The sequence below is a fragment of the Neomonachus schauinslandi genome, chromosome 2, assembly GCF_002201575.2.
Source record: "Neomonachus schauinslandi chromosome 2, ASM220157v2, whole genome shotgun sequence".
NCBI lineage: Eukaryota > Metazoa > Chordata > Mammalia > Carnivora > Phocidae > Neomonachus > Neomonachus schauinslandi.
Window position 1 is genome coordinate 82,333,024 of NC_058404.1, and position 144,179 is coordinate 82,477,202.

The following is a 144,179-nucleotide window of genomic DNA, read 5'->3' on the forward strand; positions in this document are numbered from 1 at the left end:
ACTTCCAAATAAATTATATAAGTAATTTTAATCATATGTATATACACATGTATACATGTATGTATCAGAATTATCTCAGAGAATACTAGGCCAGCAGATCTGAATTAACTAACCCAGTAGATCTCAAACTTTTCCTCAAATTATAATTCCCATTTCTCCTTTCCACAACTAGATCCCAAATACCTGTGTCCCACAGTAAATTACGGAGAGTCCATTACAACCAATTAACAACTGAACTCTCACTGTGACTCTTATTTTGATCAATTTTAATATGAACATAAAAGAAATTATGCATAAAGGAAGCACACAAAATATTTTAACTGATTTTAATATAGTCAGTAGCACTAACTTCTACCAACACCTTATTAAAAATGTTTTTTAAATGACTAAGTTGAAAGATTTCCATATCATGTACTATGAAACTTTGATTTGTTTACAGTGGTAGTGAATTGAAAGTTAAACTATATGTGAGCTGGGAAGTGGGGAGACAAGGGTATGAACAGTCAGCCACTGAATTATACACACAAACATCTCCTTCCAGGAAAAGGTAAAAAACAAAAGCTACAGAAACATAATGATACACCCATAAATATTACGTATGTTCTCTGTGTTCTGTTCTCTCTCCTTTGAATCATAAAATTTGTGTTGAACCCAGATTGTGTGGTCATAATCACACCCCTTAGACTAAGAGAAGTGTGAGGAAAACCATTTCAGCGGCTCTGGAGAAAAAATCCAAAAATTTAGGGCTCTGTCTCCTGCCCTAGAGGCTGGCAGACCTCATGCAAAGTAGAGGTAGCAACTTGGAATTCTGCTTTTATAAAATTTGTTCTTGATTTGACCTTCCTCTCCCCCACACCTCCCCCACATTTCTGCCCAGTCTGTGCTAATCCCAGCTTGTGATTGGATCCTGCTGTTTATTTTAGCTTAGAACTTCCCAGCTTCAATTTCTTGGTTGACCTGCTTCTCCAGTCTTCTGCCCACCTCTTTGCTTCTCAACTCATAGTCACTCATTTAACAAGGGCTCTATTATCCCAAACAATGGGGATCCAATGAAAAAAGGAAGAATGGTCTATCTAGGAAGGTGAACGTGGAATAATTACCATACAGGGTGATGAATATTGTGAAAAGGAATGATGGGAGTGTGCTGGCTTGAACCCTTCCCCCAAAAAATATATATTGAAATTCTAACCCTGAGTATCTAGAAACAGCACCTTATCGGGAAATAGTCTTTGCAGTTGTAATCAAGTTAAGTTGAGGTCATTAAGATGGCCTCTAATTCAATATGTCTGTTGTCCTTTGGAAATAGAAAACATTATATGAAGACAGAGACACAGAAAGAATGCCATGCCATTTGATAACAGAGACAAAAAGCTGGCTTGCCATAAAAGAGGGGGATTTTCAGGCTCAGGGTTTCTCAACTGTGACAGAAATCCAGTGCATTCCCTTTCAGGGAATCGCTGCATTTCCAGTGCACCCTAACAGGCCCACCTGGACCCCTCTGAATCACTTCTATGGGATTTAGAGAACAAGGAAGCCAATCCAAATGTGATGCTCCTGCTACATGTTGTTCTGTGACTAATAAAATGTTTTCTTTTCCCCCAGTATCCATTAAACAGCAATAGGCTAACTTATAGGCTTTTCAAGAGGGTAAAGTCAAATCCTACAGCTGACAGATATGAGTTGAGATTTGGGGGAGATACGGGAAGAAGTGAGTGTATTTTGAATGTAGGAGGAATGTAAAAAAACATATGGCCACACAAAAATGTGAATGTGCTTAATGCCACTAACTTGTACATTCAAAAAAGGCTAAAATGGTAAATTTTATGTTATATATATTTTACTACAATAAAAATATATATGTAAAATGTATAATCACACACACACACACAGCGATAAAGAAGGCTGTGGTAGTTTTCAAATATGATCATAGATTTTTTTGGCAATCTTCTCTTCAAAAGATGGAGTCCAATTCCCCTCCTCTTGAGTGTGGTCTAGACCTAGTAATTTGTCTATAATGAGTATAATATAGCAGATATGACAGTGGTGTGTGACATTCTAGCCTAGGTCACAGAAGGTGTTTTGGCCTCCTCCTTGCTCTGGCTGTTTGATCACTCCCTGTAGGGCTAAAGAGCCGCTAATAGAACTATCCTACAATCCAGCAATTGCACTACCAGGTATTTACCCAAAGGATACAAAAATACTGATTCAAAGGATACATGCACCTTGATGTTTATGGCAGCATTATCAACAATAGCTGAATTATGGAGAGAGCCCAAATGTCCATCCACAGATGTATGGATAAAGAAGTGGTACATATATACAATGGAATGTTACTCAGCCATAAAAAAGATTGAAATCTTGCCATTTGCAATAACATGGATGGAGCTAGAGAGTATTATGCTAAGTGAAATAAGTCAGTCAGAGAAAGACAAATGCCATATGATCTCACACATATGTGGAATTTAAGAAATAAAACAGGTGAACACGACGGGGTTGGGGGAAGAAAGGCAAACAAGGAAAGACTCCTAACTACGGAGAAAAAACTGATGGTTACTGCAGGTGAGGTGGGCTGGGTTATGGGTAAAATGGGTGATGGGGATTAAGGAGGACACTTGTGATGAGCACTCGGTATTTTAAGTATGAATCACTAAATTTCACACCTGAAACTAATATTACACTGTATGTTAACCAACTGGAATTTAAACAAAAAATTGAAAAAAGAAGAAAACAGCTGCCATGCCATGAAGATACTCAAGCAATGTTGTGGAGATGTCCATATAGCAAACAACTCAGGTCTCCTACCAAGAGCCAAATGAGTTCACCATCTTGGAAGTAGACCCTAAGCCCCAGTCCAGCCTTCAGATGAATGCGGCCCTTATGAGAGACCCTGATCCAGAATCATCCATCAAAGCCACTCCTGAATTTTTTTAACTTTTCCATTTTTTAAATGATACTGTAAATATCTTAGAAAGACTATATTGTTTCTAATGAATGTCAAAGACTTTCCCCCATTGCCACATTACCCTGTCCACCCCCCAAAGTTACCCAAATATGAATAGGAAATTACAAAATCAAAGAACAAAAGTCTTCCCTCCACCTTGCCACCTGAGTGGTGGTAAGTGACTATGATACGAATTGTCACGCCTACAATGCAGTGTGCCCCTAGCAAGAGTCTGGGGGCTGTGCCCCTGTGAAAAGTGTTGGTGGAGAATTGCTAGCAGCAGCAGTGGGAAGACTCCCTCCTAGGACCTGTCCCACCTGAGCCACAAAAACTGTGAGATATAGATGTTTGTTGTTTTAAGCTGTTAAGTTTTGGAGTAATTTGTTACACAGTAATAGATTATTATTATGGATGAGAGGTGGATATACATTATTTATGTATTACTCTTCAGATTTCTAGAGCCCAAAGAACCACATTTGAAACTGATGGAAAGGACTGTGTACCACTTAGTGTTCTGGACTCTGATCTGATTTGTCTGTCTTGGGGAGAGAATGAAGGTGGTGTAAGAGTGAAAGTAAGTGTGTATGGACACTTGGGTCATCAGAACAGGTATGTGTTCCCCAATACCAGTTTTCTCTTCTTTCTTTTAGTAACGGAAGCTGGGAACAGGCTTACCATCGAGAGACTACATTTTCCACTACTCTTTCAAATCAATGAGCTGTGAGAGGAAGTGTTGTGTGTAATTCCGAGTCATCATCTCTTTAACGAAAAAGCTGCTTGCTCTGGACTCTGTCTTTCCCCCTCCTAAGGTCAGGAGGATGTTCAGGGAGGTGAGCCACCTAACCCATTCAGACAAGGACAAGCTAGAGTGGATGACAAAGAAGTAAAGTGAGATATTATACCCACAGAGTTTGACTGTGGATAAAACTCTTTTTAAATTTGTTTTTCTTAGGGGGGCCTGGGTGGCTCAGTTGTTAAGCAGCTGCCTTCAGCTCAGGTCATGATCCCAGGGTCCTGGGATGGAGCCCCACATTGGGCTCTCTCCTCAACAGGGAGCCTGCTTCTCCCTCTCCCACTCCCCCTGCTTGTGTTCCCTCTCTCACTGTCTCTCTCTCTCTCTCTCTCTGTCAAATAAATAAATAAAATCTTTAAAAAAAATAAATTTGTTTTTCTTATTATGGTGGGAGTAGGAGAAAAACATGGTCCTAGAAGAAGATAGCAGGAGGGGAAGAATGGAGGGGGGGAAATCGGAGGGGGAGACGAACCATGAGAGACTATGGACTCTGAAAAACAAACTGAGCGTTCTAGAGGGGAGGGGGTGGGGGAATGGGTTAGCCTGGTGATGGGTATTAAAGAGGGCACGTTCTGCATGGAGCACTGGGTGTTATACCCAAACAATGAAGCATGGAACACTACATCAAAAACTAATGATGTAATATATGGTGATTAACATAACATAATTTTAAAAAGAAGAAGAAAAACATGGTCTAAACCTATTTGGACATTTTAAATAATTCAAAGGAAAGGAATGCATGAACAAATAGCTGAGAAAGGAAATATTTTTCTGTATAGATTAAGGTTATGCTTACTACTATAACAAACAGATGTCATCATTCAACATTTTCACAATAAAAGTTTATTTCTTTTTTTTTTTAAAGATTTTATTTATTTATTTATTTGCGAGAGAGAGAATGAGAGACAGAGAGCACGAGAGGGAGGAGGGTCAGAGGGAGAAGCAGACTCCCCGCTGAGCAGGGAGCCCGATGCGGGACTCGATCCCAGGACTCCAGGATCATGACCTGAGCCGAAGGCAGTCGCTTAACCGACTGAGCCACCCAGGCACCCAATAAAAGTTTATTTCTTGTTCACATAACAGTCTGATCTCTGGGTATTCCTGGTTAAGCATCTTTCCTCTTTGCAGTGGCAAAGGAACAGAGTCCTTTCCATCTTGTGTTCTCTTCTCTAACACCTGGTTTCCAAGGTCCCCATGGGAATCCTTTCCTTTCCTGCCGCCTACAAGTGGAAAAGAGCATGCAAGATTGTGTTGGAGAGGTTTCTGTGACTCAGCCAAGATATAGCACATGTCCTTTCCACTCACAGTCCATTGGCAGAACTGAGTCATGTGGCCATACTTATCTCCAAGGGAGTCTGGAAAAATGGTCATTCAAAGTGCCCTGAGAAGAGGACAAACTTGGCAACCAGCTAACAATCTCTTCCACACACTGAGAATAAAATAAAAGAAATTTATTGTAGATTTGTAGCTATCTTTTGGAATCTAGACCTTTGATCCACTATTGTAGCACGAATGCTCTATATCCTCCATGCCCTTTGATTACAGGCATAAAAAAGCAGATGAGACAACTTGTTTTTATTTTATAGGGCTTTAAAACTTCTTATGACATCTTTATAAAAATGTTGTGATAATTTTGCTATGTATTCGCCCAAACCTAAGTCCTCTCCTATTCAACTTCACCAGTCATCCCCAAATTTAAAGATACAGCACTATGCGTGAAGTCATTGTGTTAGGGTTTCCAGGTCTTGTGATACTTCCAGAAATATAAAGTTTAAAAGACCTACTCCCAGTGCAGGACATGAGGTGGGCACTTAGACAGACTGCACAATGTGATCAAAGCTACAGGAGAATTATGTGCAAGGTGAAGCGGTAAGGTGGCAAAGGAAACTCCTAGATCAGACACAGAGAGGTGAGAAGAATCCACAAATGAGGAAAGGGCTTTTGCTAGGGTTCGGAAGATAGCACAGCTCACTAGGAAAGAACATGCAAAGGCATGGAGGCATAATCAGATAATAGCAAAAAGGTCAGTCTGGCTGGACCAAAGAATAAATGAGAGACAGGACAGTAGAAGAGTCGGTCAAGAGGCTGTGTTCAGAGTATAAAAACTGCATACACAGACTACAGAATTGGAGGTTTTTTTCCCTATAAGTTTGGGGCACTTTTAAAGGATATTACCTGCATAATTGTGCAAGGAGTTGGCATTCAGTGGCTACGCTGTGCAGTGAGTCTGGAGACAGAAAGGCTACAGAGACAATTCTTCAACTGTCTACTTGAGAATCATGGTGGATTGCATCAGGACAGTGCCTGAGAGGCTAGAGAGAAGAAATATGAATGATACTGAGTTTGTACAGTATGAGACATGGTAAAGAATCGGTGATAAGTATTAAGAAAGAGGACTTCTATACTGAGTCCTGGATGTCTGGCTTAGATTCCTAGGTGGTGTGTCCCGGAGGGAATGTACTGAGGAGAGCAGATATTCCTTCTTCCAAGGAGAAGGGATATGATGACTTCAGTGTGGCCATACTGAGTTTGAGGTGGCTATGTGATATTCAGGTGGTGATATCCAGTGGAACGTTTATAAAAAGGGTATAGAACTCAGCAAAAACATGAGAGGGAATTTTAGGTGAGTAATAAAATTATAGCACAGTCACTTGAGAGAATGGAGTAAAAAGCAAACTGGGACCATAAAAATGATTTCCAGGCAGATTGACAGTCTAACCAAGACTAAATAACATAAGTGAGTCAAGTTGTAAATCTCTTTTAATGTTTGATTATCCCTGCATCACCCCAGAGTCCAGAGCCTGTGAGAAGGCAAATGATCAAAACTGCAACGTTGACAGTTTCCTGAACAAAGGACTAAAGAAGCTAAAAGTGCTAACACAACATGAACGACAAGTGTGAAATGCCAGGGGGTCTCCATGGGGGAAAGGACTACTCAGGCAAGGATTGGTGGCTTTGAAAAAAAAAAAAAGTGATCAAAGGACTAAGGTGACATTGAAATCAGACATTGGAGAGGGGGCTGAGATAATGGAGTATATAAAAGACTATGGTTGCTCTGGTCTGAGTGTGTCCCCTAAAATTCCTCTGTTGAAATCCTTGCCCCCTGAGGTGATGGTATTAGGAGATGGGGCTTTTGGGAGGTGATTAGATCATGAGGACGGAGCCCTCATGAATGAGATTAGTGCCCTCATGAAAGAGACTCCAGAGAGTTAGCTCACCCCTTTCAGCATGTGAGGACCCAGGGAGAAGGCGACATCCATGAACCAGAAAGTAGGCTCTCACTAGACACGGAATACACTGGTTCTTTGATCTCCCACTTCGAGCCTCCAGAACTGTGAGAAATAAATGTCTGTTGTTTATAAGCCACCCAGTCGATGGTAATTTGTCAGAGCAGCCTGAACAAATTAAAACAGTGATCAAAGAGAAGAGTATTAGATTTTCTTTGAACTCTTTTATGTGAGGAAAAAATGTACATAAAGATTAAGATTTTTAAAATAATTATGAAATGAACCACTATGTCAAAAAAAAAAAAAGTTTCCAGAATCCTAGAAGCCCTTTGATCCAATACCCTCTTCCTTTCTTCAGGAGATAATCACTTTTACTTTTGTGAAAATCATTTCTGGCTTTTCCGTAGTTTTGCTACCTATGTATTTTCCCTAAACTATATAGTTTGGTTTTGTCTATTGCTAAACTATATTTAAATGGAGTAATTTTGAATGTATTCTTTTGCAATTGATATTCCTTTGTTCTTTCCTTATATTTGTAATATACAACCATATTTTTGCAAATAGCTATAGTTTTTTTAATTTTCAATGATATATAATATTATATTGTATGTACCACAATTTATCCATTTGACTGTCAATGTGCACTGGGTCATTTCCAGTTTGGGGTGTTATCACAGTACTGCAATGCACATATTTGTATAAACATCCTGGTTCATTTGTGCACAAATTTCTCTAGCATACATAACTAGGAAAGGAATTGAAGGGTTGCAGGATTTGTGAATTTTAGCAGATTATGCCAAATGATTTTCCCAAATGGTTTGACCAACTTATGCTCCCACCTGCAATGTCTAAAAATTCCTATTGCTCCACATCTTCATCAATATTTATTGTTGTCAGATTTTTTAATTATTAATCTGGTAGATGCTTAATATATAAAAATACATGTGGATTTTCAATTTCTTCATTACTAGTGAGACTGAACATCTTTTTATATGATTATTGCTTATTTGGAGTTAGGTTCTCATAAGGGGCCTACTCAAGTCCTTTGCCCACTTTTCTATTAGGATATGTCTTTCTTGTCAACTTATGAGCATTCCTTATATATGGATACAAGTTCTTATTGGCTATATGTATTGTGTGTACCTTCAACATTCTATAGCTTGTCTTTTCTCTCTTTTTATAGAGATTTTTTATATGTACAGAAGTTCTTAATATTACTTCACTAGAATCGATCAGTCATTTCCTTTGTGGGTAAAGATTTTTGTATCTTATCTGAGAAAACTTGACCTAGACCAACAGCAAGGACACAAAAATATATTTTTATAACTTTTCAAAAAGCTTTGTGCTTTTGCCATTTACATTTAATACTTTAAACCACCTGGACTGTTTAAATATGGATGCTGTCTTAGGTTGAGCGCTTTGGAAGTAGTTCCTAAAATGAGGATCTTTGTGCAGGTGACTCAAATAAGTACATGTTTCCAGGGAAAGCTATAAGAGAGTTGGAAGCAAGGGAAGGGAGAAAGCCAATCAAGAGTACAATCTCAGGCTGCCCTACAGAAAGTAGTTACAGCCCATCCTGCAGGAAACCTCTAAAGCAGTAGTTCTCAACAACGGTGATTTTTGACACCACGGGACATCTGGCAATGTCTGCAGATACTTTTTGATGGTCACAATTGGGGGTTGCTACCAACATCTAATGGGTAGAAGGCAGGGATGTGGCTAACAATCCTACAATGCATAGGGCAGCACTCACAACAAGGAACTATCACATCCAAAATGTCAAAGTGCCATGGTTGAGAAACCCTGCTTTAGAGTGTGACTTATGCCTTCGAGGTTTCAGGCAAGAAAGTTGAGATTTCATACTCTTGTTCTCATCAGTCATTCATGAAGAACTGCCAGTAGGAGGTTAGGGGGACATGTGTCTGTGGCATTTCTGGGTCTCTGAAAGATGTGGAGATAAATGTACTATATAGCTCAAGGTCAATCTACTGGGGAGTGGGGAAAGTACACCAAAGCTATTCACAGAAATGGTACTATGGCAATGAAGGACATCTGATTGGAGCAGAGCATCAATTCTACCTACTATGGTCCACTCCATGAACTGCTCAGATGCACCCATATTATAGTCCATTCTGTTGTGTGCTTTAGAATGGTGCTTGGTCACAATGTCTAGTGAGAAAAATTACAAGAGAAGGATCACTGGCACAAACTACAGTCTCCACTGCTATAGCTGGTGTGGAAGCTGAAACTAATCATACCACCCACTTTATATTCCCTCACCCTTGCTTAGCTCTTCTGCTGTCTAAGTTTCTTACCTGATGGGATGATCTTCATCCTGGCCTTCATTCCTGGTGGGCTGCTGGTGACCATGATCTTCTCAGGCAGTGGTTGAATAATTGTCCATTTGCAGTTAAATTTAGGCATAAGAGTACCAAAAGATGCCTCGTGGATCCCACAAATTCCAAACACACTTCTCTCTATCCCCATTGTGTAATAGCAATTATACCTCCTCAGGATAAACTGAATCAATTGCCTGCTGATTGAACAGCAACCAAATGACCAGGCAACCTCTGGAGTTTTAGCTTTAATAGGATTCTTACTGAATCTCCTCTCTAGGAATCAGACCTCTCCACCCATAAAACCTAAAGCTATTGGAACCAGTAGCAAAAAAATTCCCTAAGGGCTTACAGTGAATGATGGTGAGTGGGACCACTCATACTTTTATTATTTGGTGGTTTATTTTCTTAACTTGGCAGTTTCAGAGGTGTCAGGGAAGGGGTCAGGAGCTTCCATTCAGCCTTTCCCTATAATACAGTTTTTATTTCATAAGTCAATGAATCAAAATGAGAATTATTCTAGCTTCTATAATGTCCATCCCATGCCAGGAATGAATTTATCACCTGAACTCCACATGCCTCTACTCTAACAAAGGGCTCATGATAGGTGGCTTGGGTCCCTTGCTATCAGTGTCAGGCCAAACTCTGTATCCAACTGCCCTCAGAACACCTAGTGGACAGTTAGTGCCCAGTTCCTTGGTAAGTGGCCATTGATCCATTTGGGGAAAGACTGGGGGGAATTGCTATTGTATACATTTGCTGTCCTATTGCAGAGGGCTTCTTCAAGAGGACACAGCCATTCATTCCATGAACTTTGTATCCAAGAACTAGCTCATTTATGAAAACCCACTGGGGTGTCTAACATCTGACTTATGTTCATCCATTCTGGTATCTTTTGATTATATAATTCCTCTTTAGATGTCCTTATGAACATAGTAGTCTATTAGTCATCCGCATGTGTCTGTACGGGGCCAGAGCTCCCGGGCTGCCCGTCTGACCTTGTTGCCCATTATTTATCTACATTTTGCCTCTGATCATCCAGTCTCAACTTCTATCATTTCCATTACACTAGCAAGTTGCATTTCATAATAGAATATCCTACTAACGTCATTCATACAAGGACAGCCATTATCGAGTTTCTAAATGATTCCAGCCGATTTCTTAATACCTTAGTGAAAGGAGTGTCCTCTGGACCCCCCACCTAAAGAACATCATCATCTGGAGAGTCTCAGATGGGATCTTATAGAATGTAATATAGAATCCATTCAAATATCCTTATTTCTCTACACCTTTTGAGCTCTTTCTCAACAGTCTACCAAGACAACTGTGGCACCTCCACCTCATTTAATGTGTGTTCTTATTTCTTCCAAACTTAAGAGCCATCCTAGCAGCATAAGAATGTTTCCAGGAGCCCTTGTGAGAGCATTGTATCCTAAATCATTGGCAAATTATGCATATCAATAAATTCTCACTCAGCCTTATATTCTGCCTCCACACCCCAGTCCAACCCCCCTCAATACCCATTTCTAGGCATGTTCTCTGCATGCCTGCCTGGGGATTACTGTTCTCCAGCACATCCACCCTAATGTTTCTGTCCCAAGTCTCAGAGTCCCATCTCTTGCCCATCAGGGTCTGACTTAGACTTGGGAGACTTGCCAAGTCTACAAATTGAGCCCTCTCAGTTATTCCTTTCCCAACCTAGATATTCAGGTCCTAGACCAAGGTTTATAAGAGATTTAAGATACATAGATCCAAATGCAACCAGTAGTTCTTCACTGGGTTCTGAAAAAAAAAACAGTTGTAAAAGACACATTAGAAATTTTAGAAAAACACAAATTAGGACTGCATGTTAAATGGTATGTATTATGGTGTTGGGGGGTAGTATTTGATGTAGTGATGGTAGTGGATTGGGTAAGAAGGAGTCCTTGTTTTTGGAGATAAAGGCTGTGATATTCAGAGGTACACTGTGGTGATGTATGTGGTTTTCTTTGGATTATTTCAGCAAAAAAGGAATGATGAAGCAAAATGGCAGAACATTAATAATTGCTATGTCCAACACTTGGATTCTGGTGTTCATTATAGTAAGACCTCTCCACCCATAGAACCTAAAGCTATGGGTGTTCATTGTAGTATACTCTCTACTTTTCTACATGCTTGAAATTTTCCATAATAAAAAGTAAATAAAAGGTATTTATAGAGGAAGGAAAAGTTTTGACTTAGGTATGATTGTTCAAGGTGAGGAAACAACCAGGATCTCTAAGGAGAAACCTTCAGGATGGAATGGACCTGGAAGTATGCCAGGAAGGCTAAGTGATGCTAAAAGTATCCCTCAGCCCCTGCAGTACTTGAAGAATGAAATCCTGGGCAGTCTACAAAAGATCCTCTCCCACTTATATGAGGAGAGAGGAAAGATACCCTACTCCACAAGAGTCAATTCTCTGAAATCCTGCTTTAAAAAGAAATCAAGCAAAATAAAAAATAATACAACTGCTCCTAAAATATAGCACTTGCCTTCTCCCTTATAAAAAAAAAATTCACTTTAAATGACCCATTAATGGGGCACCTGGGTGGCTCTGTTGTTTGAGCGTCTGCCTTCAGTTCAGGACATGATCCCAGGGTGCTTGGATCAAGCCCCGCATAGGGCTCCCCATTGAGCAAGGGAGCCTGCTTCTCCCTCTCCCCCTGCTTGTGCTTGCACTCTTTCTCTCTCTCTTTGTCAAATAAATAAATAAAATCTTAAAAAAAAACAAAATAAAATAAATAAATGACCCATTAACTCTACAAATTACCAAGATACCACACAAACTCTTTCTATAATTATTCCTCCTACCTTAGAATACCTTTAATCTTTGGGATGAACTCCAAAGCAGAATCACCTTATATTCGATTCAGTTTTAGTACTGAGATTCTGCTGTATAGGATTAAAAAAAAAAAAAGACATTGTTCATACTGTTATTGAGGAACATACTTTGTTCCAGCAATCCTAATTCTGGGTATATATCCAAATGAAATTATTACCTCCAAGAGACAGCCATACTCCAATGTTCATTACAGCCAAGATATGGAAACAACCTAAGTGTCTGTTGCTGAAAGAAAGATGAAGAAAATGTGGTATATATACACAATAGAATAGTATTCGGCTTTAAAAAAAAAAAAAGGAAACCCTTCCACTTGCAATGAAATGGAAGGACCTGGAGGACATTATGCTAAGTGAAATAAGCCAAACAGAAAAAGACAAATAAACACTGCATGGTATCACTTATATATAGAATGAGAAAAAAAAGAAAAAAGAAAGTTGAACTCATAGAAATAGAGAATGGTGGTTGTCAGGGGCTTGGGAGGTGAGAGTGATACAGGGAGAGACTGATAAAAGGGTACGAACTTGCGGTTATAAGATGAATAATATCTGAGGACCTAACGTGTAACATGGTGATTGTGGTTAATAATTCTGTATTGTATAATTGAAATTTGCAAAGAGAGTAGAACTTAAGTATTCCCACTAATAATAATTATTATTATGAGATAAATATGTGAAGTGATGGGTATGTTCATTAACTTAGTGGTGGGAAACCTTTCACATTGTATACATATATCAGATCATCACTTTGTACCCTAAATACATTATGATTTTGTCAATTATAGCTCAATAAAGCTGAAGAAAAGAAAAAGGAAATAGTTTGTTGATCAGATTGAATCCATCAGCTAAGTTATCTTTCCTTCCACAAATTACCTCTTTCTTTGAACTTGAGACTTCTTGAGATTCAGATTCTACTTATTGCTCCACCTTAATTACCTTAAGTGGATTTCCAGGGGCTTAGACCATGAAGTCACAGAGTTCCTAAAATATTGAGCGCTGTTCTGATTTGCTGTATGCTTAATATCTTCATCTAGTAATAATTGAAGATGACATTCTATATTCTCATTTTTCATCTCATGCTGAATAAGCCCATTTAAGCATACTCGCCATATCTTTAAAAAGTGGGATTTATTCACTAGTTAGTGAAGTGTTAGAGCCAGAGTTTTATCCACCATTTTCAGTCAGTGAATAAAATTCTGCCTCACACTTGCCATGTGCCAGACACAGTACTAGACCCCAGAAGTGTCATGTACACAGAGGGCAGCAGGTCCCTGCCCTCAGAAAGCTTACAGTTCTACAGAGAAAAAAAATCAAGATTAAACCAGACCTGCAAATAATTAATTAAGTCATTACCTGTGTTGCAAAATGTTTTTTTTGTTGTTGTTGTTGTTTTGCAAAATGTTTTAAAAGAGAATAAGAAACAGGGGACATCCTGGCTTGTAAAATACAGAGATGATAATATCTTTGCAGCATTTTCAAGGTGAATAATACCAGGAAGTCAAACATAGTTGAGAAGAAGAAAATTGCATGCTTTTGGCAAAATATAGAGTATTTACTTTTTTTTTTTTTTTGAGAGAAAAAGAGAGAGCAGGGTCGGGGGGGAGACAGAGGAAGAGGAAAAGAGAGAACCTTAAGCAGACTCCACACATAGTGTGGAGCCCAGTGCAGGGCTCGACCTCATGACCCTGAGATCATGACCTGAGCCAAAATCAAGAGTCGGATGCTTAACAGACTGAGCCACCCATGCGCCCCCAAAATGTAGAGTATTTAAGCCAAGGAAAAAAATGCTTTAAGAGATGAAACCATAAAATTCTTTTCCACTAGTAGCCAAATGAAGTTTAACTATTTGCAAGCAAAACAGCATATGATAGTGAAAGGTAGATTTTTTTCTGTAGTACATTTTGTTTGTGATGACCGCTGAATCAACTGGGATAACCCTAGTGAAACTATTCCATTTTTTCAATAAATGTACATCATATAAAATAATGCTTCAGAAACTTGTTGTATATCATATTACAAATGTAACACATAATCAAATACCACATAAAAGATCTACTCCCAATTACAAATGTCTTAATTTTACTTGATGGTCCCATGTCCTCTTGCAGAAAGTTCAAACATGCTTTCTACATGTTCCTAAGGATTTAAATTATTTTGCCATAGGACGCTGGGGAGATAAGTAAGATACAATTTCTTCTTCAGTAAACACTCAACATATAATTTACCTTACTAGCTTCATATTCTGGAAAACTTAATTTTGTTCTTTTTAAGCAGGAAGTACAAGTCTCTCAACATACATGAAAATTTTACTTCATTTCTATGTTTTCAAACACAGAAACTGAGGCAAAGAACACATTACCTTCATTATTATCTGCTATTATTACCTTTGGATGAACTGAAATCCTTTAGCTCCAATGAGAACTCTGAAATTTTGAATTGCTTTAAAAAAGTGTTTCTGAATTTAAAAATTAGAAAGGATAGACTATTGCCAACAGACTTTCTGGAGTTAGGTAAAATTTCAGTCCCAGACATTGGTGACCCAGACATGAATAAATCGCCCTTATATTCAACATTCAAATACTAATTTATAAACTGGATCTTTTGCTGTCTATGAAGCCGTAAAAAAGGCACATGGAGGGGGCAACATCTAATTGCACAGCACTTTACCAAACATCTCATTTCACGAATTTAACCCATCTCATGCCAAAAATCCACATTAAAAACCCACCACAGATGTTATCTGTCAGGGGAAGCATTGGGGATGGGGGGAAGGCTGTAGAGACAAGTCAGTTTGTTGAGCGAAGTCAAGAAAAACAGAGAAATTCCCAACAACCAGAGGACAGAGGACAGTCCCAGAGGACAGAAGTCAGCATAGGACAGGGAACATGGGAGGAGGATGGAGCAGCACTTCTAGCAAGGGTTGCACAAAACAAGATTCCAGATCGGGTTGTCATTTACCTTACAGAGGATTTCACGTGTTACAGAGAGCTTTCACATACATTACGGTATTCAGACCTCATTGTGAGGAGGCAGGTACTATTAACTACATGTTGCAGCCACAGGAACAGAGACCCAGGGGGGACCTGAGCTGTGGCACTTAGCTAAGGGAACATAACTAATAAGCAGAGCCCAGCTCTTCCCCAAACAAGCCCATTCCTCCTCCCAGTAGCTCACATTTGGACTCCTCTGTTACAACCAGAAGCACCAAACTTTACTGCAGGTAACAACTTCACCTCCCATATAGATTTTAGCATGTTTCATCAGCTGAAGATCCAGTTTGTTTCTTTATTCTGCTTTGATTTCATAGTATGTAGGAAATCTGATTCAAATGGATACACAGTTGTAAATGGTAACAATTTCTTAACAGCTCCTCTCATAATTTCAGGAAAGCGTCAATTAAATAAAAATAGCAGGAAAGCATTTTTTCAATAACTGCACAAAAATTAGTTAAGCTGGCAGCACAAATTATAGGGTTGATCACCGCCAATGTGTGAAGGTACAGAATTCCATTCAATGTACCTGTTGTTTTTATAACACAGTTTAAATGGTGTCTGTGTGCATACCTTCTCACACACGTATGTATATACACATATGTGATATATGTGACATATACTTATGTATATACATACACAGAGATACATATATAGACAGCAACATATATAAATACATACATAGACTTGAAATTAGAACCAAGTATTTGAAAAACAAGGTATTACTCTATGTGTATGCCACTGAAGTTTGCTCTGAGTCTTTGAAAAAAACAATAGAGGTAATAACCAAGTAATTTTATCAACAAGAATTAATTGGATTGTATAAGAAGGCTATGACAGGAGCTTACAATGCTGTAGAATTGGACTTAGATAATTATATTCCTGTGCCTGAGCTTCATATGAATGAATAAACAAATGAGTTAATTCATCTTTATTTGAGGCAATCAATCCATGGGTATTTACTGAGTGGGGCTTCTGCTTGCTGAAAGCTCAGGGTTATGAACTCTAGGGGATAGAAAAGACACAGTCTAACAGAAGTTAATAATGAAGTGCAAACAGGAACAGATAACCAGCCTTACAGAGAAGTGAATAATGAGTACCATGAGACTAGTGTGAACAGTAAGTAGTCAAATGGTTCAGAAGAGGGAGAAATGGCTTCCCTCCTGGGGACTAAGGATATTGTAGTGGGGGTCCAGCTGGTGTCCGATAGGTGACTGACGCTGGACTCACCAAAAAACGGAAGAAGGGCATCCCAGGCAAAGGAGATGCCACAGATCACTTCATAGTTTAAGAAAAAAAGGCGGGGGGCAGGCTGTAGCGATCTGTGGGAGGCTCTACCTGACAGACTACAGAATTTGAACTCTATCTGGAAGGTAAGAGCAACCACAGAAAGCTTTGAGGGAAGGGAGAAGCATGATCAAAGTGGTAGAATTCAACATGATTAGGGACTTGGAGAATAGTACAATAGTCCAGGCATGAAGTGACAAAAGTCTGGAGAAGGGTAGTTGCGGTGGAAAGGGAAAGCGAAGATACGAGAAAAATTAAGTCCTAAGTAGCCAAGGCTCTGAAGAGACTCGACACCCCCTAGAGGACAGAGATTGCCTTGTATTCATCACAGTGCCTGACTTAGCAAGTGGATATTTGGGTATCTGGCTATTTGCAGAGAAAATGAACACAGAAGATAAGAGAAGGAAGACTTTTGATGATTACACTTTTGAACGTAAGCAACTAGAAGAAAGGTAGCACTGAACATTAAAATGGGAAAATCAGTGGTGAGGTAGAGCTGATCTTAAAAATAGCTACAACCATACCTCGTTTTATTGTGCTTCAAAGATAATTGTGTTTCTTACAAATTGAAGGTTTGTGGCAACCCTGCATCAAGCAAGCCTAATCAGTGCCATTTTTCCAACAGCATTTGCTCACATGGTGTCTCTGTGTCACATTTTGGTAATTTTCACAATACTTCAATTATTTCTCATTATTATTATACTTGAGTTGCTGCAATCTCGTGATAAAACGTTAAAGGATGAGGAGTTGCTTGTTACAGATGAACAAAGAATGTGGTTTCTTGATATGGAAGTTGCTCCTGGTGAAGATGCTGTGAAGATTGTTAAAATGACAACAAAGGATTTAGAATATTCCATCGACTTGGTTGATAAAGGAGAGGCAGGGTTTGAGAGGACTGACTCCAATTTTGAAAATTCTGCTGTGGGTAAAATGCTATACAATATCATTGCATGCTACAGAGAAATCATTCATTAAAGGAAGAGTCAATTGATGTGGCAGACCTCATTGTTGTCTTATTTTAAGAAATTGCCCCAGACACCCCGAACTTAAGCAGCCACCACCCTGGTCAGCAACCAAAAACATCAAGGCAAGACGCTTCACCAGCAAAAAGACTATGACTTGCTGAAAGCTCAGATGATGGTTAGCATTTTTTAGCAATAGAGTATTTTTTAAATAAGGTATGTACATTTTTTAGACATAATGCTATCGCACACTTAATAGACTACAGTAGAGTGTAGACATAACTTTTATATGCCCTGGGAAATCAAAAAATTCATTTGACTCACTTTATTGAGATATTTGCTTTAATGTCCTGGTTATCTCCAAAGTATGCCTGTAGAGTGAAATGTGCTAACTGTGTTGAATTGGACTATTTCTGTTATCCTGTTCCCCTTTAGCACACCTAATCTGTAACTGATCCACAAAATTATTTTTAAGTCAGGTCCTGCTGGCATCTCTACAGTAACATGAGTCATTCCTTTCTTGGGGATGAAGGTCTTCTTTCCTAAGTTCTCACACCAAACTTCTATAACTCTGTGAAGCAATTATGAGGTCAAAGTAATTTTTTTTAAAAAAGGACTGATTGTACCCTGCTTGGAACTGCAGCACCAAAAAGACCCAGTCTGGGGGATTGCTGTCTAGCCGCGCTATACATCCAAGGGGATAAAGACAACCCTGACGATGGTTCAACAGACCTCACATCCCAAGGACCTATAATGACACCAAACGTGAACTACACCTGGCATGACTGGACTATATCACAGAGACATAGAAGGGGTTAAACTCTTACCCAATGAGTATTACTCATGGAGGTAGCTATTTTAAGACCAGGAAAAAAAATTGTTTAATCCCCCAAACAGATTATTTAGTTGGAATTATTCTCTCAATTGTTCACCATTTTCTTATCAATGCTTCTGTGGACCTTTTTATATAAAAGGACGTTCTCTATTTCTGCCAAGTCTGAAAATGTTATCCAATTCTTTCTCATAAAGGCTGCAGTTTGCAAACTTAGCTCACAAATCCAAATAACTATGTAATTACCAACCACATCTTTAATTTAGAGCATCTGACATTATAAGGCAGAAGTAAAAGTAATGGTACTGAACACCATAAATGTCTCGATAACAAATAAACCAATAAAAATATTAGTCAAGATAATGCATGCAATAAGGAAACTCACAGAGAATTTATATGTGTGCATAAAGCATCCATTCAAAATTTGCTTTTACAATCACTTTAAATGAATAATAAACATGTTGCATTACTAAAAATAAACTCATTCAACAACAGTAACAAAAGAAAAGAGAGCATCTGGTATGGTGTGCTCTCCTGCAGCTGTTTTCTATTACTAAAACTTTACATTTTGCAACAGACACTAAAGCAAACTAGACTTTTTAAAAATGCTATATTGGGGCACCTGGGTGGCTCAGTTGGTTAAGCGACTGCCTTCGGCTCAGGTCATGATCCTGAAGTCCCGGGATCGAGTCCCGCATCGGGCTCCCTGCTCGGCAGGGAGTCTGCTTCTCCCTCTGACCCTCCTCCCTCTCATTCTCTCTGTCTCAAATAAATAAATAAAATCTTTTTAAAAAAATAAATAAATAAATAAAAATGCTATATTGATTTGGACCACTTTAAAATTTTCCCTCATAGCCCAAAAAATATAACTTTTTAAACTTAAAACCATAAATCTCAGTCTCTATATTGCAATGGGTCTACATGCTCAAATATAAGAACGGATGGGGTCAAATCTTAATAAACTTCATATACTGAGTATCTGCACCTGTTTACAAGATTTTTGCTTCAAGAGGTCCTGAAAAGGAAAATAGACACAATCTTCAAAATTTGAACTATTTATTCCTCTGCATATTCTAGATACTAAGGCCAAACCCAGAAAGATCTATACATAACATACCATGTAATTACGTGAACTATGACAACTGGACGTAAATTTTGGAATGATTCAGGGAAAAAATCTTATTGGACACCACCACATGCCAGGTTCTGGGGACACAAATAAATGAAAAAGGAATTCTTGCCCCTAAAGGGAAGGAAAGAGCAAGGAAATCACAAGTGCTGGAAGGCCTGGATGCCTCCATGCCAAGCACCTTCCACATCATCTCCTTTAAATCTCACTCTGAGAGGTCATCCTACTGTCTTCATTCTCTCCCTCCTGTGAGGCTTCTCTCCCTTTCTGTTGCGTCTTCCCCTACAATTATCCGCCACCGCTTTCCTTTCCTGTCATTTCCTTCCCCTAAAGCATTCTACTTTCCCCCCATAAATCCTCCAAGATAGGATGAGGCACTGAGTGGATATTGGTCCAAAAGATGGCCTGCATATAAAATTTAAGATCACCGTCACTATGGAACCCATTTTTGGCTTCAACATCCCTGCTGCATTACAGCCCTCCAAGGTCAACTGCTATGGCCCCAGGAAGCTTTTTTGCCATGTAGTTTTCTTCTCTACTATGGGGTCAATGGACACAGCTCTATACTAATGGTCATTTCTCATGATCTCAATTTAAAATGAAACTACATGTATATGAAAGTCCTTTCTCCCTGGCCCACGATGTTACACTATACACCCTGTGGTGCTAAATATTCCCATAGTACCTAAAAGATGGACATCTTCCAAAAATCGTACATCTTGGCAAGCAAAAGATACTTTGTGAAACAACACTGTGTCATTTAATAGATGGCAAGTGCTTGAGTGTAAAGTGTGCACTTTGGCCAGCCCAGATCAAGACACAGTCTCTCTCCTCTTTTTTCTTCTGCCCCTATGTCTTGATTAATTCATGCTATCTGTCTAACCTTTAAGTAGTTGAGATCAGAGGTCCTTTGAATTCTCCAAATACAGTCTGATCACACCTGTTAACCTTGTCAACTCTCCAAAATAATGGTAACATTTGGCCATAATTAATGATTCAAAAATAAGTTTTATCTCCTAAGCAAAATTTTGGCAGTAACTCCCAAGTACCCACACCTATCCTTTAGTGGGGAGTGGGGAAAAATGATCGGTTGTGCTGCTTGATGTGATTTCAAGAAGCCCCATCTGCTGGTCTCCAGGCTGCCTTCAGCAAGTCCAACATGTTTCTCTCTTGCTGGGACAGCACACACACTCATCCACACATACAAATATAGTCTCATTGGATCATCCTGCTACTTTTAGAATCTTTTTTAAAAAATACTTTTGAGGGCGCCTGGGTGGCTCAGTTGGTTAAGCAACTGCCTTCGGCTCAGGTCATGATCCTGGAGTCCTGGGATCGAGTCCCACATCAGGCTCCCTGCTCAGCAGGGAGTCTGCTTCTCCCTCTGACCCTCCTCCCTCTCATGCTCTCTGTCTCTCATTCTCTCTCTCGCAAATAAATAAAATCTTAAAAAAAAAAATACTTTTGATATGCCAGTTATAAAGTAGTCTTTAGCAAATTATTAGTTGAATTTCCTTGGGAATCCCCAACAGAAAATGCTTAATAAAACGTGTTTGAGTTTACCGAAATGTATTGGAAATGCCCTTGAAAGTGAAAATTAAATAAATTCGCCACTTTAAAAATATTGCAAACAACATAATGAAAGCCTCCTTGCAGTTATTCTGAATGAGATTTCAAAATCGACAAGTCAATTAATGAAGCAACATTTACATGGCTTCCTCTCCATCCTCATTCCTGGGTCACTTCAAATGAGAAAAGTCGCACTAGTTTTTAGTCCAATCTGAGGGAAATGTACATATCTATAACCTGAGGATTTTCCATATGTCAGTTTGGTGTTGGTTTGCAAAAATTTGACTCTAGAGAAAAAAATCACGGTAGGAATAGTGTGGCTACATGATACATTGTTGATAATTTTTATTATCATTACTTCTGGGGGAAAAAAACTAATAATAAAGTGGATTGCTCTTCTCTGTAAGAGCTTCCAGAATAGATTTCCTACCTAACCACCCGCATATGAATTTACATGGAGCATTGCATTAACTCTAAGCATGAATAATCAGTCCCTTATTTTTTAAAAGATTTTATTTATTTATTTGAGAGAGAGAGAGAACATGAGCAGGGGGGAGGGGCAGAGGGAGAGGGAGAAGCAGACACCCCGCTGAGCAGAGAGTCCAACTCAGGGCTTGATTCCAGGACCCCAGGATCATGACCTGAGCTGAAGGCAGTCGCTTAACCCACTGAGCCACCCAGGTGCCCCTAATCAGTCCCTTATTAATGAGTTAGAATTTAAATTAGATTTTTTTTCCCCCTTCAACTTGCCTGGCAAATGTTTTCCTACCAAGTTAGTAATCTTCACAGGTTACAACTAGTTCAGAATATTGTTACATACCCACCCTTGGCTGAAGAGTGAGACTCCTACTCAGGTGGCTCTGAAGGACAGAGCAGTCAGAACATCCAGCCAAAGAGGCTTAAAATCTAATGACATTTGCCCAGCCACTGTCAGACGTGCTTGGGACCCAGGACTCTTTCTTCCTTTGTGATCTTACCCTTTTAGATTGGAAATGTCTATCCTATGCCTGCCCACCATTGTATTTTGGAAGCAGATAACTTTGTTTTCTAGTTTCATAGGTTCACAGGTGGAAAGGAATTTTGCCCCAAGATGAATTATATGTCCAGTGTCACCCGCAACAGATTTATATATATGGTATATAGATATTTTGAACTTAGAGTTGATGCCAGAACAGGTTAAGGCATTTGGTGATGTTGGGATGGGATGAATGTGTTTTGTATGTGAAAAGGGTATGAATCTGGAGGGCCAAAGCAAAAGTGCTATGGGTTAAATTGGATCTCCCCAAGATCATACATCGCAGTCCTGACTCTCAGTACCTCACAATGTGATCATATTTGGAAATAGGGTCTCTACAAAGATAATAAAGTTTAAATGAAGCCATTAGAGTGGATCCTAATCCAATATAATTGGTGTCCTGAAAAAAAAAGGGAAATTTGGGCACAGAGATATGCGTAGAGGGAAGATGATATGAAGACACAGAAGGAGGAGACAGCCATCTACAAATCAAGGAGAGAAGCCTGGACCAGAGCCTCCCCTCACAGCCCTAGGAAGGAGCCAAGCTTGTTGAACCTTGATTTCTGACTTCCAGCCTCCAGAGCTGTGAGATTATAAATGTCTATTGTTTAAGCCGCCCAGTGTGTGGTACTTTTTTATAGCAGCCCTAGCAAACCAACACAACACCATTTAATACTAATGATTTCACATAGAAAATATGTTGATACTTAAATCATAATGTTTATGTGATATTTGAACATCAATGCTATTAATTATATTTTGCAGTAAGATATTGAAAAAGCTTTAATTTCCTTATAAAACATAATTAGGGCGCCTGGGTGGCTCAGTTGGTTAAGCGACTGCCTTCGGCTCAGGTCATGATCCTGGAGTCCCAGGATCGAGTCCCACATCAGGCTCCCTGCTCAGCAGGGAGTCTGCTTCTCCCTCTGACCCTCCTCCCTCTCATGCTGTCTCTCATTCTCTCTTGCAAATAAATAAAATCTTTTAAAAAATTTTAAAAAAACAAAAAACATAATTAAAAATGGTAGAATTATATCTTGATAGTCATGTAATTGTTATGCATATTCTGCATTTGTATATTTGATTAAAAGGAAAAAAGTCAAAATATAACACTCTGAAAGCACATACAAAAGAAAAATATGAGAAGTAATAGTAATTATATTTAATGGATAAATACACTACCAGGTCATTTTCAGAATTTGGCTGAGCTTTACATTTCAGAGCTGAAACCATGATTGTAATATTCAACAGATCAATTCTTTTTTTTTTTTTAGATTTTGTTTATTTATTTATTTGAGAGAGAGCGAGAGAAACAGCATGAGAGGGGATAGGGTCAGAGGGAGAAGCAGGCTCTCCGACGAGCCGGGAGCCCGATGTGGGACTCGATCCCAGGACTCCAGGATCATGACCTGAGCCAAAGGCAGACGCTTAACGACTGAGCCACCCAGGCGCCCCAAACAGATCAATTCTTAAGAGAAAGAAAAAGCTGATTTCTTAAAAATGCATAATTCCCCATCAGATAAAACTTGCATACAAATAAATAGGACTATGACTAAGAGTCAGACTTCCTCTTAACTCACTCAAATTAGATTAATGAAAAACCCAAATAACAAACAAAACAGTATCTTTAAGCCATTCTGACGTCAGAATCCATTGAGGTATCTCCAAAAACCACTGCCAATTAAATACCATTCATGAGAGCTTTTGCTTCTAAAATTTGAAACTAATTAAAAGGAAATCTCTGCCGAACAGACATTGTACCTACATATACTACAAATGAATAAAGAATACCAAATAGACTAGAAAAACTCAATCTTTTAACTTTGATTCTTTTTTTTAATGTGTTCTTCATGCCTTCCTTTGAAATAAAAAATAGTTACTTCTTTTATATGGTATGGTTTGAAGTAATATGTCACAAATTAGTGCTGAATAATGCCTTTTGTTCTTCCAGGGTCTTATTTTCAACCAGGAATGAGGGAATTTGAATCAGCTCTTTGTCCTGGTGCAGAGCCAAAGAGAACCTTCATCATCTACCTCCCACAGGCTCCCCTGCGCTGGACTTCTCGCTACCACCACCTTCCCTGAGCAGCCACAGCTGGAACAGGAGCCCCGGGAGTCAGGGATCTTGCACCCTATGGCCTGAAGGATGGCTCTTCCTGGCATGAGAGAGCTAGGACTACCTGCTCTTTTCCAGATGGCAGTTGAAATCTCAGAAGGGCAGACAAAATATTCTGATTCTTCTCCCTGTCCTTCCCCACACCCCCTAGTTCCCAAAGGCTCTGACAATAACAGTGTACTTTACATTAATAGGATGACTAGAAGTAATTGCTGGGAAAATTTTAGAAGTGAATGAATGCAGTGCCGTATCTTAAAAAAAGCTGCGTGGTTTCTCCCATTGGGCAGGATGATCTCCTTGCCCCGTTGGGTGAAGCTCGCCTTTAACAACACCCTATAACGTGTGGAGGCACAGAGAACAATGGTGCCCATCCCAGGACCTGAAGATCCCAGACCAGATCTACCCAGATCTACGCAAAGGCAGCTATGGCCCCCGGGATACAATCACTGGGGTGGGGCTGCAACCACTACATTATTCAGGATGGGAGGGGCTGGTAAGAAATGGAGGCACCCCACTGACTCTAGGAACAAGGCTGACTTGGCCACTGACAGGCTGTGCGCTTAACTTACTTAACCTCTCTTGAAGCTACTGTCCTAACAGATGACAAATGACCTACACAGCCAATGGATGTCATTTAATTTTTTTTTTTTTGAGGGGGAGGCTTATTTGATTTTTTAACCTATAGCCTCCCTGAAACATATTCTTCAATGTCTAAGAGACCATTGCTGGCTCCAAGGCCCATTAGAATAAAGCCTCCAGGTAGGCTTTACTGTCATGTATAACGTTAAACATTTGCAAGCAATCTGATTCAAGGCATTCATCTTGTGATATTTAAGATTTAGGCCCTTCTATTCCCCAACTGGTAGAGAAAAAGAAAAACAGCTTCAGCAAAGACCAGGTTGAACAGCTTAGCCTTGACCCAGAGCAGAGACACCGTGGTAGAACATCTCAGTTCATGGGGCAGAAACCCGCCCTGCTTTGTACTCAGTCAATTCTCCTAAAAGCTGGATGTGACTTTTCAGAAAATGGACTGTCTCCCTGCCAAAGCACAGGCAGGCTATTTGGACACATTGTCTCCTTTCTATGACCTATTAAGTGTCATTTATGTACTTAGGGCAGAGACAATTCTTTATGGAGTGGGACTTGAGGGAAAGTTCCCTGGAGTGACAGAGATACATGAGGAGTCCTAACCCATAGGACATACTTTTAGGGAAAGTTGAATTAATTTACAAGGTAAAATGCCACTCAGTTTTAAAGAATAAATTTGGGATGATGAGGGATAAAAAGGACATACAATATGGATAAGTGAAATTGTTCTGTCGGTGGGGGGGAACTTTGATAAAATAAATATTTGGCTAGAAATTAAATTTGCATTCTCTACACAGAACTGTCACCAGCCTCTAAGGAACTGAAAAAGTCTGAGGATGGAAGAAAGTAAAACCAGTAACCAAAGGGTCAATGGGACGAATAAGCCCAGCTCCAAATTTTTACTCAGATCTTTTTCATTTGCCTTTAAATTTCCCTGACTCTCCTCCTTCCAGGAGGTGGATTGGAGGTTTGTCTTCTGGTCTCCTCGTTTGGCTGCCCCTCGGATAAGCCCTTTTCTTTCTGCACTCTTCATATCTCAGTGATCATCTTGGCTGCCTATCAGGCGCATGAATTTAGGTTTGGTTACAAAGTTGACAAGCCAACTGGGAGCTTTTTGCCCGTGGTTCATGGGCTCCCCACCCCCCGCTGGTAACCAGAGTTCAGTGATGAATCCAAGCAGCTGCCTAGGCTCTTTTTCCTAGGGACCATCCCTGGGGCCCCACCACACCGGGCACCTAACCTTTGGCACCTAATTTAATTCTTGCTGCAAGGAAATGGTTTTAGGGTTTGGTTTCCACAGACAGACATCTCTTGGTGAGTACTTCCTGTGTAATATCACCTGAGCATATTTCTTCCTCCTGTTTGCCTTGGCTCTCCTAGATTTCTTCCTCCCAGTTGGTTGGGGGTTTGGGGGGTCTCTTCGCTTCCTTTCCTAGCTTATGAAGCTGATAAGGAAGCCATTTCATTCAGTCAGTGATGCTCTGACCTTTCGGGAGGAACCAGAAAGTAGAAAGCTATTTGGTTCAGTCGGAAGAGCCCCAACTTCGGAGGAGGAGCCAACGCTCACAGAGGTCCTCTGGGCTTCATTTGGTTTGCTTGCCCGTGCAGCTTTCCATAGCTTTGCATAAAACTGGCTGTGTTCTAACTGGAAAATGGGAAATGACAATTTGATTCCCAGATGCAGCCCTTTGGGCTGTATTATACAAAACTTCTTCTTTTTTTTTTTTTTTTTTTGCAACACTGCTTGACCACAATATTCATTAGATTCCTGAGAAAAATGACCAGTTAATAGATCTGTGAATTATAATACTATCTTGCAGTTAGCTTTGTTCTGTAAAAGGAAGATATTTGGAAATTGGGCCTTTAAGATTTTGTTTGCATCTGGTTCGTGTATTTGTGTATGTTCCTGTGTGTTGTACCTGCTAGATAATTTCTCTACCTTCGATGATGTTGCTAAAATTAATTTGTAAAAGAGCTCTATTTAGTTGGTCTAAAGGCAAGAGCTTATAAGAATTGGACATTCTAAAATTCAGAAAAATAGAAACTAACCCAAATGTATTTCAAGTTCATGCAATCTTGAAAAATACTCAGTATTAAAGCTAATTTAAGGTTGTTGGTTTAATTAAAGTGGACATGTCTTTAGAATTACCAGCAGTAAATGTAAAACTTTTATTTGGCTTGTGTTAACTGAAAGTCAAATAAGTTCATGTTACCTTCATTGCAAAATTTGTCAGAAAAGAAAAAAAGACCTGAGAACTTTGTCAAATGCCTCAAAGTTTTATGGGTAATCTAAGAACAAATAGATGTAAATAATTTTAATAAATGTAATTAAGACTACTAGAAATAGTAGGGGAACAACTCTGTATGCAAGGAAAGCAAGACTGGCTATTTAAAGAGAGAAAACTTAGGACAAAATCTGAATGAATATAAAAGGAAAGTTGTAGGTTTTTGAGCAAAGGGAATCTTTGGAAAGGAATTTTGTGCATGGTCGGGACTAAGATTATGGAGATTAGTGTGTGAACAAGTTAACCAGGGAGTGAGCACCAGCCAGGGAGGAGAAGGGAGAGTCAGCAAGATCAGGCAGAAGGTGAGCAGTGGTGCATCAACAGAAGCCTTAGCTGACTCTCCGAGGAGTTCCAAACGTTGGATTACCCTTCAGAACCACCCTGAATTGGGACAAAAGGGCTGGACTTCTCTACCCTCCTGTTGAACAGTCATTGGACGTGACCACCTGGGGGGAGGGCACGCCCTTGGCAAGGCCATTGTCTTGGGTCAGAGCAGTCCTGCTGGCCTCGGAGAGGTGAGGACTGCTGCAGCCTTCCTACAGCCCAGAGCCCTTCACTCCTGCTGAGGATTCTGGTCCGCACATCCCAGCACCTGCCGCAAGAACCCTGATCCTCGCAGTGCCCTGGACGTCCTTGTCTCAACATCGACATGGGAGAGGACAGGGAGGAAAAAAGGAGAGACTGCATAATTTTTAAAAATTCCCCTTTGGATTGAACGAGTCTTAATATCAGAAGTACACCACATGAAATTGGAATTTGGTTTTTCTCTGTTAAAATGACAGTTTTATTAGATTAGTCTAAATTATAAACAAAGTGAGTTTTCTTATCTTTAATAGAATCTGCCTAGAAAAACAAAGTGTCTGTTTTGTCTTTATTAGGTCTTTGATTAGTTAAAGTTGAGATAACTATGTAACCCTCTGCACTTGCCTTTAAAATCTTGTTGCCACCTTGCCTAAATATAAAAGTATTAAGTTTTGTAATGACCTCTAATCCTACCTAGGCATATTGTTTAAAGTTGTCTGATATTTCTGACAAACTTTCCAGAATTCAACTTCTAAATGAAGCCTTTTTGACTAATTAGGCTTGTTGATTTGGTATGTCAAATTACATGGGAAGCATTGTCCAATAAGTGATGATAAACCTCCTTAGGTTGTACAGTGGGGTTGATTGCTATCACTGTTCCATAAATTGTATAAAATTCCTAAGGTTTTGATATGTCCTGGTATAATGTCATCACCTGTAATTCTAATTATTAAAGTGTTGTATGTCACTGAATTTCCTTGTCAATTGCATTATAATAACAATTACAGGTCTTTGATATCTTTAAGGTCACAAAACTAAACTGGGTGAGAATATCTGGAACTAATGGGAAAACTGCATTCAAACAGACTCTTGTTTGAAACATTGCTGGTTCTCTAACGTTTGTTCTCCCAGATTTAAGGCTATCTATGGCTTATAGAAATTTAGTAAAACATTCCTTTGTAAACAAATATGAAACATGTATCTTTATTTCCCTACCTGATCCCTCCAGAATTCAGAAACTCCCAGTGAGTATTCTTCTATTTCCATAGCAATGCATTTATTTGCATAAGTTTAATAAGAATCTGTTCTCCTTATGTCAGGACACAATTAGAAACATTGGTTATATTACCAAGGCTTTGGCCGGAATGTCCTATTTGAGGGAGATGTGCATAGACTCAGCTATGACCAGACAGCTTTAAGGAGCTAATGTTGACTTGATGGAACCAATAAAGTCCTTTGGAAAAACTGCCTGATACCCTGCTTCCAGGGGTACCAGCAGCCTTCCGAGGTTAGTAAAGAAGGTCACTTCCTGGCAAATGCAGGAAACTCCGGCTCTTTTGGGAATCCCAAGAAGAGAGGAATTCACCCAAACCTCTAGGTACTATAGGTGAAATCCAATGGCAAGTATTTAGCTTGGCTTCTTAGCTTGGGAGGCTATTAGAAGTTCAATCTGAAATTTCTTATGAAAAGTTCCAGGAAAACAGATTTTAAAAACAAGCAAACAAACAAAAACCTATATGGCCAATCACTATTTTGCTGCACTTAGGTAAATAATTAGGCCAAGTTTGTAACAAACATTTTACAAACAAATTATTTTACAGACAAATTAGTCCTAATTTGGCTATCTTTGGAAAAGAAGGTGATTTTAGAGAAATGATGTTTCAGTAACACACCATTGTGGATGTTAGATTTTAGTTCTGATTAACTGTTTGTGAGTGCTTATTGTTTGCCTATAAAACTGAGCTGGAGTCTCAATTCTGGTGTCCTCAAATATCTGGCCAAGACTCTCCACACTAGTATTTCCAATTTTCTCCCATTCTCTTGACTTGGAATCACTGAGAAATAAAACTGCTCTTTTTCTTAAAGCCCTGCAAACTGAAACTAGACAGCTTGAGGTTAAACTTCAGAGAGAAACCACCACAATGGCCCATGTTTAGGCCATCTTCATGCCTGTTGCTGTATAAACCACTCAAAGATCCCCCAGAGACCTACAGATAATTGAGCAAGTTTATTCCAGCCATCCTGATCTGATGGATCTGCCACTGGAAAATCCAGACTTTGAGATGTTTATGGACAAGAACAGTTCCATGGATCAAAGACCATTAAGAGCTGGATGCCATGGTGACCCAGCAGCTATTGTCCACTGCTGAGAACACCAGAAATCAAACTGATCGCCCAAGGGAACAACTGGGCAGATCAAGCTACCAAGTTGGCAGCCTCTACAAAGATCCAAAACCCTCTATAATGGCTTTAGTACCAGACATAGACTTAACTAAAGTATCAACCTCAATATTCCTTGGAGGGCCTAAAAAGAGCCAAGGAATGGGGATTAAAACACCATGCTGGCACAAGGGCCAGCTGGAAATATAATGAATCCTTATCCCAGAACATCTTATGGGAGAAATATTTAACTGTATTCCCCAAAGCACCCATAATGGGTGAGATGCTACTCTTCGATGGATCCCGAAGTATATTGCAGGTCCCACTCTTTAGAGAACTATTTAAAAAAAAATGTGACATTTGTGCTAAAAACAATCCTAAGACCGGGCCCCTACCCATTCTAAAAGGTACACAACTCAGAGACCCCAAACCTGAAGAAGACTGGCAAGTAGATTTTACCAGGATATCAAAAACAACAGGTAATTTTTTGTATTTGCTAGCATTTATAGACAACTTTACAGATTGGGTTGAAGCTTTTCCTGTTCAGAGAAGGCCTCAGAAATTGTTAAAACACTTTCAGCAAGATCATCCAGAATGACAGTGAGCTGGATTTGTGGCAGAAGTCACACAAGACGTGTCCACAGCCTTGGGCATTAATGGAAATTAAACTCCTTCCTGGAGACCCGAATAAACTGGAAAAACAGAATAAACATCAAAAAGAACCCTGCTTGGACCAGCAAGCCTCTGACGGACCTGTAACTACTGTTTAGGAGAGCTGGTCCAAAGAAATCCATGGACAAGTACAACAAGCTACTTGGTTACAACAAATCTCCCCTAAGGCCCTAGATAAAATAGTATAAGAACTACAGACCAAAGTACAAAAATCCTGGTAAAAAAAAAAAAAATGTAGAACATTGGGTTTCAACTTGGAACTAAAGATTTCTAAATGAGTGAGGAAAGTTTCCATTCCTCTAATCCTGATCTTTGCCCCATTTTAGCAGGAAGTAACCAGAATGGTCATTATCCCAATTCCCTCAAGAATGAGCAATAATCAAAAGACACTGGTACCAAAGGGTTAACAGGGCAGCTAAGCACAGCTGCAACTTCTACCCAGACCTTTTTCATTTGCCTTTAAATTTCCCTGACTGTCTCCTTCAGGGAGGTGGATCTGAGGCTTGCCCTCCTGTCTCCTCGTCCCCTCCTTTGGCTGCCCCTAGAATCAACCCTTTCCTTGCATGCTCAACATCTCAGTGATTGTCTTTGCTGTGCATCAGGCAGATGGACTTGGGTTAGGTTACAAAAGAAGCTATCCTATACTTGCACTGATTTGGTTTTTTATTATTTATTTATTTATTTATTTATTTATTTATTTTTTGCCTGGCACCTAGACTTCACAGTACATGATTACTACTTCTCAATCTCTTATCTTTCAATCAACAAATACTTTTATGTACCTGCTATGCACCAGTTCTTGACATCAGTGGCTATCAGGGGTCAATATTGCAAGCTCCTTGCTCTCATGTAGCTTAACCATGTTATCCACAAATGCAGACTTACAAACAGATTTAATATGGCTTGAGAAGCATAGGAAAAAGGCTTTCTGAAGAAGATAGACTTAAACCACAAAGAAGGAGGAAAACCAGAGGATGTGGTAAGTGGACAAAATGAGAAATAGTCGCGGGATTTTGCCACATGGAGGTTACTAATGACCTCACATAGAATGTTGTTGATGTTTTTAAAGTGGAAGCCAGACTGGAGTGTTCTAAGAGGGAGTGAGTGGGAGAATAAGTCATGTAGATAGCAGGAAAAAACAAAAACCCCACTTTCAGGAAGCTTGGTAGGGAAGAACAGAAGAACAGTAGAAAGAATGTTACCTGGATGGGGAGGGTCAGAGGACAAAATTAAAAACCTAGTAGCTTAGTTGTTTGTCATCTCTGGTCCCTACCCCCATCTCTGCCTATAATGAAAATAGCACATGGACAACATAGTTGCCTAGAGTGAGTGGTGCTTGGACAGGAACCAAAGTTACACTCATATAGGAATATTCATTTGGTGAAACTTAATATATGCAAAAAAGTTCTAATATAGAAAAACCATCCTTTGGACAAAGCAGTAGCTTTATGAAATATAATGTCTCTTTCATTTACAATGGAATTTACCTGTTTCAATTTAAAAATTTTTTTAAATAATTTCTAGACACACTGGACCATCATAATTAGCTAAACATTTTGTTTCAAATTTACTATCTCTTAATATCCAATTATATGAACAGATTGGCCTAATCTGTGCTAATGAGGTGTACTAGCATTCCACTTTGTGGATTATATAGACCCATGGCCTTTCACTGGTTGATTAAATTAAATATTTAAAGAGAATATTAATGCTTTCAAGCCAATAGCAGATTATTTCTGCTCTGGGACTCAGTACAGCTGCTCCTGAAATGCATAAGACAGGCATCTGCAACACAGTAAAATAAAATAATTTGAGGATAATATTGTACACATATATTCCCCTTGAAGCCATATTTATCACTACAGTTTTGGACACATCTATTTTCATTGACATCAGCAAGTCTAGCATTTACATTAATTGCATAAGAAAGCACATTACCATTTTAATTACAGGAAAAGATTAGTCTGCCCTGTGCTTAAATGGACACCTCTAATATTTGAAAAAATAGACACGAAGGGGCGCCTGGGTGGCTCAGTCTGTTAAGTATCCGACTTGGGCTCAGGTCAAGATCTCAGGGTCCTGGGATTGAGCCCCATCCCCTCTGCACTCAGCTCAGCAAGGAGTCTGCTGTTCCCCCTCTTTCCCTATGCCCTCCCCCCTCTTTTTTTCTCTCTCAAATAAATAAATAAAATCTTTAAAAAAAAAAAGATATGAAATTAAGTAGCTAACATTACACCCACCCAGGGCAGGCATCCTTAACTAAAAGCCACAAAGAAAGCGCCCAATTCCAAGTGTTAAATAGATCAATTCACAGAAATACCTGGGGTATTTTCTCTGCTACTGTTTCTCTTGACATTCTCGCCTCTGGCTACTATATATTTTTCTACAAAGAAAATATTTAGGAAACAGCATGTCTAATAAACTCAGAGGGAGCCACTGTTGATCAGATATGGAAACCACATTCTAAAAAAATATGGAAGGAAGCCAACGTGCACACCCGATTGTGGTATGTGAGACCCACTGACTAGAAACAGATTTTAAAAGCTGTTCAAGTTCGTCAGCCTGGATGCTAATCTTTTTCCTCAAGAACTGAGCAGAAGAAAAATGCCAGGGTTATTTTGGAAGCACCGAATTACAAGATCTGGAATAAGCTGCTTCATCAGACAGGCAGCTAGAAAATCCTATTTGCAAAATAGCTCCCACTAGCTTCTTTTATGTCCGAAGTGAGACTCAATTTTGGCTAGAAAATGCACGCCTGTCAGCGGTAAGGAAGAGGAATGGTGGCTCCCTCCGCCCCCCATCAGAAACACCGTTGCCTGGATGAACGGACCGCGGGAGCGCAGTGTCTTCCACGCGCAGAACTGACCCGGGTACAGTCGCCGTCTCCCAGTCCTAAAGAACAATCTCTTTGAGGCACCCGGGGAGAGTATCCCGACCAGCTGGTTTGAAGCGGGCAGCGGGGGCTGCACAGTGGCCGACTACCCCTCCAGGCACGAAGGTCAGTAAGGTAGCGAGGTTAAAGGCACAAAGGAGCGGGGTCTCCGGGCTCTGGGGCATTTCTAGGCGGTCCCCGGAGCCAGCCGAGGAGACGCTTGGGACGCAGGCAGAGCAGAAGGTGGGCAGAGCCCTCTCTCCCCGCTGCTTTTACCTGCCACAGCTGAAGCATGGCCACTGGCTCTTGCTGAGTCCGCGCCTCGCTCCCGACTGGACAGCAGCCTCCTCCTCCCCAGCCTGCACTTGCAGTTGAGCCGGCGCTCTTCGGACAGGGTACTCTGCGGGCATCGCAGCGTCAAGGTCCCATGGCTGGGACTTCTCCGCGCCCCGCTGGGACGCCCCGGCAGTTTGTCGCGGCGCTCGCCTACGTGCTCCTGAGCTGCCCAGTGCTACGGGGACAGGTACCCTCGCCTGGGACTGAACCCCACCCTGCGCTCTACATGCCCACCTGGGGCGCTCTGGCCCGCGGTAGCCCCGACGGCCCCAGCGTCCTGATCGCCAACCCGGGACTCCGGGTTCCCGTGGGCCGCTCGCTTTGGCTCGATCCGCTCCGGGACCTGGTGATTCGAGTGCAGCCCGGGCACTGGTGCGAGGTGACGGTGCTGGACGCCCTGCCGCTGAGCCACGGTGCGCTCTCCCCCAGCCGCTTCCCCTGCGCCTTCGGGCCCCGCCAGGTCCAGTACACTCACTTCGGCTCCCGAAGCCCGGGACGCGCGCGGGTGCGGCTGCAGCTGCGCTACCACGCCCCGACTTACACGCTGGCACTGCCCTTCACGCTGGCTGTGGACGTGGTCTTCCCCCAGCCGGAGCTGGTGACGCGCAACAGGCCTTTGTTGGTGGAGAAGCCGCGGGGCTGGAGCCAAGCCATCGACAGGAGAGTGCTGGACTTCGCCTCCCTGGGGAACGGAGCCTCTACCGCCAGCAGGTGCCGGCTCACCCTTTTTCCTCCCCACGGCGGCCCACCGCCCAAGTATGGGCGTTTGGTGGATGCCATGGGGGCCCCTCTCCCCAGGGGCGAGAGCGTAGACTGTGAGGCTTTTGTCAGAGCTGGGGTGCGCTACCAGCATACCGCCACCACCCCGTCGCCGAATCGGGACTATGTGTCCTTGATGGCGGAGCTGCTAGGGCCAGAAGACAGAGGCACTGGGTCAGAGGAGGTGCTGCTCCGCGAGCACTTCCAGCTGCTGGTGAGCATCCGCGACGGAGTAGAGAACACTGCACCTAGGCCCAGTTTTGTGGCCCTGATGATGATGGAGGTCAGTCAGTTCTTGCTAACAGCCCTGACCCCTGACTCGCTGGCTGCGGAGGACACGGAGTCTGACCCTGATGACCTGGTCTTCAACATTCTCAATGCCCCCACAACCACGCCAGGGCACCAGGGATACGTGGTCACCACTGACGACCCCCTGGGTCTTCCAGTCTCTTTCTTCACCCAGCGGGAGCTGCGGGAACTGAAAATTGCCTATCAGCCCCCGACAGAGAAATTGGATTCAGAGCACCTCTTCCAGCTGGAGCTGGAGGTGGTGGATGGAGATGGCGCCACCTCAGACCCCTTTGCCTTCATGGTGATAATGAAGCCCATGAACACCCTGGCCCCAGTGGCTGGATATAACCAGGGACTACTGCTATTTGAAGGTCAGTTACAGCCCCTGTCCAGCACCCACAGCCTTCGGATCAGTGATAATGATAACCGAGAGGAGGTGATAGTAACTGCAGTAAGGGGCTTGAGACACGGGCAGCTGGTGGTGCTTGGGGCACCCGCTGGGCGCAAGCATTTCACACCAGAGGACCTGGCAGCAGGGCGAGTGGTGTACCAGCATGATGGCAGCAACACCTACAGTGACAATATCATTTTCCGGATGGAGGATGGGCACCACCAGGTGGAATTCCTCTTCCCTGTCACCATCATACCTGTTGATGATGAACCACCGAAGGTCAAGGCCAACACCGGGCTCTCAGTTACAGAAGGACAGGTGGTCCAGATTTCCCCCTTTGTCCTGAGTGCTACTGATATTGACTCTGATGACTCAACCATCCATTTTGTGCTGGAGGACCAGCCTCTAGAAGAAAAAAAGGAAGAAAGAGGGTGGGATCTGGTCCCTGGTTCCTCTTACTCAACTCAGCACCTGGGAGAGATGCTGCTGAGGCAGGCTGAACCACCTCTGACCCCTGAAGATGAAGATTGGTATTATGTGGAAAAAGAAGGACTTTATGAGAAGGTGGTGACTGAGTGGCTTCAGCAAGACATCATGGAAGGGAAACTCTTCTACCGCCATCTTGGACCCCATAGCCCTCAACCTGTCATGGTCCAGCTGACTTTCCATGTACAGGATGACCATGACCCACCCAATCTATCCAACCAGCACTTCTTCACCATCAAGGTCCAACCAGTGGATCTGCAGAGTCCAGAACTATTTCCAGGAACTACCTTAGAAATGACCGTGCACCAGTACCAACTCACTCACTTCCAGAAGAAATTCCTCCAATATATTGACCAGGACTCAGATGACCAGAACCTGTGGTACACCTTACTGACACCCCCAACTGACACAGATGACAACCACCGAGTCCGGGCTGGAGAAATTGTGCTCACTGATTCGCCAGATACGCCCATCATGCACTTCACCCAGGCCCAGGTAAATCTCCAAAAAGTTGCCTACCAGCCCCCACAGAAGAAACTGGGTATTGTACCACGGGTTGTGCAGTTCACCTACCAAGTGGAGGATGCTGCAGGCAACAGTGTACCTGGCATATTCACATTATTCCTGAAGCCTGTGGACAACCAGCCTCCAGAAGTCACCAACAGAGGCTTTACTGTCTTAGAGGGAGGAAATTTTATCCTCAGCAGTAATGAACTGGATGTCATAGACCCTGACACAGATGTTGACCAGATTGTCTTCATGTTAGTCTGGGGTCCCCAACATGGACACCTGCACTACTTAAATAAACATATGGTTCCAGGGGAACTTTTCATGCAAGCTGACATTATTAATGGGAGTGTCTCTTACCAGCACAGCAGAGACCAGATTACCAATGACACCTTCCATCTGGAGGTAAGTGACAGGGTGCACCACATACCCATCACCGTCCAGATTTCCGTGCATCCCACTACTGACAAAACTCCCAGGATCTCTATTACAGGTAGTCCATTATTAGATGTTTCCTTAGATGTACTAGAGAGCAGAGTCACTGAGATCACCATGGGCATCATACATGGCAAAAAGAAGGGCGCAGGTGACTTGATGCTGTCTTTCATTATGGAGGATAGCCCAAAATTGGGTACTCTTCTAGTGAATGGCTTACCTGCAGAACGATTCACCCAAGAGGACCTCATCAGTGGGACAGTAGTCTACGTCCACACTGGGGGTGAAGTTGGTTTCCAGAAACAACATGATACCTTCAGCCTCACCCTCTCCAAGGATTCTTATCAATGGGTGGTGGGAGACAGCATAGTGGAGAGAGTGCAGGTGCAAGTGGTTGTGCTGCCTGTGGACAATGTGGCACCCACAGTCTTGGTGGGGGAGTTCTATATTGTTGATGAAGGCGGGAAGAGTCCCTTGACCTTACAACATCTCAATATTGAAGATGTGGACACACCCCAAGATGAAATCCTATGCACAGTTACTGGTCAGCCAGCCTCTGGCTACCTGGAAAACATTGCACCAGCTCCCGGCTCAAAAGAATCACGGGCTGGTAGTCCCATCAGTGCTTTCTCCATCAGAGATGTCCAAGCGAGGCATATCAATTATGTACAGAGTATTCACAAGGGGGTAGAGCCACAAAAAGATCAATTCATCTTTCATTGTTCTGATGGCATCAACTTCTCCCCAAATGTCTTCTTCCCTATAATCATTTTACCCACCAATGATGAGCAGCCTGAACTTTTTGCCGGTGAGTTTGTGGTATTAGAGGGGATGAGCCTGGTCATAGACACCCCACTGCTCAATGGAGCAGATGCTGACTTGCCACCAAATGAGCTTCACTTTCAGCTCACAGCCCTCCCTCAGCATGGCCGAATCGTACAGCAGCTGGCCACAGGCAGCCAGCCCATCCACAGCTTCACCTTACAGGAGATCCAGGAGGCCTCCACTATTGTGTATGAACATGATGACTCTGAAACCACAGAGGATAGTTTTGAGGTCTGGCTGAGTGATGGCAAGCACACCACCCACAGGAAGGTACCCATTATGGTGATCCTGGTGGATGATGAAACCCCTCGACTGACCACCAATGATGGGCTGGAGGTAGAGACTGGACACACCAAGGTCATCACAAATTGGGTCCTTAAGGCCACAGATCTTGACTCCGATGAAAAGAGCCTCAGTTTTGTTCTCCGTTCAGGGCCTCAACAGGGGCTTCTACAGCGGCTGAGAAAACCCAGAGGGGAAGTGAGAAATAACCTCACCCTAGGAATGAACTTCACCCAGGATGAGATTGACAGAAGCCTCATCTGTTACACCCACACAGGCCAAGATGGAGTCCTTGACATTATCAAGTTTGATGTGACTGATGGGATTAACCCTTTGATAGACCGCTACTTCTACATCACTATTGACAGCTTAGACAGGGTCTTCCCTGAGGTGGTTAGCAAAGGGCTTACCCTGACAGAAGGTGGCAGAGTGACCCTTACCACCAATCTGCTTAGCACCAGTGACATCAACAGCCCTAATGAACAGCTTCACTTCAGGATCACACGGGCTCCTAGCATGGGGCACTTAGAGAGCTCTGACCAGCCTGGGAAGCCCATTGCCTCTTTCACTCAGCTTCAGTTGGCTAGCAACAAAATATTCTATGTCCACACTTCAAATGATGAGATAAAGACAGACAGCTTTGAGTTTCACGTGACTGATGGACTCAACCCTGTGTTCCAAACCTTCAGGATCTTCATCACAGATGTGGATGATAAGAAACCTATCTTGACCATCCATAAACTAATACTGCAGGAAGGGGAAAGCAAACACATCACTCCCTTTGAGTTGACAGTGGAAGACAAGGATACTCCAGATGATCTTCTCCTCTTTACTGTCACCCAGCTCCCCATCCATGGTAGGATTTTGTACAATGGCAGTCATTCTGTGACCACCTTCACCAAGCGGGACCTGAATGATAACCTGATTAGCTACTGGCACGATGGCAGTGAGACGACTGAGGACAGTTTCTCCTTGACTGTGACAGATGGCACTCATGCTGATTTCTATGTCTTCCCAGACACTGTCCTAGAGACACACAAACCTCAGGTAATGAGGATCCACATAAGTTCTCTAGACAACAGGCTCCCCCAGATTGCCACTAACAGAGGTGCATCAGCCTTGAAGCGCCTTCACACTGGACACATGAGCTTCCTGATTACCAACAGGTCTCTGAGGGCAGAGGATCGAGACGGTTTCCATGGGCTCCTGAAGTATAAAGTGACCAGAGGACCAGAGCATGGCTTCATTATCAACACTGGCCTTGGAAACCAGAGCACGCAAGTGTTTATGCAAGGTTAGTAATGATATCCCCAATACCTCAGTCCCTCTCCATGAGCAGATCAGGTCTCCCACTTCTGAATAAAATTTTCCCAACCTCAGACCATTGACAGACAGATTTTGATTCTAATGAAATACGGTGGAATATGAGATTATTCTGATAACAAAAAAGGGCAACTAGTCCTTTTCTAGCCATTTCATCAGGATGCCCATTTAACAGGAACTCTCGGACATCCAGTAAGGCTGGTAGTTATGCCCTAAAATTGCAGAATGCAGGTGGACAGTTTCTGTTTCTGAAATATCATCGTAAGATATGATTACATTAATTTTGATATTATCAGTTTAATTTCAAAGAATGACATACCTAGGAATTGTTTTCATAGTTTATCAGTAAATTTAGATTTCTGAAGATGATATTTTGTACTTAGATTTTGGAGATAAATATTACACTGCACATTTTATTGTACTATTCAAATGTAACTTCTGCATCTAAAAAAAAAAGCATAGAACTAAATTTTCCTAAGTTTGTGGAGGGATATGTTTTAAAGATCTTTTTAAAAATACATTTGTCATTATTACTAATGGTGAACTTGAGGCAGGTTCCTCTGTTTTCCCAGGTAAAGTGACACCTGCTGTCTGTGGCAGCTCTTTACATTGTCTTAAAACTTTTTCATGTAGCTTTACCCATGAAATGTGAAGAGATACATGGAATTTTTCTATATGCGATACATATATACCTAAATGCAATCTTAGAGTAAAACTTATGAAGGGTGTTTAAAAAATAGTTTGGTTACATTTTCAGAATCACTTCTAAAGCCAATGAAATCATGTGGTTTTATAAGAATTATCTTTCTAAATAAATACCCCCAAAATGCAAATTGTCTTTAATATACTAATGATTATCAATACAAAAAACACAATTACAGACCAAGTGACAAATTCTCAAAAATCCAAGAGAATAGGCAATAAAAATTCATTTTATTCCCATTTTCTTTTGTCTTAGAATGCAGCAGTTATTCTTGTTTAAATTCATTTTGACTAATAGTTAATGAATAACCACCATCATGCCAAGCATCTCCAGGCTTGTGCAGAAGACCTAAACCAGATAGACTCAATTTTCCATAGAGGATGTTGTAAAACATGCATCACTAGAATGTCTTTCTTGTTGGGGATGATCCTACAGATCATACACACAGCACGGTAACAAAATTTTAAATAATGTTCTATTTTTCCCAGTGTAACTTTAAGAAAAAATTAGATTCATGTTCACTTAATCATTTTTTTAAAGTTAGATTTGTAGGCATTTAATTATTTTAAAATTTCTTTATTGTAGTATTTCCATGCCTTAACCCATTGAAATTCCTAACATACTCATTTTCTGTTGTGCCAATATGATGAGTGATACTTGCTCTTTTATTAGCTGACATTGATGAAAGGAGGATCTGTTACGTCTTGAATGAAGGCAGCAAAGAAACAAAGGATATCTTCTACTTCTCTGTTGAAGACAATGGTAAGTCAGCATTAAAAGGGAGTCTTGGTTATTTAAAATCAATATGAAACTGAAAAAAATTAAATTATTTACACAGTAAACACGATCGGTGTATGTCAGAGTACCAACAAATGAATTCTTTTTACTCTATTTGCAGCCCTATGCCAAATGATTCTTGACAAATCACTGTTTTGGAAGGGGAAGCAATGAGGAATTTCAATAATGAGATATGAAGTTTTTTACCTGACCTAGATTATGTGTGACATCCTATAGGCAAGTCAATCTCTTCCGGTGGTTCTGAGAATCTGACTGGTGGTTTCTGTCATTCTGGAACAAATTAGAAAGTCCACCTTTAGATTTTGTGAGGATTTTCAGCCCCAGAACTGAATCTTAGTGGCTCCTTGATCTCCAAATTGTAATCTTCCTGGATGCGGTGAAAAATAGGTTGACCAGCATAGAGGAAAACTTGCTCTAAAAATTGCCTGCGTACGCTGCACCTTTATCTGTTTACTCTGTCCTCAAAGTAGCATAATGGGAAGCGACGAGCTAATGGAAGGTGCTTTACTCAGCTAGGAATGGGCTGATTATGTTGTCAAAGAAAAATTATTTTGCAGTATGACAGAATAATTGCAAAACTTATGTCTGTGTGCTGCTTGCCACTCGATAACCTTTCAGTATAAATCATTACTCATTCCTAGTAAGTAACATGCCAATCGTGTTCCAATTTTCTTCCTCAGTTGTGTGCCATCATTCAGGACTGTTTTGGAAAACAGTCTTATATGAAGGCTGTGTAGTATACTGAGTTTGAATCCCAGCCCACCCTATGTGACCTTCAAAAAAGTAACCTGGTCTTCTCTGTGACTGATTTCACTCATGTATAAAATGGTGGTCTTCATACCACTTCCAAAGGGCTGCCAAGAGGATTAAGTGAGATAATATATGTAAAGCATTTAGCACAAAGTAGATGCTCATTAATAATGAGTCATCCCTCTCCACCTCTGATGAGACAAACTACACTGGAAACCACTGACACCTCCTCTCTATCTTCTCACTTAAAGTTTAAAATCTGATCTTTCCTTCATTTTCCAAGTTCCCAAGGACCAAAGTCACTAAAAAGATGAAGATACATTTAAGCCTTCCAAACTGACTCACTAACGTAAAGCACATGTGAGATTCAAGTAGTTTATAGTGACTATTTTTCTTTCTGTTTTCTAGAAGGATGATATTCTAAAAAGATGTGTATCTGACTTGGACACTATACTTTCTGGGCGACATCAGAAACAAGAGTCAGTCTGTGATGATAAATGTGAATTTTATATTGCTACCATTCTTGAGTACTTTCTGTGGACCCGGCAATGCTTACATACATTATGACTTCTGATCCTCACTGTAAAATAAGAGGTAAACATTATGATGCCCATTTTAAAATGAAGGCACCAAGGTTGACTAACTGGACTGAAGTCATACAGGTAATAAGCAGGTGAACTGAAATCAAACCCAGATATTGCAGATTCCAAAGCTAAGGTTCTTAAGCACGATTGCTACACTACCTCTGTTCATTAAGCCAAAACCATGGACAAAAGTCAGGGAATAAGGCAAAGACAGCACTTTCTCACCTCACAAAGAAGCCCCTAGTAAATTAAAGTGATAATAATAACCAAACATGGACTCCAAAATATTTGAGGACACATTTGCTCATAGTTGGATGTCCATACGCTGATTCAATATTTATGCAGTTATTTGTTCCCTGGATTTTTTTGTTGTTTTCTGAGTATCCTGCACAGAGCCGTATCTGCCCATTTTGACCATTCTTGGGATAGCTCACAACTGTTGAATTACTCGCTTAAACATTTTCGTGTCAGGTATTTTCAAATTTTATAAATTTATTTCTCTACAAGAGCCAACTTGAACTTTTCTTTTAAAATATCCCAGTTGTGGGGGGGTGGGGGGCGGGCGCCTGGGTGGCTCAGTTGGTTAAGTGTCTGCCTTCAGCTCAGGTCATGATCCAGGATCCTGGGTCCGAGCCCCACCTCAAGCTCCTCACTTGGCGGGGAGCCTGCTTCTCCCTCTCCCTCTCCCTCCACCTGCTGCTATCCCTGCTGTGCTGTCTCACTCTCTGTGTCAAATAAATAAATAAAATCTTTAAAAATATATATTAAAAAATAATAAAAAATAAAATATCCCAATTTTTAAAATATTTCCCAAATGGAATGTTGAATAAGTTTACAATTTATTAATATTTTTATCTTGACAGCATACAGCACTAGCAGAAAGTACTGCTTCCAGTTATTTAAGCTTTTGGAATTGGATACACTTCTAAGGATGCATTTTTTACCAATGGGCTGAAGTAGAATTTGTTGTTGGTGTTGGTGGTGGTGGTGGTACCAACTTTCGAGGCATTAAAAGAAGACTGTGCCCTACCGCTAGGACTATGTATTAGGCACATCCTCGGATGAGCTCAGGGGTCTTAAAGGTGGACGTATCAGCAATATGACTCCAGAGCTGCAATTTATTAGAACCCCAAGCTTGATAGCAGGAAGGTTTCCAATCCATAGGCTCTGAAACCAGGTTGACTGCACTCAAACTCCAGTGCCACCGTTTAGTGGTTGTGTATCTTTGAGAAACTGTGCTTTAGTTTGCTCCTCTGTAAATTGGAGATGATTATAGTGTGTATCTCATAGGATTATTATGAGGATTTCATTGGTTTCCCATTGCTGCTACAATGAATTACCACAAATTTAGTGGCTTAAAACAACCCAGACTGACAAGTCTGTCGTTCAGAAGTCCCAAGTGGTTCTTACTGGGCTAACATCAAGGTTTGGGCAAGGCTCCCTTCCTTTCTGAAGTCTCTAAGGGAGAACCCATGTCCTTGCCCTTTCTAGCTTCTAGGAACTGTCCCATTCTTCCATATTCAAAGCCAGAAGTGTCCAGTCTTTCTCGTGTTGTTTCACTCTGGCCCCAACTCTCCTGCCTCCCTCTTTCCCTACAAGAATCCCTGTGATTACATCGGGCTCACCTGGATAATCCAGGATACTGTCCCCGTCTCAGAAACTTTAATCACACCTGCAGAGTCCCTTTTTCCATGTGATACATACACAGGTTCTGGGAATGAAGATATGGACATCGTTAGGGGGCCATCATCCTAAGTACCGCAAGCATTAAAGAAACAACATGCACGAGGCACTGAAGAGAGCCTGGCACAAAGCAAGCACACGATAGAATTATCAGCTGAGATACCAAGTGTTGTATTTCTCTTTTTTCAGGTAAAAAGAAAAGTAACAATTTATTCCTGAAAATCTATAGTTAGATCAGTTGATTATATAAAAATTTCAACTTCTTTTTTTTAAGATTTTATTTATTTATTTGGCAAACAGTACAAGCCGGGGAGCGGCGGGTAGAGGGAGAAGCAGGCTCCCCTCTGAGCTGAGCAGGGAGCCCAACGTGGGGGTCAATTCCCGGACGCCGGGGATCATGACCGTAGGCAGACGCTTAACCTACTGAGCCACCCAGGAACCCCCCAAAATTCAACTTTTAAACTATTATGGTGAATTATCTTATTGGGGTACTGCCTGGAACTCTTGGCTTCTCATCGTTTTCTCTGCCCACTTATAAACTGATTTCATATTTATTAGAAGCCCACTAAGAAAAAAAAAAGTCCACTAAGGAGACAAAGGAAGAAGAGGAAGTAACTCAGACCCACTGTTCTAGGCTTTGCCACTGCACGCTGAGCCAGGGCGCACAGGAATACCTTGCCTATCCGCATCCCGTTTCCTGTAGCAATTGTGCCTTTTTCTTTTTGCTCTGCTATAGTTAAATGAAGTAACATATGCCAAAAATATAATAGGATACCCACCATCCATCAATTCCCCAATAAATACGAGTTTTCTTTTCTTCTTTCCTCTCCAGTAGTTACGCACACACCTATATTTGTGTACACGGCTGAACTGGGAATTCAAATGGAAATCGTTTACAATGTACCTAGTTTGTGTGTTCCATCTGTTTCTGCATCATCAATTTTGAGTAACTCAGACTAAGGCCATTGCCGTCTCTTTTACAACATTGGTGGTAAATTTCATTACGTTCAAGTTTATCGTGAAAGCCACTGGTAGAATAGGGAATGCATTTTAGATTTCTAAAGCTCTGAACTGTACCAATTAAGCATACTGTCAAGTTCATCCATCTTCCTCTCTGTCATTATACTCATAGATTTGTCTTGAAATTTTGCGTATCTCTACTATATGTAATGCCGAATGGATCTGTTCTACTTGCCATATAATAACATAACCTTAAATTTATATAGCACTTAATATTTCTACAAAGTGTTTTTATAGATGTTATTCCAATTGACCTTTACTATAACTTGTAAGACAGAAATTATCATCTCAGATTTTAAGATGAAGAAGTGGGCTTGAAGAATTAAAATGATCCACACAAAGGAACCATCAGAAACATTAAGTCAATACTTTCTAATAAAGCCACACTAAATGATTATATGGGAGTGAGACAATTTTAGTTTGGGGATGTGTTACAGATATTTCACATTCTCCTTAAGACCTGAAACAAATTGTTTTATTTCCTCTTAAATTATTCAGTGTCTAAAACCAATCTGATTAACACTATGAATTTTGATATTTGAATTTTTTTTTTAATTTAACCTGATACATGCCTCATGGTCCCTATGAGTACCAGTTTTCCTTGTAGGTGAAGTGTCTTTTTTTTAAAAGATTTTATTTATTTATTTGAGAGAGAGAATGAGAGAGAGAGAGAGAGAAAGAGCATGGGAGGGGGGAGGGTCAGAGGGAGAAGCAGACTCCCTGCTGAGCAGGGAGCCCGATGTGGGACTCGATCCTGGGACTCCAAGATCATGACCTGAGCCGAAGGCAGTTGCTTAACCAACTGAGCCACCCAGGTGCCCTGAAGTGTCTTTTTTAAGCAAGTTATGAAAGTAAAGTAAGAGCAACAAAAAGTTTTTTTTAGGACCAGTGATAGAACTAACGTAAGTCCAGTAAGTCTGCCCATGCAGTTAAGGTAATAACAAACTTGTTGAGGGCTTTAACTCTCTAGAACACATCTAAGAATTCAAGAGCAAGGCAGAAAACGTCTCTGAATAGTTAACTCAAAATCTGTGGCCCGATATTTTCACACGTGACTCAAAGAAGCCCTTAGTTGGAGTCTATTTACTCTTATTTCCCAAACAATTCTAATTTTATTTTAAAGAAAAACAGTGGTAAGAAGAGAGTTGGGGTTAAAATCAGAGACCTACAGGATGCAGAAGAGATAGATAAAAATGAGCAGCCAAAGGATTCAAATTCAGGAGAAACCAAGAGGCAATGTAGTGAAGAGACATTCAACATATTTCTATAATACGGCAGAAGTGTAACTGCAGTAAGATTATAAAACGTTTTGCAAGTCGTCAGGATGATGTCATAATAAACCCATATATAATATGGAAAGAGGTTCCCAATGTATTGTTAAAAAGAAAACCAAGTAGAAAGCTGTGTAAAGTTGTAAAGGACGTTCACATTTTCATGTATACATGCTTAAATATATTTGCACAGGAAAAAGTCTAAAGTATATGTAGCAAGATGTTAAAAATGGTTTATAATGGCAGTGATGGATTTTAAGTTGTTTTTATTTCTTTTGATTTTCTTTACATTTGCTTGTGTAAATGCTTTACAATGACCATTATTATCAGAAAAAAAAAAAAGCAATTTCCATTTAAGAAAAAAGTACACTGGACTACGTCACAACCAACTCGGTTCAATAATATCGATTTAAATGGCTAAACATGTTATTCTGGCTTATAAATAATTCAAAAATTTCCCCCTTAATAATGTCATAGATTTAAAAATCCAAACAAAGGAGAATCAGGGTGGGTTCCTCTCAGGCAGGAAGGAATCAACAATTATACTTGTTGCTGGCCCTTTCCCTCATGAGTCCTTCCTCCTTGTATCTATTATTCCTTCATACCATGACCAGAAATGAATTGTTAACTCTTGGGCAAGCTATAAGCAAGGCAGGTCCAGAGGTACCGGAGCAGACAGCTAGAGGGACAGGCAAGGCTCACCACCAGTGTCCCCGTGTTCAATCTGTGGAAGAATTAGTTCAGAGTCACGAGGTATAGGAAAAAGCTAGAAGGTTGGGTGGGCTCATACTGTGGTAAGCAAAACTTTATGTCATCACCTTTCCTTTGTGAAATATGCCAGGGAACCTTCCCTTTGTGTCATTTGTGATTTAATTTGGTTTTCTCACTTTCATGCTGAAACCATCCATTCTTTCTAGAAAAATGGAAGAGGTACTTCTATTTGGATCACCTTACAAGCTGTCTAGACAGTCACCTCAGCCATATATCCTGTCTCTGTTTGGAGGCCACACCTGGAGTACACCGGTCCTACAGTAATATTTTGCTACAAAGTAGTTCTTTTAGAAATGGTGACACCTTTTCACAACCTCCACTATTGAGTCATTTTTAGGCACGCATTCGACAAATGGGAAAATGGTAAGGAGCAATATTGAAAACTACCTTCATGGCACACTATTTAAGCCTTGTTTTTAGCATTGCTAATGATACTTCCAGCTGAAAGCTTTAAGTCTACAATTCTGCATTAAAATACCTGACTGTATAGGTATTTTTAACAGAAATAGCCTAAGATTTTTTAAATGGCCTGTAATTCCTCCACCAGATACCTTGCTATAAACATTTTTTAAAAATAAATACATGTGCATAGTTAAAGAATCACAATAATTAAACTGTGCATTGATATCTAATCCCTTTCCTTCTGTTTTCTTTCAAAAAGAAAATTAATCACATAGCAGAAAATAGATGTATATCCTTTTTATTTACACAAAAGAGATTATTTTTTTATGCTCGGCTCTGAGCCTTGCCTTCTTTTGTTTAATGTACGTCTAGGTTATATCCAGACATATACTGAACTAGCACAAACAGATCTACCTTATCTGCTTTATCCTTTTTAGACAGCTACATAATATGTTTTATGGCTATATAAAAAAAGTTGTTCTTATATATATGTGGCTATGTTTTTTTCTCTCTCATTTTCAATGCTGCCATGAACTTACTCTTGGCCTACAGTTGTGGATGCATCCCTTTTCTTAGCAGTGAAAATGCTGACTTAACCTGGATATTTGCATGTCTAAAATATTCTAACTTTTCCCTAAATTCATAGTTGCTTCAGACATACAAGGCTTTCTCATACGAGGGTACCAAGACAGACATGTAGTTCAGATAGAAAATGTGAAAGCAGTTTATTCCAAAATTAACTATGAATCCTTAGAAGTTAAAAAGTATGAGCAAAGGGAAAAAAAAAAAACAAAAAACAAGCAAAGCCTTTTCTGCTGGTAGGTGCTCCCAGAAACCCCCCAGATTTCTTGCTTCCTTGTCTCTGCCAAGGCTGCCTCTGGAGGAGTCTCTATTTTTGGTGTTTTTAAGGTCTGTCATGCTGAACTTGCAAGGATTAAGTCTGCAATTTAGAATTAAGTCTGAAGTCACAGGTATAGTGAACTGCCCCAAGATGGTCAGCTTCTCTGAGTACAGATCAAAAGAAGTTTTGCTGGGCGCCTGGGTGGCTCAGTTGGTTAAGCGACTGCCTTCGGCTCAGGTCATGATCCTGGAGTCCCGGGATCGAGTCCCGCATCGGGCTCCCTGCTCGGCAGGGAGTCTGCTTCTCCCTCTGACCCTCCTCCCTCTCACACTCTCTATCTCTCATTCTCTCTCTCTCAAATAAATAAATAAAATCTTAAAAAAAAAAAAAAAAGAAAGAAGTTTTGCTAGTTTCTAGCTCACTAGCTCACTAGTCACGACCTCACTAGGGGTCGTGAAGACCACCGCACGGTGACAATGAGAGAGACGGGCAACTTCATCCATTGACATGACACCCGGCAGAGCTGAGTCTAAGTCACAACATTTTATAAAACATTGTATATCAGTGCTGGGTGCTTGACTATTAAACCTCCTACTTCTAGATAAGTCCCACACCTTATTTTTTGACATCGGCTTGCCCATGCTTCAGAAACATAGCTGCTTTTTCATATACTTTAATAACAAGTAGAATTCCTTACTTAGTTTCCACATAGAAAATTAGGTGGGGATTTGAGATAAAAGTTCTCCAGATATTGAGGTAAAAGTGAAATAATTTTCAGATGATTTTCTCAGTTCTCCATTTTATTCTGTTGGTGCTAAAACATCCCTAATGTTTTCGGCCACATTTTTTAAAACTAAAAATAATACGTGCACAAACAGTACAAATATTCAAATAGTACAAAATAGTGTAAAGAGTACAATATTCAAATAGTACCAAAGAGTATAAAATAAAAAGCAAAGTTCTCTCCTGTTCCCATCCATAGTCCTCTCCCACATGAAACCAAAAATTGTTTTTACATAAGCAAATGTTAGCACACACACATACATCTTGCTGTAATTATGTCTTCCATTAATGTTTAAAGTCCTGGAGGTCTGGGAGATAGCAGATAAACTTAAATTTTATTTACTTATTGTCTGATTTTTAATCTTTATGTAAATGGAAGCTGTTTAGAATTGTATTTTGGGCTGTGTATGCTAGGCAAAGAAAAAGAGGAGATAATCTGGCTAATTAAGTTGATATGCTCAATCAAATCATATAATCCTGATCATAATCTGTGTTAGAATTGATATGCTCCCCAACAATACCTGGTATATGATAGGTGCTCAAATCATGGTGGTTGAATAACAGGGTAAATACAAATTCATGAAAAAAATGACCAAATCTTAAATCCATTTTATGATTTGTAGAGGCTGTATGCTTAGTTATAGTTGTGATTCAAAAAATAATATTGATCCTAGTTGTGGATAATTTGGGAAGAAACTTCGAAATTAAAAAATTTTGATGATTAAAAAATTATGATCCACAGCAAATAACCTCAAAGAAAAATGGCTTTGGTCTCTTTATCTTTGAGTATTTGTATGAAAGCATTTTGTTCATATTTTTCTCCCCATAAAATAAAACACAGGCTTATTATTTAACCAAAATCTATTTTTTAAACTGTGCAATTCTATGTATAAAAATAGGAAGCCAGGTTGAGCATGTAGTAACCTAGGAAAGCTCTGGTACAAGAAAATAATCACACTTCACAAAGATGATTAATGAAAGGAGAAAATGTTTTTGAAAGCAAAGAAATACTATGAATGATGCTCTTTTAGTATTCTCGACTGGTAAATCAATGCCTACTATATTCAGGGAGTGTCTCATTTAGATCACATTAATGTGTATCTCTTGCTTTTCATTTTCCAGTTGCTAAATAACCTCATTACCACATACATCAATTTAAGAAACATTTTCTTGCTTGAAAAGAGAATTTATTGCTTAAAAACAGCAAAGCTGTTTTTACCTTGTGTTATGTAAACAGGCTCTTAAATAATCACTTCAGGGATCAATTTAAAATAAAACTAGACAACCTCAGGATTAGGTCCTAAATTCTGTGTACATAATACATGTACCTAATAAATAATTATAAGTAAACAAATACATATGTGTATATATGAACATATATATATTTTAGTTTACGAGGTATAGATGAACACACAGAGCTCTCTACAATGAGAAAAATATTTTGACTCATTTGGAATGGCTAGTTAACATGTATCCATCTTCTTGATGATAAAGTAAAATAGTCTGACTTCAAATTCAGGCTCATTATTCATTGAACATCTGTCTGGTCCCAGGTGTTATACTAGACATTTAAGTGCCTTACCTCTCATTTAATCTCCACAGTACCATCATGAGATAGATATTATCCCCCATTTTATAGATTTAAAAAAGCTAAGTCTTGGTGACATTGAGTGAAATTATTATTAATGTTATTAGCACTTGAACATTCTAAGGAGTCATATGGAAGGATAAGACCATCGCAAAATCCTAATCCTTATGAAATTAAGTCAGTATTAAAATTATCCTTACATATTGATCGACTCTTTGTCCAAAAATTACATGGTTCTCAGGACGCCTGGGTGGCTCAGTCGGTTAAGCGTCTGCGTTCAGCTCAGGTCCTGATCCCAGGGTCCTGGGATCGAGTCCCACATTGGGCTCCTTGCTCAGCGAGAAGCCTGCTTCTCCCTCTGCGTGCTGCTCCCCCTGCTTGTGCTTGCTTGCTCTCTCTCTCTCTGACAAATAAATAAATAAAATCTTAAAAAAAAATTACGTTTCTCTGGAACGCAGAAGATATTTAAAGCAGAAATTATAGGAAATATTTGGAAGGAAAGGAAGGCAAGAAGCACAAATGACTGGATGCCATTGCCACGTTTAGGAATCAGAAATCACTGTTTCAACTTAGGTCGGATGACTCATCTGTAGTTTTGAATGACTAGAGTCACTGAAGACAATATTCTTAATAGAAAAATTATCTACAGATTGCATTCTGACCGAGCTTCAGATAAGTCGAGCTGCTGGGCATTTTGCTCATCATTGTCTCTCAGGACACAGACACGTTGTCTCCATGTATGATAGTGATTCAGACTTTCCTAAAGTAATTTACAAAAAGTGGGAATGCATATGCATGTATCCATCTGCACACTCTCAGACCAAATTTATGAGAAACTGACAGAGAAACAAAACATATGTAAGAAGCTCAGACTGTGTATCAAACCCTGACCTCATTAGCAGGAAACCAGGTGGTAAAATATGCTAAACCTACGCGGTGCTTAACCCGGTCAGGTTTCCGAGGTTGTGCCCTTGCAGTAACACAAAACCAGAAAGTCAGTAGCAGTGTGACTTCTGCCCCTTGAAATCTCCAGCCAAGCTCAAGGGTAAGGGATAACTGCTCAAATGATCAAGGATCACAGTGTTTTGTTTTTTAGGTGTGTTATTAGAATGTTGTGCATTAGAAGGTGTGCCAGGAGAATGTTTGGCTTTCACTTTCTTTTTTGACAATAGATTAGGAAAGTGAACGCGGGAATGTATTGTTCCGCTGGGTGGCATAAGCAGAGGGACCCTTAGAGCCTCCAAATCATTGTTAGTGATGCCTCTGGTATTCCGGTTTCCGGCTTTGACGTTCTTCTTCTTTCTACCTCTTGTTTCACCTTCTATCCTCATTTTCTTCCTCATTTGCTTTCTTTTTTTTATGTTATGTTAGTCACCACTCATTACATCATTAGTTTTTGATGTAGTGTTCCATGATTCATTGTTTGCGTATAACACCCAGTGCTCCATGCAGTACGTGCCCTCCTTAATACCCATCACCAGGCTAAGCCATCCTCCCATCCCCCTCCCCTCTAGAACCCTCAGTTTGTTTCTCAGAGTCCATAGTCTCTCATGGTTCATCTCCCCCCTCCGATTTCCCCCCCTTCATTCTTCCCCTCCTGCTATCTTCTTTTTTTTTTTTTAACATATAATGTGTTTGTTTCAGAGGTACTGGTCTGTGATTCAACAGTCTTGCACAATTCACAGAGCTCACCATAACACATACCCTCCCCAATGTCTATCACCCAGCCACCCCATCCCTCCCACCACCCTCCACCCCAGCAACCCTGTTTGTTTCCTGAGATTAAGATTCTCTTATGGTATGTCTCCCTCTCTGGTTTCATCTTGTTTCATTTTTCCCTCCCTTCCCCTATGATCCTCTGTCTTGTTTCTCAAATTCCTCATATCAGTGAGATCATATGATACTTGTCTTTCTCCGATTGACTTATTTCGCTTAGTATAATACCCTCTAGTTCCATCCACGTCATTGTAAATGGCAAGATTTCAGGGGGTTTTGATGGCTGCATAATATTCCATTGTGTGTGTGTGTATGTGTGTGTGTGTGTATATATATATATATATATATATATATCACATCTTCTTTATCCATTCCCCCGTTGATGGACATCTTGGCTCTTTCCATAGTTTGGCTATTGTGGACATTCTGCTATAAACATTGGGGTGCACATACCCCTTTGGATCACTATATTTGTGTCTTTGGGGTAAATACCCAGTAGTGCAATTGCTGGTCATATGGCAGCTCTATTTTCAACTTTTTGAGGAAACTCCATTCTGTTTTCCAGAATGGCTGCATCAGCTTGCATTCCCACCAACAGTGTAAGAGGGTTCCCCTTTCTCCGCATCCTCGCCATCTGTCATTTCCTGACTTGTTAATTTTAGCCATTCTGACTGGTGTGAGGTCGTATCTCATTGAGGTTTTGATTTGGATTTCCCTGATGCCGAGCGATGTTGAGCACTTTTTCATGTGTCTGTTGGCCATTTGGATGTCTTCTTTGGGAAAATGTCTGTTCATGTCTTCTGCCCATTTCTTGATTGGATCATTTGTTCTTTGGGTGTTGAGTTTGATAAGTTCTTTATAGATTTTGGATACTAGCCCTTTATCTGATGTGTCATTTGCAAATATCTTCTCCCATTCTGTCCGTTGTCTTTTGGTTTTGTTGACTCTTTCCTTTGCTGTGCAAAAGCTTTTTATGTTGATGAAGTCCCAATAGTTCATTTTTGCCCTTGCTTCCCTTGCCTTCGGCGATGTTTCTAGGAAGAAGTTGCTGCGGCTGAGGTCGAAGAGGTTGCTGCCTGTGTTCTCCTCTAGGATTTTGATGGACTCCTGTCTCACATTGAGGTCTTTCATCCATTTTGAGTCTATTTTTGTGTGTGGTGTAAGGAAATGGTCCAGTTTCATCTTCTGCATGGGGCTGTCCAATTTTCCCAACACCATTTGTTGAAGAGACTGTCTTTTTTCCATTGGATATTCTTTCCTGCTTTGTCGAAGATTAGTTGACCATAGACTTAAGGGTCCATTTCTGGGCTCTCTATTCTGTTCCACTGATCTATGTGTCTGTTTTTGTGCCAGTACCACACTGTCTTGATGATGACAGCTTTGTAATAGAGCTGGAAGTCCGAAATTGTGATGCCACCAGCTTTGCTTTTCTTTTTCAACATTCCTCTGGCTATGCGGGGTCTTTTCTGGTTCCATACAAATTTTAGGATTATTTGTTCCATTTCTTTGAAAAAAGTGGATGGTATTTTGATAAGGATTTCATTAAATATGTAGATTGCTCTAGGTAGCATAGACATTTTCACAATATTTGTCCTTCTAATCCATGAGCATGAAACATCTTTCCATTTCTTTGTGTCTTCCTAAATTTCTTTCAAGAGTATTTTATAGTTTTCTGAGTACAGATTCTTTGTCTCTTTTGTTAGATTTATTCCTAGGAATCTTATGGTTTTGGGTGCAGTTGTAAGTGGGATCAACTCCTTAATTTCTCTTTCTTCTATCTTGTTGTTGCTGTATAGAAATGCTACTGATTTCTGTGCATTGATTTTATATCCTGCCACTTTACTAAATTCCTGTATGAATTCTAGCAGTTTTGGGGTGGAGTCTTTTGGGTTTTCCACAAAGAGTATCATGTCATCTGCAAAGAGTGAGAGTTTGACTTCTTCTTTGCTGATTCGGATGCCTTTTATTTCCCTCATTTGCTTTTAGTTTCTTCTGCACACCTTAGAGAATTAGTTCTGGATGCTCATCATATTCCCCTTGGTTTTTTTCCCAGCCCCACAATATATTCTACCTGTGACCTTATTTATATTACTTAATCCTCCTTATGCCTTCTTTTCCATTCTCTGAGACAGTTTCCAGAAAACATAATATCCTTTGGTGTATTTATTTTAAAAATGTTTGAAAAAGGATAGCAATACAGTTATTAAAGCAATCCCTACATCTCATAATGAGAACGTTCTTAATACCTAACCTTAGTTATATCTAATAAATGTGCTGGGGAAGGTGTGCAATTTGTTATGGTTAGAAGTAAAAATTTTCTGAAACAGAACAAGGTGTTATGATGTCTACCCAAAGAAGCCAAGAACATTGGAAATATCTGCTAGAAAATAAAATCATACTGAAGGGAGGGAAATTGAATCCCTTTGAGATCAGCCATGTAAAAAGTTTCATTTGCATGAGCTTCAAGGAGCTAGTCATCCTCTCTCTCTCTCTCATTTTTTTAAAGATTTTATTTATTTATTTGATAGAGAGATAGAGAGCACAAGTAGGCAGAGCAGCAGGCAGAAGGGGAGCGAGAGGCAGGCTCTTGGCTGAGCAGGGAGCCTGATCCCAGGACCCTGGGATCATGACCTGAGCCGAAGGCAGATGCTTAACCCACTGAGCCACCCAGGTACCCCAACTAGCTGTCCTCTCTTTAATCATCAGGGCGGGTACTCCCCCGTGCTCAGGACAGGCCCTTGGTGGAGTTGGCCGAGTTACAGCTGGAAGCATCTTTGTTCAGGGGACAGCCAGTTGGGTCCTCTGTGGAAGCAATTATGATAGACTGAAAATGGCTGTTTCTCTGCTTCCTGTGATGAAAGTGGAATATGCACCAGCTGGCACAGCATTAAGAGAAAAGATAATAGGTTTCTCGAGACAATGACTTCCTAGTCTTTTTAAGTGACTGCAAAGAACTGCTGGAGTTCAATGATTATTTGGGGGAAGACTTGTAATAGATTTCCCATTTCCTTTTTTTAAATGAATAAATGCTGCCCCGCATCAGAGTCTCAGTGGTCAGAATTATGTATGTAGATGAATTAAAGACATCAAAGGCAAATCCAGTTTTTCTCCTTTGTAGTTTCTTTTCAGTAAAATAAATCTGTAGATCTTAACCCAAGAGATCTATAGATAGAATTCAGACGCTCAGTGAACTTGAATGAAAAAAAAAAAATGTTATCTTTATTTTTACTAACCTCCACCAGGGAAAGCCACCAGCTTCCCCCCAATTATAAATGTAGGTAACAAATGACAACACGACCGGCAGCCCTTGTGGCTTTGTAACCAGTAGAAATAACAGATATTTTAATATCAAATTCTAGGAAATGTAGAGATGTCAAAGTATCCTTTATATTCATCATTACTTTGAAATTTTGGTGGTGATTACTATCAGAAATTTCTTTTTTTAATAGCCTTATGACATAAGGGTAGGGCACCTGGGTGGCTCAGTTGGTTAAGCAACTGCCTTCGGCTCAGGTCATGATCCTGGAGTCCTGGGATCGAGTCCCATATCGGGCTCTCTGCTCAGCGGGGAGTCTGCCTCTCCCTCTGACCTTCCCCCTTCTCGTGCTCTCTCTCTCTCTTTCTCATTCTCTCTCTCTCAAATAAATAAATAAAATCTATTTTTTAAAAAAAAGGCAGGGTAAATGCTATATTAAGAGTCAGCTGGGGCACCTGGGTGTCTCAGTTGGTTAAACATCTGCCTTCGTCTCGGGTTGTGATCCTGGGGTCTTGGAATAGAGCCCCACATTGGGCTCCTTTCTCAGCAGGGAGTCTGCTTCTCCCTCTCCCTCTTCCCTGCCTCCTGCTCTCTCTCTCAAATAAATAAATAAAACCTTAAAAAAAAGAAAGAAAGAAAAGACAGATATAATGGCAAGAAAGAGCAGAGGAAATTTGGGGACTGCTGTGAGCTCTCTCTGACCACATAGACCAGAGAGCAGGGGCTGTGGCGGGAGCTGAAGCAATGAGCAGGCTCCAGACCAGGAAAGATGTTCTAAATGTGTCAACAGACTTTATCCTGAAGGTGACGAGAAAACAGTAAAAGTTAGACAGAGTGGTGAGATGATTACCAGGCACTCTGTGCACAAAACTTTGCATTATAGAGAATAGACCACAGGTAGAAATAAAAGTAGAAAGGAAGAGATTGAAGGAAAATAAGTGAGAAATAAGGTTGGTATAACCTTAACTGGTAGCAGTAAGTGTGGAAAGAAGTGGATAGATTTTTTTTAATTTGTAGGAGCTAGAATGGACAGTTCTTGAATTTGAGGGAGTAAGGAGGAAAGGAAGTCAAGAGTGATGCTTGGTGTTTTCTTTCTAACAATTATTATTATCTCCCTGATATGCTGTGTTCTCTCCAAGTTTTAAATGCATGTGGGCAGCCATTGGCCCATAACAGATGGTCCGTCTCCCACTAGAACAACAAAAGAGAACAGAAAAACATAACCAGCTCTAAGAATACAAGCCTAATTAATACTGCCTTTTGTACAAACTACAGTGAGACCCGAAGAGGCAATGGTAACTGAGAGTCACGCTAAGACTGATAGCTTTGATCAAACTTCTTGAATGGTCAAGAGAATAATCAAAAGGGGAGACTGTTGACATAAATTTCTAGGCCCAAGATGGAGCTGCTTCTGCCCAGGGTGCAACATCAGGGAACTGAAACTTAGATAACGTCCATGTCCCTGCAAATGCTCCACTTGACCAGAAACACAGTGTACCCAAAGCATCCAGTCTCCAAATACCAAGCCAACTCTGGGCCTTCTCACCCCAAAAAAGGTTGACTACATGGCCCAGCCAATCAGATATTCTTTATTTGTTTCTTTCTTGGTCTTTATTCTTAAACACTGTTTTATTTTTTTTAAGATTTTATTTATCTATTTTGAGAGGGAGAGAGCGCACAAGTGAGGGGGAGGGGCAGAGGGAGAGGGAGAAGCAGGCTCCCCACTGAGCAAGGAGCCCACTGGATGATGGACATGGGGCTCTATCCCAGGACCCTGGGATCATGACCTGAGCCAAAGGCAGACGCTTAACCAACTGAGCCACCCAGGTGCCCTATTCCTTGGTCTTTATCCTATAAAAGCTTTTTGCTGGGGCACCTGGGTGGTTCAGTTGCTTAAGCATCCAACTCTTGATTTTGGCTCAGGTCATGATGTCAGGGGTAGTGAGAATGAGCCCCGGGTCGGGCTCCGGAATCAGTGTGGAGTCTGTTAAGAATACCCTCTCTCCCTTTTCCTTTGCCCCTCCCCCTGCTAGCTAAATAAATTAATTAAATAATAATAAATAAATAAATAAAATCTTTAAAAACAACAACAAAAAACTTGCCCTCTACCCCATTTTGCAGTTCTCCTAAAGGAGACTGGTCACTTCGTGAAGTGTTCAATAAAATCTGTTTGTATTACCTAAAACAAAGTGATGCCCAGATTTCTAACATGAGAACCTGGGTGACCTGGTGGCAAGGAATAATGAGTTCTGCTTGGAAAATGTTGAGTGTCAAGTTATATCATTCCAGAGCCAGCCCTATGGCCTTGGGCCAATCTTACCGCCTTTTTGAACCTCTGTCCAAAAGAGAGATGCTGATTTCTGTCTGGTTCTCGGGATGTGATGAGACTCTTAATAAATTATGCTTGTGAAAGCCCTTTATAAACTATACAACTGAAAAGTACTGTGATTGAGATCAGTGCCTCAGGAACTAATTAAAACCTTATTCAGTGTCATCGTTGCTATCATCAATTACCCATTTGGAGATAGGCTTAGCAGAAAAGTACAAGCCTGGGAATCAGAACACTTGAGTGCTTGCTAGTTCCCTGATGGAATGCTGGTCCTCCTCTGAAAAATGAAGAAGTTGAATTATTCATCTCCAAGGGCGCTTCTAGCCCTAAAATTATAAGACTGCTTGGGACGCCTGGGTGGTTCAGTTGGTTAAGCATCTGCCTTCGGCTCAGGTCAGCGGGGAGCCTGCTTCTCCCTCTGCCTGCTGCTCCCCCGCTCGTGCTCTCTCTCTCTCTGACAAATAAATAAAATCTTTTTAAAAATTATAAGAATGCTGTTAACTGCTTTATTAAAATCTATTGGCTATCCAGCATGATCTTAGTAGGTCTAAGGAGGATTATTCTTATGGAAAGCAGTTCAAGAATTTTCATTCACGTTAACCTACTTTATGGAAAAAAGAAGCCTTAAGCTTTCTGAGAACCATTATTACACAAACAAGTACATATGTGATTAATATGTTACTTGATAAATGTGAATGTGTTTACAGTATAATTGAATATGACTAAGGGAATGTAAAATGTGATTCATTTGGTGCAATAAACAGTCAAGGTATGAAATAATTCTAGTATCTCCTGTTGGATTTCATTTTGTGGATTGAATACATACAGCTTGGTTTTCCCTTGTGCCTTTAATTGCAAACAGCAGAAAATCTGTAAAGCGCTAAACAATTCCCTGCTAAGTTATTTTACGTTCTGCGTTGTTGAATATAATCAGCCACTCCTGGGGCTTCCCCTGCCCCTTAGTTTTTGTTTTGTTTTTTACAAAATCTATTTATTTGCATGAAATATAAGTACATAAAAATATATGAAATGTAAATACAATATTTTAATACCTTTGTGGAGACATAATTCACATATTATATAATTCACCCATTTAAAGTATACAATTCAGGGGTTTTAATACATTCCCAGGATATACAACCATCACCACAATCTAGTTTTCTAACATTTTCATTGCCCCAGAAAAAAATCCCATACCTACCAGCATTCCCTCTCATTTTCCCCAGCCTGCTTCCCCACTCTAGGCCTTGCCAACCACTGACCTATTTCTGTCTCTGTAGATTGGCCTATGGTGGACTTTTCATATAAATGGAATCATGGAATGTGTGGTCTTTTGTCTGGTTTCTCTCACTTAGCATAATAATGTTTTCAAAGTTCATCCACATTGTAGCATATATCAGTACATCACTCCTTTTCTGGATGAATAATATTCTGTTATATGGATATACCACTTATTATTTATCCATTCATCAACTGATGGACATTTGGCTTGTTTCCACTTTTTGGATGTTATGAATAATGTTAGGAGCAGTCATGAGCAAGTGTTTGTGTGGATGTATGTTTTCATTTCTCTCAGATATATACCTAGGAGTGGAAGTCTTCCCCTAACTTGTAAGAACCCAGGGCAAGGGGAGGGGTGTCTGGGTGACTCAGTCAGTTGATCAACTAACTCTTGATTTCAGGTCATGATCTCGGGGTCGTGGGATTGAGCCCTGCATGCTGCTCCGTGCTCAGAAGGGAGATTGCTAGAGATTCTCTGCCTCTCCCTCTGCCCCTCTCCTGGTTCACATGCACATGTGCTCTCTCTCTTTCTCAAAATAAATAAATCTTTAAAAAAAAAAAAAAGAACCCAGGGTTTAATATGTGCTGTCATTGATGCCTTGAGGAACACTTTATTTCAGTTGGAAGACTAATAATGATTGTCAACTAATGGGAAATCACTTGAATTTCTTTTGAAAACACATGTTAGGGCCAGGCTTTTTTTTTTTTTTTTTATTTTATGTATTTACTTGAGAGGTGGGGGGAGGGACAAAGGGAGAGACAATCCTCAAGCAGACTCCTTGTTGAGTGTGGAGCTTTACGCAGGGCTTGATCCCAGGACCCTGAGATCATGACCTCAGCTGAAATCAAGAATCCGTCGCTTAACCGACCGAGCCACCCAGGCGCCCCAGGGCTAGGCACTTTTTAAGTGTGCACAAATCAGTTGTTTCAAGTTTGTACTTATAACAGGGTGAGAAATCTGTAGTGCAGTGCATGAGAGAGGCTCAGTAACCTAAGATTGTAGTCTCTTTTCCTTAGAGACTTCATAACTTCAATAATGCTCATTGCAAGTGATACCCAACATTAATACAGGTTTTGTGTCCCTGAGCTAGGGGGCGTGTGAGAAGACTCAGTAAATTGGGCACAGATGCCCTGAGCAGAGTTTTACTTTCAATTAACACACAAGTTTTTCTATTATGAAACAGACTACAGAATTCACAGGGAAGTTTTAAGATATCTCTAAGACTTCAAAGCTCATGGCCTACAGCTATGCACCAGGTCCCTAGTTCTCACCCCTCCTCAGGACAAGTTCACTATGATAGGTCCTTAGGGTTATTTTGGTGTGAGGTTTGAGAAGCACTGATGGAATGAATTTTTTTTTACATATGGTGTGACATGACTTCAAAATAATTTAAGTGGTACTTCCTGAATGGAATCCCGTAGAACTAGTTGTTAAAAGATGTTGTGTTAAAAGAAAAAAGCAAAAATCCTGTATTCGAATAAGTTTGAGAAATAACAGTTTTAACAAGTGTATAGTTTCTTTAATTTAAAACTTCTCAGATGCCAGAGAGTTCTCTTATCTCTTGCTCAAAATGAAAGATCTAAAACTACCAGCTACAACCTTCAACCTTAGGACTGCAGAGCATTTCACAAACGTTAAACCTTTGCCTTTTGGTTCAAAAGTTAAGTTAACCAAAACATTTTAATTAGAAACCCTCCCAAATGTTAATTTTAGAGCCCTGAGGAGATATTCATGAGAGAGTACTCTCTAGATGTAAAACACTCCAATTTTATGAACCACTGAAGACAGTTTTGTCCTCCTACAATGTTTCCCTTCTCTCGTTTGCTCATGTGTGACCGTGTTGGGATTGGTAATGCCATTTCCGTAACTGTTTCACCTGGGCTGTTTTCTGATAAAATGGCTGCATGCTGACAGACACATTTTCTGTGATTAATTAAGCATGAAAGGGTGATTTTTTTTTTCTACACAATTTCACCTTTCAAGCTTTAAATTGATTTTCCTTTGCAGCTCCAATTTTTCTCTCCTGTGAACACATTTGTTAGGAAAAAAGCCCTAACCAGGAACCTGCTGGTGTACGATATAACTGGGATATTTGGAAGGGGTCTCTGACAGGTCTCTATAGGTCCTAGCTACAGCCTCTGCCCCCAAGACTCGGTTCCCTGCCTGGACCACCTGGTGTAGAAATGGAGGGAACACAGTATGGAGGTTCCTCAAAAAGTTGAAAATAGAGTTCCCTATGACCCAACAATTGCACTCCTGGGTATTTACCCCAAACATACAAATGTAGGGATCTGAAGGGGCATGTGCACCCCAATGTTTATAGCAGCAATGTCCACAATAGCCAAACTATGGAAAGAGCCCAGATGTCCATTAACAGATGAATGGATAAAGAAGATGTGGTATATATATACAATGGAATATTATGCAGCCTTCAAAAAAATGAAATCTTGCCATTTGCAATGACGTGGATGGAACTAGAGGGTATTATACTAAGCGAAATAAGTCAATCAGAGAAAGACAAGTATCATATGATCTCACTGATATGAGGAATTTGAGCAACAAGACAAAGGATCACAAGGGAAGGGAGGGGAAAATGAAACAAGATGAAACCAGAGAGGGAGACAAACCATAAGAGACTCTCAATATCAGGAAACAAACTGAGGGTTGCTGGAGTGGAAGGGGATGGGAGGGATGGGAGGGATGGAGTGGCTGGGTGAAGGACACAGGGGAGGTTATGTGCGGTGGTGAGCGCTGCGAATTGTGTAAGACTGATGAATCACAGATCTGTACCCCTGAAACAAATAATACGTTATATGTTAATAACAATATTTTAAAAAATGGAGGGAACAGCTCCACTAGGACTATTCCCACCGGCCGTTCCTCCCTGCATGCTCTGATTCCTTCATTTACATATCTCTTTAACTCTGACCTGTTTCATTACAAGGCCCAGCATACCCAGCACAGTTCACCGCAAAGAAGTATGGTATCCTAGAAAGAACCCCAGTTCGGAAATACTGCTTGAAGGGTGGTTGTATGGCAAGTTTAGGAAAGTTGAGTTTTCCCTCTCTTTGGCAGGAGTTTCAAATGCCAATGAGAACAGGGCCACTGCAGATGAGTGGACGGCATTGCTTTACTCACCGTTGTTTAGGAAGAACCTGGTTATAAATTATATGGCAAAACATGAGCCGCATTTAATGGAAAGTAAGTACAGCTAGAAGATTCGAAAGAATTGGATTCACTCTAATTTATCGCTTCCTTTTATTGTTACCAACAATCATTTTATTACTTTTTTCATTTCACTCCAAGTTCCTAAATGTTAATTTGTAGACAAAAGATTTTTTGATTTGTTGTTCTGAAGTCTGAATTTAAATCAGTGTGTATCTTGCTAGCCCCTACTAGAGAGATTCTCTGCTGGCCTTGAAGAAACAAATGGCCACATTGCAAACTACCTGTTGGAAGCCCCACACTGCAAGAAACTTCAGGAGGCCTTGAGAGGCTGAGGGCAGCATCCAGCCAATAGCCAGTAAGAAGCTGGGACTCTCAGCCACACAAGAACAGGAAAATGAATTTTGTCAATACTCTGAATGAGCTTGTGTTCTGAACAAAAGATTCACAACAGCCTTGTTTGGGTTTTGAAAAGGAAAGAAAACTTTATTATTATTATATAAACGTAACAGAAACAGAAGAAGAAAGGAATCTACACATAGATGAAGGGTAATAGTAGGCAAGAAACGAGAATAAGGCAGTTACATCAAATTGGGTACTTCCAGCACCCAACCTCGTTAGCTCGGGGAGCACCGTGGAGACACCCAGGCTGGAGTCCTGACTGAGAGGCCTGGGCCTGCGCGGAGCGTCCCCCCGTCAGGTGAGACTTCCAACTGACCGTCCCCATAAGGGCTGTACTTATAGGGCAAATAACAGGGTCTGAAATCAAACATTTGTTCACTTATGTGCAGTTAGGAGCAAGCTGCATTTCTATGTTATCATGTTTCTAGATTTTCAAGGAGTCTGGGCTATGTGTGTCTGCCTCCCCCCCCCCCCCAGATTCCATTCTGGTGGGGCCAGCCCAGCCTGGAGCAGGAGGGGATGTGAGACAAGATTTACGGCTCCTGGCATCCAAAACAGAAGGGCCCATTCTGACCTGGAGGCCAGATAATATATTTCAAACAGCTAGGTTCCCAAGGTTATTCACACAGCATGTGTCTCACAAACAACATTCCTTAGCCCGCCTGTGTACGTGCAGGCCCAGGTGGCCGGTTATGCGGGACAAATCCCAGAAGCATCTATCACTACAGAACAGTGTGGAAGCAGATTCTTCCCAGTCAAGATTTTGTCATCTATTTTTTTTATTCTTATGTTAATCCCCATACATTACATCATTAGTTTTAGATGAAGTGTTCCATGATTCATTGTTTGTACATAACACCCAGTGCTCCATGCAGAATGTGCCCTCCTCAATACCCATCACCAGGCTAACCCATCCTCCCACCCCCCTCCCCTCTAGAACCCTGTTTGTTTTTCAGAGTCCATCGTCTCTCATGGTTCGTCTACCCCTCCGATTTCCCCCGCTTCCTTCTTCTTCTTCTTTTTTTTTTTTCTTAACATATATTGCATTATTTGTTTCAGAGGTACAGATCTGAGATTCAACAGTCTTGCACAATTCACAGCGCTTACCAGAGCACATACCCTCCCCAGTGTCTATCACCCAGTCACCCCATCCCTCCCACCCCACCCCCCACTCCAGCAACCCTCAGTTTGTTTCCTGCTATTAAGAATTCCTCATATCAGTGAGATCATATGATACATGTCTTTCTCTGTTTGACTTATTTCACTCAACATAATACCCTCCAGTTCCATCCACGTCATTGCAAATGGCAAGATCTCATTCCTTTTGATGGCTGCATAATATTCCATTGTATATATATACCACATCTTCTTTATCCATTCATCTGTCGATGGACATCTTGGCACTACTGGGTATTTACCCCAAAGATACAAAAGTAGGGATCCGAAAGGGTACGTGCACCCCGATGTTTATAGCAGCAATGTCCACAATAGCCAAACTGTGGAAAGAGCCCAGTCAAGATTTTGGATAAGGATGCAGTCCAACTAACACTGTGATTGCTGTCTTGTGAGACCCTGAGCCAGGGACTCAGCTAAGCCATGTCTGTCTTCCTGATCCACCGAAACTATAAGATAATGTATGTGTGTTTTATTCAGCTTCTAAGTTTATGGCAATTTTTACATGACAGTAGAAAACGAACACAGGAACCACTCTCTAATAATTATGTCAGAGCATCTGTGTTTCAGTTTTACCACCAATACCTGGTAAGGTTTGCCCAGAATATTAAAAAATAGAGGTTAAGCATCCAACTCTGGATTTGGCTCAGGTCATGATCTCAGGGTCGTGAGATTGAGCCCCACATTGGGCTCTGCATTTAGTGGGGAGTCTGCTTGTCCCTCTCCTTCTCCTCCTCCCCCCACTCCCCTCTCTCTCCCTCTCAAAGTAAGTAAATAAATAAATAAAATCTTTAAACAATAAAAAAATAAAGTGAGGGCAGTCTTGTGGGACAGAGCCCTTAACCTATGGGACTGGATACTATCTCAGGGTAGAGAGTGTCAGAAGTAAGTTGAATTGTAGGACCCCCAGCTGGTGTCAGAAAATTGCTTGGTAGTCCTGGAAAATTACACATTGGAATCGGTGTCAGAATTATAGCAAGCATGCATGGTCTTCATCTCAGTCTGTCCAACTCACAATCCCCAAAGGGACTGAATGAGATTTCTTTTTTTCTTTCCTTTCTTTCCTTTCCTTTTCTCTCTTTTTTTCCTTCCTTCCTTCCTTTACTTTTTTCTTTTTGTTGTTGTTACATAAACTAACTCATTTCTGATAGGATAGCAATGTTTCAAACAGTGGTTTCCACTGGCGTTTCAACTCTTTCAGTCTTCCGATGGCCGACATTACCGTGATGGCAGAAGGTGGTTGTTGTGGGTCCAGGTACTGCCGGTTACTGTTTTTGTGCAGGAACTCCTGTGCCAGAGCCCACAGCTTATCTTTTCATCTTGGGTTAGCCACAGAAGGCGCAAGTGTACTTGGTGCGCTGATTTCAATTTTCTTCACCATTTTCCCGAGAGAGGCGCCATAATGGGTTCCATATTTACCGATGATGCTGACCTTCTTTGTGCGTGTAGCCATGTCATCACAAACTAGGTCTGAATCTGGAGAGCTGAATGGGATTCATTTCTGTATCTGTACTATATTCTTAAATTTTCCAACTTTAAGTTCTATTGTTCATTATGGCCTTTTTTTTTTTTTTTTTGGATATCCTAACTGTAATCTTTCTTTTTTTTAATTTTACTTCATTATGTTATGTTAGTCACCATACAATACATCATTAGTTTTTGATGTAGTGATCCACGATTCATTGTTTTCATTATGGCTTTTAAAGCCCTTACGTGTTATTCTTTTCTTCTAAAGGGAAAAAAAAGTCCATTTGAAGGAACGGTTTAATTATTTTTAAAATTATGTCTTTAGAGCACACCAGAAAAACCAAATAAACAGAGAGGAAACTGGCAACATTTAACATTAAGCACAAAATGGAGAGATGCTATATGCAGCTGGGGACTTACGCAAAAATACAAAAGATAGAAAAAAATTTTAAACCATTAGTTAGTTCTTCAGAGACTAAAATAAATGTAGCACTAAGAACTAGTCCATTGAAATGAAATTATGATAATATTGAATTAAAGAACACAATTCCATTCAGTGCTTAATGGATCCCTTTGCCTTATACCATCTGTACCTTCCTCTCCTCCTTTATCTTCTAAGAAGTATAGAGAGAAACAGACTTGAATTTAGGATGGCTTTTATTTCTTTCTCAGAGGCTAAAGGATTTTCTAATGTCCTTATTGGGTGCTCACAATTCTGATTAATATAGAAACCGGTTGTTTTGAGGGTCAAATGAACTCGTGAATAAAAGAAACAGATGTATAGTATTTTAGTTGACCACTTTACTAATCAGTCCCCACTGAAATGAAAGCAAAGTTACCCTCTGTTAGTAAATGAATTCTAAGGCCCTCCAGGTGCCAGCCTCCTGTGCTGTGTCTCTGAATTTGCACATCCCGATCATAGGTGTCGGATACTTTCCAGTGAAACTTTAAGCCATCTTATCTGAAGTATTTGGTATTTGAGAATTGGGATGTTGATCTTTTTTAAGGTATGTTTTCACCCATCCTCTGAACTCCTACTGAGCTCATAGGAAATCAAAAGTTTCTATCTTGCTCAATTCATGTATAGCAAGCCAAATGCTTAAAGAAATTTAGCAAATGATAGAGAAACTGTCTAATGATGAACATTAACTCTTTGCTTCTAGAGTGTGTGACAATTGGAGGAAAACTAGCAATATGTTAGAAGGGGTGGGAGTGGGATGTGTTTTAAAAACCACTTAAGAATCCTGTTGTTCTCTTAAGTCCTGGTTTAACACTGTGGAGTTATATTACTTACCTGGCAAAAAAAAAAAAAAAAGGAAAGAAAAACCACTACCATAGAATTATTTCCTATTTACATAGTGAATAATATATATACCAAATATATGAAGATTATTAAAAGAAATACAGAAATACTGAGACTACTGCAGTGGTCAAATAAATGAACACTGAGTTTGCTGACTTGCTAGGCAAAGAGGTACATATCAATGAGGAAATTCAGCATGGTTCACTGAAGAGGAAGAGTCAGGGACCCATGTATCCCAGAAAGGGAAGCTCACTGTGTACTAATTAAGGACCACAGCCTACATACAGGGGAAAGTGAAATGATTCCGTAGTACTGATATAACTGATTACAACAAGTCCCATTGTTCATTGATCTTGAAAGACTAGCCTACCAGTCATTGATCATCTTTAGCTAGTGGGTGCTTTAAATTCATAACAGTTTATCAGCTATGGATGGTTAGAACTAAAAGTGGGAGGTACAGCATCCACTTTGGATATCTCCTGGGCAAGAGCTGCTACGCATACATAGTTCATTTACAGTCCCTCCTATTGATTTTCATCTATGCAGACAAAATACAGTGACTACAGAAGGATAGGCAAATTATCAGATTTTCAGGTCTACACCACTATTTTGGTGAGGGGGGCTAATTTTATCCAATATCACTGTCTTTCTCAGAGTCCCTTCAGATCTTTCCGTTCTGTAACCATCAGATGTATGAACAGTTGGAATAGTGACTGTACAACAACATGGATGATTCTGTTAACAATTGACGTGACAACAGCAATAATTAGGAACAAGGATAGAAAAAGCATAACTAATGTACAGAATACGCCCAACTAGCTTCCTGTTTTGCCAAGCCCAAGCCATGAAAGTAGATGCCATAGATTGGTTTGTTCAATTTTAATGACTGGTTGTTTTGTTCTAAATGTTATGCAAGTCCCATGAACAGGTCCTAAAACTTTCCCCAAGAAGCAAAAAAAGATGCTAACCCATGTGAACACAGAACCTTGATTTGCCAGAAAATAAACTGGAGCAGTTCTGCTAGTGCATGGAGGTCATGTATGAATCGTGTACTTCATATATAGTCTCCTATGCAATGACAGACAAGGCGAGAGGAAGATTTGTATACAGCTTTCTAATATAGGTACTCTGAGCCATGTTAAAAAGTGTCATAGAAAATAAAAAGTGATGAGTGTATTCAACTCTTCCAAGAAGGGCTACCTATCCTCAAAAGCGTGTCAGAGAAAAGGACACCTAGAAAAGAAAACTACAGGCCAGTGTCTACATATAGATGCAATAAAATACTAGCAACCCAAATTCAGCAGCACATTAAAAGGATCATGTACCATGATCTAATGGGCTTTATCCTAAGGATGCAAGGATAGTTCAACATACATGAATCAATCAGTGTGGTATGTCACAATAATAGAATGGAAGAAAAGCATCATATGATCAACTCAACAGATGCAGAAAAAGCATTTGACAAAATCCAACATCCATTCATGATAAATAGTCTTAACAAATTAAGCATAGCAGGAACATATCTCAACATAATAAAGGCATATACGACAAGCCACAGATAATATCATGCTCAATGGTGAAAAGTTGAAAACTTTTCTTCTAAAATCAGGAACAAGACAAGGGTGCCCACTCTCACCATTTCTATTCAACAAAGTAATGGAAATCCTAGCCAGAGCAATCAGGCAAAGAAAGAGAAAGAGAGGGAAAGAAAGAAAGAGGGAAAAAGAGAAAGAGATAAAGAAGGGAGGGAGGGAAGGAAAGAAGGAAGGAAGGGAGAGAGAAAGAAAGAAAGAAAGATCAGAATTGGAAAAGAAGAAGTAAAATTGTCTCAATTTTCAGATGACATGATTTTATAATATAGAATATCCTAAAGATTCAGCCAAAAAATCCATTAGATCTAATCAATAAATTCAGTAAAGTAGCAGGATACAAAATTAACACACAAAAATCAGTAGTGTTTCTATATAAAAGCCATCTATAGATTCAATACAATTCCTATCAAAATTCCAATGGCATATTTTACAGAAGTGGAAAAAACACTCTTAAAATTTATATGGAACTACAAAGACCTCAAAGAGCCAAAAAAATCCTGAGAAAGAACAAGGAGGAGGCATCACACTTCCTGACTTCAAGCTATACTAAAAAGCTATAGTCATGAAAACAGTTACAGTACTGCCATAAAACCAAACAAATAGACCAATGAAACAAAATCAAGAGTCCAAAAATAAAACCTAGCATATTATTATGGTCAATTAATGTTTGACAGGTAAGCCAAGAATATTCCCTGGAGAAAAGAGTCTCTTCAATAAATGATGCTGGGAAAATTGGATATTCACATGTAAAAGGATAAAACTGGACCCATATCTTAAATCACTCACAAAAACTAACTAAAAATGGATTATAGACTTAAATGTAACACCTGAAACCATGAAACTCCTAGAAGAAAACATAGGGACAAAGTTATTGACATGAGTACTGGTAATGATTTTTCAGAAATGACATCTAAAACACAAGCAACAAAATAAAAAATCAACACGTGAAACTAGATCAAATTAAAATGCTTCTGCACAGCAAAAGAAATCATCAACAAAGTGAAAAGATAACCTATGAAATGGAGAAAAAATTTGCAAACCATAGATTTGATAAGGAGTTAATATAACTCGTACAACTCAACAGCAAGCAAGAAAAGAAAAGAAGAGAAGAGGAAAGGAAAGGGGAGGGGAGGAAAGGGGAAGGCAGAGGAGAGGAGAGGAGAGGAGAAGAAGAGAAGAGAAGAGAGGAGAAGAGAAGAGAAGAGAGAGAAGAGAAGAGAAGAGAAGGGAAGGGAAGGGAAGGGAAGGGAAGGGAAGGGAAGAGAAGAGAAGAGAAGAGAAGAGAAGAGAAGAGAAGAGAAGAGAAGAGAAGAGAAGAGAAGAGAAGAGAAGAGAAGAGAAGAGGACAAGACGAAACCCAATTAAAAACTTGGCAAAGGACCTGAACAGACATGTCGCCAAAGAAGATATATGAAAGGGCAACAGACACATGAAAAATGCCCAACATCACTAGTCATTAGGGAAATGCAAATTAAAACCACAATGATATCACCTCATGGCTGTTAGAATGGCCATCATCAAAAACACAAGAGATAACAGATGCTGGCATAGATGTGGCAAAAGGAAACCCTGGGTACTGCTGGTGGGATTGTGAATTAGAACAGTCACTAAGGAAAACAGTATGGAGGATTCTCAAAAAAATTAAAACTACTGTATGATCCAGCAATTCTACTTCTGGGAATATATCCAAAGGAAACAAAAACACTAACAAAAAGATCTCTGCATCCCCACATTCATAGCACCATTATTTAAAATAGTCAAGACATAGAAACAACGTAAGTGTCCATCAATGGATAAATGCATAAAGAAGTTGTGGTATATATACACAATGGAATATTATTTAGCCATGAAACAAGGAAATCCTACCATTTTTGAGAACATGGATGGACCTTGATGGCATTATGCTAAGTGAAATAAGCCAGACAGAGAAAGACAAATACTGTATGATCTCACTTAAATGTGGAATCTAAAAAAAAAAAAAAAAAAAACACCTCACAGAAAAAGGGATCAGACTTGTGGTTACCAGAAGTGGATTGTTGCGGGGAGGGGGGATTGGAGGAAGATGGTCAAAAAGTACTAGCTTCTAGCTACAAGATAAATAAGCACTAGGTATATAGGAAAGTTGTCATGAGAATAGATTCTAAAGAGTTCTCATCACAAGGAGAAATTTTTTTCCTTTTTTCCTTGTCTTCTTCCTTTTCTTTTTATTGTACCTATATGAGAAAATAGATGCTAGCTGAACTTACTGTGGAAATCATTTCACAATACATGTAAATCAAATCATCATGCTGTATACCTTAAACTTTTCTCAATTAAACTGGGCAGGAAGGGGGAGTGGGGAAACTATGGGTAAAGAATTAAAGAAAAGTATGGTCAGTGGGTATTTATTGATGCCTCAAGATAATGAGAAATTTAAATCTTGAGAAGCGCCTTATTAACACTCCCAGATTGGCATTTCTCTTTCCCTGGGTTGGCATTAATAGATTGAACTTTCACAAAGGAAAAATAAACAAGAGTCTGTATACATCCATGTATGGTATCAGGAGGAATGCAGAGGTTTTCCGAAAGCTTCAGTGCTGATCAGAGGTTGCCTGATGAACACGAGAAGCAGAGGAAAAACATGGGATCTGGAACATGAGTATAACTAAAGAAAACTTAGTTACAATGTTTCACACTGGTGCGCTGAATCCACAAGTGCAATCAAATGCATTTAGAACTCAGGGGAAATTTACCAGTCATAGAATCTTGTTCTGATTATTTTTTTCTGTAAATGACATTCTCATTTTACTATCCTTATTAAAATGTGAAAATGACTCTATTTTGTAAAACGAAGATTTGCAAGCCACAGAATTTAAGTTAAAAAAAAAAAAAAAAACTTAATCCTTAGCTCCAGAAAATACATCAGGATATATCCTAACACTTTAAGTAATCCTTGCTAATACATCTCTTCTACAACTCAAGTTTTGCCCTGGAGGATTTTTGAATGTATATTAGGTATATTTTATGTAAAAACACTCTTAAATCTTTGTGTTGTATCTCCAATCTTTCCTAGCATTTTCAAGCAGTGGTAAAGGTTCAGTCAGTTTTAGAAACATAGATTTTTCTTTTCCATCTATTAATGTCATCTTTTTTGAAGGATCTGAGTTTCAAGCTTCATAAAAGGCAGATTAAAATGGTTCATCTCTGTCACTGGGGAAAGGGAAAAATTCTTCCCAGAGAATTCATCTTGCAATGGCTGTGTGCTAAATGCATCTGACTGGATTAAAACAAGCAAATAAAATAGGAAAACAGGGTCCAAACATCTAAATATGATTAAAAGGACATGTTGGAAGATGCTTGCCTCAGAATAGTTTCTAGAATAGAATAGCTTAATGTATCAGAGGAAAAAAGGGGGGGCAGGTATTATGGTGACTGCATTAGTCACAGTTCTGAACCCAGAAACGCAGAAGAGTAGGAGGTGTGTGTGTGTGTGTGTGTGTGTGTGTTGTGTGTGTGACAGAGAGAGGCACAGAGAGAGGTATTGGTTCACACAGTTGTGGAGCTGGCCAATCTAAAGTTCAGGTAAAAGTTGCAGTTTTCTGTCTGAAATCTTCAGGGCAGGCCAGGAGGTGGGAAACTGAGGCAGGTTTCTATGTTGCAGTCTTGAGGTAGAATCACTTTGGAGAAGCCTGTCATTGCTCTTAAGGCCTTCAGCTGAGTGGATGAGGGCCATGAACGTTATGCTTTACTTAAATTCAACTGATTGTAAATGTTAATCACTGCTAAAGAATACATCTAGACTAGCATTAGACAAAAACGCTGGGCGCTGTCATCCAGCCAAGTTGACACATAAAAGTAACCATCATAGCAATGGTTCTGCCAAAAAGTTTTAACCATCCTGAAACACGTACAAGTGCCCTCACTTGATGAAAAGCCAGTCAAGGCATAACGGTGTCTCTTTTTCTTGGCCTAACTACTAGGGGAGCGCAGAAGAGCTAGTAAGCATTTGCAGAGACCATTATGGTCTTGGCTCACCCCCAGCAAAACCCCACTGCTTTCCCAGATTATCCCACTGTTCTCCCTGGGTGCTGGCTGGCTCTCATCTGGAGGCCGACTGCAGATCCCCCTCAGCAACCATGGAATCTCCTGCCCAAACTGCAAGAGAAAAGCTGCCTCATGTGGCTTAAGACACGTTCCTCCTCTTTTCCCTAGTGATACTTATTCCCAGTTTGTTGTGTCACCCGTTATTAATACACAGAAAGAAATCCAGAACCTGGAAAATTATGGAAATAATCATTTTGGAAAGGGTAGTCTTGATAGAAACAGCGTGCTTTAGTCCTTGATTCATGACTTTTGCCTGGGCCTGCCTTGGGAAACCAAAAGGCCATTTAATCGAATATAACTGTGGAAACTCCATGCTGGGCAAAGGACCTGAGCCTAAGGGGCAATTGTATTTTTGTTCTATTGCTGGCACCATAAAATTCATATGCTCTTAGTAGGAAAATGTTTCCTTTCCTTACAAACCCCAAGGAACACTTTTTAAAGGAATTAATATGCCTTATAGATTGAGCTTTCATCTTATTATTTTAAAAAAAGCAAAATTATAAAAACTATTATGGGTGTTATTATACCCACTTAGAATCATAGACCCGAAGGCCGGCAATGACCTCAAAGATTGTACCCATTTTTTAAATTTATTTTTTATTTTTTATTAGTTTATACCCAGTTTTATATTTCAGCACGTTCATTGAAAGATATGGGAGTGAAGCATTACCTTGAGATTTTATCATAAACCTCAAGGGAACTACCAGACTGGATTCCATTTGGTATGGTACAGGCAAAGAATAAATTGAGGAACCTCTTTGTAGATGCTGCTTATGGAATCACCATTCCTTATGTTTTAAATTTTTTAAATATAGTGTATACAAATACTAACTAGTCTTCTAGAAGCTGGAAAGAGCTCATGCAAAAATACAGGGGAGGCAGATACATGGGAAGGGCAAGATGAAAGAAGCAAGGAGGGGCTTTAACAAAGCAAGCACACACACACACACACACACACACACAGCAGGAAGGAAGAAATGTGAAGGAACGACACAGAGAGACAGAGAGCCTAGACTATGTGTTAGGCCACAGTCACATTTCTTTCCACATTTGAATGTCTCCTGATCATTATGTATGATAGTATATCTCATGTCAAGTTATACTGCAGCATAATTCAAAAAATATATAATCCAAAGTCTTCAAAACAAATGTTGTCTTCATAAAATATGTCGTAAGCTATCGTTACACTGAATTTCCCTTACCATTACCACAGCAGTGGGTTCAGTCTGTCACTGACCTATTAGCTATGACCTATTCTGCCATTTTCTCTGTGAACCTATAGCATCATTCATTGTAATGCCTAACAGAGCCGCTTCCATTTTCCATAAGGGTCTATAAGATTTATAGATCTGGCATTTGATTGCTTTAGTGGGACCCACTGGGACCATTTATATCTTGTGCTATAAAAAGGCATTTTTGTTTCTAGAAAATAAATACTTTACCCAGGAGTTTGTAAGTTGAGTGGAAGCATTTCATTTATCTAGCAATTGTTGATTTGTGGTCTGGCAGAGAGAAATTGCTGACAAATGGAATACCTCCCCGGGGCAAAAAAAGCTCAGCTTATATTCTTTGCCTGATAAGTGCTTGCCAAGAACTAGGCTAATGACATCTGTTGGCTCTCTGGCTTGCCCGTTTTTATAATGCCTGGACTAACTAACGATGGAGATGACACAGAGCTAGGCTGTGGTTTCCTTTAATTTCCAAACTTTCCTCCCTAATTATTGCTTTGTCAGACCCTAAGAACTCTACCAGAGATCATTCCTCATTCACTTAGAGCTTAGTTAGATGGTTCCAAGGTTTGGCCAAACCCACTTACAAGAGTGTGTGAATACTCTTGGCTCTACAATCTGGGCTGTAATGAGGGGAACTTTATTTTTATGCCTCCACAAAGCTTCCTTTTGACACTTTTTTCACATGGCTCCTTCCTTCCCAGCACTTACAAATCCAATTGCTCTTGGAACAGTCTTATACCTCCTTTGAGCTAACTGTGGACATAAGCTGGGATGGGCATGTGACATTTATCTCTTTCTTTGTAGGAGAATAAGTGATTCTAACTTTCACACCCACCATTTCAGAGCTGCTAGTCACTGACATTAGAGGAGACCCCCAGGGGGATGTGTCCTGTGTTGAACACCTATAAGAAACTGTAGGGGCTTAGGACGCCTGGGTGGCTCAGTCGGTTAAGCGTCTGCCTTCGGCTCAGGTCGTGATCCCAGGGTCCTGGGATGGAGCCCCACTCAGGCTCCCTGCTCAGCGGGAAGTCTGCTTCTCCCTCTGCCCCTACCCCCACACATTCTCTCAATCTCTCTCTCTCTCTCTCTCTCTCTCACTTTCGCTCTCTCTCTCAAATAAATAAATAAAATCTTAAAAAAAACAAAACTGTAGGAGCTTTCTCTGGTTAGGTCTCCCTAAGATACAGAGTGCATTATGGCTTTTCAGGAAATATTGTTTTTCATTATATATACATGTATAATTTTTATTATACCATTTCATTTCTAATGCCAATCAAGCACAAACTTATATGCCCAGTGTGATGTGATCAGTTTCCAGAACATGAGCAGAACACTGGACTGTGGGGGGGGGGGGTTCCTATGGAAATGTAAAATAATATTTTTATTATTTTTTAAAAGGTCTCTCTAGAACTAGACCCTCAAACTTAAAGATCATTTCACAACCTATACACACAGTATTGCATACAAGAAGCTCTAAGCTAAGAGTATAAGAATCTGGAGAGCAGGTTCCGGCTCTCTTTCTAACTAGAATAAAACTACAGGTCTGTACTATGATAGCACTAGATTTTTTAAAACCATTATCTACATTCTTATGAAGCAAGGTAATATATTTACAAATTGTACATAGGTTAAATTATTAGCAGTGCTCATTCTATTCTTCTTTAAATCTATATTTAGGTCAGCTTTTCTCCAGGAGGCCTTCAGTCATCCAGCAGGTATTTATCGAGCCCCTGTAATTTCTAGGCTCTGTGCCAAGCGCTAGGGACTCCAAGATGAAAAGCACCTACTGATGTGGAAAGAGAAGCAGACATAGAGACGATTCACTGCAGTTCTGTGAGCAGCACTAGCCAGGAGGTAATGTGCATGAGGGACAGAGATGAGCCATCACCCGGGGAGGTTTTTCCCAGGAGCAAGGCTCCAACTGAGGCTTGAGGGATGACTAAGAGTTTTCAGAGCTGTGAAGCCACACTGTTAGCTTCACAAAGTGCACATAACTTAGAATAAGCTCTCATAGACTCCAAAGGCAGCAAGACAGGTAGGAGATGATGGGGAGGTAGCAAGGATCCAGATCACGGAGGGCTTTGCACACTTTTAAATGTATCGACTAGCTCTGTGACCTTGAGGGAGGCACAGCTACAGGGGCTTTGCTCGTCGATTGTCACATACGCCCACTCCCACTCTTCAGGGTGGTGGTAAGCCCTGGATTTTCACATGACATCACAGATATCAAAGGATTCGATGATAATTCGCAGATGGGGCCAAGATCACACCTCGGGATGTTGCAGGGCCCCTCTGTCCCCAGTTTGTGTGCCTTCCTGAGAACTCATCCTCCTCACATAGATGTAGGCCTCCTGAGAGCTTAAAGTTCACATCGAATTTATCAAGTTTGTATGCCAACTTATGTTGAGTAATGTTCTTTTTCCAAACTGGGACATAATAAGTGTATATGTTTTCTTTATTGGTGTGGCAGTGCCACCTGCCAAGGGGGGCAGAAAGCATCATGGAATGTTAAACCTGGAAGGAATTCAGAAGGGTTCTAATTCTAGCCCTCATGGGAGAGAAGAATAAGAAGGTTCTGACAAGGACCCAGTTGCTTTCTCTGGCTCTATCTAGATTGTATCCAAAAATGAGCAAGATTATTCTGATGTCCAAAGAGGAATTTGCTCTATATATATTGCATTGCATGATATGACATGACATTCTCTGGAAGGAAAAGTTTGCTTCAGCATCCTCCTTGAATCCCATACGGTCTTGAGAATGAAGAAGGCACAATTTTCTCCCTTCTAGTTAAGCCATGTGGAGCCCCAAATCCCAAAGAGAAATGGCCATTGCATGTGATCATACACTCGGTATATTTTTACTTTCCTGGTAGTTGGAACCTTCTGCTAATACAGTCTTATCCTTTTTTTAATTCTCTAAAATCTTGCTTTGAGAGTACTTTGGGTAGTTTTGTGTTGTGTCAAAAGCAGGATGTGGTACCCCTATTAAGCATGCAAAAGAATCTTTAAAAAGCTTCTGGTCTTGGGGCACCTGGGTGGCTCAGTCATTAAGCGTCTGCCTTCGGCTCAGGTCATGATCCCGGGGTCCTGGGATCGAGCCCCACGTCGAGCTCTCTGCTCAGTGGGAAGCCTGCTTCTCCCTCTCCCACTCTCCCTGCCTGTGTTCCCTCTCTCACTGTCTCTCTCTCTGTCAAATGAATAAATAAAATCTTTAAAAAAATAAAAAATAAAAAGCTTCTGGTCTTTATTTTTTTCCCACTGCTTCCACTGTGCTAATATTGAAGAACTCTATTTTAGGAAGGCGAAAAAGGGCACAGAAACCTTGTATTGTTATACATAGCAGTAACATGTTGGGTTCTTATTCTTCAAAATGGAGAGCCAGATACATCATCAAGACAGTTTGGGGACATCTCCAAAAAGATTATACCAAACACCTCTTTCAAACTGCATTGCACCTGCCACCACCACCTCCCCCCTCGCTGCCTCACCCACCCACCTGCCCTGACATTTCCAAAGATTGCAGAAGTAGATATAGAAACACGGTCTGGGAGGTAACATTGCTGTAGCTTAGAAGAACACAAGGAGAGAAATGACTGCAAATGTCTCATCTGTGTGCTCTTCTTTCGTTCTCCCCCCCTTTCTGAAAAACCTGCTGTGCGGTTGCACAAAACAATCTACGATAGCTATTGTTCCTTAAGAAGAGAATGGACGTGCACCTGTGTGTTGGAGACGCCTAGAGGAGGCCACCTCTCCTTCCCCGCTTTGGGTCGTGGGTGGTTGCACCCTGAAGCACCGAAGGGAGAATCAGGCAGGCCTGTGGAATTACTGAAGAGAAGTGAATTATGCAAAAGAAATGGGAGTGGAATAATATCCTCGTGCAGGAAGGGGGATGTAGCGTATCTCACCCAGCAAAGCACATTTTTCAAATTGCTACCCACAGCTCCAGGAGCACTGGAGACAGCTAGGGGAAGAAAATGGAGATCTGTCTGACATGCAATTTGACTTTTTCTCTTACCTAATTTTCCTAATTCTTCTATTTCAAGTTCCTTTCTTTTCCCTGAAATTATAACTCTCCTGGGGGAGAATACATTATATGTATTATATTGATGTCCTGTAGACGTGCAGTTTAGCTGTACACAGCAAGCCACAATTTCATCACATTTCATCACAATGAAGCACTGTGAAGCATTTTCCAAAGACAAATGATATTAACTGACACTATGTGACAATTGACAGTACAAGTATTATGATGAGGAGGTGCGTAAGGAATTCAGATACAGCTTAAAGTTGGTAGCTGAAGAACCTAAATGCTTATGATGAAGAAGCTATTTGAAAATGTCATGGAGTATTAAAAAACATAAGTATAATATTAGATTTTCTTTGGGTAATTATTAAACATTTGAGATCAAATATCCTAATCAATTAAATATTTTTTTGAAGTTCAAGGCCATAAGCCATTAACATTTGAAAATAGCAGCTACCTTATCATTTAGTACTTTATTTTACTCATTTGAGAGTCAGCATTTATTTTTTCATTATTTTTTTAAATATGGAATGCTTCATGAATTTGTGTGTCATTCTTGAGCAAGGACCATGCCAATCTTCACTGTATTGTTCCAATGTTAGCATATGTGTTGCCGAAGCAAGCACGAGAGTCAGCATTTATTAGGTGTATTTTCAAAATTGTGCCTTAGCGATATGTAATCTCTTTTTCTTTTTAAGGGTTTTTTTTTTAATTATTGCATTTTTAAAAGAAGAGATTATATCAGAAACTATAATTGGTAAATAAGTTATATCAAAATTAACTCTTCCCAAATATAGTATTTGGATAAATTCTTAGTGTATTTTTCCTTTTTTTTTTTTTTAACCCAACAGGATATAATTGTGAAAATGTAAATGCATTATAAGCTCTTCAATTCAAGAAGTTAGAAATTCTGCAGTTGGGTATTTTTCTCCATTATTATTTCCATAGTTGCTTTCTAAGCCATTCCTATTCCAAAATTCACCTTTCTACTTCCCTTCCCCTCACCATGCACTCAGATCTTTCCATTGTCCAGACAGGTGCCGTCAGTTCCTGTTCGCCGACTCCCGTCTGCTTCATCTCGTTTGTCTCTTCTTTTTCTTTTTCTTTTTCCTTGGCCTATTGCACACTTCCTAGCCCAGCGCTCAGCACATACCAGGCACTTGGTGCATGTTGGTCCCTCTTTACCCCCCCATCCTCCATCCCCCCATTATGAGCTTATAGGTTCTATTTAGAACATTGATTTTGTTCTACATAGTTCTTTTCTTAACAATTCATTCTCCTGACGTACGAAGGAACAAAGGGAACTTAATAATAATAGCGCAAACCATCAAAACGACACACCCACACTTCCCTACCCATCCGGTGCCTCCTGTGTGCCTATCTTTACCTCCGTTTACAGGTGAGGGAACGGGGATGGAGGCACTTGCCTAGGGCATAGAGATCACGCGTGGGAGGGAAGCCTCCAGTCTTCCCTCCTAAACCTGACGACCTTTTGCTTCCTCTTCTACAACTGCCCAGGAAAAGTGTGATGGGAAACCAGATCCCACGGATATAGCTCTTGTCCCCAACTTTAAAGTCTGATTTTCCAACAGGAAAAATAGTTTATTGACTTAGATCAGGCTACGTTCCAAAGCCAATAAGGAATGTTTGACTATCAATGCCAAATTCAAATCTAAAATGTTTCTTTTGTCATTCTCCTAAAACACGAGTATGAAACACAGGAAGACTTTTATCAGAGATGCAGTAAAATCCTTTACACCAGTGGTTCTGAATGAGAGGTTACTTTTCTCCTTCGGGGACATGTGGCAAAATTTTTTTAATTTTTGTTATTGTTACAGGTGGAGGACAGGGGTGGGTGAGGGACTGCTGTTGGCATCTAGTAGGTAGAGGTCAAGGATGCTGCTGAACATCCTACGATCCACAGGACGACCTCTCACAACAAAGACTTCTCCAGCCTAAATGCCGGTAGTACTGAGGTTGAAAAATGCCTCCCTAAGGTATAACTAGATATGTAGCTATGACAGCTTGATATAGCAAATAAAGAGGTATCATCCTTGGATAAGAAGATTATAGTTCTGGTTGAAACTGTTCTTTTTTCCTTCTAGGTGATAGTTTTCTATCAGACTTCCACACTGTGATAAAACTCACAGGCTTCTTATTTTCCATTCTGTTGCTTATTTTCCTTCACTGGCTCCCAAATGCAACTGTCCCCAGAGTTTAGTTCTTGGTCCTCTTTGTTTATAGTTATTTCCTCATTGAAGTACAGAACTTTGTCTATGCAAAGTCTTACATAAATTGGAATCCAGACTCTGCACTCTTATTCACTATACATTAAACCACCTCCCATTACCTGGAAAGTAATCGTTAATCAGCTGGCCCGCTGCCTGCTTCTGGGTCCGGGGGAAGGAGCTGCCCCTGTGCAGAGTGCCCCAATGGAAGCCTGTGAGGGCAGAGCTAAAGCCTAGGCAACCATGTCTCTGGCCCCCACCGGGAGGGCCCCCAGTCACGCCTCCACCCCTTCTCCCCCGTCAGAACTTCCTGACTTCAAAAGCCGAGGGCCCTGAAACGACCCTCACACATTGTGGGGCCTCCAGCTTAGCAGGGGTCCCCTGGCCGTTCCAAGCGCCTCCTCTTTCTCATATTGCATTCCCTTCTCCCCTCTACCTCCAACCCCTTCCCCAGCAATGGATGGTGCAGAGCCAAACACCCCAGGAGGCTAAATCAGAGCCACGCACGCAGAGGCAAGGTGGCTGGTAGAGACCAAGTCCTTTCCTCACGTCACGCTGGCTTGGACTTTCAAAGTCCAGGGACCAACAGGTCTGAGGGCAGAGAAGGGCAAGGCCTGAATCAGCTTCTTCAGGGCCCCAGGATGTCTGCTGTCAGGTGCTCAGCTGGGATCCTACTACTATAAGTGTTCTTATCCACCTCCACCGTTGCATGGATCCTTTGAGAGGCAGTGCCTGACAAAATGCAAAGATTGTATAACATGTATTTAGCTCTCTATTGTTACACTTTGAAAAATTGGACTTTAAAACGCCCTTTCAGAAATTTTCTGTATCACAGTACACCCAAATATACATTTTTTGCCTTTGTCCCTCCCCCAGACCTTTTTCCCCATATATCCACATTTCCAAGGAGCCAATGGACTTTTCCCTTGGACTTCTTACCATCCTCAAAGCCAAATCTGAAATTAAACTTGCAAGCTGTCTTCCCCTCCTGACTTCTATCAGCTCACACTATGCAATTCTTCCAGCCGCCCGATTTGAGCTCTGAATCATCTCTGATGGCCTGCCTCCCGCGTGCTGGTTTCTTGCCCCCCAAACCTGTCAATTCTCCCTTATTTCTCCCTAAACCATCCTTTTCCTCTCCACTATCACTGCCCAGTGCTTAAGCCCTCACTGCCTCATGAAATCTGTTCACATCCTCTCTGAAGAAATTATACCTTGTGTCAAGTGACAAAAATAATACAATTGAGCAACCAGTTTGATATTGTTTATTCAAGGGAAAGCAATTCATGGACTGGGGAGACAGGGCTTCACCAGCAGCCGAGCACTATTCCCGAGGGATTTGGGGCAAGCTCAAGTCTCACAGAGCATTAGAAGAGACAACTCAGAAACAGAGTATGATTGGCTAGGAGGTTGGAGACTTCCTTATAAGACTTGAGCAGGTTCTGTTTTCTAGAGTAAGGTAAACTAGCTAAAGGTGAGTCGAAGGCTTGTGATTGGTGTATGTTGGGTTTCCTTGACAGGTGTTTTGGGTAAGTGCAGGCTGACTTAGGTTTAGATTTGTGACGTGGACTGGGCCACTGGGGGCCTCCATGGTGTGGGTCCTGATATACAAATTAACTTTATCACTTGCGTTTCTTTTGATTCACAACACTTAGCACAGTGCTTCACACTGTGTCTGCTGACTGGCTGGAATTTGAAGTCATTATTTATAGGAGGTATAAATGAGCAAGTGAATGGTCCTCTGTATGTACCTAATTGATTCACGCGTTAAGAAATACTGATTTGTGCTTATTTTCTCCTGTCTCTCCATTAAAATGTGTGCATCGATGTCAATATAAGCTTCACGTGACCCGTTTCTTGAGAGCCTACTGTGTGCCAGGCATCGTGCCACTCATTACCACCTTCACTCTCCAGGGTAATCCTTACAATTCAGTGATGAAGATAGTATTCCTGTCCTTGTTATTGTTATTGTTATTGTGCTCATTTTAACAGTCCAGGAATCTAAAACTCAAAGGTACTCGGTAACTTTTTCAAGTCCATGTCGCTAATTAGTAGCAGACTAAAGTCCCTGCTATCTCTATGCCACCTCACTGCTTCCTTGGACTATCTGCACATTTTATTTTAGGAATCTGAGTAGAGAAAATTTACTGGAGATGAGAATGTAAAAGGGGCCCTCTACTATTTTCACCTCGTTTTTACGTCCTAATATTAAAGATAAATACCATTTAAATCTCTAGATCTGTGAGCCCTCTTCTCTGAGAACTGCCTTCCTCCTCAATCAGCAAAGCCACAGCTAACAACACCATAGCTAACCAGACCCACACTCGGCCACTGAGAGGCCAAGACGCGGATCCCTCTCTGCTGGTCATGTGATAGAAAGATAAGCAAACTCAAGATGAGCGAGGCCACATGCATGGACAAGTGGAGAAAGCCAGCTGGTCTTCAAAGGACACAGAATGAAGCAAACACCGCGAGAGAAGGCTTAACAAGAAACCGTAGGGCTCTAGGGGCAGAGACAGGGGAGCTGCTCGGGACTAAAGATTTTCAATACTATGGCCCACTTTTTTGAGAAATCCGTATCATATATATTTGGGCTGTGAAAATGGTTTTGTCTCTAATTGTTGATCCTTTTTTAACATAACATGTGTTGACTCAAAGGGTCTTGTTTGCAGTAGATTTTGCCCAGTCCCCTTTTGAGGTATTTGGGTTGCATTGATCCAGGAGCGGCAGTTCAGAGTCAAAAACAGAACACAGAACTAGAAGTCTGCAGTCCAGACAAGATAGGACCTTGCCACTACCCTGCAATGACCTGGCCAAGTCACTTCACTGGCCTGAAACTGTTTGCTTTAGATATACAATGAGACTAATATTTGTCCTACTCTGTAGTGTGGTTGTCAGAATAAAATAAAGATTACATGAGAGAACTTTGGAAAAGAATAAGTAAACATAAACTATTATTTTGACTCATGATTTCAAAATCCAAAAAACTGCATACTGGAAGAATTAAAATGGTTTCAAACTAGAAAGACCAAGATCATATTTTTTAATAACACGGAAGGATTTCTGGTATATTTGTCTTACATTTTTCTGTATTTATTGGAATACCCACAATAATATCCAATAATGTTATCTCTAAAGAGAGAGAGACGACAGATGGAGAATAAACATGAAATCCAGCAGGTGCATTTACCCAGCAGTTAAAGCTCAGTGAGTTCCCGGGATGCCAAATGAGCATGACTTGTGATATAATCAAATTATAATTTTAGCTGTCTGTCCTTTTACTATTCAGTGGTGGTGTTGGGAGGCCCGACGTTCTTCCCCTCCTCCTACAGTGGAAACTTGGGCAGGTCACACTACTTTTCTAATCACTCTCAGATAAAAACATCTTACCGTCAGTTTAAATCAAAAGCTGTGTCAGTCTGGTCATTAGAATTCACAGCCCCCAGCAGGAATTACGTCTCAGGACTTGTTCTGCGTTAAGTCTTCTCTGTATCTGTAGCTCTTAGCCGGAACCTGCGCCAGTAGGGGGAGGGTAGAGGCCAGTGTCTGCGCTCTCCATGCTCGTGGTTCCCCTAGCTGCCTAGCAAGGTTTGGATCCTTGGGTTGGCCCCAGGGAGAGAGGGGATGGGGGACAGAGCACAGTCTGGTAAGGGAAGTATGGTCATCTCATGCTGGGGACACTGCATGACAACTATTTAACAGTGACTCTCTCTTTGGTTGGTGTTTTCATGAGTTCCTTAAAGATTCCTGACTCTGGAATCTGTAGTTCCCTGTCTTTTACTGTTTCTATGGTTGATGATAGAAATCTGGTGGTCAGCTTCCAGCCTCCTTCTGCTGAGATCCCACCGCCTCCTCAACAGGGCCTGTTGGACAGATGACCCACCTCGGAGCCACATGTGTGCTTTCTTTGTCCCACTCTTTGTGGATACTTAATTACTTCCCAAATGCAGGCCCCTCCAATCTCCCCACCCTGCCAAGCCTATGTAAACTTTGGAGAATGCATTCGTCACATGGACCTACAATTACAAAAGGACATGTCAACTTTCCACAAGTTTCATGAAGCCCACACCCTCTAGGCTGGAGGTGAGAACTGCAGCCCTACTCCATGCCCACACTCATCTTGGGGCGGTGGTAGAGATTCCCACCAGCTTTTTCTAAAGTACTCTCTTCACAAATCCTCCTTTCTTATCTATGTGTTGCCCTTTTTTTATATGCTTCATCTGATTTAGGGTTTCAGTAGTTATGGAACTGGTTAGTGAAGCTTTCTGTTGTGAACTTTGCATATGGCAGTCTGCCCACACTCACTTTGTTATCTGATATCTATTATACTGGTGCATCAGTTGAAACTGAGTCATAGAGAGTCCTATTTCAACATCCTTTTACAAGTGACTATTTGTCACGACTGCTCCCCAGTTGAGGGAGACCTGTTCTTTCTTCCAATCCACATACATTGCACAGCACCAGTACGGGGCTAGATTGACCATCATCAAAGAGGCCTGTGACCTAGTGTGGACAAGAGCAAATCAGAGAGAGCCTTATATTCTTGTCTCTTGCACTCCCCTCGGACAGTTTTTAAATATTAAGAATCTGAGTTCAAGACACCATACCAGATCCTCACAGTGATAAAATAAGGAAATATAATGTGGGCACTGTCTTTAAGGAAACTCTAGTCTGTTGTGAGAGCAAATGGATACATGAACAATGCAAAGGAGTAGATCAGAGGGCAGAGGAAGAAAAGGAGGGAAGGAGGCAGGGAGAGAGGAGGCAAACAAAGGAAGCAGTGAGCAAAGGATGGAAGTATTGAATATGAGTGGAATTTAAAACTACCAAGCTGACTCTTTGCAACTCTAGTGCATAAGGCCTTTTAGGAATAGACCCATATGCATAATCCCACATTAAGCAGGGGGAACAGTGCTCATGACACTCTCTAGAAAGGCAAAGCACTTCTCTCTATATTAAAAAGGAGCATATATTTTGAAACCCTCGGCTTTAGAAGCAAAATGCAAACCCTGCATTAGATGATTTTTCCGTATGATTCAACTTTCATCCATTATCTCCTTTATCCCTATCAATTGCAGAAGGAAATAAGCTAACACATCAGCCTTTCCATCTGAACTGGGCTTGGATTTCTTTGGAGAAAGAGTACTACATTGTGGATGAAGACTCCACGTTCTTAGAAGTGACCCTCACACGCAGAGGTTATCTTGAAGAAACATCTTTTATCAGTAAGTAAATTTAGATTGGTTGTTGGCAATAGGTAATGGAAACATGAAATCTAAACTTAAAAATAATTATGAGAGAATACATTGGAAAAGAATCAAAAACAGGTTTGGGGAAACCTCTGAAAAAATGTGTGAAATTATGCCATAGTTTTTATTCCATGTGGGTTACAGGGTTAAATATACACTCCAACTTTTCATCCTCCTCCTCTGGGTTGCCCCCTTCTGGAAGGTTACAGTCTTTCTGTTTCAACCCAAAAGACGCCAGGAAAAATAAAACATTTCAAAGCCATATACCACAATCCCCAAGTCACTCAGTTTCTTTTAAAATTGCTTTTAAGCATGCTATATATGATGATGCTTAGTTCTAGCTATTTCTTTTGAAAAATTATTTGTGAGTACATGATATATTATTATGTTTTGTTGTATCTATTTCTTTTGCTTATACATAACTGTTTTTACCCTGCTTTAGGTTCTAAATTCTTCCAAAACATGTACAGTATCAAATTTTTCTATGTGCTACAAAGACCTATGTCTCCTTGGAGTAAACAGATATAAATGCCTACATAATACATGTCATTTTCATCATTAATAGTAATAATTGTTCTAATAATGCATTATATTTTTATGACATCTTTAGCTGCCAAAACTTTCAGAGATCATTTTGTCTTTATTTTCATAACCTATTGAGAAAACAGATAGGAGTGTGTTATCTTCATTTCACAAATGAGCATTCTGAGTTGCCCAGACATTCGGAATCTAATCAAAGACCTGCCAACATATCAAAACTGTTGGAGACAAGCCAGAAGGAGATGGCTGAGAACAGGCGATCAAGAAAAGGCAAGGTTTTCCCCAGTCTCCTCTCCAGGCCCGAGGCTCTGATATAGGACTGTTCCCCTAAAAGTGGTTGGCGAAAGAGCACTCTGATTTCTGGGTGGCCCCTAGCCTCAGTCTACACTGCAAGTCACTTTGTCAACCCAGAGTGGAATTTACCACAGGAACTTGAGCTGAAATATGCCTCCTTTCTATCTTTATAATTCTTTACCTCAGGGATTGGGATTTCTCATGGGCACAAGATTTGGGTTATTATGTCAAGGAGTATCTTCATATCCTACTCAAGAAAAAAACTCATCTATCTGCCCAGAACTATTTGAATAAACTCCTCAGGGAGAAGTCCCCAGCCTCCCTACCTGAACCAGCCTCTCCACGAGTACTATCCCTGGGCCCTGCTTTATTCTTCATAGCACTGAGCATCCCTGGCAGGCATCATATGTCCATCTGTCCGCCATCTGTCCTCCTCAGTAGATTTCCAGCTCCATTAGGGCAGGCACCACAACCTGGGTTATGCCCAACACTGAAAACAGCACAAGGTATATGGTAGTCGCCCAGTATGTGTTGTTAAGTGAGCTACATATAATCAACTCTTCTGTCCTACAAAACACTCCTTAAAAACCACATCAACACCACACTAGAGGACCTTACTCAGTGCTCCAAGAAGCCCTCCTAATCCGCTCACCCCACCCCATGCTGAGTTGTTTGTGGATTAAATATGATGAGTGTAAATCAATCTAGCGTAGTCCCTGGCATACATTAAATAATCAGTAATCACTCATCACTCATCAAACAGAATTGAAATCATTTGTTTCTTTCCCCTTGTAAACCTCTTAGGGATAGTAGTGGCCCTACCGAATTCAGCATGGCCTTCTCAGCCGCTCACACAGAGCCGATGCTCACCAAGTATTAAATGGTCACGTGCCTACTCAATTTATGCAGCAGTCCCAGCTACCTGTACTTAAGCTGTGGCTAAGGACACCACTCCCTCTTCCTTATCTTCTCCAAGGCCAACATGGCCAGAGGAGGCTCTTCCTAAACATCGGACATTCATTCTCAGTTACCAAACTAGTATCGATGCAAGCTTTCTTCAACAGTTTTAAAAAGTCAACGCGATCTGCCTTCGGCTCAGGTCATGATCCCAGGGTCCTGGGATCGAGCCCCACATCAGGCTCTCTGCTCAGTGGGAAGCCTGCTTCTCCCTCTCCCACTCCCCCTGCTTGTGTTCCCTCTCTCGCTGTGTCTCTTTCTCTGTCAAATAAATAAATAAAATCTTAAAAAAAAAAAATAGTCAACGCGAGCTCTTATCCTGGAAATTATGTTCGCACTTTATAGGCTTGGGTGTCTTTTACAAGATATCAGATTCTCTGAGAATGAGACAGAGGGAAGGGCAAAAGGAGCTATTCATCTCATTTTATGTAAAGCTTTTCACAATAGCTGGTGTCGGGTGGTAATATTTGATTTCACACATTCGGACAACTGGAGAGTCTTCACCTTATAATGAGACCCAAAGTGATGAGGTAGAGGTATTCTTGCTTCATTAGGCCTTCATTAGGATGTTAAAATCAAAACCAAACAATCTAGAACACTATTGAACATTTTGTGGTGAGGGGAGGCTCTGTTCAGCCTGGGGGGGTTAGCACCTTTCACCTTGTATCTCACATTGGGTACTTGTAACACTATGTTGCTGTTGTTCAGTTTCTTCAGTGAGTCACTAATTTCTGTTTCCTAACAGACCTCAAACCTAACCCCACCTTTCCATTTTTACCAACAGCACCCTACGTGTCTGGAAAATCACTACCAGTCTTCTTACAATTATAAATTACTAAACACAGAAGGATTCAAGCCACCATGAGTAAAGATCTGCATGAGAAAAAATTAATTTCATTAATTAAAACTATTGAAATTATTAGATACAAAATATTCATTCAAAAAATATTTATGGGGGACCCCTGGGTGACTCAGTCGGTTAAGCATCTGCCTTCGGCTCAGGTCATGGTCCCAGGGTCCTGGGATCGAGCCCCACATCGGGCTCCCTGCTCTGCAGGAAGCCTGCTTCTCCCTCACCCACTCCCCCTGCTTGTGTTCCCTCTCTTGCTGTGTCTCTCTCTGTCAAATGAATAAATAAAATCTTTAAAAAATATATTTATGGACTACTTATTCCACGCCAGGCACCGCTGTAATCACCAGTGAACAAAACAGCCAAAGATCTCCACCTCCATATGGTGCCCATTCTAATGGCTTCTCTGGAAGCTGGAACGGTTTCATACTCATCTCTGAATCCTGAGTACCTGGTAGAGTTTGGCATATCAGATGCCCTCGGCAAATATTTGTAAAATAAATAAGTTAATAACCGTTCTCTGTTCTCTCTTTTTTGTCTCTCCTCCTTCCCTGCTTCCCGCTCACTTACCTCCACTTCTGCTAATGTACTCTCTTAGCCAATACGTATAGTTTATAAATGTCTTTTGGGAGCATTAAAAGAAGTAACTTCCACGTTATCTGTTTTTCATCAACAAAAGAATCCTCTCTGAAAGAATCTTTCTTCAGTGACTTGGCTTTACATTCATAGTTTCCCACTTTTTATTTAGGCATTGTAACCAAAGATGAAACTGCAAAGAAAGATAAAGATTTTAAAGGAAAGTCCCAGAAACAGGTCCACTTCAATCCTGGACAGACTACGGCCACATGGAGAGTGAGAATTATATCTGACAATAAATACGAGGCTTCAGAGACCTTCCAGATCATTCTGTTGAACCCTGTCATGGCTGCACTGGAGTTTCCGGAAATGGCAACTGTTGAAATTGTCGACCCTGGAGATGGTATGTGATTTATGTTGGTATGATTTATTAACTAGTACATGTTCTTGCATCCATTCCAGGCGTTCATACCTCCCTCAGGCTCCATAAGCCACTGAATATGTTCATACCATCTAGGATTTAAAGTTAAGTAATCACTTTAAGGCAGTAATTTTTTCTTTGCTCTTAGGATTTTTTTTAAAGATTTTAATTATTTATTTGAGACATAGTGAGAGAGCGCAAGTGGGGGGTGGGGGGAGGAGGCAGAGGGAGAAGGGGAAGCAGACTGTCCCCTGAGTGGGGAGCCCAATGCAGGACTTGATCCCAGGACCCTGAGATCAGGCAGACGCTTAACCGACTGAGCCATCCAGGTGCCCCTGCTCTTAGGATTTTTGAAAAGGAATATAAGAGATTGAAATAGACATGACTTTACCAGCATTCCTTTAGAATATGCACAAGCCCTCAGAGTTAGCTCTCTACACACTCGATATGGCCCAGCATTGCCTCCAGATGGCTGATCCTCAGGGCTCATTCCAGGCCCACTAACTTCTCACCATTTTCTGGGAGCACCTCATCAGATCAGGGAAGGACTTCAGATACCCCTTGTCCTGGATGTGGCTGCTAGGCCCTAGTCAACTTGCTGGTTTTAGCATGTGTTCCACAAAGTTCTGTTATAGCTGTGCCTCATATTCTTGAATTCACAGGTTCATTTTATTCATTTACTCATTCATTCATCAGCAAATACCTCCCAAGATAAATTTAAAAGGGAAAAAGAAGTTTTAACTAGTAATTGTGCTACTGGTTGCCCCTTTTCTTGAAAGGAGAAGAATACTCCCTTAAGGAAGGTTTTAGTATTCATCTTTGAATTTTAATTAGACACATTGATTGTCATAATAGTTGAAAGAATTCAGGCATCCCCTAGAATTGCATGACTTACTACCAGGGCGTAAGTCTTAGTTAATTCACAAGAATGCATGGAGAGTCCTCTGTATTCGTATGTCGCAAACTGCACGGCAGAGAACCGTAGTATAATAGAATTTCTACAACAGGATTAGAAAGCTTTCCATGGACCAAATAAATCTAGAAACTGTTTCAAATATCTTCCTTCCTTTGAAGCATCATAATTCACGCTAGCGTAATAAACTTTCTAAGAAATTCTCCTACAAAGAAACCTGTTTAACTTTGTTTAATTGGTTTTCCCAAACTAGAACATACACTTTTTTTTTATTTATTGTCCCCAAGGAATATCCTATAAAATCTCTTAGTTATAGTTTTCTTTAAATACAATTTGGGAAATATTGTTCTATATACTTTGGTTTTTGGCAGACAAAAGTAGAAAACGTTGCCCCATTACCCAATGAACAAGGTATCTTATCAGTTTCGTTGATGACAACACTTAGACACATGAATCAATTAGGAAAGCCCAATGTTAGGATACTTGGCTAAAGCAGTCTAGAGTTCTGAGGTAAGAAATTGGAGAGATCACCATAGTCGTAAGCAGTTAAGGCTCCTGGAGGAGGGAGGGTTTGAGCTGAGTCTTAAAGAATTAATGGGGTTTGGATTCCCTGATGGAAGGGAGCAGGCTTTTCAAAATGAGAAAATAGAAAACATGTCTGAACAACTCAGTATTAATGTATTTTTCCAGTTTTTTCACATGATGATAATAATTTTAACTTACTTTTAGCTTCTTCCATGATGCCAACCTTTTGAATCAAGAGATGTCAAGACAGTAGACTACCATAGGAGGGTAAAATGGCAGAAAGAAAATTATCACTGGTCTTTTCCTCTGTAAATCGGGACCACTATTTTCCTAGAGGTAGATATCGGTATCTGTTGAAACTAATTTAGGCAGCAAAATACAGAAGTAAAAATTAACCCATGATAACTAGACAATTCAACATTGAATTCTGGGTTATCACTTAGTAATAGTTCCAAAAGAAGAAATGATGGTCTATACAATATTTTTCCTTCTTGCTTGCAAGAGGAAGACTCTATGTGTATATATGTTATGAAAGAAAGAACTAAAGAAGTTGAATGTGATTTGATTAGTTGTCCATTTGACTCTGTGAGTAGGAAAAACACACTTAAATTTCTATTTTTTTAAACACGTATATTTAATTGCACAATGCATGCTTAATGAAAAGTCTTGGAAAATGTTGAAAAAAAAAATACTACATATAATTCCATCAAGAGATAACCAATATTCATATTCATATTTCAGTGAATGTTCTGTGATGTGTATATATGCATAAATATACACACATGTGCGTGCATACAGATGCACACACAGAGCTCGGTAAATTCCAATGGGAATGTTATTTTAAACATTAAGGGTAGGAGTATGTTAACGATACCAGAATTAAAAAGCCTAATAAAAAAATTAGGGGAGAACCAGTAACTTATTTTTCCCAAAATATTAATTGGCCAGTGTCTTCCACACAATATCTGCACAATAAGTGTTGAATAAAATGTTCATGGAATAAATCAGGAAAAACTTATTTCCGTGTTAATGTATTAGCTTACTTGATCGTTAAAAGCATTTTTTTAAAAAGTAAGCAGTAAAAGGAAAGCAAGGGTAGAAATGTGTGATCTCTATTTAGAAGACCTAAAATCTGATCTCAAAAAAAAAAAAAGAAAGAAAGACACAACTGCTGCAAGATTTTCCTTTCCATTTTAGTGCCAGCTTTTCTTTTTAACCTTTCAAAAGTCTCCTAAACCCAATTCCACTGCCTCTCCAGCTCCACTTAATAAGAAACATTTCCTATTCCCACTGTATCTCATACAGTTAATCATGTTAGAAAAATTTAGGGGTCAAAGACTATGTACATTTCTACTCAGGTTAGAATATCACCAATATCACCAGTCCACTTGACGTCTTGCTGAAGTGTCTTCTACCATCTTTTCTAGAACCAACGGTTTATATTCCAGAGGCAGAATACAAAATAGAGGAGCATGTTGGAGAGCTTTTGATTCCAGTAAGACGGTCTGGAGATGCTAGCCAAGAACTAACGGTCATTTGCTCTACACATGAAGGTAGGAGGCTTTGCGGGGTACTGACATCCAGGAATAAGATTCTTAGGACCGTGGGGCTACGGGGAGTAGCTGGGTGGTGAGCCAAGCGCTTGCAGAGGACTGAAGCCTGGATCAACCCTGGTCCATGCCCTGCTACCTGACAACCTTGCAACCACATACAGGTGCTCTAACTCTGGGGGATCTGGTCTCTTCAACCAAGGGTAAAATTTCACTGGAAACTGGGATGAAAACGTATGTTGAGACTACCTCATAAAGTTGTTTGAGGGTCAAATGAGACATTTTATGTGAAATTGGTTTTTATATGCTGGTGGAAAATATAAATAAGGGATTCTTACTTTTAATGGTCTGCATTGCACCTAAGAAACAAGGTAAAATAGTCTGTATGTACTACTCGGTCTCTTCTTCTCCTCCCTCCCCACCCCCAACAATGAAATATGTCCCCTAATCATGGGCCCAGGTGTCCTTACCCCTCAAAACAATGTCCCATTCTTTCTGACCTCTCTATTTCTATACAGTCAAAATTTAGCTGTCCTCTGTCCAATCCCTCGAGGTCATATGTTTTCTTTTTTTTTTTAAAGATTTTATTTATTTATTCATGAGAGATAGAGAGAGAGAGAGGCAGAGGCAGAGGGAGAAGCAGGCTCCCCGCAGAGCGGGGAGCCCAATGCGGGACTCGATCCCAGGACCCTGGGATCATGACCTGAGCTGAAGGCAGACGCTTAACCGACTGAGCCACCCAGGCGTCCCAAGGTCATATGTTTTCACTCATTAGAACTATGTAATAGACAAAAACAATGGACCTATAAGAAGACCACACAAATGAGAAGAAGAATAAGCTATAAAAGTAAACTATATTTTTCTACACTCACACCAATATTTCACCTCCGATACCAGATGTGTGCAGGTTTTTACCATACCAAGCAATTCTCCAATTTCTGTGCACACCAGCTGGGTGTCCTCAAATTCAATTCTGACACCATCTACCTGGAGATAACACAGACCCTACAGGGTAAGGGCTCCATCCCACAAGACCGCCTCCACTTCAGATACCTATCCCAAGTTTAGGTTGTCACTGTGTTTCTGACCTACTGGAGGTTCCCACTACCCCTGTTTGGGTTTGATAATTTTCTAGAATAACCTACAGAACTCAGGAAGCCATTTACTTACTAGATTACAGGTTTGTTATAAAGGATACAACTCAGGAACAACCAGATGGAAGAAATGCATAGGCAAGGTATGTGGAAAGGGGCACAGAGCTCCCTCGTTCTCTCTGGGAGCATCCCCTTCCCAGCACCTAGAGGTGTTCTACAACCCAGAAGCTTTCTGAACCCCTTTGGCTAGGCTTTTTTTCTGGAGGCTTCATTACATAGGCATGGTTGATTAAATCATCGAACATTGGTGATTAAATCATCCCCCAGATCCCCTCCCCTCCCTGGGGGGTTAGGGAGTGGGGCAGAAAATCCTAACACTCTAATCACTGGTTGGTTTCCCTGGCAACTAGTGTCCCACCACCAATGCCATCTAGGAGCCCCCAGCACCAGTCATCTCATTAGCATGCAAAAAGACATATCACTTCAAAGATTCTAAGGGTTTAAGGAGCTTGTGTGCCAGGAAACAGGGACAGAAACCAAATATATATATTACTTATGTCCCAGGCTAATTTATTCAGAGCTCACTATAGCTAGGGGGTCAGCCACCATCACTTGCACTTGGCAGAGACTCAAAAGCAGGCAGAGGAGTGGACTACTTTATAATGGAAAAAAGGGAAGGTATACCCTGATTGGAGGCTGTTGGCATAAGGAAGCTGGAGGCCTACGTGGTTGATTAGGGAAGTATGTTTGGCTCTCTCTGGTTGGTCCTAAATTGGAAGCCAGTGCAAAAATTACAGAAGTTGGCAGTTATTAAGTCCTGACCATTTGAGGCCAAATGTCACAGAGGTAGTGGTTTCACTTCCTAAATGGGTTGCTGCAGATGGTGGGTCAGATTTCTATTTTTATATATGGTCTGACCACTCTCCGTTCATTTATGCAATCTCTCCAAATCTATGCTCACACTTGCTAAACATCCAACAATGCACAGCACAGCCCCCACAATTAAGAATCATCTACCACATCTATTAATAGTGCCAAGGTTGAGAAAAGGAACGAGAATAAATTCTCCTCTGCCCCGAGGACAAGGAATTTGGCAGTAAGCAGGTAATTTATTTTGAGATTTTCAAAGTCAACTAAAAGGACAAGCCTCTGTAGCACATCTTCGAGATCTTCACGTTTGTTTTTGGCTTTATGTCCAGACCTGAACTGCCCTGTTCATTAAAGTCTGTTCTTTAACTAAGACTCATCTCTTGAAGGCATCAGACACTGCCAGCTACATGTAACTTACGTTTTAACCTGGTGTTACCCGGTGCAGGAAGTGAATAGCAAGGAGAAGAAATTACAAGGTGAGGCAGTCCTTGAGGTCTTCTTTGCCAAGTGATCCCTGGCCTCCCAGGATGTGTTTCGCTCTCTCTTCCAAGTCCACACTGGGCTCTAGTTTAGGTCTTAGAATGAATGAGGGCCTGGGCATGCAGGGGAGGGGCTGCAGCTCAGCAGAGAAGTTCATTCTCTGCTGTAGGTTTCCAGCTGGGCTTCTTCTGGTACCAGTGGCATATTCTCTGTCCACATGCATACTGTGTGGAAGATAAGGATTCTAGAGTTTACCAGATGTGAATGGGAGAAAAGAGGTGGTAAATAGCCCAACCTGGAAGATCAGTGGCAATTGATAAAGGACCACCAAAGTCTGCCCATCCCTCTGCTTCTGGAAAGAGCTACATTGTAGAAAGATCAGCAGAACAAACTAGGAAGTTCAGAAGACTTGGCAATGAGTCAGTTAGGATAAAGGGATGCCTCTGCCCCACATGAAAGAAGCTACACCCAGATCTAGCTTTCCATAGAACTCCTCAATGGGACCCAACTTCCGATAAGGTCTCCAGGTTCAAGACTGATAGTCCCAGAAAACTCCCTACTTAGCTGGAGACACACAATTCATAGTACTCAGTGCCTGAGTCTTGACCCACACAAAAGACAGTTCTCATGCTTTCAGTAAAAAATTAAAAAAAAAAAAGTTTAAAAAGTATAACAGGGCCAGGGTCCTTCCCTGGAGCACAAAGCCACGGCATTCATGGTCACACCCTGATTCTTGCATACCTCTATGGAATCACAAGAGACCAAGAACTTGTAAATTTTGTATGCACATTTGAGTGGCATTGTGGTATTTATCCTCACCTAATCCCCACAGATACTTAAAAATCTCAGAGGGTGAGAGTTTAATTTGGTTATTTAAAGATTTATTTATTTGTTTTTTAGAGAGAGAGAGAATGGGGGAAGGGGCAGAGGGAGAGGGAGAGAGAGTCTTAAGCAGACTTCCCACTGAGTGCAGAGCCCAATGGGGGCTCGATCTTATGACCCCAAGATCACAACCTGAGCCAAAACCAAGAGTCTGACGCTTAACTGACTGTACCATACAGACACCGCTTAATTTGGTTATTTAAACCTTTATGGAATTCTTATTAAAGTGAATCTTTACCAATTCTTATTTTCATGAGTAAAATAAGCATAAGCTGTATGAACAGTTGAACAGAAAGCAAACTCATGCTTTGTACATTAGTAGTAATTCACAAACACTGAACGCATATTACACCTGCTGTAGATGAAAGGAGTGACTAGTTTTATGTTGTGCTTTGATGGGGATGTCAAGGTCCCACCATTAACGTTCCAGTCTGCCATGGCATTGCCTGTCCTTGCTACATGCCTATAATATCTATCATCAGTATTCTCAGACAATGACATGGGGGCATTGTATTAAAAAAAAAATTGTTTGGGAGAAGAAGAGCTGGAGGGATTAACTCCCTCCATGATGGAGAACTATGACTCTCTAGAGAAACGTTTTAAGCTCAAGGATACCTTGGGAACGGATGTGTGCAAGTCAGTTTTTGGCCCTGTTTTATTCTTAAGATAGATGTCGTTCATCTTTTTCTTCTCAATAGTCACTTCCTTGTTAGGAAGCTGCTCGTATAGGAAAAAAAGAGCTGATGAAGAGCAAACCACAGAACCTAAAACCAACAGTCCAGGAATGGTACTGAATCATCCCGTGGTTTCGGTCAGCCTCAAGTCAAATAGGCTGAGGTTTTTAAATGATCGACTTTATCCATTTGCGAAGGATTGTGTGGTGAACCACAAGCCATGTTCCAGCCCCACTTCTTTGATTGGGCTGTTTCTCCGGGTCATGTTAAGGAGGAGGTAGAACGCAGATTATCCCGAGCAGGTTCCAAGCACATCCAAACAGAAGACTTTCTCTTTTTTTTTTTTTCTTAAAAAAAATTCTGTGTCTATTTATTTGGTTATAAGAGTGTATATAGGTTATAGAAGCTACACCTTGCATCTCGGAGGGGTCCTTTAGATCATCTAGAAGGTCCTTGACTGGAGACTTGTGGAGGATAAACTTCAGTTTTTTGTTTATTGGAATATGTTTTTATTTCAACCTCAGTCTTGCAATTCTAGGTTGACAGTTACTTTCTCCCAGCATTTTGAAGTTTCAGCATCTTCCACCTTCCACTGTTGTTAAAAAGCCTGCCTATGGTCTAAAGTCATCTTTGCAGTGATCTGTCTTTTCTATGTGTTCTAGATCTTCTCGCTTTTATTTGACTGAATCTGTGAAAGATCTGAGGGCTGTACTTGAGGAGGCTTTCTTCCAAGGAGGATTTGTGTTGCTTCTTCCAGGATTTAAGAGCAGTGCTGACCCAGAAACACTCCTGCTCCCCTGCATCCCCAGGCTTAATTGCAGAGTTTCAGATTCTGCTCCCTGGTGGAGCACAGCGTCCCCTGCAGGGCTGATGCTGTACTTACTCTCGGGACCACGCCGCTTCTAAATGGAATTCCCTTCTCTAGTTTTATGGGATTTGGAGTTTAGGAGTTTTAGGATATTGTTTTTGTTTTATTCTGACCCTTGATGATTTTCATTATTCCTATGAGCAGAGAAAAGCCAGAATAATATTTCTTCTGCATATTTTGTAGTGGGAGAGCACCCCAGAGTACCTCTTCAGCCAAACTACTGGGGAGAGTGTCCCAGAGACTCTTCTAGACAGAGCTCCCGTGCCACTCCAGCCCAGCATTCCCCACCCTTCCTTTCTCGCCACTTGTTCCCCAACCTGTCCGAGTCACAGACCCTCCTGGGCATGACATGAACTGTGCCTGCGGCTTCTGACTAAGACCTGCTCCAACCAGGAGTCAAATGCTGTGCTTTTAAAGATGGGTGATTTCCTGTCTTGCTGCCCTGTTTAAAATCTATACTAAAGGAAATTTGTATATTTAAAAGAATATATAATTAAGTAATATAATAACTAAAGATAATGTGGCGAAGTAAAACCTTGCCCCATCAGGAGACGTGTCTTTGACTCACGGATAAGTCACCGGGGCGCTCCCTGCCTCAATTTTCTCATTGATAAAATGCCCTCGCTACCTCATAAAGTTATCAAATACCATAATATAGTGATTCAATTGCCCTTTAGTATAGTTTCTTGATAGGGCTTTCTCTGACTTTAAGTATGATCTATGACCTTTATAAAGCAAATGTACTATGTAGCCACAGAAAAGGAGCCATATATACTCTCTGTAAAGAAACAATTTTTTTTTTTTTTTTTACTATAACTTCATAGATTCTCAGACTCCCAGTGATGTCTGAGATGGGCTTGGACCCGGGAAAATCTATGCCGTCATCATTATGGATGCAATGGCATGCTGGATCCGGCTAGAAACTGCGGGTAAGAGGCAGTTGTGTACGTTGTCATCCCAAATCTAGGTTCTGACTTCACATTCATAGTGAAACTGGCTGGTGGGAATATTTACATGACAATAATCAGCAAAGACTACAGATCAGGGCTTTTGGGTGTTTTGTTTATTTGGAGAGCCAGTTGTTTTTTGGTTTTTGGTTTTTGGTTTTTATATTCAGTTAGCCACTGTATAGTACATCATTAGTTTTTGAGGTAGGAGAGCCAGTTGTTAGACGTTACCAGCAAACCTTCATGCTGGTGGTGGAGGGGAGAGGGTGGTTCTTAGGTTAGTATTAAATGAATCCTTGGGTCTAACCTTAATTTTGGAAAACTAAGCGATACTCACTAAGACAGTCCATCCTGCCTCATAATCTACCTCCACAAACAACAAGGGACATATTATATGAGAGCCTTCTCTAATGTTCCTTGTAAAAATGCTATAACACAACCACTGGCTAGTGGCCCTATAAGACTTGAGGCTCAGTTGCTAAAGCATCTTTTTGAAAACAACCTGGAACACCATTCATACTCCTTGGACACGCTTCACTATTACATAGGAGATATGCACAAACCACTGCCAAGGACCTGTTCTTATACCTCAGGTTATATTTAATGTTTTCAGAACAGAATTTTCTCTCTTAAATCCTGGGAATTCTTAACTTGCTACCAATAAAACAGTGCTTTTTATTTAAACTAAAATAAATACCAGTATTCTCTGTTCTTGACTATTACATCATTGGTTTTCCAAACTAAAAGTTCCAGAATCCTAGGAAGAATGGGCCATTTAGATAAACTGAATTTTTTTTATTAAATGATATGCAAATTAGACTCTTTTCTATCAGCACTAGGTGTTTTAAAAATTTTTGCTAGGGGAGCCTGGGCAGCTGAGTCAGTTAAGCGGCAGACTCTTGATTTTGGCTCAGGTCATGATCTCAGGGTCCTCGGACCGAGCCCCAGGGTCGGGCTTCACGCTCAGCAGGGAGTCTGCTTGAGGTTCTCTGTCTCCCTCTGCTCCTGCCCCCGCATGCACACATGCTCTCTCTCTCCCTCTCTGTCTCTCTAAGAATAAATAAATAAATCTTTTTTAAAAACTTGCTTAAAAAAATGCTAAAATGTATTGTTTCACTTTTTGTTTTAGTAGAGTTCCACAGCCAAATGATTTTCAATAAGAATTATATTTCAATCTTTCACTGAATCCAGAAAACTACCTAATTAAATGAATGTCTATTTCACCAAGTGGATCAGTCAGCTGAAAAAATTCAACAGAAAAGGGGAAAATCCCAATCACTTCTATTTTATGAACTATGATAAATCATTATTTGACCATTCACTAGACAAAATATATTGCAAAAGAGATTTAATAAAGATAGTTGCCATTTAATAAAGATAGCATTAGATACTCACTATACAAGTCCAGTGTGTATCTGCTTTTGGTATTTATCCTGAGATGCTAAATGTGCAGATTCTGATAAGGTTGTTTTCACATCGGCTGTCATATCAACATTCAGCAAGCCAGATCACTAGGGGGGGAAAAAGTGTATTCTCATGTATAACCCCTTTTAAACTTTTCACTCTTAAAAAAGCATCCCAAAGGTTGTGTGTTATCTCATCAGATTCTTGTAAGAGTTATTGACCTTTTTCCCATTTTTTGTGTATATCCTGAAGCATAAGAAGTCTCCCCAACAGGGTGTCATCGTGTCCTGTGAGCTTTCTTTATTGGAGCCACTCACCTCTCTGTTTTGCTGGGAATGCCTCTCTCTAGCCTTTGCTGATGTCTCTGTCTCTGACATGTTAAGGGCCAACCTCTCCTTCCTGATTTGGCTCAGAGAGCTTTTCGGTGCATAGATTTCACAGGACTGAAGCGGGAGGGAACGTCATGAAGGAATAAAGTTTAAGGCACAGTCTGGCCCTGAAACTTGGCTAGCTGTCCCAGCAAATGCTTATCCCCCCTGTAGCTATCCAGGTCTAGCAGTTCTTGCCCTCTGCTTTTGTGAACAAGTTTTATTCTCATCAATCCCTCCAACTCTAACCTTTTCTTTAGGTTTCCAGAATAACAAAACGGTCCACTTGTCGCTACCTGGTAATTCTAAAATTTGTTCTATTGAAAAATCATCCTGAAATATTTTGTGAGTTAGTGCCCCTTTGAGGAAAACCTAGGAAGTCAATTTGGAAAGCATTTTCATTTTTTAACAAGCTGTACATATACATGCAACACACACCCGTAGATATCAACTTGTATTTATGCTGATTCCCATTAGCAAGAACACAGCAGACATTGGTGTTAGCCCGCATGTTGTATGCATATACCACAGCTGCAAGCAAGAGAGACCCTTGCAAGGCTAGAGTGTCAGTTCAGAAGTTCACTGTCATATCCCCACTGCTTCTCATTAAGGAGAAGTGTGGTGGGAAATATTTAGGCTTTTCAAAAATTGCTTATTGGGCGCCTGGGTGGCTCAGTTGGTTAAGCAACTGCCTTCGGCTCAGGTCATGATCCTGGAGTCCTGGGATCGAGTCCCACATCGGGCTCCCTGCTCGGCAGGGAGTCTGCTTCTCACTCTGACCCTCCTCCCTCTCACTCCCTCTCATGCTTTCTGTCTCTTGTTCTCTCTCTCGCAAATAAATAAAAAAAAAATCTTAAAAAAAATTGCTTATTTAACATATTGAGTTATTTTACACAGTCTTTATTCTACCTAAATCTGGTCTGCCTAAAACATTTAAATTACTGGGATGAATTTTTACTCTTTTAGCTCTCAATCTGTGTTGTCATTTTTTTTAATACTGCAAAAAAAATGCACTGACTTGAACTATTGATGGGGATTATAAGATGGCACAGCTGCTATGGAAGACAGCACAGAGGTTGCTCAAAAAATTAAAAATAGGGGTGCTTGGGTGGCTCAGTCGTTGGACGTCTGCCTCCGGCTCAGGTCATGATCCCAGGGTCCTGGGATTGAGTCCCACATCGGGCTCCCTGCTCAGTGGGAAGCCTGCTTCTCCCTCTCCCACTCCCCCTGTTTGTGTTCCCTCTCTCGCTATGTCTCTCTCTGTCAAATAAATTTTTAAAAATCTTTTTAAAAAATTAAAAATAGAACCGCTATATGGTCCAGCAACCCCACTTCTGGGTATATATCCAAAGAAGTTAAAAGCAAAATTAAAGAGATATTTGTACACCCTTATTCGTAGCAACATTATTCACAATAGCCAAGGTGAAGCAACCCAAGTATTCATGGACAAATGGATAGATAAGCGTACAGTGGACTATTACTCAGCCTAAAAAAGAAGAAAATCCCCTTACATGCTACAACATGGATGAATCTTGAGGACACTGTGCTCAATGAAACAAGCCAGTCACAAAAAAAGACAAATACTATATAATTCCACTTACATAAAGTACCTAGAGTTGATGAATTCATGGTGGTTGCCAGAGACTGGGGGCAGGGTGGAGGGGAGGAAATGGAGAGTTATTATTTAATGAGCATAGAGTTTCCATTTTGCAAGATGAAAAAAATTCTGGATATCTATTTCACAGTAATGCGAACAGATGACACTACTGATATGTACACTTAAAAATGGTCAAAATGGTAAATTTTAGGTTATGTTTCTTTTACCATAATAAAAACATCGCACTAATTCCCAGGAATCCCATTCCTAAGTATTTACTCAAGAGAAATAAATTATATATCCACTCAAAGACCTGTACTAGAATATTCATGGCAGCATTATTCAGAATAGCTAAAAACTGAAAAAAACCTGAATTATCAACTGGTAAATGGAAAAACAAATTTTAGTATAGCCATACAATGGAGAATACTATTCAGCAATACAAAGGGAAAAAAAAAAAAAAACCCTGATGCATCTCGAAAGCATTGTGCTAAATGAGAGAAATCAGACCTAGAAGAGCAAGAACTGTGTATTTCATGTATATGAAATCCTCACAAAGGCAAGTAAATCGGTAGTGACAAGACAGATCAGTGGTTTCCAGGGTCGGGAGACAGGGAAGGAGAGGTGTTGCAAGGGGTATACGTCAACTTCTTGGGGTGGATAAAAATGTTCTGTTATGTCTGTGGTGTAGGTTACACGACCGTATACATTTGTCAAAACTCATCAAATAGTGCGTGTGAATTTGTGAATGTTAATGTATGTAAATTATTATAATAAAACTTAAAACACACTACATCCAAACTGAAATCTTCCCATCAATCCTGTACTTCTTGTAAAGTAACAGGTACTTTTGTGGCTGCATTTCAGTGCCACGCCAAGACCTCCAGTCTGGGCGTGGGAGTCGGATTGCTCGCTGCGGCTTGCAGCTCCGCCGCGGTGGGAAGGGTAGGGCAGGGCAGGAAAACACCTGCACCACGACCTCGGCCCCGTTCTCTGGTCCGCATCTCTCTGCACTTCAGTTTTCCCATCTGTAACATGAACAAATTGAGTGAAACCAGGCCTAGTGTCTTACGAGCCTTCAGTTTATTTAGCCCCTAATCCAAACAGACCTTATTCAATATATACTCTGTTTAGAGACCACTTTAACTGTGGATCGTGTCAAAAAAAACAGGGTCTGTTCTGAAAGCCTTCTAATTACAATATTAATATCTGTGACTGTCAGAGATAAGTGTGATTTATAATTCATACAGCCTTGTGCTCAATGCTATTGCCTCAAAACAGTTTGAAGAACCAGTGGTGGGAGCATAGGTTTCTTCTCACCTTCTCTGTTCCATCTCATATTCCTATAGGTTTTGCCACAGGCTCCATTCCTTCAACAGCATTATCTTTCTCTGACTATATCTCACGTCCAGAAGACCACACCAGCATCCTCCACTTTGACAAGGATGAGGCTGAGAAGAGCTGCCGGGTCTTGATCATCGATGACTCCCTCTATGAAGAGGAGGAATCCTTTAGTGTTTCCCTGAGCCTGCCAGTGGGAGGGCGACTGGGAGCCCAGTTCCCCACCACCAGGGTGGTTATCCTGGCTGATCGTGGTGATGGTAAGTCCATTTCCTGCTTTCAACTCTTGGCAATAACTGTCTTCTTCTTACACTGTCCTTCAACAGTTGAGAGACAAATCTCCCTTTAAGTATCCATTAAAAGAATAACTGGTGTTCCTCTTTCTCCAAAGCTGTGCGTGGTTTGTCAAATACATAGATATCACCAACACCAAAAACAAAATAGCAATTCAGGGAGATAAAATATTTGTGTATGACTTCACTTAAAAAAAAAATAGCCTAAAGAAGTGACCTAAGACTTAAAAAGAAGCCAAGAAGAGGACCAAAGTTAAGTATCAAGCTCAGTATGATTTTCCTCGGTCTCTACTGCCCTTTCTACAAGACGCACTTTCAAAAAGAGAAAATGTGGGTCAAGCCAGGGGCAAGATCAGACTAGTTTATTACTAGTCTCAGACTGCTTCATCTCTCAAACATGCTTCCATCAGGATTTGAGTGGCTATGAGTTGCCATGTTCAGATCTAGGCAGGATTAGACTGGCTGCTACCACAGACCCAAAATTAGGGTGACTGCTTTATGACTAGGCCCAGAGCTTCCATGAAACCGAGAGCGGTGCCAAAGGATAAATACAGAGTCGGGGCTGGAGAGTGCACACACTCTAGCTGGTATGACAGATGTGCTCCACGTTCTGGGTGACATGATGTTTTTCTAACAACCATAGAACAAAAGAAGATACGAGTGAAATTAAAAGTGGGTTTATTTGTTGATGTTGCACCCTGTGGACAAAATCTCAGAGTTGTACAATAGACCAGTTTTGTTCCATTAAAAAGAAAAAAAAAATCATCATGGACTAAGTTCCATTCCAAAACCTATTTTCACACATATCAAGGGCTAAGAGTAAGTACAGACCCAGAGGTCTAGGCTTCCTTCATTGTATACTTTTCTTTTCAAAAATTTCCCCATTAGAATTAAGAGAATTATTGTTTTCTTCAAATATGTGTATGATTTTTCATTGTATGGAAATTTGGAATTTGTATTATCTTCTCTGCTAAGCCAAAGAGTTATTAGGAAGTGTCTACTAAGAATATCAATATTGATTATCCAATTTTTCTGGAAAGAGAAATGTTATTTATAGTCTTACATATAAGTTATCTGTTGTCTTCCCAACAGAAGAGAAGGAAAATCTGAGTAACTTTAATTGTTTGAGACTCCAGAAAAATCTAATACCTCAAAGTCTATTTGATAAATATGAAGAGTCAGTAAAAAATAGGAACTGTCTGAAAGGAAAGAATGATAATATGGTGTTATGTGGTTTTTGGAGCTCAAATGACAGATTAGATTATTTTTAATATCGGGGTTATGATTAGGATTATGGCTAGAGCATCTAACTCTTACTGAGAGGTAGGGAAAGTTTGCTGGACTGAGTTCCAGAGACTAAGTTCAGCACAAAACAAGAAGAGAAAGGGAGGGACTTCTTAGATTATTCTACATACTTTTTTTCTTAGTAGCTCTTTCCTTTTATAACCAATTCTCAGTTTTCTCTGGTGAGGAGGACTTCACATGAAAAGATTAAAACCTATAAAAATAAAGCTTCAATTTCCTTTTCCTTTCACTATGATACCTTTCTCTATCGCCAGAAAGAATGATATCAGTACAATCTGAGGTTTTTTTGCTGGACCTAGTTATAGCTCCAAGTACACAAGAAAAAAGACGGGGGCGGTTAGGTAGGGGGAGAAGGAGAATCAGGAAGGGGAATGCCAGAGTGAGGAAAGCTTGCACTGGGAGCCTGGAGACTTGGATCTTGAACCTGGGCACCACTACCGCTCCAGGTGACCTTGGGCAGGTTGAGTTCTCTGGGGCTCATTTTCCCAATTCATAAAATAAGGAGGTTTAAATGGGTGGTCTCTAGGGACACTTCTATCTCTAGAATTTGATGGTTCTTGAAGTCATTTTAAGATGAAGGCTTTAGTTAATTATTACTCATACTCATAAAATGAAGTATCCTGTAGAAGATTTGAGTATTTTTTAAATAAAATTTTGTCATGAACTTAAAAATTGTTGTTAAAATTTTACTCCTAAAAAGTCAGATAAAGAACAAAGCTAATCACTGAACTCGAATGGTTATGTGATTCGGGTTATCCATTTTGTCTTCTATTTCTCCAAGGTTTCCCCCAGATAAATAAATTTCTATTGTTTGACTCATGCTATTTTTCCCTACTTGGGTGCTAGGAGACCCCCAAAATAAAGCTATATAGTTTTCCATGCTTTAACATTTTCTAAGAATATAATGAGTTACATTTAGATAAGGAAGTACATTACAATCTCACCCACATATTTAGGAGGACATGTTTCTTAAGACTCATCCTGAAAAACTAAAGCAAAAGTAAAGATTAAGATTGTCTGACCTTTAATGATTCTCTTTTTTCCCAATAAGAAGTATGTTTCCTGCAATGTCTTTACCTAACTCTTTCTTTTTTTTTAATTTTTTTTTTTAAGATTTTATTTATTTGTGAGAGAGAGAATGAGAGACAGAGAACATGAGAGGGAGGAGGGTCAGAGGGAGAAGCAGACTCCCTGCTGAGCAGGGAGCCTGATGTGGGACTCGATCCTGGGACTCCAGGATCATGACCTGAGCCGAAGGCAGTCGCTTAACCAACTGAGCCACCCAGGCGCCCTACCTAACTCTTTCTAAGAGTTTATCAAAAAACCAGAGTGTCCCCTAAAATTACAAACACCAGAGATGGTCATAAATGATTCAACAGACATCAGAGCTAAACAAGCAAATTCACAGGGCTCGACATGGACTACAACTTTGTTAGTGTGCTCAAAAGTGAGTTTACTCTTGGAACCACCTCACAGAAGAACTTGGACAGAACTTCCTAACCCAAATGTCAGTGTTTGTATGTATAGTAAGAAATGAATGGCTGTCAAGGGGTTGGATATTCAAGTCCATTGGTCAGTGTGGTAAGTGGATTAATGGCCCCCAAATAAATCCATGTCCTAATCCCTAAAATTCATTAGTATGTTACCTTACTTGGGAAAGACTGTAGATGGGATTAAATTGGGGATCCTGAGATGGATAGATTAGCCTAGATTATCGAAGTAGGCCCAATATAATCACAAAGGTCCTTATAAGAGAGAGGCAGGAGGATCAGTGAGAGAAAGATGTGATGATGGAACCACAGATGATCAGTGCTTTCTTCATTAATTCTCTGCATCTCCTGGTAATCCATTTTGGCTACATTTTTCTCTCTCTTTGACTGTGTTGTTTATATTTCAAGTAATAAACTTACATCTTTAAGTCATGGTGGCCACTGTTACAATAGACTGACTAATCAAATTCCAGTAGCAAAAGCCAGAAATGCCTGAGATGAATTTTGTTAGTGCCATGGCATTATATGAACAACAGAGTCATTATGTGAACAACAAAGTAAGATGAACTAAATGGGACTAACCTGTAGGGGGTAACTGTACTAAGGAATGTTGCTAGGTGAACTGGGGAGACCCCGGGCCCTGAGGCCCAGACCCAGCGAGTCCCAAAGATGTTGCGCAAGGTGCTTGGTCTTATCACAAGAAAGAATTCAAGGACAGACACAACACAAGCGATGAGCAACCCAAGCAGGAAAGTTTATTAAGGCAAAATTACACTCTCGAGATGTGAGAGCAGGCAAGGGAGAGAGACAGAGACAGAGAGACAGAGAGGCAGAGAGAGATACACACCCCAAGGCTTGGGTTTCTATCTTTTATTGAATATTGTTAACTAGGAGGGTAGAATATTCATTACTTGGGGCAGGGACTTCTGAGAGAGGGGTTTCGGGCCTTGTCTTCCTTGTTTGGTCAGGGAGTTCCAGCCTGCCTTGTCAGCCTTCTTGGGCCTGTCTGGGTTGATCTGACTTCCTGTGGCTTTGTTTTGGAGCACTGCCAGGACTGGCCTCTGACTCTGCCAGTAGCTGGACCTGGCTTCCTCTTTGCTGGCCTCCAGGCATCGTGTTAGATCCTAACAGCCTCTAACAGGAATGTGCAAAAATAAATAAAAGTCTTAGTATCTATTTCTTGAAGAAATATTTTCTCTTTGAGCGCTGACATATCCCCACTTACTTTTTACTCTAAAACCGTAGTGGTTTTAAATCTTCCCATGTTTAGAACAGAGAAATGGTGAAACTCTCCAACGCCAAATATAAAAAGAAAAGGAAAAAAATAGAACAAAAAGGGAAGAAAATCAACACAAAGTCCAGTATATGATACAGTTGTTAACTTGCAGTATTATTTGAAATGATTTTAGTAGATACTTAAGTAATTCATTCAAGAAACATTTACCGTGGCCTACTCTGCGCTTAGGATAGGGCCACAAAGTCATAAAGGTCTTTCTCCTGCCTTTTATCACATCTGACTTGATCTCTTATTTGACTATTCTCAAACTCATGAAGGTTTTTGAGTGGGGAAAAAAAAATCATGTGCAAAAGTAATGGTGGAAGATTTTTAGTTCAGTATAAACAATCTTCATCACTACACATTTTTCTGAGCAAGTCACTGTTAATTATTGCTGAATCCAGGAAACTTGCATTCAGATCCTATAACATTTATTGAAAACTGAACACTTTGCTAAGCTTGAAAAACCCCAATACCCACTCGTTAACATACGTTCTTCTTAAGGGAGACTCTACACGGTCAGCGACCTTATAAGCAGGAAATTGTTTGGTAAGTGTGGGATCTTAGCAACACCATCAAGCCACAGAACCACCTCTACCCCTGGGCAAATATGGCCAGGGGTCCTGGACCCTTAAGGTCCGTGGTCAGAATAATAATTCCTTTAATGTGGCTGAAAATGGGCAGCCCATTCTTTCTTCTTCTGGCTGCTTTCTCTTTTCCAGGCTCCACACAGAGTGAACTTCAGCTAAAACAGTTTTGTTACAGATGTGACCATACTAATCTAGCCCACTCTCCTGAGGCGGCCTGGTGACATTCCCTGTAGCCCAAGATTGACTCTACTGAGTCAGCGCCCTAGGATATCCCAATCTCCACGGCCGGAATTAATGATATTTCCAAAAAGGTGTTCTGTAAAATTCTAAAGTGTGACTTCCTCCCCTTTTGGGTCCCCAGCAGGTGCTCATTTAGCAGGTGCCCTTGAGTTACTACTACGGGTACTATTTCCACTTTAATCTATCTTTAGACTAAAGATAGTTGGAGATTTTGCCATTCGTGATGCTAAAGGATGCTAAACTATTTCATCTCCTCCTTGAGAAAACATCCACAGTGCTCTAGGCATAGCTAACCACATGATTATGATCTTTTGAAATGCTGATGTGAAGCAATAATTCCTCTAATTCAGTTTTGAAGCATTAGACTTTTATCAAACTCTAATGTGTAGTGTGTCTCAGGTAGTAATATAGTTGTCATTTCAGTCAGGAATAAAAACAAGTGTCATACAAAATTGACGTTTTGGGAAAACAGGGAGGAAAGTACATGGTCTTTTTCCAAGGTTACGATTTTGTATGTAATTGGCCACAGTCCGGGCATTCGTTAAGTACCAATAGTGCTTTCTTTAATCAGACCTGTTACGTCTATCATCTTGTAACGAAAGCATGTTTTCTTTTGGCCAACTGGTGACACAGTATCCAGCAATCTAAAGATGTACTCAAGTAAGTCGAAGGAAAACTCTCTTTTTTCTAGTTAGAATTGGGATGAAAGGGGTTTTGTTTGGTTTGGTTCGTTTGGGGTTTTTTAGATAATTTTTTTAGTTGAAGTATAGTTGACACACGATGTTACATTAGTTTCACAACACAGTGATCTGACAACTCTATATGTTGTTACATTCATCACCAGCATAGCTACCGTCGGTCACCATACACGACTATTACAATACCAATGACCATATTCCCTGTACTGTACTGTACCTTTTCAGGGATGACATGTTTTCATTCTCTCTAGCTAGATTCTGAGAAATGTTTTGCTTCCTTAAACAGAGATCAAATATATCCTTATCAAATGGGTCACCTACAGGAATACCTTTGTAAAGGCAACTACCGTGGAGTAATGCTAAGAAAATAAATCATATAGAAGCAGAGGCAACCTTACCTCCCAAGATCCTGGCCCTACCCTGCCACAGGAACCCTTATAAAAAAAACATCAGCTGCATGAGGGCAGACACCACGGACCACGGCCAATAAGTGTCAGCTGAATGCATGGCAGGCTTCATATGCATTCACTGGGCTTCGGACCCTAGCTTCCAGGGACAGTGCCAGGGACAGGAGGAAACTGAGGACACTTGTTAATTAGCAAATTGTGTCTGTTTTATAAATAAACACTTACAGCAGGTTTCTGCTTTTCTACCGAGGATGTTTCTTTCCGTTTTTAACATGTGCTTTATAAACTTATAATCTATGGGTTGCTTGGGTGGCTCAGTTGGTTAAGCGTTTGCCTTCAGCTCAGGTCATGATCTCGGGGTCCTGGGATCGAGTCCAGCGTCAGGCTCCCTGTTCAGCGGGAAGTCTGCTTCTCCCCCTGCCTGCCACTCCCCCTGCTTGTGCTCTCTCTCTCTCTCTCTGACAAATAAAACCTTAAAAAAGAAAAGAAAACAAAATCTGCTACAAAAAAAAAGAATTGATGTCCAATATCATAGGCGGCTGTTAGTTTTGTCCTGAGGCAATAAGATTTGTATAACATGCATAAAATTTGCCTAGAAAGATTGCCAGCTAGATTAGTATCTTTATCATTAAATGGGTAGCTAACAGAATAATGACAGGTTTAAGAAAACATTGTAAAGAAAAATGGCACATAAACCAAGTGTCATTTTGGTGAATTTGGCACATCCAACTTTTTTTTTTTTTCCAACTTTTTTTTTACGAGCTTAATACTATTGCATGGACCAAGATACACTTCAACATGTAAATGTTTTTAAAACGTGAAAGACACATTGCAGTGCTATAAGACCAGGACACCATTCAGAAGAGAGAGCATCGCTATGCTTTATAGGGCTATTCTCATGGCAATACAATTGCCACAGCCTTCCCAAGTAGAAAAAAAACTGATTTCAGTTCTTATTCTTAAACTTGGGTGCCAAGTTCACTTTTTGCAGCTTAAAGTCTCATAAGATGTATTTTGGTTATTTTGCACTGATTGCCACTGTTGGCTTGCACATATCTTTCTGGATATGCTTGCTGCATTTGACATTGTGACCACTCATTCTTCTCACTACTCTCTGCTCTTGATTTCCCTGGTTCTGTTCCTCTTTTGCCATCAGTCCTTTTCTTCTTTCCTTCCTTCCTTCCTTCCTTCCTTCCTTCCTTCCTTCCTTCCTTCCTTCCTTCCTTCCTTCCTCCCTTCCTTTCTTTTTCTTTCTTTTCCTTTTTGTCTTTTTGAGCTCTTTCTTTTCTGCCAGTCTCCCTAAGGGTTGATGCCCCCACTACAATTCTCTTTATTCATCCATATGGATGATTATATCATATATTACAGGATTGACTCCAGCTTATGTGCTTAACACTCTCAAATCTTATCTCCAGGCCTTACCTGATTCTTGAACTCCAGATTCACACATTAAAGCCTTTCTAGACCTATTTACTTGGATATCCCGTCAGATGCCATCATTTTGCCCTCTCTTACCCCCAGTAGAGGCTATTTCCCCTCTTATATTCCCAACTAAGTTATTGACAGTCCCACTCCCACATCCCCAGGGCATCATCTTAGAAGCCCCCTACATCCAACCACTGCCTGCTGCTCATCTCCCACTTCCACCCTAATACTAGTGCATAGTTCAAACCATGCTCATATCTCACCTGGATAATTGCAATAGCTTCCTAATTGGTAGCCTTAACTCTTCCTTAAATCTGTGGCTCACACTGAAGGTAGACAGATGTACAGAGCCAACAACAATAACAACAACAAAACCAACCACCTTTCCACTGCTTAAAATTGGTTCCCACATGATACAGAGTCTAAAAAGTAAAGACGCATCTACTTCAAATGGATCCAAGTCCCTGCTGCATCTGGCTTCTATCTTCCTCTCTAATTCATTCCCGACATCCCTTTACTCTCATCTCATCCATCACTAAGAAACAAACGCTTGTATTTCTCCCCAGACACTGGGCTTCTGCAGTCATGTATGACTTTTTCCAAATTAGTCGCTCTGAAACATTCCTCCCACCTTTCCCATTGGTCCATTCTTGTTCATCTTTCAGATCTAGCTTTATTTCTCCCAATGCTCTTCCTCTGAGCCTTGAGGCTGGTTTCTTCTTTTGTCAAAGCACTCGGGGGTTAGTTGATTGAAATTGGTGTGGCTGCCCTCTCATACCAAAAACACCTCAACGACAAAAAAATGTGTGTTTCTCTACATCCGCATAGCTACCACAGTGCTTAGAGCACAGAGAGGATGCTCAGTAGATGTTCAACTGAACGACAACAAAAAAATTGAATTTGACTACATGAAGCCTGATATTAAAGACTTAATATTGACTCATAGGCATCACCTCTTTCTTTTCTAAGAATTCAGAAATCATTTTAAGTAAGCTATTCTAGATTTTTTTTTTCTAGAGATTAAGCTTACCAGTTTGCTTCTAGATTTTATTTTCTCTGCTGAGGCAACTGAAAAAAAAACATTTTCCTATCTCCCATCTTTTGACATATATCTTGTCCTGAGTGGTTTCTCCAAGTTTACCAACAGTGTTTCTGTCACGTCATCTGCAAGTCCCTTTTGGACCTTGTCATGAAATTTCTCTGACTCTGGACATTGAATTAATTTTAAATGATGGTCATATCTCTTTTGAGAGCTTCACTTCCCAACTTGTCATATTCCTTTTCCCTATTTCCATTTAAAGAGCATTCTCTTTGAAAGGAGATAAAAATACATCTATGGCTCTGGAATCAATTTAATGTAAGTATGATGTGGTCAAAACATCATACTCTCATAACTGCCCACCCTTAAGGATTACTGCCTTAAAAACTGTCTCAGCTCCTTAGACAGAGCGAGGCCAAAGAGAACTAGAGATACTGCTGGACAACGTAGAGGAGCTGTTTCCTCTATTTCAACAAATCCCCTGATGCTCAATGTACAGAGCATCCCAGAAGAGTTTCATGATTTTTCCTCTAAGTGACACCATCCTCCTCTTACATCTTGTATCTGACTATATTCATAGAGACTTGATCCATTTTTTCTCTGCACAGCATTGTAAGTGACCCAAATGTGTTTTCCCTTTCTTACCTCTTGCCCTTTCCTGATACCATACAGAATAAGTTCTGTGCTAAAAAATCAGATCACTTTGTCCCAACTTTTTTTAGAAGGAAACCTTTGTAATAAGTTCAAAATATATCAGAAGTGAGTTAAAATTATCCATTCGACAAATTCTTAAGTACTTATTATATACTAGCCTCTGTGTCACTAAGGGGGCAAAGACACTTGGACTTTGGGTCATTGACCCTGAAGAGTTTGTATGGTTCTAAGAAAAATACAGAGCAACATGTGAGCTTGTTAGCTTTAACATTTTAACTTTTCCCCAAATTCATAAATCGGAAGAAAGAGTTCTAAGGAAACCATTTGGGAAGTAATGTGTGTCATGTGCAATATGGAAGACACAGTGAATGGAGGTCTGGCTTTACCTGGAACATCACAACGTAGGAGACAAACTGGTTGGCTGCTCTGATGGATGAGCAAAAAAGAGGGGCTGCGTCAGGATTAGTCAGTATTCCTAGAGTTGATCAAGGCAACGGTGGCAGGAGGGTTGCCATGGACCAAATGTGAGCCTCGCACGCAAGAGAGAACAGGAATGAACTTGTCTTAGGGCTTGTCTAAAAGCGCCATCTAGAGGGGTGAACAATCCTCAGCAGAAGTATTGTCAACGCTAATAGGTTGAGGGAGGATTAAGTGACCAGCAAGAATAGAGAGGCATCATCCTCAAGACAGCAGCAGATGAGAGATATCCAACTCTGGGAGTGAGGGGTCTCCACAGCACACACAAAAGTGTCCATGAGAAACAGAATCCGTTTTCTTCCATCATCTAAGACCAGAGAGTGTGATCACCATGATAATACCTACCAAGAAAAACTTCCCTGCTCCTCTTGCCTCTCCTCCCTCTTTCCTGTCCCAAGCCCGAAGGTATCAGAAACATTCATCAGCAGCAATAGGGAGATGGTGTGAAAGGTCTTGGCAAGAAGAAAAAAGAGGATCCGCCCCCTTCTCTGAGTGCAGGCCTCCCACCTGCGGGACTCCCGAGGTGAACCAATAGCAAATGTGGCCCATCATCGCAGCTATAGAGCTATTCAAAATGTTAGGAAGCATGGGGTAAAGAATGCCTAATTTCTTGAGGGAGTTATATACGCTTCCCAAAGCAGGTAACTCTTAATCACAGTCTTAAAGAATGAGTAGAAATGTGTGAAATTGGGACTTTGGGAAGAGAGTTCCAGCTCAGAGAACATCACCAGCAACAATGGAGGCCCCTGGGCGCCTGGGTGGCTCAGTCGGTTGGGCGACTGCTTTCGGCTCAGGTCATGATCCTGGAGTCCCGGGATCGAGTCCCGCATCGGGCTCCCTGCTCGGCGGGAAGTCTGCTTCTCCCTCTGACCCTCCCCCCTCTCATGTGCTCTCTGTCTCTCAGTCTCTCTCTCTCAAAATAAATAAATAAATAAAATCTTAAAAAAAAAAAAAAAAAACAATGGAGGCCCCTAAACACATGGTGTGTTGGGTACATGCTGAGCTGTTTGGTGCCACAGGGCACAGGGCCAGTTGTGGTGCCCAGTGATTCCAGAAAAGACGGACTCCAGTCAGATAAGGAGAGAAGTCTTGTACACCATGGTAAAGCTTACAGTAAAACATTCCTCGACATTAAGAAATCTACTAACATACATCCTGAGAAGATAATACTTATTAACCTGATTTCTACCTTCCAAATTTTTTAAATTTAACTCAGATATGCTTCTGTATTGCATTATGCTTGCAAAGGTGTCGTATCTATGATGTTAATTTTCCATTTACCATCTCGGGGGCCGTGCCTCCGTGGGGAAGCTGCTTCCTGGTGTTTACACTTTTTTGCCTCCAGATTTCACAGTCTAAACAAACTTCGTTTCAAATCTTTTCATGGCAGCACATCTACTATACCAGCTAGACCTTGTACAAGGTTTAAACAGTCAGCTAAGTTCATAGGCAACTTCCTGAAACACAGAGAACTAGATATAAACAGGGATGCCCATAAACATCCCAACTTTCTCATTGTCAGACTCCCCCCCCCTTCAGGAGATGTACGCTACTCTTGCACCTGCCCCCCCAAAGTCTGATGCCCACTCAGGCTTCCTTCAACCTTCTTTTTCTAAGGAGCCCCTTCTCTGCCTCCAGGGGAGCGTTTCTGGCGCCTCAGCTGATGGGACCCTGCCTCCCCCCAGCATTTCTGTCCATCCCTCTGGTCAACAAATGTCATGAGAAAAGGAACAGAAGCAGTCCCCAAATTCAGAACCCTGGATGGACTGTCCCCCAACATAAAGAGCAACTTCTCCTGAGAAGAAGCCTTCTAAATTGCACGCCATCTTTTCCCAAATAATAGTTGATGTGCCTGAGTTACAGCTAGCTAGCCAGTTTTCCCCCACAGGGCAATTTCTTTATATGACAGAAATCTCTTGAAACGGAAAAATGAATAAATTTCTAACCGAGCTTATCTCACTGCACCTCCTGGAGTCACATTTGTGACATGGTGCGTGTGTGTGTGTGTGTGTGTGTGTGTTTTGTTGTTTTCTCCTCGAGCCTGTGGGATCTGTCAAGTCTGATGATTGTGACAAACACCCAGGGTCACAGGAGCCAACGAGATAGTTGGCCTGGAGGGCTGAAGTATTCTTAGTCTGTCCTTCGATGCCTCCCTAGAGCCTACCCTGAGCTTCGGGGGTGCCGAGTATCATGTCGAGGAAAGGGCTGGCTCCGTGGAGATCTGTGTCTGGAGGACAGGCCCTGACCTTTCCCAAGCATCGTCTGTCACTGTGCGCTCCAGGAAGACAGAGCCAGCAGCAGCAGAAGGTAAGAGGGCCATTTAAAAATTATATCATTATCAGGATATACGTATAGGGTGGGGTCTAGTCTATCAAGTGTAGTATGCCTGGTCTTTGTTGATAGACTTTGATTTTAAGTTTCTCCTACCTGAGCGCATAAATGGTCTGCATATGAATGACTATTCAAACAGTAACTTTTATGATTCATTCTTTACCCACTGGCTTGTCATGGACCCAAATTAATTTTCCAGAGTTCAGAATATTTGTAGATACTGTAAGCTGCTCAAAACAGTATTTTAGACCAAGGTACCCTTTTAATTGCTGAGCAAGGCCCATCTCCTGGGAAAATCCAGGCCCCTGTTAAGACCCTAGAAGGATAGGAGGTTTGCATTCGGACTTAGGCATTTTCCTTGGCTTCAAGCAGCATGTCCTCATGTCCCACTCATCTTTGCCTCTCTTGATAGGGACAATCAGGGCCTGGCCCTAAGAGGAGCTAGGCAGTTCTGAATAAAACTTCCTCTGGGGAGCCTGTCAGCTGCTGTACCAAAAAATAACCCCAAAAACAAAGAAGAATTCAACAGGAAAAGAAGGGGAAATTTCCAATTACATAGATACCCACATTTTCTCATTTGCCACCTGAGACCTTTTAGTCTTCTGGGTTATGGGCGATCAGTTAGTTCAGGACTAGCATCATCTAGTCAGTGAGAATATTTTAAGAGAAAAGCACAAATCCTGCAAATAAAACCCAACAATATAAAAGCCTATACTAACCAATGAGGCATAAAGAGAGTAAAATAGGCATTTACCTCTGAAAATGCAAACCCAGTTTCAGCATGTACCCAGAAAGTTAAGGGAAATAAAGACAGCCAATTGGGTTTAGAGCACAGTGCTTGCTTTTGGAAGAATCCACAGGTTATAACCCTCCAGTGACTATATCATAGCATATGGTACATGAAACTAGTAATGATGCTTACAAGTAATTTTTTGCTTTTTTTTTCTTTTCTTTCTTTTTCTTAATTTTCAGAGAAGATCATTTTTTACTCTCTGTTTATGGAAATGAAAATAAATAGACTAATTGGCTCATTGGGCTATTTGGCTTCTGGTTGGAAAATAAATTCGAATTCATTTATTTTTTTTACACTTTTTTAATTTTTTTTAAGATTTTTATTTATTTATTTGACAGAGAGAGAGGGAGCACAAGCAAGGGGAGCGGCAGAGGGAGAGGGAGAAGCAGGCTCCCCAGTGAGCAAGGAGCCCAACGCGGGGCTCGATCCCAGGACTCTGGCATTATGACCCGAGCTGAAGGCCGACACTTACCCGACTGAGACCCTCGAGTTCATTTAGATAAATCCCCTTGCACACAAGTAATGACCCTTCTGTAAGCTCTCAGGTAGAGATGGACTAATAGAAGTAATGCATCTGCTCAGCTTGGTTAATTCACAATAATAATTATGCATACATGGTTAACTATATCATTATAACTTGTTACATAAATAATAATTATAATTTCTTTGTACTAGATGCCTACTATTTACCAGACTCCATGCTAGAATCCTTGTTGTATTATAGCTAATCATCTTAGCAACCTTGTAAAATAGCAATAATTATCCCCATTTTGCAGTTAAAGAAACTGAGACTCAAGGAGCTTAAATAGTTTGTACAAGTAAGCAATGGGCTCAAGATCCAAACCATAGTGCAGAAGATCCCAAGGTCTCTCTCCCTTACTCTCTGCCTTGGCACTTTTCAGTGTAATCTTGTTTTGTTTTTCTTAACATAATTATTTAATGACTTTTTAGAAAAATATCTTCGTGGGCGCCTGGGTGGCTCAGTCCGTTAAGCTTCTGACTTTGGCTCAAGTCATGATCCCGAGTCAGGCTCTATGCTGGGCTTGGAGTCTACTTGTCCCTCTGCCCCCGCCAACCCCCCCCCCCCCCCCCCGCCCGTGCTCTCTCTCTCTCTCTCATGAATAAATAAAATCTTAAAAAAAAGGAAAAAATATCTTTGCAACAATCTCAAACTTACAGAAAAGCGACAAGTACAGTGAAAAAACACTTTTTTTCCTGAATCATTGAGAGCAAGTTGTCAATAAATTTGGAATCATCTATGAAAACTTAGAATGCCATTTCTACAAAGACATTCTCCTCTGTGACCACAATGCAAGCATGAAATCAGGAACTTAACCTGATACATTACCACAGTCCAGTCCTCAGACCTCATTCGAGATCCACCAGGTGTTGCCCAGTCATTCTCTATAGCAAAAGAGTCCAGTTGAGACTCCCGTTCTATTTAGTTGTCATGTCTGTTGAGTTTCTTTCAACCTGAAATAGTTCCTTGTCTTTCCTTGACTTTCATGACCTTGATATTTTTGAAGATTACCAGGTTTGGTAGCATGTAAAATGTCCCCCAGCTTGGGCTTGTCTGATGTTTCCTTATAATTAGATTCAGGCTCTGCATCTTTGGCAGGAATGTTTGCAGAGATGACACTGTGTTCTCTTTGGATTCTATCAAATGGCACACAGTTTCCATTTATCCTGTCAATGGTGGTGTTAACTTTGATCACTTGGTTAAGGTGGTATCTGCCAGGTTTCTCTACTATGAAGTTGTTTTTCTTCCTTTGCAATTAATAAATATTTTATGGAGAGATGCCTTGAGACAATATAAATATTCTGTTCCTTGATTAGCATATTTATTTATATTACTTAAGGTTTTCTATTTTATTCCATTGGTTATAATTTATTGCTATCATTACATTTGATGACTTTTTAAATAAGTAGTAAAGAAGCTATAGGATCAAGTGACCCAACTTACAAAATAATTAATAACCCAGAAAGCAGCAGAAACTCCATGCCTTTGTAAAACCAAGCAGAATGTGGTAAGATTAACCAAATATCTGGCAAAGGTGAATGAGTGAAACCTAATGAAAATAAAATTCATGATAGTGACCTTAACAATTAAAAATTAAAAATGTGAAGTTCTTTATTACAAATTGAAGTTGCTTTCAGAGATGCTTCAGTCTATCAGTGAGATTTTTGTGGAAGTGTTTGGAAGGTAATGTGCTCGGTCTCAACATGGAGAGCCCTGATGAGGACAGCCCATGTTCATGGATGAGTGACTATCATGGCATTTGGTAGAATATGGGAACTTGCCCTTCTTGGGCATTGAGCCCACAAAATATGATTCTGAGGGTGCTGTGTACATAAGAGAATGCTATTTTTCTCTGAAGGAAATTTTTCTCTGAAGGAAAACTTATGGCAATGAATCCTACAGTCTCACTCTTGACTTTGCCTTTCCCACTAGCTGGAATAGATTATGTTGGCATCAGCCGAAATCTTGCCTTTGCTCCGGGAGTGCATCTGCAGATATTCCAAGTGATGATCCTTGATGACCTGGGACAGCCCATCTTGGAGGGCCCAGAGAGGTTTGAATTAGTTCTCCAGATGCCAGTGGGTGCAGTGCTTGGAGAACCACACAAAACCACCATTTTCATCAATGACGCCATCTGACTGTAAGCAGAGTGCTTGTAGTTCATTTGATTGAAAGACTTTGAGGACTTAAACACCCAAAAGACGTCTCTTAACAACAGAATGAAACTGTACACATTTAGAACTTAGCAACTCTGAGATATCAGTGATATTGTACTGTCATTGTGTTATATATATTCTGGTGATATGTGCAAATAGAGTTTATGTGGCTGTATGGATATATATAGAGAGAGACACATATACAGAGAAAGGATTGAGCCCAGAAAGGATTAGACAGTGCTCTTGTTTTCCTTTTCCTATTTTCTTTTACTTTTTGTTTCTGAAGCTAATGAAAGCCATTGTCACCAATTAAATCAAAAGTTAAGAACAAAAGGATCAGCTTCTATTTGCCAATTGATGCTGGACATGAAGCACCTTTCAACTGTATACATACTCTCACCCTCTTTCAGTGTTTCAGGTTATTGTGATTAAGAGTTCCCTAACTGAAATTTGCAGAGAAGCCCAAAGCTCCTTTTTGCCAATTGCTCTATTTTCCTCCACAAGTCTTACTCAGAGCCACTTAGGTAGGGAAATTCTTTCATCAGCTGTCCCTTCCTTTGCAAATTCCTTTATAAAAGAGGATAAAAAAATAAAATGATCTTTAAAAATGCAAGTATCATGAAGAAGAAAGAAAAGTTGAAGAGTTGCATAAGCCCCAAACTGCCCAATTTGTTCTTAACTAAGTTTAAGTTGGCAATATAAATACCATCAGCATGCCTCAGCTAATACCACATAAATCAGAGTTTCCAAATTATTTTGAAAACCACATCTTCATTCTGGTCATTATCTTTTAGGTATTTCTTATGCAAATCTGTTTTTTTTTTTTTCTAATTCCTTTAAATTTGTGTTTCAGACATGACTTAACCTATTCACAAGCCAACATAGCACATGATAAAAACCACTTTAAAAAAAAAAAAAACCATTTCAAGAAGCCTTCCCCACAGATGCTGAAGAGGGGACAAGAAGGCCCTTGGCTCTCATACAGTCTGCATATATAAGCAGTGTGTCTATCATCAGCCTGGGTTTTGCTTCCTTGCTGGACAGTGTCAGCTTCCCCAACCAGAGAGATTTTTCCAAGCTACTCTGCAACTCTTGACCTCAATTTCCCTTCTGTAAAATGAGAAATCTGACCTCGATTTCCAGTTCTAATTCCTGTCTGAGTACTTAGCTACCAACAGAAAATCACCCTCCTTCATCTTATAATTTACCCAGCTACCAGGATCAAAATTCTTTTAAACTCGGGATGTCTGGCTGGCTCAGTCAGTGGAGGATGTGACTCTTGATCTTGGGGTTGTGAGTTCAAGCCCCATGCTGGGTATAAAGATTACTTAAAAATAAAATCTTAAAAAAAAAAAATCTTTTAAACTCAGTTCAATTCAACAGATATTTATTGGGCTTCTCCAATATGTCAGAAAGATATGAACCCTTCACAAATGTTAAAAAAAAATAATGAAAAAACTACATATTGGCCAGGATAACTGTCAGATACATCCAACAGTCCCCAAATAAAGCAACCATCCTGAATTTCCTGCTGAGTACCACTGTGCCTGGGAAAAATCCACATTGTCAGACTTTGTCAAGAAAGCCACAGAGGATTTGGTTTTGAACCTGAAACTAAACCCAGCCTTTCAGTGTTTTTCAGACAATCCCTCTCTCTCACTCTCTTGTCCTGTCTTTTGTTAAGGAACTCCATCCAGAAGAATGCCGTGTTTATGCATACATCTTTTTTCCTGGGTGACATTACCAACAGTGCTTTCTGTGAAGTCTGTTTCATTCCTAGTTTCCTCCCAGAAAGACATGCCAGGAAGCAAAACTACTTTTTTTTTGGCTTCTAGGATAAAACCCAGTGTATTCTACATACGACTTTAATTGTACTAAATGAATGTACATACTGAATGAAAGTGATCTAGTGGTCTAAAGGAGTGAAAAATACCCAATTTCCTACCAAGAATGGACTGACACACTATGAAAAATTGGGCTCATTTTCATTCCTCATGTATTCTTCTCTCGTGCTAATATTTTTATGGAATAAAAAGTATATACATTTTTTTCTCATTAATACTTCAGCTTTCCAGGCACCTGGGTGGCACAGTCAGTTCAGCAACCGACTTGGTTTCTGCTCTGGTCGTGATCTCGGAGTCATGGGATCGAGCCCCCCATTGGGCTCCATTGTGAGCTGAGTCTGCTTAAGATTCCCTCTCCCTCTGCCCCTCCCTTCCATGCTCTTTCTCTCTCTCTCTCTTAAATAAATAAATCTTTAAAAAACACTCCCGTTTTCTTAGGGATTTAGAAAGCATCATGGAGATATACCAGTTGCCCCATAATGTCACTATTACTGAATAAACTATAAATGGAAAGGTGTTGTACATTTTATTCTAGTATCCAGGGCCAGTTTAAGGAGCCCATTTACAGAGTGAATGAAGACCACAGGCAGCCAAGGGCAGTCATTTACTGAAGTGGAGGAGACACCAGGCGTAAGTCCTCCATGCACGGCTGTACCCACCAGGGCTCAGCCCAGGTGATGATGGCCCATAAGGGACAGCCCAACACTGCTGACTCCACAATGCATTTTCTACCAGGCAAGCATTCTAAAATTTTTTGTCACAAGGCACCACAATGTTGTACCTCCTAACCTTATTATAATAGTGAATAATCATAAGCAACCTAAATGGCCCATACTAAGGAAATTGTTAATTGAACTGTGGGATATCTACTTGATAGAATAGTATGAATTCTAGGTTACCAGTGATCGTGTTGCTATTGCAACCTTTAAAAATATGGAAAAGAGTAAAAGGACATGCCTGGAAAAGATAATAACTTTGTGTTAGGGTCAGGAGATTATCAGCCATTTTTTTTTTCCAAACTTACTCTATAGTTACATTGGTAAATATATGTTCAAGAGCAAGTTTTTGCTATTTATGAAATTAAGGAAATTAAGCAGGTTATAACGACCTCACTCTGTTATATTATCACAACTTATGACAGAGTCAAATGGGGTCCCTTGGGAACATTAGCCCTGACTTTAGAAAAATGAGCTGGATACGAAGAGGTATCACCAAAACTAAATACAATAAAAGTGAAAATAAAAGGAAAAGGTAAGCAGGGTAGAGAAACGGGGCTTCATCAAATGTGCCTCTAAATATGATGAGGTAGAGACAAGGAAACAAAATAAACAGAGTTTGACAGGTGTAGTAGGCTGAAAATGGCCTCCAAAGAATTCAGGTCTTCCTAGAACGTATGAATTTCACTTACCTGGAAAAAGGATCTTGGCACATGAAATTAAATTAAGGATCTTGAGATGGGAAGACTCTCCAGGGTGGGCCCTAACTCACCGTAATCACAAGCGTCCTCATAAGAGAGAGTTGATGGAGAGCACACATAGAAGAGAAAAGATTGGGTGATGGGGCCACAAGCCAAGGGAGGCCGGCAGCCACCCGAGCTGGGAGAGGCCAGAAGTGGATCCCCCTCTAGAGCCCCTGGGAGAAGTGAGCCCTGCCATCATCTAGACTTTGTCCCGGTGATACTGATTTCAGACTTCTACACTTGTATCCCTCTGTAAGTCAAATTCATAATGCTCAGATGAAGGGCAAGTGATCTTCATAGCCTTGAAAGGATATTTTCAGAGCAGGGGACATATATGCAGCTGTCTTCCTTTCTCTTTACTCATTCACCAGTCTCTCTTGACCTGAGGATCGTGTTGTCATTTGAAGGACCAGTGCCTCAGATCCTTCCATTCTTAGTATGGTGGCATATCTTGACACTATGATATGTCAACTGGATCCAGTTGAGAGCAAACACAAATTGCTGGACTTGGTACAAAGCCTTCTTCTTTGACTCTACAATGGAATATCAATTTAAAAAAGATGATAGACAGTCAGAAATCATCACAAAAGCTTGCCTCTTCTACCCCACCCCCACATTTATAATGTTAAACTAGGAATTTGAGTTCAAAATTACAACCCCCAAAGAAGTCTACCATAATTTTGTGTTAAGAATATTTTATTGTAAAAAAAAAAGAATATTTTATTGTACTTCCTTAAAAATTGGTGATTCATGCAGTGACTCTCTACTAACCAAAAAGTTTAATTAACCAGAACTACTCAACCATCTTTCCAGAAATTGAGCAGTTTGCTTACTGTTCTTAGTATGATCTATTTGTTTGGTAAATGTTAGGAAGCATGAAAAAAAACCCAGTTTGTTTCTATAAGAGATAAGCACTGTGGATGTGATAGTGTTCCGTAAGGAAACGAGATTGGGGTGTTGTACATTATGCCTCATTTCCCGACTGTGAGCAGCACTAAGCGCCCGCATAAATGACTGAATGCAGATTATGCATTTGACATTCCTAAAAACATCTTCAGTAAAAGAAAGGTCGAGGCTATGTCATGTTACTCTTTATGTCCGGCACCTGACACGACACCTGGCACATAGGATTGTGTTTCAAGATTACAAGTAAATGAGCAAATAAATTGATGACCCAAGTATATGACTAAAGTGCTCTTCTTCCTAAAGGGATTTTTATTGGGTCAAGGTCCCAGCAGGCAAGTCATGGCACACTCAAAAGTATTTAACTGGAGAGTGTTCAATGAGGGGAATGTTGCAGAGGTGTGGGCAGGATTAAGGGAACCAAAAGGGGTGCAGAAGCACTGAGGGACCAGGGACAACTAGGAGTCATCACCACCATGAGGCCTGAGGGGAAAGCACAGAGCAGCGACCAGAGCCTCGAAAGGAGAGTAGCTGGAACCCTATGGAGAGAGAAACCAACCAAAGGAGCCGTATATGCAGGACGAGCCAGGGAATCAGTATCCTAAGCTCTCTGCTCCTACACCCTGCTCTCCTGTGGGCACTTCCCATCAGGCAGATCCAACAGGAGGCCAGAGGGAAAGGGAGCCCAGTTGCCGTGGTCCACTGGACTCATCTCCTCAGGCACCAGAGAAGCAGGGACAGTGCATTTGGGGGAGACAGACCGAGATGATAACCAGCTCACAGGTGAACTGAATGGACAGCCTCGACAGGATTTCCGGGCCTCCGAGTCTGAGGAAGCTCAGCTCATCATCCCCGGGTCTGTGTTCTACATCCAAATCTGAAGGACAAAGGGACAATGAATGCAATAAAATAAGAACTACAGTTTCTTCAGTACAGTCAATTCAGGAGTGTCAGTAAACATCCCAGAGCGGAACACTGCGATAATCTAACAACAAATATGGCAAATACACTGGGACCACATGTGGCCCATTTGGCTGTTTTGGAAATGACGTTTGTATATCTCTATTTCAGATGGCCAAAGCTATTGTGTACATTGAAAGAAACCAATAGCGTCACACATGTTACCTCTCCAGCCGTGCCCCAAGTGATGTCTTTTCTCATCGACGATGACACATCTGCCACCAAAAACAAAAACAGACCTCTCCTGGCTTCCCACTAGTGTGTATGACCGTAGGACACATTTTCCAGGGCTCTGCTCATCTCAGCACACGCCAGCCCTCAGAACAGTCACTTGCCCTCCGAGCTAACAAATCCACAGCTATCACGTAGACAAAAATCTGTGAGCCTCCTCTTTTAGCTGACTCTTACTTCTCTATAATCGGAAATCCTTTAAGGCTCGAATTACTTTAAAACCTTGATGCTGGCGTTTCAGTCTGTAAATAGATACCAATTCTTCTCAAATTGGAGTGTGGGTGCTTCCCAATGGGTATCTGCCTGGGTGCCAGGGTGTGCCAAACCAGATCGTAATGTGAAATTTGATGCATCTCCCTCAAGCATCCGTGATATGTATTTGAAATATTTTAATGAAAACAAATACAGTACGGATGAAAATAGAAAATTTTCCTTACTGAGACAAGCCACAAATTTTAAAGTGTTTTGTCATTTCAGCTTCTTGCTCAGCTCCCCAGGATAACATGTATGTGGCCTTTTTGCGACGAGAACTACTGTCTGTAAAAACATTTAATCCACACAGACATAACCTAAAAGAATGCATCTTTTTCTGCCATTTTTTAGATCTCATTTTAGGCCCAAATCTTCCAGTTACAAGAAGACCAGGGCCATCTGCTCAGCCGAGAGCATTAATGACACCCTGACCCTGTGTGGCCGGCTGGCCGCAGCTCCCAGCACCAGCGACGGGGACCGCAGGAATCGGATGCAACACTTTCCTCACCGACACGAAATCAATCACACTTGACCCCATCTACGTCCAAGCCAGCTCAAGGCTACAGTGCGCAGCTCGAGCTGTCACTACCGCTGGTGATGGGGGGCTTGCGCTTCTGAGTCCAGTTGTCATCGTAAACAAAGATGGGCACTGGTAGTAGCCCAATGGGAAATTCCTCGGCTGCAGAATGAAAAGAGAAAATAAGAACTGCTTGAAACCTGCGGAAGTTGGTCCCTGTCACATTCATTCTTTACCACTGAAATAACATGATTTCCGATATATGTAAAATATCTAAGAGCACAATAAACCAGATTTGGGGGCAGGGATTGTTTTTACGCCCACTTTGCATTTTTTTCTGTACTGTAATGAGACAAATGGAAGATAAATAGATTCTTTTTTAAAACTTTCCAAAAAAGAAACCGTCATGCACTGTTAGTTTGGATATAAATTGGTGCAGCCACTGTGGAAAATAGTATGGAGGTTCCTCAAAAAATTAAAAATAGAAATGCCATACAATCCAGTAATTCCACCACTGGGTATTTACCCAAAAGAAATGAAAACACTGATTCAAAGATATATGCATCCCTATATTCATTGCAGCATTATTTACAATAGCCAAGAAATGGAAGCAACCTAAGTGTCCATCCATGGACAAATGGATAAAGAAGACTCCATGGATGTCTGGGTGCCTCAGTCAGTTAAGCGTCTGCCTTTGGCTCAGGTCATGATCTCGGGGTCCTGGGATCCAGCCCAGCATCAGGTTCCCTGTTCAGTGAGGAATCTTCTTCTCCCTCTCCCTCTCTCCCTCCCTCTCCCTCTCCCCGGCTCACACTCATTCTCTTGCTCTCTCTCGCTCGCTCGCCCTCAAATAAAATCTTTAAAAATAAATAAAAATAAATAAATTCTTTAAAAAAAATTCCACATATAGTGGAATATTAGTCAGCCATAAAAAAGAATGGGATCATGCCATTTACAACAACATGGATGAACCTACAGGGCATTATGCTAAGTGAAATAATTCAGACAGAGAAAGATAAATGCCACATGATTTCACTTATATGTGGAATCTAAAAAACAAAGCAAATAAAAAACAGAAATAGACTCATAAATACAAAGAACAAACTGGTGGTTGTCAGAGGGAAGGGAGCAGGGGGATGAATAGGTGAAGGGTTTTAAGAGGCACAAACTTTCAGTTATAACGTAAGTAAGTCACAGAGATGAAAAGTACAGCACAGGGAATATAGCCAATAATATTATAATAATGTTGTATGGTGACAGACGCTAACTACTTACATGGTGAGCAATGTAAAGTATATAGAATTGCTGAATCATGATGTTGTGCACCTGAAACTAAGGGAATATTGCATGTCAGCTATACTTCAATAATAATAAAAAAAAAATTTTCACTTTCCAAGGTGTTATAAGTTTTCTAAGTTCGAGTCCAACGCATATGTCCACATTAGCAGGGCTGTATGATAGGCCCTCTCGTTTATTTTGAGTTGACCATTGGCCAGGAACCTTGTTAAGTGCTTTACACACATTTTTTCATTTAATCTTACAGCATTCCTCTTTGGTATGTATTATTACCTTCAGGCAAAAGAACCATTTTACAGGTAATGAGACTGAGGTTCTGAGAGGTTGGACGGTTTGTCCGAAGTCATCTAGAGAGTCAAGATTGCAACTCAGTCTGATTCTAGAGCTAGAGTTCTTCCCAGCTCAGCCTGTCCCTCAATACTGGACTGCACAGAAACAAAAACCAGATGTAATGATGTCCCTAAGTACTGTAAGATCTATAAGCATCTCCTAGACAATAATTTTTAAAGGTTATCGGTGTTGCCCTTACAGTATCAGGATCAACACATTTCCAATGTCTACTTAATAAAATACATTATATATGTTACACATACTATGTACAGACAAAGGTATTGATTTCAATTGTAGAGGTATCTATAATTGAATTGCTTAACTCAAAAAGATACAACGCTAGTAGAAATACATTAACTGAGGAGAATCTTGAAATTTACAGATTTTTTACTCATAAAAGGAATGTTAAAGCAAAGGGAGAGCCTTCTCCTGGCCACAGAATGCATGCCTAATCTCAGTGTGTGAAGTGGACAGCAGCTTTCTCTGAAACAGAACACCCCACTCGTGCGATTGTGTGTATAAAGGGTCCAGGTCGGGGCCGGGTGGGTGGTACTCTGCATGAGGAGGAAGCCTCTACAAACTACCCGAACCTCATATCAATGCAAACTCTATATAACAATTTTTAGCCCTAATAATCATTGTTTTCACTGGGTCCAGACTCCCTCCCCACCCCTCAGCAATCTCCAGCTGGCTGGCCATTGTAGGCAATAAGTAATCCTTTCTTCCTCTGCTTTCTTTTCTCAAGTCATTCTGAATCTGCTCTGTTGTGTTTTACATAAAAATCAACAAATAGGAAATAATTTCACCAAGCATGTATTTGTGTGCATGAGTATCTATGATTTTTTATATCCACAATCCTATCCTTCAAGGACTAGAAGAAAGCCGTCAGAGGGTCAGCTGAGTGCCTCCATTGAGGAAAGTGTTCCACAGCTTTGCAACTTGTTGAAACAAGAAATCAGGCCTCTTTGGACACGGAATTATTTGACAAAAATACATTAAAAGACGGGTACCTTGTTGGCTCAGTCGGAAGAGTATGTGACTCTTGATCTGGGGGTTGTGAGTTCAAGCCCCACAGTGGGTGTAGAGATTTCTTAAAAATAAGTAAATAAACTTAAAAAAAAAAACATTTAAGGATTATTATTACTAGTCAATGTATTCCAAGCTTTTTTCCCTTGTAATACAGAAGTCAATAATTTACAAAGACAAAATTGTGTCAGTGACTCCATTTTCTCACATGCAAAATGATGTCCTTTGTAAGATTGTTGGGAATAAATGCGATGATGTATGTACATTAGTACTTAGGAGGCACCTGACAAATTGTAACTACCATTTCTTTCCTTATTCTTATGAACCCTGGCCTGGCCAGTCCCTTAGGTCTTCATTAGCATCCGTTTCCCCAGGCCTCAGCCAGCCTCGTCTGCTTGGCACAGGAGGGGCTGAAACTGCCTCAGCCAAGATTCAATATACAGGGCCTGATGGGGCCTGATTACCCCAATCTGATCAAAATAACTGTAATGAGGCCAAACACAGATGGTAAGCATCACCATAAAACCAAAGGTATAATAATTGCATTCGCTGGGAGGAGAACCCCAACCTAGAGTCCTGCCTCTGGGAAATCAGTAGTTCCTATGACACTCCCAAACTGTTGGCTGAGCGTGGTGATGGCCAGGTATGCTTGGGAGAGTCTCTGCTGGGAAGGGGCACAGCGGCATGCCAGACTCTGGGACTGAGAACAGACGACCCCTGCAAGGCTTGGAGAAATCCTGAGGGCGGGTGATCCCCAGCTAAACTGGTTCATTAGTGAGGCTGCTCCAGAATTAAATTCCAAATGAGCTTAGATACTACTCTCCACTAGTTGCCTTATTTGAAGATGACAAAATGCTTTTTTTTTTTAAATCATTTTCTCGTTTAATCCTTAATCTCATGTGAAGTATTTACAAACACCGCACAATGAAAATAAAAACACCCGGAGTTACTCAGGCAACAGGGGCAGAGTTAAGACTTGAACCCACATCATCTCACTCCCAAATTCTACACATGCACAGCTTGCCGGAGAAAGCAGAGCATGCGCTCAGGCGCCAGTGACGAGCAGATGAGCAGATCCACGTTGCTGGTAGGTATGCATGGTACAAAGAATCCCGGATGCTGAGGACACCAAGGCTTGCATTGATTCAACTGAAATGTATGGGCCAAAGTGCTTTAATATGGTGAGCTTGACGCGGGTAACCGAAGGGTTAATGGGCCTACTAAGCACAGCTGCAGCTTTTTAAAACTCAGACCCCTTTCTTTTTCACCTTTTTTTAAAATTTTATTATGTTTTGTTAGTCACCATACAGTACATCATTAGTTTTTGATGTGGTGATCCACCATTCATTGTTTGTGTATAACACCCAGTGCTCCATGCAGTACGTGCCCTCCTTAATACCATCACCGGGCTAACCCATCCCCCCACCCCCTCCCCTCTAGAACCCTCAGTTTGTTTCTCAGAGTCCATAGTCTCTCATGGTTCATCTCTCCCTCCAATATCCCCCCTTCATTTTTCCCTTCCTTCTCCTAATGTCCTCCATGCTATTCCTTATGTTCCACATATAAGTGAAACCATATGATAATTGTCTTTCTCTGCTTGACTTATTTCACTTAGCATAATCTCCTCCAGTTCCATCCATGTCGATGCAAATGGTGGGTATTCGTCCTTTCTGATGGCTAAAATATCCAATGGAAAAAAGACAGTCTCTTCAATAAATGGTGCTGGGAAAATTGGACAGCTATATACAGAAGAATGAAACTCGACCTTTTTCTTACACCATACACAAAGGTAAACTCTAAATGGATGAAAGACCTCAGTGTGAGACAGGAATCCATCGAGAAGAACATAGGCAGTAACCTCTTCGACACTGGTCATAGCAACTTCTTTCAAGACACGTCTCCAAAGGCAAGTGAAACAAAAACAAAAATGAACTTTGCAGACTTCATCAAGATAAAAAGCTTCTGCACATCAAAAGAAACAGTCAGAATGGGAGAAGCTATTTGCAAATGACACTACAGATAAAGGGCTGGTATCCAAGATCTATAAAGAACTTCTCAAACTCAATACCCAAAACACAAATAATCAAGTCAAAAAATGGGCAGAAGACATGAACAAACGCTTCTCCAAAGAAGACATACGAATGGCTAACAGACACATGAAAAAATGTCCATCACCATTAACCATCAGGGAAATCCAAATTAAAACCACACTGAGATACCACCTTACACCAGTTAGAATGGCAAAAATTGACAAGGCAAGAAACAACAAATGTTGGAGAGGTTGTGGAGAAAGGCGAACACTCTTACACCGTTGGTGGGAATGCAAGTTGGTACAGCCACTCTGGAAAACAGTATGGAGGTTCCTTTTTGCCTTAAATGTCCCTGACTCTCCTTCCAGGAGGTGGATTGGAGGCTTGTCCTCAGGTCTCCTCCTTTGGCTGCCTCTCGGATAAGCCTTATGTTTGCCTCATCCTTGACGGCTCAGTGGTTGGCTCTGCTGTGCATGAGGCAGAAGAACATGGGTTTGGTTACAAAGTTGAAGAGCCGGTGGGGAGTTTTTGCCCAGGTTGGGCCGGCCCCCAGCTGGTAATGGGAGTCCAGTGGCGAGGTTCGAACAGCTGCGTATGGTCTTCGTCCTAGCCTGCCCACCCCTCCTGGGTGCCGCCGACTTTCAGCCTTTAGTCTGGCAGCAAGTTGGGGTTTCAGTGTGATCAAACTTGTGTTGGTGAGTACTTCGTGTGCAACAGCCCCTCATTTCTTCCTCCTGTTTGGTTTGGCTCTCTTAGCCTCCTTTTTCTTGCTTGATGGGAAAGGGGTGACCAGGAAGCTGCTTGGTTCATTAGTGAAGCCGGGACTTCTGGGGAGGAGTCAAGGCTCACAGAGGTCCTCCGGGCTTCATTTGGTTAGCTTGTCCCTGCAGCTTTCCATATCTTCTGATAAAACCAGTCATGTTCTAACTGGAAAATGGGAAATGACCATTTGATCCCTGAATGCAGCCCTTTGGACTGTATCCTCCCCAAACCAGGGAATGAGGGAACGTTGAGTTATGAACCTATGAAAAGAAATAAGATGGTCTTTGTTGTTCTTGTTGCTACACTGCTTGGCCACAGTATTCATTAGACTCTGGAGAAAAATGACTAACAGATCCATAAATCCTAATTCTGTCTTGTAATTAGATTTATAAAAGGGAGATATTTGAAAATTAGGCCTTTAATGTGTTCTCCACAGATACCAGTAAAACAAAGGCTATAAGATTTTGTTTGCATCTTGTTTTCATATTTGTTCGCGTGTCCATGTATGATGTAAATGGGGGATAATTTCTCTACCTCTGGATGGTGCTGCTAAAATTAATTTGTGAAAGAGCTCTTTTTAATTGGTTTAAAGGCCAGCCCTTGTGAGAATTGGGCATTCTAAAACTCAGAAAAATGAAAACTAACCCAGATGTTTAAGTTTATGTGATCTGGGAAAATATTTAATATAAAGGATAATTTATGGTTGTTTAATTAAAATGAACAGGTCTTTAGAGGGGTCAGCATTAGTTGTAGAACTGCCTGTGTTTACTGAAAGTCAGTTTCATGCTAAGTTTTAAGATTACTGGAAATAAGGGAAACAACTCTATGCAAGGAAAGCAAGACTGGTTATTTAATTAAAGGAGAAAACTTAGGACAAAATCTGAATGAATATAAAAGGAAAGTTGTAGGTTTTTGAGCAAAGGGAATCTTTGGAAAGGAATTTTGTGCATGGTCGGGACTAAGATTATGGAGATTAGTGTGTGAACAAGTTAACCAGGGAGTGAGCACCAGCCAGGGAGGAGAAGGGAGAGTCAGCAAGATCAGGCAGAAGGTGAGCAGTGGTGCATCAACAGAAGCCTTAGCTGACTCTCCGAGGAGTTCCAAACGTTGGATTACCCTTCAGAACCACCCTGAATTGGGACAAAAGGGCTGGACTTCTCTACCCTCCTGTTGAACAGTCATTGGACGTGACCACCTGGGGGGAGGGCACGCCCTTGGCAAGGCCATTGTCTTGGGTCAGAGCAGTCCTGCTGGCCTCGGAGAGGTGAGGACTGCTGCAGCCTTCCTACAGCCCAGAGCCCTTCACTCCTGCTGAGGATTCTGGTCCGCACATCCCAGCACCTGCCGCAAGAACCCTGATCCTCGCAGTGCCCTGGACGTCCTTGTCTCAACATCGACATGGGAGAGGACAGGGAGGAAAAAAGGAGAGACTGCATAATTTTTAAAAATTCCCCTTTGGATTGAACGAGTTATCAGAAGTACACCATATGAAATTGGAATTTGGTTTTTCTCTGTTAAAATGACAGTTTTCTTAGATTAGTCTAAATTATAAACAAAGTGAGTTTTCTTATCTTTAATAGACTCTGCCTAGAAAAACAAAGTGTCTGTTTTGTCTTTATTAGGTCTTTGATTAACGCTAAAACAACTACGTAACCCCTGTACTTGCCTTTAGAGTCTTATTAAAGCCTTCTGATATTTCTGCCAAACTTTCCAAAATTCAACTTCTAAATGAAGCCTTTTTGACTAATTAGGCTTGTTGATCTGGAATGTCAAATTGCATGGGAAGCGTTGTCCAGTAAGTGATGATAAACCTTCTTAGGTTGTATTATATGCTTGATTGCTAACTGTTCCAGAAATTATATAAAATTCCTGAGGTTTTGATATGTTCTGGTATAATGTCATCACCTGCAATTCTAATTATTGAAGTGTGTGCCACAGAATTTCCTTGTCAGATGCACTAGAATGACAAATACAGGTCTCTGATAGCCTTAAGATCATAAAGCTAAATAGAGTAAGAATTTCCAGAACTAATGGGAAAACTGCATCAAATAGAACAAGAATTAATGAGATGGGACTGAATGAATTGAGGCAGATGGTTATAGGACTCTTGTTGGAAATGTTGCTGGTTCTCTAACATTTGCTCTTCCAGATTTAAGGAAACTTTGTCTCCTAAGCTATCTATGACTTACCGAAATCTGGTAAAATAATCCTTTGTAAACAAATATGAAACATTACCTTTTTCTCCCTGCCTAATCTCTCCAAATTCAGAAATTCCTAGTGAGTATTCTTCTGTTTCCATGGCAGCATATTTATTTGTATAAGTTTAATAAGAATCTGTTCCCCTTATGTCAGGCCCTAACTGGAAACATTGGTTTTATTACCAAGGCTTTGGCCGGAATGTCCTATTTGAGGGAGATATGCATAGACTCAGATATGACCAGAAAGCTTTAAGGAACTAAGCTAGACTTTATAAAGCCAATGAAACCCCTTGGAAAAATCAACCTGGTACCTTGCTTACTGGAGTACCAGCTGCCTTCCCAGGGAGAAAAGAAGGTCGCTTCCTGGCAGGTGCAAGAAATTCAGGCTATTTTGGGAACCCCAAGAAGAGAGGAATTCACCCAAACCTCTAGGTATTGAGGGTGAAGTCGGATGGCAAGTATTTAGCCTGGCTTCCCAGCCTTGAGAGGCTATTAGAAGTTCAATCTGAAATTCCTTACGAAAAGTTCCAAGAAAGCAGATTTAAAAAAAACAACAACAAAAACCTATATGGTTAATCACTATTGCTGTGCTTATATAATTAATTAGGCCAAGTTAATTATAATTAATTCCAACCATAGGGACCTACCGTTGGAAAATCCAGACCTTGAGATGGTCACAGATGGGAGTAGTTTTATAGATCAGGGACAACCAAGAGCTGGTGGTGACCCATCAGCTATCGTCCATTGCCAAAAACACTAGAAATCGGACAGTTTGATTGTTCCTTTGGGCAATCGGGCAGATCAAGCCTGCAGCCTGCACAAAGACCTTGTATAATGGCTTTAGTACCAGACCTAGACTTAACTATCAACTCTATTCTTTTTTTTTTTTTTAAGATTTTATTTATTTGAGAGCGAGAGAGCATGAGAGAGAGAGCGTGAGTGCATGAGTGGGGAGAGGGGCAAAGGAAGAGGGAGAAGCAGACTCCTTGCTGAGCAGGGAGCACTGACACTGGACCCGATCCCAGGACCTCGGGATCTTGACCTGATAGGCACCCCTATCAACTCTATTCTTAAGAGCTAAAGAATGAGGATTTGAACACAATGCTGGCATTAAAGCCAGCTGGAGGCCGCCTGGGTGGCTCAGTGGGTTAAGCATCTGCCTTCGGCTCAGGTCATGACCCCAGGGTCCTGGGATCAGGCTCCTGGCTCAGAAGGGAGCCTGCTTCTCCCTCTCCCCTCTGTGCTCACTTGCTCTCTCTCCCTCAAGTAAATAAATAAAATCTTTTTAAAAATTTTTTTAAAAGCCAGCTGGAAATATGATGAACAAGGGTTAGTCCTTATCCCAGAACATCTTATTAAAAAAAACAATTAGTGATATTTACCAAAGCACCCATCATGAGTGAGTTGCTACTCTTCAGTGGATCCAAAAATATATTGTGGGTCCCAATATTCAGGGAACTGTTCAAAAGATAGTCTAAAAATGTGACATTTGGGGGCGCCTGGGTGGCTCAGTTGGTTGAGCGACTGCCTTCGGCTCAGGTCATGATCCTGGAGTCCTGGGATCGAGTCCCGCATCGGGCTCCCTGCTCGGCAGGGAGTCTGCTTCTCCCTCTGACCCTCCTCCCTCTCATGCTCTCTGTCTCTCATTCTCTCTCTCGCAAATAAATAAATAAAATCTTTTAAAAAAAATAATAAAAAAATAAAAGAAAAATGTGACGTTTGTCCTAAAAACAGTCCTAAAAGTGGGTCTCCAGCAGTTCTAAAAAGGTATACAACTTGGAGGCAGTGAACCTGAAGAAGAATGGCAGGTAGACTTTACTAAAAAACAATGGGTAATTTTCAATATTTGCTAGTATTTGTAGACCCCTTTTATAGGTTGAGTTGAAGCTTTTCCATACCCTTCAGAGAAGGCCTCAGAAGTTGTCAGAACACTTCTTAAACAAAACTATTCCTAGGTTTGGATTGTTGCTAATAGTTCAGAGTAGCATTTGTGGCAAAAGTCACATGAGCAGCATCCAATGCCTTGGGCATCAACAAAAAGTAAGGGCTTCCTAGGAACTCCAATAAAATGGAAAAACAAAAAAATAGTGGCGGGTGGAAACTTTGGCAAACAGTTGCCAAGAAACCAACTTGGAAAAAATCCTCACCAATTGACCTAATTTTGGTGAGAGCGGCCCCTACAAGTAAGCAACTATGTGATCATCATCCCAATTTCCTCAAAAATGAGGAACGATTAAAAGATGGGGGATTGAAACAGGTAACCAAAGTCTTACTGATAAGTCGATTAACACATGTTTTGTATGTTATATGTATTATCTAATACAGTATTCTCACAACAAAGTAAGCCAGAGAAAAAAACATTAAGAAAACCATAAAGAGAAAATACAGTTGCAGTACCACCATGTTTAGGTGGAGCCATGGTTCAAGGGTCAACTGTACAGTGTTCTGATGGGCTCAAGTATAAAACTCAAAGAGACACCAGTGGAGATTCTGGATCCGGTGAGGCTGAGATGTACCTATGTGCATTATCAGGAGTCCAGAGCTTCCCTATGCTCACCTTTGGGGCAAATAAGCAGCAGGTCAGACAGATCTAGAGAACTAATATCCAGCCAGACACAAAAAGCTTTGAAAATTACGTTAGATGACTTATTTATAATGTAACCAGGAAATACTTTCTTAGGCCCTTTCTTTGTTGGTTGCCTGGCATTTAAAATGGCAAGAAGGTGCTTCTCCTCAAGAAGCACCTGTTCCTCTTAGGAAGTATCCAGAACTGAGATCTGCAAATCAGAAACCAAGCAGAGTCAACTGCTCAAGGAAGAATGTGCTTGCACGTGTAGTCATTGGTGTCAACCTCAACCCATCATGTGAAACTTAAGCAGTGGAAAAAGCAAAAGCATCAAGAGATTTGAACTGAGGGAGCGCTACCTGTAACCAAAGGGATGGTTTACCTCCCTGTGTTTTAAAGTCTTAGTGCTAGAAAACCAAAAATGTCCTCAACGTATCCTTAAGAGGGTTTGGCCCCCTATTCTTCTTATCAGGTGTTAAAACTTGTCCAGTCCTACGTGATTCTGTGTGCGCCCCTCTTTGTCTCCTGCGTCTTTCGCACCCCTGCCCAGGTTGGTGGCTGTACACCTTGACCCCCCCTTCAGGTGGGACACTGCCATCCTGTGGAGAGACGGGGGGCTGCAGTGCCACAGAGTCAGAGCTTCGAGGTGAGAACTGAGGCGATCTCTAGGAGTATTGGCAACTCCACTTTCCTTAAACTGTTTCTTCCCTTATCAAGCACAGGGTCCTAGATATGAGGAAGATGCAAATGTAAGAGTTTTTCGTTTTTTGGGTTGTTTTTTTTTTTAAGATTTTTATTTATTTATTTGAGAGAGAGAGAGCACATGAGAGGGGGGAGGGTCAGAGGGAGGAGCAGACTCCCTGCAGAGCGGGGAGCCCGATGCGGGACTCGATCCCGGGACTCCAGGATCATGACCTGAGCCGAAGGCAGTCGCTTAACCAACTGAGCCACCCAGGCGCCCTTGGGTTTTTTTTTTTAAGGTTCATTCCTACTGTGGAGAAACTATGCTCAGTCTGCCTTTGAAGGAACTCCCTCTCACTTGTTTTAGGACTATTAAAGTTGAGAAGGAACACTGCTGGGTCTGCAACACTTAGAAACAGATGGGCAGAGGTATCCTGCTGGACATGCGCCATTAATTTCCTCAAAAAAGAGAGGGGCAAGAAATGGGTGGGGTGAGGGAGTACCCTAAGGAAAAACCCTTTTTACAACCAGAAAACCTACTAGGAAGAAAACACACTCATGTACTAGGACTAAAAGGCATCCAAACTGAAAAAGTGAGTTAAGTTACTCCCTGCAAAGTCAGGATGACCAAATGGCCCCAAACCAGCTCCTAGAAAAGAGTCAGAAAGTCTGCTGATCACCAACCTACTCATGAAGGAAAGCTGGTAAGAACTTTTCCTCTTCACAGTAAACCTGTATCAATAATATTCCTCTTTTCCGCTCTGCTCGGGCACTGTATTCCCAACCAGTGTGCGCATGAATGAGGAAGGCAGGCTGACGGTGAACCTCAGGACCGAGATTTGCTTCCAAGGCAGCTGGAACGCCTAATCAAGGTAAGCCTTGCTTCCGGGCAACAGCACCACCTTACCCAGAGAAGTTGCCAATCTGTTGAGAAGCTTTGACAAACATTCAAATATCTACCATAGAGAAATACCCATGGTCTGTAGAAGCAAGGCTGCTTCTTTGCTGGATTTCTCTAGCCTTTTTGAAACCAGAGCATGTCTGATGAGTAACAGTGATGCTCGCTGTAACCGAGCTCTAGAAAGATGCTGTTATTGTCTAGGATCTGTCCTTTTCCCAATCACTCAGCACCTTTCCGTCCTCTCAAGTGCTACCTGCACCCCATCCTGATATCCCCTTCAGTCTGAGCCTCTTGAGGAGTAGACCCACTTTCCATAGATCAGCACAGCGCTGGAATTTCATCTCTGATTTGCCAGTGATTTCACTTTTCAGGACCGGATTTAGTCTGGGATGAGAACGAAGTTTCTATCATGATCAAGTATGGCATTCAAATCCTGGGTTCTTCAGTGATGAAGAGTAATAAAGACAAGCTTGTAAAATACAGCATCGGAAAAGCTAATATGCTGTAGCAAGAAAAATACATGCATAATTGATCAGACTTTGCAAGCATTAATTAAAGCCCTTTTTGCCCATATAAAGCCACCAGCTGTAGTTAAATTCCAAGAGACTTTCTGGTACTGGAGATACAGGCTATGCTGTATTAAACAATGATGTCCTATAGATAAGACCCATCCATCTTGGGTGCCACAGAATTACCCGCAACCACCTAGACCCTCGGTCCTCTCATAGCCTCAATACTCCCAGATGAAATCTGTCATCAGAGCTCAGGGACCTCTCCAGACACAAAGGAGCCCCAGGTTGTCAGTCTTGAGGTGGGCAGAGAAGGTGAGGTGTCAGTCCACTTCCAAAATGATGTTCTCCCATATTTTATGTGTACCAATAAGTTATCCCACTTCTTTATTTTCCCATTTAGAATCCCATCATTTGTTTTTTTCTCACTACAATGTTGGTTCTTAGGGCATAATCTCCTCTGGATAATCGCAGTCAAGCTAATGCTGCAAATCCTGTTTAATAAAACCTGCACAGATCCGAGGCTATTCTGGAATATACACAGTGAAGTTAATTCCTTGTATCGCTGATTCCACACCAAGGATGTCTCACCTATTATCTGTTACCTGAAGGAGCCCATTACCTTTGACCTTGACATCAGGTTCCAACAGGTAAGAATATTTTGGTAACAGCTATATATTTCAAGGTTTCTACTAGGTTAATACATGCTTTCTAGCATTTCCTTAGTTTGGATTTATCCATTCATACTGGGTTATCAATTCACTTGTTTAAATCTCCTCCTTAAATCCCTATATCTTTAGGAGTGTCTAACCACATACATGTTCTACCCCAAACCAATTGACTTGCATATAGCACATCCTCTCAAAGGGATTTTTAAGGCTAAAAAGGGGTAAAAAATAAATGAACTTTTTTTAACTCAATTTTTCTGGAAAACCAAAGTGGTATTTCATGTTTTTTTTTTTTTAAAGATTTTATTTATTTATTTGACAGAGAGAGGCACAGCGAGAGAGGGAAGACAAGCAGGGGGAGTGGGAGATGGAGAAGCAGGCTTCCCGCTGAGCAGGGAGCCCGATGCAGGGCTCCATCCCAGGACCCTGGGATCATGACCTGAGCCGAAGGCAGACGCTTAACGACTGAGCCACTCAGGCGTCCCAGTATTTCATGTTTTTAAAAGTTGAGACTCAGAAATGTACCTAAGCCAAAGATAGCTTATATAACTACAGATCAGTTCACATAACTGGCCTATATTCATGTTCAAAGTACTCCACACCTACCGTTGCATCTCTCCGCTTTATGAAGGACTTAGAAATATAGTGTAGCTTTTTGGTGTGTTTCAGCTACTTTTAAAAGTATATAACCCAGGATATATTCAGTTAAAGTATGTCAAAGTGTTTCCAAAACAATATTGTATAGTTTATAGTAGCTACCAACACTTTATTTTGCTAGATGTACAATTAAGCAATATATAAGGTGTCCTTAATCACCATTTTAATATTTAAGGCTCTGTAGTAATCTTAGTAATTTGAGAAGGCATAAATATGTTTTAGAAAAAAATATAAATTATATTTCTTTTGGAATAATTTAATTTTGAAGACTAAAAATATTTGGTTTGAGAGCCACAGATAACTCATACTGCTCTTTTACTCAAAATTCAATTGTCTTCATATCACTCAGAATGAAAACACAACCTCCCACCATGTCCTACAAGACCCTACACTATCCAGCCTCCGTCCCTGCAGCCTCAACTCCACTCTTCCCCCGCTTATTCCTTTTTAGCCACAAAGGTCTAGCTTGCTGTTTCTCCATAATTCTAGCCTCCTCTGACCTCACAGTCTTTACACTTGCTGTTTCCTTTGCCTGCAGACTTCAGCCAGCTATTTACACAGAGCTCACTCCCTCACTTCGTGTCTCTGCTTAAGTGGACGGACCCTGCTCAGAAAACCTCCTGTCCAGAAAAACACTTGTCTATCCCTCATTATTCCCCAGTCTTTTAAACTCTGCTTTACTTTTCTTCATAGCATTTACCACTTCATGAAAATGTTATACATCAGGGGCTCTCAGTCAGGAAGGATTTTACTCCCCAGAGGACGTTCGACAGTGTCTGGAGAAGGTTTTTGATTGTCACCATAGGGAGAGTGTTACTGACATCTAGTGGGTAGACGCCAGAGATGCTGCCAAACACCCAACAGTGCACAGGACAGGCCTTGCCGTAAATTACCTGCCCAAAATGTCAATGGAATGGAATTTGAGAAACTCTTTTATATAAATCCTTTCTCTCCCCAGGATTAACAGAAACTCCATGGGAGTTTGTGTCTATCTTGCTCACTTATTCCTAAAGCCTAGCTTTTTATGCATAGATATTAAAAGGCGTTCAGATCCACACTGCTTTCCAAAATACCATACCAAACACTTGTATGGTCTTCCTTACTGTTGTCTACACTGACTAGAAAAGTAGCTTTGACCCTATTAGATACTCAGAAAATCCTGCATCAGTATGGGAATACTAGCACTCACACTTTGGAAAAGATCTTGTTCTTTAAGAAGTTATATTCCCCGATATACATTAATCTCTAGTATGTATCTATCCTTTGTAACTTACCCTAGGATAGGAATGCTCAGATACTTAACACGGTACTGTTAGTCATGTCTTTAAACCACACAGTCGGGCGCCTGGGTGGCTCAGTTGGTTAAGCAACTGCCTTCGGCTCGGGTCATGATCCTGGAGTCCCGGGATCGAGTCCCGCATCGGGCTCCCTGCTCAGCGGGGGGTCTGCTTCTCCCTCTGACCCTCCCCCCTCTCATGTGCTCTCTCTCTCTCAAATAAATCTTTAAAAAAAAAAAAAAAAAACCACACAGTCACTGGATCTATCACTTTCACTGTGGTGCTTGGCAAGCTTTGTGTATGAGAGTAGAAGATTTATATTGTTTACTAACTCATTTCAGATTTATAAATCATAACTCTATTTTGAATTATCTGGGTTTCATTACATAACTGTCTTTCTCCTACCTATTAGGTCAGCGACCCAGCTGCAGCTAAATTTGGTCTTGACACCTATCGAGATGTTCCTCTTCTCCAAAAAGGAGCTCTGGACGTCTGATGGGTCCATGGATTTCGAGGAAAAAACTGATGTGATCTTTTCTGAAAGTGAAGGCCCTTCTATATCTAAGGTACAATTTAGAGTTACATTCATAGTTACATAAGTCCATAATCTTTAGCCTAGCGGTGGCAAATACATGGCGCATGGAACAGTGCGACATCATTCTCTTTCCAAACTTAAACATGTGATTAACATTATTATCAACTATGCTCTCCCTTTCCTGCTGAAACCCCCGAATCTCCAAGTGGCTACTACTAATGATCAGAATTGTCATGAGCGATGAAACTCATCCCGATACTATTTCTGATTTAAAATATGACAGAAGCCGCAGCTATGAGTGTGCTGTCATTGGTCATGTATCCTGCTAGATTTTATCTCAATTTGGTTAAAAAACAAAACAAAACACTTCAGTCAGTATGAACTTAGGCACAAGAATATCACTTTCAGTAATAAGACTTTGAAAAGTCCTCATTTCTTCGGGATAAGTAATCTGGTTAAAAAAATAAAACTCTGAGAGTGTAATGGCTCCTCTATCTCAATACCTTTATAGTATTTCAGAGTTTTATAAGGAAGTTCCAGGAGAACTTTATATTAATCATCAGATATATTGGCTGCTCTTGACAAAATCTGGAAAATGTCTCCTTTAGGTCCTTATGATTTTTCCCCATTCTTAAACACTTGCAGTCACTAGCTTTACACCTAGAAAAGAAAATCTAAGAAAATCACAAACACACTTTAGCACAGAAATCTCATCTGCTCTGACTTTTCCCCTATGGTCAACATGACATCAGACTTGTGTATTTTCTTTCAGGTTCAATGATCTAGGGTAATGTAGAGGTAGACCCAGTCCAACATTGCAACATTGAGAAGGTGTTCTATGTACAGAAACAGGTAAATGTGTTCCCAAATATTCCAGAACATAAGAAATATGGTTGCTTGGCTGACTTACCCTCCCTACTCCACAGGTTCAATATCCTGGTATGTAATTCTTGTTTATATGTTAACATCCACTCTACGGTCAGTAACATACTACCTTAGGGAAAAGGGGGAATGACCGGGTATGTTATTGCTACCAGTGGACAATGTGGTTGGCCAATTAGATACGTCAAGCCCAGTTTCATGAACTTTATTTAACGGTAATTCTTGAAATCAAAAATATACACTTTAGTCAGAAAGAAACTTATGGACCACTCACTTTTTTTTTTATTCTTATGTTAATCCCCATACATTACATCATTAGTTTTAGATGAAGTGTTCCATGATTTATTGTTTGTGCATAACACCCAGTGCTCCATGCAGAACGTGCCCTCCTCCATACCCACCACCAGGCTAACCCATCCTCCCACCCCCCTCCCCTCTAGAACCCTGTTTGTTTTTCAGAGTCCATCGTCTCTCATGGTTCGTCTATGCCTCCGATTTCCCCCACTTCATTCTTCCCCTCCTGCTACCTTCTTCTTCTTCTTTTTTTTTTTTCTTAACATATATTGCATTATTTGTTTCAGAGGTACAGATCTGTGATTCAACAGTCTTGCACAATTCACAGCACTCACCAAAGCACATACCCTCCCCAATGTCTATCACCCAGCCACACCATCCCTCCCCGCCCACCACTCCAGCAACCCTCAGTTTGTTTCCTGAGATAAAGAATTCCTCGTATCGGGCGCCTGGGTGGCTCAGTTGGTTAAGCAACTGCCTTCGGCTCAGGTCATGATCCTGGAGTCCCTGGATCGAGTCCCGCATCGGGCTCCCTGCTCGGCAGGGAGTCTGCTTCTCCCTCTGACCCTCCCGACCCTCCCCCCTCTCATGCAGTCTCTCTCTCAAATAAATAAACAAAATCTTTAAAAAAAAAAAAAGAATTCCTCGTATCAGTGAGGTCATATGATACATGACTTTCTCTGATTGACTTATTTCACTCAGCATAACACCCTCCAGTTCCATCCACGTCATTGCAAATGGCAAGATCTCATTCCTTTTGATGGCTGCATAATATTCCATTGTGTATATATACCACTTCTTCTTTATCCATTCATCTGTCGATGGACATCTTGGCTCTTTCCACAGTTCGGCTATTGTGGACATTGCTGCTATGAACATCGGGGTGCACGTACCCCTTCGGATCCCTACATTTGTATCTTTGGGGTAAATACCCAGTAGTGCAATTACTGGATCGTATGGTAGCTCTATTTTCAACTTTTTGAGGAACCTCCATACTGTTTTCCAGAGTGGCTGCACCAGCTTGCATTCCCACCAACAGTGTAGGAGGGTTCCCCTTTCTCTACATCCCCGCCAACATCTGTTGTTTCCTGACTTGTTAATTTTAGCCATTCTGACTGGTGTGAGGTGGTATCTCATTGAGGTTTTGATTTGGATTTCCCTGATGCCAAGTGATGTTGAGCACTTTTTCATGTGTCTGTTGGCCATTTGGATGTCTTCTTTGGAAAAATGTCTGTTCATGTGGGAATCTGTATTTTTAACAAGCTCCCAGCTGCTGCCACTGCTGCTGGTCCTCAGACCACACAGTGGAGTCACACTGCTCTAATATATTTGGGATGTAATGACTTAAATGCTAGTATATTGAAAGATACCAGAGAAATTCCTAGTAAAACTATCTGCATCTCTAAAATTTAAGATAAAAGCATTTTCTCTGACATAGTTTAGGTGAGGAAAATCATTCAATACTAAAAAAAAAATCCATGTTACTTTGATGTCATGTTAATATAAAGGTATCTGTTGAACAGCTATTAAGATTTCATTTTGCTTTGGCAAAATGTTTTAAAGCAGTACCCTGCAAATTTTTCTGTGCATATGAATCACCTTTGAGGATCTTATTAAAATGCAGATTTTAATTCAGCCCATCTGGCATGAGCTTTCTTTCTTATTTTTTGAAGATTTTTAGTAATCTCTACACCCAATGTGGGGCTCAAACTCACTACCCCAAGATCAAGAGTCGCTCCTCCAACTGAGCCAGCCACGCGCCCCTGGTATGAGGCTTTAGATTCTGCATTTCTAACAAAATGGTTCTAAAGGTTCAAAAACCTTCACCTAATCACTGTTAAGTCCAAAGATTACTGTGATCTCAATTTTCCAAATACATCGGACTCGTGGTGATACTTTTTGTCAAGTGAAACTTACACTGCTGAGTGATGCAGGGGACCTAAGCAGAAAAGTGGCTTCAGGAAAGGAGAGTCGTACACGGTGAGGATATTAGAATGCTCCCCACGCTGCTTCTGCTGGCAAGTTTACCAGCGATCAGCAACCACCTAATCTTAGGCGGTAATTCTAAAACTTGACTGCCACAAATCTAAGTGCGGGGCCTGTGTACCAGTATTTTGGATCCAGATACAGCCATACCTCATTTAATTGTACTTTGCAGATACTTATTTACTTACTTACAAATTGAAGGTCTGTGTTTATTTATTGACAAATTGAAGGTCTGTGGCAACCCCGTATGGAGCAAGCCTATCAGTGCCATTTTAACAACAGCATTTGTTCATTTCATGTCTCTGATTCACATTTTGGTAATTCTCACAGTATTTCAAACTTCATTATGTTTGTTATGGTGATCTGTGATCTTTGATATTACTTCGTTTTGGGGTGCCATGAATCATGCCCATGTAAGAGGGCAAAATCAATGGATAAATGTTATGTGTGTTTTCACTGCTTCCCTAACTAGTTGTTCCCCATTTCTCTCCAGGCTTTCTTGTTAAGGGCTAATGCAGCTGGTGACTTTCAGTTGAAACCGATGTTCATTGACCATTCTGAAAATCCTAGGGCCCTTCAGAATTATGCTAAATGTACTCTGTGCTCCATAAATAGAACAAAGCTTGATGACAGCACATCTGTTTACAACATGGTTTACTGAGTATTTTAAGCAAACTCTTGAGACCTCCTGCTCAGAAAAAAAGTTCTTTCAAAATATTACTGATCATTGACAATGCATCTGGTCCACCCAAGAGTTCTGATGGAGATAGATGGATGAACATTGCTTTCATGCATGCTAACAGCATCGATTTTGCAGCCCATGGATCCAGGAGTCATTTTGACTTTCAGGTCTTTTAATTTAAGAAATACATTTCATAAGGCTATAGTTGGCATAATGATTCCTCTGATGGATCTGGTCAAAGTACACTGAAAACCTTCTTGAAAGGATTCACTTTTTTTTTTTGAAGATTTTATTTGAGAGAGCTAGAAAGAACACAGATGGTGAGGAGGGGCAGAGGGAAAAGCAGCAGACTCCACTTTGAGCAGGGAGTCCAACATGGGGCTCGATCCCAGGACCCCGAAATCATGACCTGAAGGTAGACGCTTAACCGACTGAGCCACCCAGGCACCCCAGGATTCATTTTATTTTTTTTTTAAGTTTTTATTTATTTATTCATGAGAGACAGAGAGAGAGAGAGAAAGAGGCAGAGGGAGAAGCAGGCTCCCCGCCGAGCAGGGAGCCCGATGCGGGGCTCGATCCCAGGATCCTGGGATCATGACCTGAGCCGAAGGCAGACGCCTAACCATCTGAGCCACCCAGGCGCCCCCCAGGATTCATTTTAGATACCATTGAAAAGATTCGTGATTATTGAGAAGAGGTCAAAGTATCAACAGTAACAGGAGTTTGGAAGAAGTTGAGTACAACCCTCTTGGATGATTTTGAAAGGTTCAACACTTCAGTGGAAAAAGTAACTGCAGTCGGGGTAGGGGGAAGAACTAGAAGTGGGGTCTGAAGTTATGACTAAGCTGCTACAATCTCATAATAAAACTTTACTGAATAAGGAGTTGCTTACATGAGCAAAGAAAGTGGCTTCTTGAGATGGAATCTACTGACAAGGACGCTGTGAAGACTCCTGAAATGACAAAGAACTTGGAATATCCCATCAACTTAGTTTTAATAAAGCAGCAGCGGAGTTTGAGAAGATGGACTCCAATTTTGAAAGCACTTCTAATTTGAGTAAAATGCTATCAAACAGCACTGCCTGCTACAGAGAAATCCTTCACAGGAGGAAGAAATCTTTCATGTGGCAAACTTCATTATTTTAAGAAACTGTCACAGCCACCCCAAACTTCAGCAACCACCATTCTGAGCAGTCAGCAGCTATCAACATTGAGCAAGACCCTCCACCAGTGAAAAGATTACAACTTGCTGAAAGCTCAGATAGTATTTTTAGCAATAAATTAAGGTATTGCTTTTTTAGACTACATTACACTGTGTATGTAACTTTTATATGCAACATAGCCGTTTGACTCACTTTATTGCCATATTCACTTTATTGCAATATTCACTTTATTACAGGGGTCTGG

General features: G+C 40.8%; 1 protein-coding gene and 1 non-coding gene across 2 annotated transcripts; one reads left to right on the plus strand and one right to left on the minus strand.

Moving 5' to 3' along the window:
• Positions 1–33,580: 33,580 nt before the first annotated feature.
• FREM3 (FRAS1 related extracellular matrix 3) lies at positions 33,581–117,309 on the plus strand. The gene is made up of 8 exons (XM_021679321.1): positions 33,581–38,759; positions 40,164–40,253; positions 84,312–84,458; positions 87,872–88,102; positions 90,986–91,111; positions 101,642–101,893; positions 113,685–113,834; positions 117,104–117,309. The coding sequence occupies exons 1-8, from the start codon at positions 33,581–33,583 to the stop codon at positions 117,307–117,309; spliced, it is 6,381 nt and encodes a 2,126-aa protein (XP_021534996.1).
• Positions 77,525–77,631, minus strand: LOC123324168. The gene has a single exon (XR_006539659.1). It is a non-coding gene; the product is annotated as a U6 spliceosomal RNA (small nuclear RNA).
• Positions 117,310–144,179: the final 26,870 nt, after the last annotated feature.

Coding starts and splice junctions, on each gene's coding strand:
- FREM3 (XM_021679321.1), top strand. CDS start 33,581: ATGGCTGGGACTTCTCCGCGCCCCGCTGGGACGCCCCGGCAGTTTGTC. Junction 40,254..84,311: donor CTTCTCTGTTGAAGACAATG/GTAAGTCAGCAT, acceptor TATCAATTGCAG/AAGGAAATAAGCTAACACAT. Junction 84,459..87,871: donor TGAAGAAACATCTTTTATCA/GTAAGTAAATTT, acceptor CTTTTTATTTAG/GCATTGTAACCAAAGATGAA.